At 34.9% G+C, this 144,179-nt stretch overlaps 1 pseudogene; it reads right to left on the reverse strand.

The window, feature by feature from the left end:
- Window positions 1–103,259: 103,259 nt before the first annotated feature.
- On the reverse strand, window positions 103,260–103,957 carry LOC137220987 (chromobox protein homolog 1 pseudogene; annotated as a pseudogene).
- Between the last annotated feature and the right edge of the window lie 40,222 nt (window positions 103,958–144,179).

Raw genomic sequence — 144,179 nt, forward strand, 5'->3', positions numbered from 1 at the left:
TAATTTGAGTTTCATAGCCCTAAATTTTTGTTCAGTGATATGTGTCAAAGCATCATTCCCAATGATTTTTTCAAATTAAATTTTTTAAAAAAATATGATGGTGGTGAGGCCCCAAGAAATCAAAACAACCTTAGTAATAGGTGGATTCTGTCTACATTTACATGAATTTTGGCAACTGAACACTTCTGCATGTATATATTCACAAATACAGTATTTTTTTGTTTCATGTTTTAAATTTGGAAATTAGGCAGGTACATTTGTTCTTTCAATATATGACATAGTGTATTTAGCAGCATTCCATCGTTCTTATGATTTTCATATAGTATACTCCACAGCATGGGCAGCACAGCATGGGCAATCAATCATCTACTCTCTGATTTCATTTTAGTAAATGTGTAATGCTTAACACAGACTCTGTAGTATTTAATAATGCATTCATTCATTCATCTACCCAGTATTCATATGACAAACACATTGAACATGCATAATATGCCAGGAGTTATACAAAGTTTCTTGATTTTAAGACACACACAAAAATTTAACCTCTGCCTTCAATGAGTTTATAGTCTAGAGACAGAGAACGAAAGACTTGGTGGAAAAGTTTTATGAAACTGTCTTTATTAATGATAAGATGGAGATTAATATAGCATACTATAGGAGAACAAAGGAGGTACAAGCGCTATTGGATGGGGGGATGGGAGGTAAAAAAAAACCCTGCAGTGTATTTTTTCTCAGGATAGAGAAAAAGACACTGCAGGGTATTCTCAACAACATCTCCACAATAGACCTAATTACTAGTTTACAGTATTTACTTTTTTTCACACCCTTCAGTGTTAGCTGGTAGCATAAAACCAGAACTCACTTTGATAAAAGCAATTAGATGAAAGACTCAAATGGTGCAATATAAATCCAAAGCTTTTTAATCGTCTAGCCTGATCCAAGGATAAAGCTGAGTTTATCGAATGGGATAGATGAGTTGAATATAGTGGTATATCACAAGAGTCAGAGCAAATTCCTTCTCATGTGGAATATCCTCCCAGTGGTAGGGGATGTATTGTCATCACTGATTAACATCATTTATGCTTTGTTTGTGTGGAACATGAAAGCTTCAGTTTATAAATGAAAATCTCCTCTCCTAAGTTCTCATGCTTCCAAACTCTAAGAAATAGAAACATTTCTAGTATTTCATCAGCTTTCATCAATATAAAAGGAGATACTCTCTTAGTAAGTAGGAAAAACCTATGGTCCCCATGCAGTCTCATTATCATGCAGTGCCAGGGAGAACTTCCCCTCATAAAATGCCTAAGCCTTGAAACAACCCAACTGTAAATACATAGAAAAGCCTAAGACCAAGGAACAGCGTCAAAAAATCAACTCTGGATTCATTCTCTCAAGTGAAACATAGCTATAAATCTTAGTATAATGAAAGTGTTGAAAATTAAGGAAATATTATTGTAGCTTTAACAATCCTATTTGTTTACTCACTTTATTCAATGTACCACTGCCAGGCACTGTGCCAAGTGCTATGATTTTGATATGAACAGAAAGACATTGAGCTTACATTGTATTAGATGGAACAGTCAATAATAAACAAAAAAACGAACAAAAAATAGACATGATCCTGACGATGACTATGGGGAAATAAATGCTGATTATCGTACAGACAGTTGAACATAGTATTTTGAATATTGGTGGAAATGTCAGCAAAGAAACTGATAACTTGAATAAAGGATTCCCGAGTTTCTAGCCTACAATTCAGTGTAGGCCAGGCCTAATTTTGTTCAGATCAAAAAACCTGCAGGTCTCCGGTAATTTGCATGACTGAAAAAAAGACTTTCATTATCTCTTTGAGCATGATAGGAAAAAAAAAAAACAGCTGAAATTGTTCTCTTCGAGGTTGCTTCAGGCCAAACAGGCAAAAATAAGGTAATAAATAAGACTTTATATGAGTTCATGACAAGAACTCATTGAAAGATGACTATTTCATTCCAGAACTTTTCTAGTAGGAAGTCTGCAAGGCAAAATTTTTGATTTTAGAAGATTATAGCTCTGATATTAAGAGTCTGGTCATATTTGTGATGTAGTTTAATGCAATTAAAGTGAGATATGAATTCATCTTTATTTTTTCTCTTCATCTCTTTGTAATGAGTCTTCAGTGAACATAATTGTTAATTTAAGCTTTATTTTACAAAGTGATACATCTATCAGTGTTTCAGTACCAATATACATTTTCTCATTTTCAAAGTTTCATTCAGATTCTGTAAAGAAAAAATAAATGTATGATTGTGTTTTGTGTGTGAATTCTACCAACATGAGTAGGGCCTGTGTCCTGATTTATTATGTATGAACCCATTTTGTTCTTGCACTACCCACATAGGAGCATTTTCTGTGCTTCATAATTGAGCAATAAGACATCGACAGCAAGTGCCTTCCTCTGTCTCCATAGAATATTTACATGAGTAAAGGCTGAAGTGCAAGTGATTTCAATCATCAAAGCAGTGCAATAATCTCAAACAACAACAACAAAATACTTGTAGTCTCTTAATGATATTAAAAAATTCAAATAATAAAAATGGAAACATCTGCAACTACTGGATCCTTTCAGTGGGTATTAATTTGGGGATGCTGTTCTCATCAGCAAATCAGAAAATTTCGTTTGTGTCAAGAGTCCTGAAGCTATTCCACAATGAGAAGTTAGTTATTTCTCTATCGACATGCTCAAAGAAAATGGCTTATTCCTGCATTTTGCTTGATAGTAAAACTATGCAACTATATCCCAGGAGGATCCAGTAACTTTGAACAAAGTAGAAAATCTCATTGATTATTTGTTTGTTTCCAAAATTGGAAGCTGGAGAATGAGACGCAGTCTCTGATAGAAAACACCCCATTTAAATCTTTCTTTTACACATCCTGAGGTGTAAAAGTCCTTGTCATTACCCTTTGAAGTGAAATCATACCTTGTTCTACATGTAGTGATTATTAGCAGGAATAGTATGGGGCAGAGATCTGAAGCTGAGTTTGTTTACTGTACCTGAAATAACTCAAATGCAGCAAATGATTTGAGACTACTTAAAGGACTTAAAGAAATATTCTGAGATTATTCCAAAGTAGATAAAAATATCAAGACAGAAAATGTTTACCAAGCATTTACCATCATATTTCCAGGAAAAAAAAATGTTAGAGGCAATCCTTTTCCAATTAACTGCATGATTATGTTTTGCAGAACCAGAAATGCTCACGATTAAGAGAGTTTAATCATCGTTACATAGTTGGCACTAATCAAAACTCTACTAAATCCATGAGAAGCTTGAAGCCCTGAATCAGTTGGTCCTTCCAGGAAAGGCCAGGGGTAATTTTCTTCTTTTTATGAATACAAAAAACACATACGATACAGATAGAGAATATCAAACTCACCACTCTTACTGAGGAAACTAAGATATAAGGCAGGTTTACCTTTAGAATTTGCAGAGCCTTGGGCAAAAACATAAGTGTAGAACCTTATGTATCTAAATCTTTAAGAGTTATGAATTAAGCCACAGGTTTTAAGTAAAACATGTTTTATCCTTCTTTCTGGACAATTTATAAATGTCAAAGTAACCTTTTAATACCTATGGTTTTATTATGAATTAAACTTGGTAAAATATTCTAAACAAGTGAATTTAATGATTATTATACATGTGGGGGTATTCTGGTGGTATCTGGATGAGTAATAAAAACATAATTAATATTTTTGTTTTATATTTCCATTAAACTTGGTTCTTTGCTTTAATTTCAGAAAAAATAATTCTTGCTGTAATTAACATTTTCATGTAACCTGTGCTTGGTTGAGAATAATGACAAATTAGAAAATCTTTGAGTGATTATAGTCTTAGATAGATTTTTAATATTTCAGTATGACAAACACCACTCTGAAAACTGCAACTTGAAGTATCTAAAATTAGCATAGTTATACCTAGATTTGGAAAAAGCCATTCATTTTACAATGAATGTTAAGGGCTCAGTTCTACAAGGTTGCTGAGCATTATAAAGTGTAAACATTGTAATGGGCTTCTACATGGTAAGTTCATTATTAAAGAAAACAAATATTAAGTATGGAAAAAATGAGCATAATTTAAAGTTTACAGAAACTACAATTTGCTCTTAATAATCATTTGTCATTTCTGTAAATTTTCTTATGCATCTTGATAAAATTAATCACTTGCCTTAACATCATTTAGTTGACATTCATATTTTGTGTTTGCAAGTGCCTGTAAGATCAAGTTTGATACATATTTTCCTTTTTTAAGATATTTCGTCTTTAAACTAATTCAGAATATGTCACACTAAATGTATGAATTGGTCCAAAAAATGTCATCATTATAGGCATAACTGAGGTCACAGCTCCTATAAGCAAATTTTAACTAAATGCAATATATATGGCACATACACACACACATAGAGTATGCTTCTGGATTTGGAATCAGAATACCAACAAAGCCAATGCCATTGTCATAAGTTTGTGGTTAATAATATTTTTAATTATTTAAAATAATTGAGTTTTAAAGTTATTTTTAATTAAATTTAATTTTATTAAATACAAATTAGTTTTTAGTTCAATATTCATCTAGTTACCTGTAAAGACTGGCATCATTCTTTATACATGTTACATCTAGACCTACATATATACAAATTTAAGAATAATATAAATTAATAATACCAAACATTCCTTAGCCATCATGTGCTACTATTGAGAATGTACATTCATTTGTTGTACCTTTAGAACCATAAAAGAAAGGCAAGAAAAATGGACACTCAGTTCTAATAGAAAATGACACTCCTTTCTGGAAGAGCCTACTGCAGTCGTACTCTGTGAAAGGAGGAATTTGAGATGTTAATTTGTCTTTTATCTAAGCACTTCTCCCATTGAAGTCCTCCCTACACTCTGAAGCAGTGCTCATCTCCCACTTTGGCAGTGACATAACCTGCACATCTTCACCTCATTTGAATATGGTTGGCTTGTATTAAAGACACAGGACAGGAGATGCAGTGAAATGTTCATGGGTTTCTTTGAGGCATTTAAATATCTCTGATACTAGTAGCCCAAGGCAGGGTCTAAAAGCAAAACTTCCTAGGGAAGGGATTTAATTTATCACAGCTGATTAGTATTATAGTTTTATAGTATTATAGTATTATAGTTTCCCTGGGCAGTGATACTTTCTTTTTTTAAATACTGCATGCACTTATAATTTCCAGTATAAAGCCTATATAAAGATATTTCAGTAAACCTCCCTAATTTTATCATTCAAAAAAATGATGAGATGAGAATAATAACAAATCTTGTAGTGACTTGGTCTAAACCAACTCTACAATAAACTGCATTTTATGACTCTGGAAAAATCAAAGTATTAAAATTGGCATTTTATATATTATTGGTGTTACAAATTATTAACTATATAAAACAAAGAAGAATTTATGGGATGAAAGGCCAAGGCCAATGAACTGAGAGTCAAGAAACCTTGATTTTAATCTCAGCTTTATAACTGGCTACTTAAATGATCTAATATTCTTAGGCAAAATGAAGAAGAAAACATGAAATCTAAGATTTTTTTTTAAACTCTACAAGCCTGTGAATATTTTATATTTTAGGGGTAGTAAGTTTAACAAGTAAGTATAAGGAAGAACCATTACTGACTTACATGTTGGCAGAGATTTTTCACTTCAAAAAAGAAAACTGCTGAACCTCTTCTTCCAGAGGTGTGGTTTCCAAAATGGGACCCCCAGATAGAGCATCATGTGCATATCTGAGAGCTCATTAGAAAAGTAAATTCTCAAGTTTGAGAACCACTGCTCCAGAATTACTGGAGAACCTTTTCTAAATTCATTCAGATTTAGAAAAAATTTAAAGAGAAAGTGATAAAATTTGATGTGAATGAATTATAGAAGATTTGGCAGATGTTGAAGTTGGAAGCTATGAGTTAAGTTTTTTTAAAGATACTAAGTACCTTTCTGTTAACAGCAATAGCTAATCCTTCAGGTAATTCAAAATGGGTTTACATTGCCCCACTTGTCACCAAAAAACAAAATGTGGCAGAGTGAATGCAAAAGGAAAGGAGGCCTGGAGAACTCAGATTTAGGTATACAAAGAGGACCAGTACTCTTCAACCATTCTAGGAATAACAAGAGAAGAAAGAAGCCAATACTGGCAACATTGTTAGGGAAAGAAAGCAACATTTTCAGAGAAATAAATGACTCAGTTTTCAACAACAAAACTTTGAGAAACTGTATAAATAAAGCCCAAGAGCTAAGTGATAAAGATTCTAAGGTAAGAGGCAGACTTCCAGGACACATGACTTCTAAGGGGGACAGACTTGTTGATCCCCAGACTCTGGAAGAAAACCATCTGGACTATCCCTCTTTAACCTCCTCATCTGTGTTCATCACTAGTTCAACTGAGAAAAACTAGTGACTGATACTGGACATCATGGTGTGTCATGGTACAGAATGTGTAGGAAACTCATTTTACTGTGTGTTTAGTCATTTGATGCTAATTGGGGAGCATTTTAATAAAGCCACAAATACATAAATACCTGTCTAGATATGGTTATTCATAAACATATGAATTGGATGGATCCTGATTATTTTAGTTCACAGTTTGCATGAATAGAATAATGTAACAAGGCTTATTTCTTTCTTTCATGCTGCATGCTACATTAGCATCACAGTAGAGGAAAAGGACAAGTAAAAAATGCATTTATGCACTGAGTACTAAGAATAGAAAAAGATATTAAAATAGAGATAACTTTTAAGAAACAAAAGAATTAAAAATTTTGGAAAACACCAGTATGCCATTTATGAAATATTGATTAGAGCCATTTATTAAAAAACTTAGTGTTATTAAAAACTAGGTAATCCTAAAGTCATTCAGAAGAAAATGAGAAAGAAATATAGCATGGAAACATTAGAGAGGAATATGTAAAATATATGCATAATTTAGTTTTTAACAAAAAATGTTAGTAGAGGTAAGCTGCAGAAAGACATTTCTATTTTTTGAAGTACATAAAGAATAAAAGTTGATATTATTCCACAGTTTTCTTTTATTATCCAAAGTCCTATCAAACCAGACTCCCTTATAATTAAGCATTTCTCCAGACCCAAATTACTACTTAAAAGTAGTTAATTGTTCATTGATATTGAACTCTGGGTCAAAAGTATTATGCACTGTTTGAAAGTCAATATGCAAAATGTTTCATAAATCAAGATCGTATATACCAATATTTTGGATTGAGAATAAAGCATATTATCAGTGATGATGCTTTCTATTTGATCAAAATATTCTTATACAGCTCCATATTCATCATTTTGTAAAAACTCAATATTCAAATTCAGAGAAATGGTAAAATAAATGAATTGTCACTTCTCAGGCTTTCTACTATCATAACTATAAAGGAAAAATTTCAAGTAATTTCTTTTAAAATATAGTTTATCACTGTAATTGTATTCATATTAAAACAGACATTAAAAAGATATCAAGGACTTCTGGTTTCCTGTCTGGCATGTAAGAAGCTTGGAAGTTGCTATTCTGTTTCAACAAGTAAAAAGTTGAACAAACTGAAAAATCAACAACTCTTCTTAGATCTCTAAGAGAAGTGAGGTCATAGCACACACCACTCCCCGCCACCGCTCCCCACCCCCAAACTGGAGAGACAGACAGGCAGACGAAGAGATCACAACTTACGAGAACAGAAACACAAGAGTAGAAACCTCTCTGGAAACCAGAGCTGGGTAGGAAACCCTAAACTGTGACTGACTAATGGTTGGAGGCTCAATGTGGACAATGCTGAGAATAAAAGCTCCAGGAGGATCCAGTCACAGGGAAGGCTCCACAATTTTGTGAGTTTTACCCCCATGAACTTGACCTAGTTCTCACAATGAGTATCAGAGAAAAATCCACTCTTGCTTCCAGCAGGGGAGGGAAAAATATTCATTTTGAAAAACATCAGAGCACTCTGTTCTTAACAAGCCTTGCCCTCAGGAGAAACTATTTAACCAGATCCTAACATCCTGGGGTTTTATCAGAGCCTAACTATATTGGAGAATGGGAAATGATCAACTCCAGCCCATTCTAGCTGTCTGGTCCAACCTAAAGGGAAGGGGGGGTAGGTACAGAGAAATGCTTATAAAGTTCACATTCCAGAGGCATAGGCTCACCAAAAGACTGAAACTTAATGCATAATGGTAATACAAGAAGAAGAAGAATGAGAAAGAAACAGAAGAAATGTTTGAAATAATAATGACTGAGAGTTTCCTCAAATTAATGTAAGACATCAAAATACAGACCCAGGAAACTCAGAGAACATCAAGCATAAATGCCAAAAAAAACACATCTAGGCATATTATTTTAAAATGAAAGAAAATCAAAGATGAAAAAATCCTGGAGAAAAAAACACCTTCCTGTAGAGGAATAAAGATAAAAATTACATCCACCTTCTCCTCAGAAACCACACAAGCAAGAAGAGAGTGGAGTGAAACACTATTAAGAGGAAAAATCTGCCAACCTAGAATTCTGTAACCTAATGAAACTATTCTTCAAAAGTGAAGGAAAAACAAAGACTTCTCCAGACAAACAAAAATTGAATAAATGTGTTGCTAGTAGACCTGTCTTGCAAGAAATGTTAAAAGAAGTTCTTTAGAGAAAAGCAAAATAATACAGGTCAGAAACTCAGAACTATGTAAAGTAAGGAAGAACACTGCAGAAGGAATAAATGGCAGAGAAAGAAAAAATTTATTTTCTTATTCTTAATAGGTTTAAAAGTTAAAAATCCGTTCAAAACAATAATAGCCATAATATATTCAACTGTAATATGCTTATGTATATATTCACTTATGTAGCCTTATGTATAAGTGATATGAATTGCAGCAATGGCACAAGAGACAGGAAGGAGAATTGGGGTTACTTTGTTTTTATAAGGCACTAGCTCTACCCATGAAGCAGTGTAGTGTCATTTGAAAGTGAACTTGAAGTAGTTGTAAATGTATATAGCAAACTCTAGGTCAACAACTAAAAAAATGTATAACTAGTATACTAAGAAAGGAGAGAAAATGGAATAATGAAATGTTCAATTAAAGTTACAAAAGATAAAGAACAAATGGAAAACAGTAACAAACACAGTAGATAGTAATCCAACTGTGTCAATAATTATTAAATAGTAATGATATAATGTACCAGTTAAAAGACAGACTGTCAGAGTGGATCAAAAAAAAAAAATCCCAACTATATGTCGTCTACAAGAAACTCACTTTAAATATAAAGACACATATTGATCTAAAGCAAAGGGATAGAGAAAGATATTCCATGCTAACACTAATCAAATGAATGCAGGAATAGCTATATTCATTTTAGACACAGCAAACTTCAGAGTAAGTAAAGTTATCTGGGATAGAGAAAGGCATTACATGATAAAAAAAAAAGGGATCAGCTCTCCAAAACAGAATAATTCTTAATATGTATGCATCTAACTATAGAACAAACTATGTGAGGCAAAAAACTGAACTGCAAGAAGAAATAGATGAGTCCACTATTATAGTTAGAGACTTCAACATCCCTCTATCAGAAATTGACACAGCTAGCAGGCACAAAGTCAGTAAGAGCATAGTTGAACTCAACACCATCAATCAACTGAGTATAATGGACATCTATAGAATATTTGATCCAATAACAGCAGAATACACATTCTTCTCAAGCTCACTTGGAACATTCAACAAGATAGACTACATTCTAGGCCATAAAATATTTTTTTTAATTTAAAGACTATAAATCATACAATGTCTGCTCTCATAACACAAGGAAGTTATAGTTGACCCCTGAACAACATGGGTTTGAACTGCACAGGCCCTCATAAAAGGATTTCTTTCACTATATACAAACTATAGCACTACACCATCTGTGGATGGTTGAATGCCGAAGGCCAACTATAAAGTTATACATGAATTTAACTTTGAAGAGAGTTGGGACCTCTAACCCCCACTCTGTTTAAGGGTTAATCATAAACTAGAAAATGGTAACAGAAGAGTAGTTGGAAAATCCCAACGTTTTTGGAGATTAAATAAGAACTTCTCCTTAGCACATGGAACAAAAAAGAAATAAATTTCAAAATACTTTGAACTAAATGAAAATACAAGTTATCAATTTGTGGGATCCAGTGAAAAGCGGTGCTTAAAGGGAAATTTATAATATTAAATGCTTATATTAGGGAAGAAGAAAGGTCTAAAAAAAATTCCTCTAGGGGCTTCCCTGGTGGCACAGTGGTTGAGAGTCTGCCTGCTGATGCAGGGTACACAGGTTCGTGTCCCGGTCCAGGAAGATCCCACATGCCACGGAGCGGTTGGGCCCGTGAGCCATGGCCATTGAGCCTGCGTGTCTGGAGACTGTGCTCCACAACAGGAGAAGCCACAACAGTGAGAGGCCCGTGTACTGCAAAAAAACAAAACAAAACAAAACAAAACAAAAATTCCTCTAAGCTTCCACCTTAGAAAACTAGAAGAAGAGCAGATAAAAGGAGATTAAAAAATTAGAGCAGAAACCATTGAAATTAAAAAGAAATCAATAGAGAAAATCAACAAAAAATAAAACTAATACTTTGAAAAGATCAGTAAAATTGATAGGCCTCTACCCATGCTAAATAAGAAAACAGAAGTCACACAAATTACTAATATCAAAAATAAGGGGACAAGACTATAGAGCCTATGGACATTTAGAGAATAGAAAAAGAATACTATAGAGCAACTCTATGTCCACGATTCGATTTGATACATGAATGTAATAGACAAATTCCTTGAAGTACAAAGTCTGTCAAAACTCAAACAAGAAGAAATAAACTCTGAATAAGCCTATAAATACTAAAGAAATTGAATCAATAATTAATAACTTCCCAAGTCAGAAAGTACCTGATGGGTTTGCTGGTAAATTTTATGAAACATTTAAGGAAAACATGCCACTAACACTCTACAATTGTTTTAAGAAGACAGAAGCAGAGATAATACTTCCTAACTCATGCTATGAGGCCAGCATTGCCCTAATACCCAAACTAGTAAAATAGAAGAAAACTATAGATCAATCTCTCATGAACATACATACAAAAAACATGAATAAAACTTTAGCAAATTGAATTCAGCAAGAAAAAAATTAAACACCACAACAAAGAGGGATTTATCCAAATATGCAAGCCTGGTTCAGCTTTTGAAAATCAATTAAAGAAATTCATCACACCAACAGGCTAAACAAGAAATCACCTGATTATATCAATAGTACTATAGAAAGTTTTTGACAAAATTCAACATCCATTCATGCTAAAAATTCTCAGTAAACTAGAAATAGAGAACTTTTCAACTTGATAAAGGCTATCTACAAAAACCTACAGCTAACAATATTTAATGATGAGAAACTAGAAGTTTTCCCATTAAGATCAGAAACAAAGGAAGGATGCCCCTATCCTAACTCCTTTTCAACATAGAACTGGAAGTCCTAGTTAACACAATAACACAAGAAAAGGGGTCAGAGGGAAGTTATAGAGCTTGAGAAGGAAGAAGTAAAACTGTCTTTATTCACAGATGACATGACTGACTATATTTAGATTATGTCTGAAAGAACAAATAAAACCTCCTGGAAGAAGTGACTGTAGCAAGATTGCAGGATACAAGGTCAATATGCAAAAAGTCATCTCCTTCTTATGTACCAGCAATGAAAAAGTGGGATTTGAAATTAAAAACACAATACCATTTACATTAGCACTCCCCAAAATGAAGTACATATAAATCTAACAAATATGTACAACTTCTACATAAGAAAAAGTAAAAAACTCTGATGAAGGAAGTCAATGAAGTACTGAAGAAATAGACATTCCATGTTCACAGATAGGAAGACTCGGTCTTGTAAATATGTCAGCTCTTCCCAACATTATCTACAGATTCAATTCAATCCCAATCAAAATTCCAACAAGTTACTTCATGGATATCAAAGTGATTCCGAAGTTTATATTAAAAGGCCAAAGACCCAGAAGAGCCACCACAATCCTGAAGGAAAAGAACAACGTTAGAGGACTGCACCTACCTGACTTCAAGACTTAGTATAACACTATAGTAATCAAGACTGTGTGAAATTAGTCAAAGAATAGACAAATATATCGATCAGTAGAACAGAATAGATACCCCAGAAGTCAACTGATATTTGACTAAGAAGAAAAGTCAATAAAAGGAGGCAAAGATAATCTTTTCAACAAATGGTTCTGGAACAACCGATCATCCACATGTAAAAAAATAAATCTAGATGCAGAACTTAAACCCCAAACAAAAAATAAACTACACATGGATCACAGATCTAAAGGTAAAATGCAAATCTGTAAAGCTCCAGAAGATAACATAGGAGAAAACCTAGTTAACCTTGGGTTTGGTGTTTAGATACAACACAACATCACAATCAATGAAAGAAAATACTGATACGCTAAACTTTGTTAAAATTAAAATTTTCTGCTTTAGAAAAGAAAGACTGTCAAGAGAATGGATAGATAAGCCACAAAGTGGGAGAAAACATTTGTAAAAGACATATGATAAAGGACTGTTATCCAAAATATACATAGGACCCTTAAAACTCAACAATAAGAAAAAGAACCCGATTAAATAATAGGCCAAAGACTTTAAAAGACACCTCACCAAAGATATACACAAGGCAACTAAGCATATGAAAATATGTTACACATGTAAAACCAAAAGTATGTTATACATGTTATCAGGAAAACGACATGTAAACAATGAGATACCTCTACTAACCTATTAGAATGGCCATAATCTGGAACACCAACAACACGAAATGCTGGTAAGGATGTGAAGCAACAGGAACACTAATTCACTTCTAGTGGGAATGGAAAAGAGTACATCCACTTTGGAAGACAGTTTGGCAGTTTCTTACAACACTAAACGTACTCATTCCATATGTTCCAGTAAATGAGCCCCTTGGTATTTACCCCAAGGAGTTGACAACTTACGTCCACACAAAAACCTGCACGTGGATATTTATAAATGTATGCAGTATTGCAAAACTTGGAAGCAACCAAGATGTCCGTTAGTAGGTGAACAGATACTAAACTGTGGTACATCCAGACAGTGGAATATAATTCAGCCCTAAAAAATAAACTATCAAGCCATGAAAAATATGGAGGAACCTTAAACGGATATTATTAAGTGAAAGAAGACAAAATGAAAAGGCTACACACTGTATGATTCAAACTATATGATATTCTGGAAAAGGAAAAAATATGAAAACAATAAAAAGAGCAGTCAGTGGTTGCTAGAGGTTGGGGGGAGAGACAAATGAGTAAGTGCAATACAGAGAATTTTTAGGGCACTGAAACTAGTCTGATAACATAATGGTGGATGCATGTCATTATTGGTCCAAACCCATAGAATATACAACACCAAGAGTGAACTCTAAGATTAACTATGGACACTGAGTGATTATGATGTGTTTAATGTAGGTTCATCAATTATAACAAATGTACCTCTCGGGTGGGGGATATTGGAAATGGGGGAGACTATGCATGTGTACAGGCAGTGGGTATGTGGGAAAGCTCTGTATCATCCGCTCAATTTTGCTGTGAACCTAAAACTGCTCTAAAACATAAAGTCTATTTTTTAAAAAGGATATCTAAGTAGTAGCTATAACAAAAAAAAAAGTATTAACTACTTTTCTTTGAGCAGTATGATACATTTCAAACCAATCTGAACTCTATAAAAAAGTAGAAAAATTTATTTTAACTTCAGAAATAAAAGAAATGTAATATGAATTCATATTACAGTGGTGAAAGTATGCCATTTACTAGGGAGCTTTTAATTTCTTAACTCTTACAACCATGGCTAAAAACATAATAGTAAGTGTGTCATTACTAAAATATGAACTATCATCATCAGTCATCAAAAATAAAGTGAGCTATATTATCCAGATAAAACCACATTACTGATCCTTGTTTTCCACTTTGGAATGATGGTGACATTTGTAACATGGATGTAGATTTGTGACTTGAAACATACAGTGATAACTTTTGTCCCACTACACCAGTGAAAAGTTTGTCTGCTTGGGTACCTTTAAAATTTTTCTTTCAAATTTTTTATAGTTACCATAGTGTCTATAATATATATTTTATGTGAAAAATTTTAGACACTTTCAACTTAAAGGTATACTCTTTAACAAAAGTACTTCAGTTATTTTGAAAATATCGTAATTAAATATCACTATTACATTAAATATTTATCTTTATCTCCAATATATATAGCCCATCTCTTATACAATGGGAATTCAACTTACATGTTACAGACTAAATATACAAACCATGTCATGTGAGTTTTATATAATTCTAGATTAAACATTGGAGAACAAGACAGACAATAGCTATGGAAGCATTAAGATAAATTGCTTTTGGGCACCACAATAGGTAAAGGAGAAACTACTGGCCTCCAAGTTCCAAAGTAGTCAGAGGTAATTGTCATGATTGACAAAGAACACATCTGTACAGTTATTTTTGAAGCTCTCGGGAATTATAATGGGTTTGAATAGAGGTCTGTATATGAATATATTTATAGGTTTAAAAAGCAGAATCCCTACCTCCTTCACTGGGCTAGTTGATATATTCTTTGTTGTGGCAGGACTCATGTTTTAAATTATAAAAAGTGTCCTTGAAGTTGGGATTCAGAAACCTGGATTACAAACAAGTGCTTGGGATCATCAAGTTAACCCATAGTCTGATTACTGATGCTGGTAACGTTTATTGTACAACCATGTCTAGACTTTGGTTTCTGGCATAAATTAACTTCTCATCTCCCTCACTGGTGACTGAACAAAGACAGCAATTTTATGTTCATTTGTCTCATTGTGAAGTTCTTATTTTTATAAAAATATGAAAATTTATTTTCAGAAAAAGAATTAGAAATAATATTGAAGCTATTAGAGAAACCCAATCAATCTTCAATTCAAGGTGGAGTAAGGAATTTCATATTCCCTTGGAAATCTTCTCAGTTTTATGATAATACTGAGTCTCTAATTCCTTTTGCTGTTAATTTCAGAAGTTTAAACCTGTAAATTAGAATTGCTTGACAAGCCCAACACTCCTAGACAGAGCTCAGCAATGTCTATTTAACTTGGTATAAGTATGGTTCTGGAATGGTTAGGAGACTTTTGTCCTTTCAAACACACCCAGGAACAAGCATTCTTAAGTGAAACATAATGGAATTACTCAAAATTTTTCATCAGGACTAACTAATGCCCAGTTTTACTGTTCTAAATGTTTAAAATGTAAATAATATAGCAAAAACATAGTCAGCTAAGTGGGGTGGAATACTTTAATAATCTATACATTTCTAACCAAAAAATATACTTCTTAGATAGTAGATACAGTAGTATGAACACACTTTAGGGACATGACAACAAGCTATGAAATGTGAAAATCCAGATAGATATGTTGCATTTTTCATTCTGAATGGAAAGCTTAGTTTAAAGACAAAGGAAAGTGAACAATGTAAGACCCAGAATAAGCAAGAGGTCTGGAACAACCATGGAGGATAATAAAGGAGCACACACAACTGAAAGGAAGAGGAGGGACTCTTAAATTACTTCTGGTAGCCAGACCACCAGAATTCACCAGATTCTTCCATCATGACCAATATAGTGATTGACTCAGGGCTTGTTTAAGCACCTATATTTGGGTATCTAAAACAAACAAGTAAAAATGGAATTATTTCCTTTAAATATTCTATTTGTAAACAGTGCCCTCCCAGGATGCCTTTTGATGACAAGGAGATTGTGTGTGTTTGTGTGTGTGTGTGTGTGTGTAAAATGTATAGAAATCTATGCTTCATGTTAAATTATACATTTTGACTGGAATACCCTGTTCTGTCTCAATAGAGCGCAAGTGATGAGTAAGAAAATAATTGGTTTCCTAACTATGACCTACCAGCAATAGATGACCTTCCAATCTTAGTTTAATACATTAAATGTAGATTTTAAGATTAGTTCAAATATTATTTTATCCAGCGTCCTCAGTTCCTAAGTCCAAATGAATATCTCAAACAAAAGCATTAGATGCAGAGACATATCTCTGTGGAGTAGAGGAGGAAGGCAAAATTTTTCGTACCTATTCTGCTTACATAGAGACTATGTAATTCCTATTCCAAAATCTTTGAAGAGTAGCTATACTTTGGATCTTTCAAGGTAAATGCAGTATGCTTACCAGGGAAGTCACTAAAGTAGAAATTGGAAAGGTGATCAGCATAGAGAAAGGCTGGCATTTTAACCAGTTGAGAATTCCAGTATATAAACTTATAGGCCACACTAATTGATTAAAGTGTTTAGAAAGACCAACTGGCTGGTAATGACTGCAGAAAATTGGTGGCTAGAAAGAGGATGCACATGTATATCAGATCATCGTTCACTTCTCTGGGCAAAAGCATGAGATTTAGGGTCCCTATCTATCTTTCCAGAACTATAAAAAATCTCCCATGGTAACATCAGTTTTAAATTTTTGTTCCTATGGCAAGCTATTCTGTATGTGAATATACATAGGTTTTCAAAGATTAAAAACATCCAATGAAAAGGGAGATCGTTGGAAAGATTACCAAGTTTACCTTGACCTATGGGGCACCCTCACAGAATTTTCATGTCCAGGCTTCCTCTGATTTAAGATACCTTTCACAGGTAAGGACCTTGCAAATGGGGTTTCTATTTCTCCACAGAACAGCCTCTAAATTTCCTGGGAACTCCAGCAAGTTAATCTCTGCTGTTGCTGCTTTGTAGTAGGCTTCTCAAGTACTAGATAGGTAATCTAGGATGATTCATTCTCCTCCAGCTCTCACACATTCTGTTTGTGATGAATGTTCAAGAAATGCACTGATGCTCTGCTCAGAAAGCATCACAGTCAAATTAGATTGTCTAGAGCTGGAAAGCAATTTTTGCCAGTAAGATATAGGCTGACATAAATGAGGTGAAAGACAAAATGAAGATACGCATGTTTTCTGTTTGAGGTGTATATTAACAATTTTGATGTAGTGTTTTCTTTGCACGGCTTTAAAAATGGACTTTTTAATGGTTTTAATCTAAGTTAAGGTTGGGAGGAGCTAAGGCAGATAAAAACAAAACATTTGAGTAATTGAGTAATATTCAGACAAGGCCAAGCAATGAATAAAGTGGTGAAATTCAATCAGATCTATGAAGAAGTAGAATAAATCTTTAAGGCTTTCCTTATTAATATTCATTTACACAGACTACACCAAGTACTTTGTATGTTTATGTGTCTGCATATCTATCAAATGCCTAAAGTCCACTAGTTCATCTCCATAAAACTAAAACTAGTTAATCTCTATAAGATATAAACCATTAAGTAATTCCTCCTTCAACTTTAAATTCTTTTCATTAATTTTCAGGCAGCTATTTGTATTAGTTCCCAATAGTATATGTGTTTGTGATCCTGGGAACGTAGTAAGATGTTTACATTGCCATTCCTGTTTAAGGTTTGTTTATTAAACATTTAGTATGTGAGTGTAATGTGAAGATTTAAGGACAAAAGTAACTGAAACAGAAATGGAGCCTAACATTTAAGGAGCTATAAACAAAAAGGGGGTCTGAAAAAAGTAACGGCAGAGCAACAGTGCAATGGAGAGCTTAAAAAAAGAATGTATAGAGAGAACCTCCCCAGAAAGCACCTTGTAATTTCTTAAAAAAGTGAGATTTATACCTGGGGAATTAAAATAATTAATATTATTATTATATTTAAATATTATTTGAACATTCTGATACTTCCTAATGATTTAAAAAAACCACTCAAATGAGATCTGTACAATTCTTCAAATGAATGCTCTATAAATGTTTACCTATCAATATACCTCAACTGACATGTCAAATTTTGGATTGTGTTTCGAATTTAGGTTAGAAAGAGGAAGGCTTTTTGAGGGAACTGAACATCCTTAATTTTGAGTTAAAACCACTAGGAAAGATTCCATTCCACCTTTTCTTATATCAAGGATTATTCCTTTAATGCTAATAACTCTTGTGATTTAAACAATCAAGTATGGGATTTGCTGCATATTGGGTCACCTTATCTCAAAACCTTATTCTTTTTGTTGATAAACTTTGTACTGCTGTCAAGATACCATTTAAGATTAATACCAAAATTAATTCAAAAGATTACATACTGCTATATTTACTTTCTTCACTAAAGGGAAATGTCTTCTTTCATGTGAAGGGGTAATTCCACAAAGCATTATATATTGCTTGCTAATGGAGACCTGGGAGGAAGCTGTTTTATCCTGGAATTTGAAAATAAATCTCAGTTTATGGCATTAAAAATAGGTTTTTTTTTTCTTGCTATCATTCCACAATAGTTCACTACTGTAAAATAATTAAGTGAAATATCTATTTGAATTAAAGCAGATTAATATTGCTTAGTTTGAATTGTAAACAAATTTCTTGATTTTAAGAAACAATATGGGTAAATAAGATAATGGACACTTCATTCAGATAAAAGGGGTAGGTCACTCCCCAACACTTCTCACCCCTTAATTTACCTAAATTTGTATTGAATTCAATGGTTGAAACCTCTGTGAAGATCTTCAGTATGTTTGCATATGTGTTCACATAAATGAGTAAAAGAAATAAGTATATCTCTTTTCAACTCAGTTTCATTAGTTAACATTGGCTTATTATATTGATGTCCCAGATATGTTTTTGATTATACTTTCACATTATCATCACACTTCAGACTCAAATAAGAAATGGTTTCCTGATTCAACAGTTTCCTAGTTTCCTAGAGATATATATATACACACATACACACACATACACACATATGTGTATGTATGTGTACCTATATGAAGCCTCATATATGAATTCATATATAATTACAATTATACTCAAAAGCATAATTGTTTCCTCAGAAAAGTGTCTAAATTGATAAAAAGAAGTTTTTTTCTGCAATAGTTCATTATAAACCCATATAAAATCATATGGGTTTTGCAGAAAGATTAGATATGGCTTTTCTCTCAAAGTGTAGAGTAATGCATCATACCAATGGAAAAAAGAGATAAGGTCTCCCTTAATCTAATTTCTCATTTCAGGAAACCTATATGGAATTAACAGTTTATGCATCAATTACCCACTCAGGTTACAGACTATTGCCATAATCCCAGAAAGTCCTCACATGCTCTTTTTCAGTCAATCACCACAGCCTCCACTCACTAGACAATCACTGTCTTGTTTTCTATTAGCATGGATTTCTTTCGCTTCTTCTAGAATTTCATGTAAATAGAACTGTACGCTGTACTGACTTCTCTTGTCAACATAATGCAGTTGACTATCCATCTTTGTTGTATGTATCAGTTGCTTACTTCTGTTTATTGTTAAGAAGTATTCAATTACATGACAAGTTACAAATTGGTTGATCCTTCTCCTGTTAGTGGACATTTTGATTGTTTTCTGTTTTTAGCTAATAAAGCTGCTGTGAACTTTCTTGTGTAAAAGTTTTTCATTTCTCTTGGATAAATAATGAGTGCAATTGCTGGGTCATAGTTATGTGTTGACACAAAGAAAATTATACAGAGTGGTATCTTGTGGTTTTAATTTCCATTTTCTTGATGAATAATTATGCTGAGACCCTTTTCACGTGCTTATCGGCCATTTGTATGTGTCTTTTTAAAACAACCTCTTTAGGAGCACTTCAAGATGGCAGAGGAGTAAGACGTGGAGATCACCTTCCTCCCCACAAATACATGAAAAATACACCTACATGTGGAACAACTCCTACAGAACACCTACCGAACGCTGGCAGAAGACCTCAGACTTCCCAAAAGGCAAGAAAATCCCCAAGTACCTGGGTAGGGCAAAAGAAAAAAGAATAAACAGAGACAAAAGAATAGGGACAGGACCTGCACCTCTGGAAGGGAGCTATGAAGGAGGAAAAGTTTCCATACACTAGGGAGCCACTTCACTGGCAGGGATAGGGGTGTGGGCAGGGGGGAAGCCTCGGAGCCATGGAGGAGAGCGCAGCAACAGGGGTGCAGAGGGCAAAGTGGAGAAATTCCCGTATAGAGGATTGGTGCCAACCAGCACTCACCAACCTGAGAGGCTTGTCTGCTCACCCGCTGGGTTGGGCAGGGGCTGGGAGCTGAGGCTCAGGCTTCAGAGCTCAGAGCCCAGGGAGAAGACTGGGGTTGGCTGTATGAAGACAGCTTGAAAGGGTCTAGTGCATCATAGCTAGCCAGGAGGGAGTCCGGGAAAAAGTCTGGACCTGCCGAAGAGGCAAGAGACCATTGTTTCAGGGTGTGCCAAAAGAAGGGATTCCTTCCCCATGTGCCACAAAAGGCAGAGTACCGCCTAAGCAAGCTCCACAGATGGGCGCAAGCTGCGGCTATCAGCTCAGACCCCAGAGACGGGCATGAAATGCTAACGCTGCTGCCACTGCCAACAAGCATCTGTGTGCAAGCACAGGTCACTACCAGCCACCCCCGCCACTGCCCCCAGGAGCTTGTGCAGCCTGCCACTGCCGGGATCCAGAGATCCAGGGAGAACTTCCCTGGGAGAACACATGGTGCACCTCAGGCTGTTACAATGTCATGCTGGCCTCTGCTGCTGCAGGCTCACCTGCATTCCAATTATGACTACTGTACGCCTCCCATTCCCCAGCCTGAGTGAGCAAGAGAGTACTAATCAGCCACTGCTTTAACCACCTCCTGTCAGGGCAGGGACAAACGCCTGAGGGTGACCTACATGCAGATGCGGGGCCAAAATCAAAGCTGAATCCCAGGAGCTGTGTGAACAAAGAAGAGAAAGGGAAATTTCTCTGTGCAGCATCAGGAGCAGAAGATTAAATCACCACAATCAACTTGATGAAGCCTGCATCTCTGAAATACCTAAATAGACAACAAATGTTCCCAAAATTGAGGCAGTGGACTTTGGGAGCAACTGTAGACTTGCGGTTTGCTTTCTGTGACTGATTTGTTTCTGATTTTTATGTTTATCTTAGTTTAGCTTCTAGTGTTTGTTATCACTGGTGGATTTATTTATTGGTTTGGTTGCTATCTTATTTATTTATTAATTATCATTTTTATTTAATTAATATTATTATTTTCCTCTTTTTTCTTCCTTTTCTTCTGAGCAGTGTGGCTGGCAGGGTCTTAGTGCTCTGGCTGGGTGTCAGGCCTGAGCCTCCAAGGTAGGAGCGCCAATCCAGGACACTGGACCACCAGAGACCTCCTGGCCCAACATAATATCAATCGGCAAGTGCTCTCCCAGAGACCTCCGTCTCAACACTAAGAGTCAGCTCTACCCAATGGCCAGCAAGCTCCAGGGCTGGATGCCCCATGGAAAACAACTAGCAAGACAGGAACACAACCCAACGCATTAGCAGAGAGGCTGCCTAAAGTCATACTAAGTTCACAGACACCACTGGATGCGGTTCTGCCCACCAGAAAGACAAGATCTAGCCTCATCCACCAGAACACAGGCACCAGTCTCCTCCACCAGGAAGCCTACACAACCCACTGAATCAACCTCATCCACCCCACTGAGGACAGACACCAAAAACAACAGGAACTACAAACCTGCAGCCTGCAAAAAGGAAACCCCAAACACAGTAAGTTAAACAAAATGAGAAGACGGAGAAATACGCAGCAGATGAAGGAGCAAGGTGAAAACCCACCAGACCAAAAAAATGAAGAGGAAATAGGCAGTCTACCTGAAAAAGATTTCAGAGTAATGACAGTAAAGATGATCCAAAATCTTGTAAACAGAATGGAGAAAATACAAGAAAGGTTTAACAAGGAACTAGAAGAACGAAAGAGCAGATAAACAATGATGAATAACACAATAAATGAAATTAAAAATTCTCTACAAGGAATCAATAGCAGAATAACTGAGGCAGAAGAATGGATAAGTGACCTGGAAGATACAAGAGTGGAAATAACTGCCACAGAGCAGAATAAAGAAAAAAGAATGAAAAGAATTGAGGACAGTCTCAGAGACGTCTGGGACAACATTAAATGCACTAACACTCGAATAATAGGTGTCCCAGAAGAAGAGGAGAATAAGAAAGGTATGGAGAAAATATTTGAAGAGATTATAGTTGAAAACTTCCCTAACATGGGAAAGGAAACCGTCAATCAGGTCCAGGAAGCACATAGAGTCCCATACAGGATAAATCCAAGAAGAAACATGCCAAGACACATGTTATTCAAACTATCAAAAATTAAATACAAAGAAAACATGTTAAAAGCAGCAAGGGAAAAGCAACAAATAACATACAAGAAAATCCCTGTAACTTTAACAGCTGATCTTTCAGCAGGAATTATGCAAGCCAGAAGGGAGTGGCAGGACATATGTAAAGTGATGAAAGGGAAAAATATACAACCAAGATTACTCTACCCAGCAAGTACATCATTCAGATTTGATGGAGAAATTAAAACATTTACAGACAAGCAAAAGCTAAGAGAATTCAGCACCACCAAAACCAGCTTTACAACAAATGCTAAAGGAACTTCTCTAGGCAGGAAACATAAGAGAAGGAAGAGACTTACAAAAACAAACCCAAAACAATTAAGAAAATGGTAATAAGAACACATATAATCGATGATTACCTTAAATGTAAATGGATTAAATGCTCCAACCAAAAAACATAGACTGGCTGAATGGATACAATAATAAGACCCAAAATATGCTGTCTACAAGAGACACACTCCAGACCTAGGGACACGTACTGACTGAAAGTGAGGCCATGGAAAAATATATTCCATGCAAATGGAAATCAAAAGAAAGCTGGAGTAGCAATTCTCATATCAGACAAAATACACTTTAAAACAAAGACTATTACAAGAGACAAAGAAGGACACTACATAATGATCAAGGGGTCAAACCAAAAAGAAGATATAACAATTGTAAGTATTTATGCACCCAACATACGAGTGCCTCAATACATAAGTCAAATGCTAACAGCCATAAAAGGAGAAATGAACAGTAACACAATAGCAGGGAACTTTAACACCCCAGTTTCACCAAAGGACAGATCTTCCAAAATGAAAATCAATAAGGAAACAAAAGCTTTAAATACACATTAGAACAGATGGACTTAATTGATATTTGTAGGACATTCCATCTAAAAAAAAAACAGAGTAAACTTTCTTCTCAAGTGTGCACGGAAAAATCTCCAGGATAGAACATAGCTTAGGTCACAATTCAAGCCTTGGGAAATGTAAGAAAACTGAAATCAAATCAAGTATCTTTTATGACCACAACACTATGAGACTAGATATCAATTAGAGGAAAAAACTTGTAAAAAATAGAATCACACGGGGGTTAAACAATACACTATTAAATAACCAAGAAATCACTGAAGAAATCAAAGAGGAAATCAAAAAATACCTAGAAAAAAATGACAATGAAAACACGATGACTCAAAACCTATGAGATGCTGCAAAACAGTTAAGAGGGAAGTTTATAGCAATACAATACTACCTCAAGAAACAAGAAAAATCTCAAATAAATCACCTAACCTTACACCTAAAGCAATTAGAGAAAGAAAAAGAACAACAAAAAAACAAAAACTAAAACTAAAAAAAACAAAAGTTAGCAGAAGGAAAGAAATTATAAAGATCAGATCAGAAATAAATGCAAAAGAAATGAAGGAAACAACAGCAAAGATCAATAAAACTAAAAGCTTGTTCTTTGAGAAGATAAAATTGATAAACCATTAGCCACACTCATCAAGAAAAAAAGAGAGAAGACACAAAAGAACAGAATTAGAAATGAAAAAGCAGAAGTAACAACTGCCATTGCAGGAAAACAAAGGATCATGAGAGACTACGATAAGCAACTACATGATGCCAATAAAATGGACACCCTGGAAGAAATGGACAAATTATTAGAAAAGAACAACCACTGGGACTGAGCAAGGAAGAAATAGAAAATATGAACAGACCAGTCACAAGCACAGAAATTGAAACTGTGATTAAAAATCTTCCAACGAATAAAAGCCCAGGACCAGATGGCTTCACAGGTGAATTCTATCAAAAAGTTAGAAAATAGCTAACACCTATTTTTCTCAAGCTCTTCCAAAAAATAGCAGAGGGAGGAATACTCTCAAACTCATTCTATGAGCTCACCATCAACCTTATACCAAAACCAGACAAAGATGTCACCAAAAAAGAAAAGTACAGGCCAATAACTCTAATGAACATAGATGCAATAATCCTCAACAAAATACTAGCAAACAGAATCCTACAGCACATTAAAAGGATCACACAAAATTATCAAGTGGGGATTATCCCAGGAATGCAAGAATTCTTCAATATATGCAAATCAAACAATGTGATACACCATATTAACAAATTAAAGGGTAAAAACCATATGATCATGTCAATAGATGCAGAAAAAGCTTTTAATAAAATTCAACACCCTTTTATGATAAAAACTCTCCTAAAGTAGGCATACTGTTGAGTAGGGAACCTACCTCAAAATAATAAAGGCCATATATGACAAACCCACAGCCAACATCTTTCTCAATGCTGAAAAACTGAAACCATTTCCACTGATATTAGGAACAACACAAGGTTTCCCACACTCATCAGTATTCAACATAGTTTTGGAAGTCTTAGCCACAGCAATCAGAGAAGAAAAAGCAATAAAAGAAATCCAAAATCGAAAAGAAGAAGTAGAAGTGTCACTGTTTGCAGATGATGTGATACTGTACTTAGAGATGCTAAAGATGCTACCAAAATACTACTAGAGCTAATCAATGAATTTGGTAAAGTAGCAGGATACAAAATTAATGCACAAAAATCTCTTGCATTCTTATACACTAACAATGAATATACTGAAAGAGAAATTAAGGAAACACTCCCATTTACCACTGCAACAAAAAGAATGAAAAACCTAGGAATAAACCTACCTAAAGAGGCAAAAATCTGTACTCATAAAACTATAAAACACTGATGAAAGAAATCAAAGATAACATAAACAGATGGAGAGATATACCATGTTCTTGGATTGGAAGAATCAAAATTGTGAAAATCACTATACTACACAAAGCAATCTACAGATTCAATGCAACCCCTATCAAACTACCAATGGCATATTTCATAGAACTCGAACAAAAAAATTCACAAGCTGTATGGAAACACAAAAGACCCCAAATAGCCAAAGCAATCTTGAGAAAGAAAAATGGAGCCGGAGAAATCAGGCTCCTGGACTTCAGACTATACTACAAAGCTACAATAATCAAGACAGTATGGTACTGGCACAAAAACAGAAATATAGATCAATGGAACAGGATAGAAAGCCCAGAGATAAACCCTCACACATAGAGTCACCTTATATTTGATAAAGGAGGCAAGAATATACAATGGAGAAAAGACAGCCTCTTCTATAAGTGGTGCTGGGAACACTAGACAGCTACATGTAAAAGAATGAATTTAGAACACTCTCTAACACCATACACAAAAATAAACTCAGAATGGATTAAAGACTTAAAATGTAAGGCCAGACACTATAAAACTCTGTGAGGAAAACATAGGCAGAACACTCTATGACATAAATCACAGCAAGATCCTTTTTGAACCAGCTCCTAGAGAAATGGAATTAAAAACAAAAATAAACAAATGGGACCTAATGAGACTTAAAAGCTTTTGCACAGCAAAGGAAACCATAAACAAGATGAAAAGACAACCCTCAGAATGGAAGAAAATATTTACAAAATAAGCAACTGACAAAGGATTAATCTCCAAAATATACAAGCAGCTCGTGCAGCTCAATATCAAAAAAAAAAACAACCCAATCCAAAAATGGGTGGAAGACCTAAGTAGACGTTTCTCCAAAGAAAATATACAGATTGCCAACAAAAACATGAAAAATGCTCAACATCACTAATCATTAGAGAAATGCAAATCAAAACTCCAATGTGATATCATCTCACACCAGTCAGAATGGCTATCTTCAAAAAATCTGCAAACAATAAATGCTGGAGAGGGTGTGGAGAAAAGTGAACCCTCTTGCACTGTTGGTGGGTATGTAAATTGACACAGCAACTATGTAGAACAGTATGGAGGGTCCTTAAAAAACTAAAAATGGAACTACCATATGACCCAGCAATCCCACTACTGGGCATATACCCTGTCATAACCATAATTCAAAGAGACATGTACCACAATATTCATTGTAACACTATTTACTATAGCCAGGACATGGAAGCAACCTAAGTGTCCATCAAGAGATGAATGGATAAAGAAGATGTGGCACACATATACAATGGAATATTACTCAGCCATAAAAAGAAACGAAATTGAGTTATTTGTAGTGAGGTGGATGGACCTAGAGTCTGTCATACAGAGTGCAGTAAGTCAGAAACAGAACAACAAATACTGTATGCTAAAACATATATATGGAATCTAAAACAAAAATGGTTCTGATGAATCTAGTGGCAGGACAAGAAGAAAGATGCAGACATAGATAATGGACTTGAGGACATGGGGAGGGAGAAATGTAAGCTGGGATGAAGTGAGAGAGTAGCACTGACATATATACACTACTAAATGTAACATAGATAGCTAGTGGGAAGCAGCTGCATAGTACAGGGAGATCAGCTCGGTGTTTTGTGATGACCCAGAGGGGTCGGACACAGAAGGTGGGAGGCAGGCACAAGAGAGAGGGGATATGGGTATATATGTACACATATAGCTGATTCACTTTGTTATACAGCAGAAACTCACACAACATTGTAAAGCAATTATACTCCAATAAAGATGTTCAAAGAAAATAAAGAATCTGTTTATGTCTTATGCCCTTTTTAGGGGGAAGTGAAATTTTCAATCTCTTTATTAATGATCTGTAAGCATTCTTATATATCCTGATATAACTGTTACAATGTCAGATATACATAAATATACATATAATCACTATGGTTATTTTCTTCCATTTGTTGTTTACATTTTCCTCCATGGTGTTTTTTATGAACAGAAATTTTTACATTAAGTATGATTAGTCCTTTTTTCTTTTATGCTTCCTCTCTTTAAGAAATCTTTTCTAATGCTAAGGTTGTGAAAGTATGCTGTTTCTTTTGGAAACTTTACAGTTGTATTCTTCATATTTCTGTCTATATTCCACCTCAAATTAAAATTTTATGGTGTGAGGTATGGGTTAACGTTCATTTTATTCCTTTATGGATTGTCCAGGTTTGAAAATGAAAAATACAAATTATCCTTAATCTTTGTATCAGCACCTTTTTTCGAAAAAAATCCACTTACTGAATGTGTCAATCTATTTCTGCACCATCTGTTTTGTTACCTTGGTCTTATTGTCTATTCTTACAGAAATTTCATACTCTCTTGGTTTTTGTAGCTTTATAATAGATCTTAAAATTAGATACTGTATTTCCTAACTAATAAATGTACACACCCAAGTTTACTGGTTCCAAATCCATTGGCACCATGTCTAGACCACACGTCTCTCAGATCATCATTTTTGGTGGTTATTCTTGAAAAGCTGACTATATAAAATGATTTTAAAATTTAAGAAGAAAGAGCTTCAAAGATACGGACTGATACATAGATAAGCACATTGGATCAATGCATGCCTCGATTACAGACAAAAGTTTGATAGCAATAATAGACCCCAGGGCTTCCCTGGTGGCGCAGTGGTTGAGAGTCCGCCTGCCGATGCAGGGGACACGGGTTCGTTGCCCGGTCCGGGAAGATCCCACATGCCGCGGAGCTGCTAGGCCCGTGAGCCATGGCCGCTGAGCCTGCGCGTCCGGAGCCTGTGCTCCGCAACGGGAGAGGCCACGACAGTGAGAGGCCCGCGTACGACAAAAAAAATAATAATAATAATAATAATAATAATAGACCCCAGCAGAAGGTACTTCATCAGTTAATCATAGTAAAAGTAATTATGATGTAAGATGAAGAAAAAGTTATTTTTAGTATTGTTTTGTTCCCTGGATTTCCTGTCCAAGGTAATTCTCTCATTTCGAATTCTAAAATGTTTCCCTTTCCTGGCTCTCAGTCCTCTACCCACACCTCTCATTCCTCCAAAACCTGGTGCCTTTATTTTTTTTCCCTTCTCACAAATTTATCTTTAACTTCCCACCCACCTCAGTATCTGTTTCCTGTTCTTTAAATGGAAATATGTTTAAATCATGCATGCCTAAAAGCAAAGATAAAAAACTAACCTCTCTTAATAAAAACCCCAATAGTGTCCCCTATTTACTATCTTATCTCTTCCCTCCCCACAGTTATGCTTCTTGAAGTATTAACTTATATTCATTCACACTGTCTACATAATCATATGTCCTCAACTTACTCTGAAACGTTGGCCAATATCCGTCTCTTCCTTTGGCTACATGGCTCCCACTTGGTTCTAGGTTTCCTTATTTCTCTTTCTATTCCTCCTCAGCTTCCCCCCACACCCCACAATTACTGGATTTTTCATTAAACCAAGTGCTTTGGAAATAAAAATATATGAGATTGGTCCTAAATAGGCAGTGAGTGATTTGAAAAACTGCCTGCCTAGATTTAAAGTAGTATGTGAAACACATCAATATATGAGAGGTCTTTTTTAAAAAGATAGTAAATAATAAGAAATTTGAGTTAAGAAAAGTATTATAAACTGATCAAAAAATATTTAACTCTGCTATGGTAGAGACTTAATATATCTTTCCAAAAAGTTAAATTTTAAAAGTTAGAATTTTTTAATTAACGAGTCTAAAACATCATTAATTTAACATGTTTATGGACTCGAGAAAAGAGTGTAAATATTCAACACCCCACATTTTTGCCGATTTAACATACTAAACTTATTCACTCACTTAGCAAATATTTCATGAGAGTGTAGCTGATCCATGAATTCTGCTATAACTGCAAATCAAACATTAATGAAATATGGTCTTGCTTTCAAGAAGTTCACACTCTAATGGAGGACCAAGTAATTTAAATGTTTAATATTGCATATTTGATGTTACATATTTAATATTACATTTACATAACTTACTTGTGACAATGTCTCAAGTGCTACAATAGATGTGGAGCACAGTGGAGGTCAACTAAATTTGTCAATTGCAAAAGGAAAGAAATTGACCTAGTTCTTGATGGATAACTAGTTTATCCTATCCAACTGAAAGGTCAAACAGCTATCAAAGCAGAGGACATAGACACAAGCATACATACGCATACACATAAAAGAGAAAGACAAAGAAGTAGAACTAGAAAAATACCTGTACTTCTGATCATCTAGAGTTTGGTTGATTATCAATGCAAGACATGTGTGTGCGGGATTCATATGAGTCAGGAGATGATGGTAGGGAATGTAGATTAATATCAAACTGTGAACAGGCTTACATACATTTTTAAGAATTTAAAGGTATACCATCTTATTTATTGAGGTATTTAAGCAAGGAAAGAACCAGAAAGCCATAAGATTTGAATTTTTGGTGGGAGGAGGGGATGAAAAGTCTGATAAGAATGTAGAAAAAAACTGAAGTTTTAGGAAACAAGAAACATGTGGATTCATCTAAAGTACATGTTTAAGAAATGGCTAAGCAGAGCCCTGCCTTTACGTTTATTACCTAGTGGTTTGGGGGTGGGGCCAGAGGACCTGGAGTTTTAACAGTTTCTTTATGGCCATGCTGTTTTGGAAAAATACTGAGTTAGGAGATATTTTTAATACCTAGGTAAGAAGATGAGCAAATTAAACTAAAACAGTGAAAGTGGACATGCTGAAGGGGGCTTCTGTCAAATGTTGGTTCTGAGATATAATTTAAAAACTGACATCTGATTTGATGGAATTGATTATATATAGATAAGAAAAATGGGGATAGGAGTTGGGAATTCTTCCAGAAAGTCTAAGTCACTGTGTATTCTTGGCAGGCTCTCTGATTTCATCTCTTAACAATTTCCCCACCTGCTCTGTTCTGGCTATGTTAGCCCACTGTTTCTCAAACACACTCCCATTTCAAGTTCTCTATATTACCTGTTGTTTGGAATTCTCTTTCCTGAGTTACCCCGTGCACAGTCCTCAGTATCATTCAGATCTCTGCTTAAATGTCACTTCATCTGATACCTCTGTCACCATGTCACATAAAATAGCATCTCCATGCCTCTCTCCCAGTGTTCTGCCTTACTTTTCTGCATATCACTTAGTATAGCTTGGTACAAGGTTGATGTTTTAATAAACATTTGTTTAATTGATAAATAATTCCAATAGAAAGATATAAAAGCAAAAAATATTATAATTTATTTTTAACATCTTTATTGGGGTATAATTGCTTAAAATAATATAATCTTTAAGATCAAAGGGAATGACTCACAAATGTTGGCATTTCAAGTTCCTTTACAGGTTACAAGGGAGGTAATTTTGGGAAAAGGGCATTTTCTACTTGCAACAGAAATAACATATATAGGCAGCCACATATTTGAAAGTTCCACTCAAAATAATTGTTGTATATTCTACTTGAAAAACAAATGACCTAAAAATATAAAAGTCCTCTAAAAAAAAACTACCTTGATTCATTAAAGCAAGATTCTAGGGATCATGCTTTGTGTTATTTTTTTGTATTGAAGTATATAGTTGATTTACAATGTTGTATTAGTTTCTGGTGTACAGCAAAATGATATATTTATGCATATACACATTTTTCATATTCTTTTCCATTATGGGTTATTAAAGGATATTGAAAGTAGTTCCCTGTGCTATACAGTAGGTCCTTGTTGTTTATCTATTTTACATATAGAAGTTTGTATCTGATAATCTCAAACTACTAATTTGGCCCTCCTCCATCCCCTTACCCCTTTGGTAACCATAAGTTTGCTTTTATGTTTGTGAGTCTGTTTGTTTTGTAAGTAAGTTCATTTGTGTCATATTTTAGATTCCTCGTATAAGTGATATCATATGGTATTTGTCTGTCTCTGACTTATTTCACTTAGTAAGATAATCTCTAGGTTGATGCACGTTGCTGCAGATGGCATTATTTCATTCTTTTTTATTGGTGAGAAGTATTCCATTATGTAAATATACCACATCTTCTTTACCCATTCATCTGCCAATGGACATTTCCATGACTTCGCTATTATAAATAGTGCTGCTCTTAAAACTGGTGTGTATGTTTCTTTTTTAACATATTTATTGGAGTAAAATTGCTTTATAATGTTGTGTTAGTTTCTGCTGTATGACAAAGTGAATCAGCTATATGCATAAGTATATCCCAATATCCCCTCACTCTTGCATCTCCCTCCCACCCTCCCTATCCCACCCCCTAATCCCACCCCTCTAGGTGGTCACAAAGCACTGAGCTGATCTCCCTGTGCTATACAGCTGCTTCCCACTAGCTATCTATTTTATATTTCTTATTGTATTTATGTCAATGTTACTCTCTCACTTCATCTCAGCTTACCCTTTCCCCTCCCTGTGTCCTCAAGTCCATTCTCTATGTGTGTCTTTATTCCTGTCCCACCATGAGGTTCTTCAAAACTTTTTTTTTTTAGATTCCATATATATGTGTTAGCATATGGTATTTCTTTTTCTCTTTCTGACTTACATCACTCTGTATGACAGACTCTAGGCCCATCCACCTCACTACAAATAACTCAATTTCATTTCTTTTTATGGCTGAATAATATTCCATTGTATATATGTGCTACATCTTCTATATCCATTCATCTGTCAATAGACATTTAGGTTGCTTCTATGTCCTGGCTAATGTAAGTACAGCTGCAATAAACACTGTGGCACATGACTCTTTGAATTATGGTTTTCTCAGGGTATATGCCCAGTAGTGGGATTGCTGAGTCGTATGGTAGTTCTATTTTTAGTTTTTTTAAGGAACCTCCATACTGTTCCCCATAGTGGCTGTGCTCTCCAGCATTTATTGCTTGTAGATTTTTTGATGATGGCCATTGTGACCAGTGCGAGGTGAAACCTCATTACAGTTTTGATTTGCATTTCTCTAATGATTAGTGATGTCGAGCATCTTTTCATGTGTTTCTGGCAATCTGTATATCTTCTTTGGAGAAATGTCTACTTAGGTCTTCTGCCCATTTTTGGACTGGGTTGCTTGTTTTTGTGATACTGAGCTGCATGAGCTACTTGTATATTTTGGAGATTAATCCTTCATCAGTTGCTTCCTTTACAAATATTTTTTCTGAGGGTTGTCTTTTCACCTTGTTTATGGTTTCCTTTGCTGTGCAAAAGCTTTTAAGTTTGATTAGGTCACATTTGTTTATTTTTGTTTTTATTTCCATTTCTCTAGGAGGTGGGTCAAAAAGGATCTTGCTGTGATTTATGTCATAGAGTGTTCTGCCTATGTTTTCCTCACAGAGTTTTATAGTGTTTGGCCTTACATTTAGGTCTTTAATCCATTTTGAGTTTATTTTTGTGTATGGTGTTAGAGAGTGTCCTAATTTCATTCTTTTACGTGTAACTGTCGAGTGTTCCCAGAACAACTTATTGAAAAAGAGGCTCTCTTTTCTCCATCGTGTATACTTGCTTCCTTTATCAAAGGACCATATGTGCGTGGGTTAATCTCTGGGCTTTCTATCCTGTTCTAGTAATCTATGTTTCTGTTTTGGTGCCAATACCATACTGTCTTAAGTACTGTAGCTTTGTAGTATGGTCTGAAGTCTGGGAGCCTGATTCCTCCAGCTCTATTTTTCTTTCTGTAGGTTGGTTTGGCTGTTCGGGGTCTTTTGTGTTTCCATACAAATTGTGCAATTTTTTGTTCTAGTTCTGTGAAAAATGGCATTGGTAGTTTGATAGGGATTGCACTGAACCTGTAGACTGCTTTGCATAGTATAGTCATTTTCACAATGTTGATTCTTCCAATCCAAGAACATGGTATATCTTTCCATCTGTTTGTATCACCTTTAATTTCTTTCATCAGTGTCTTACAGTTTTACACATACAGGTCTTTTGTCTCCTTAGTTAGGAATATAGGTATTTTATTCTTTTTGTTGCAATGGTAAATGGGAGTGTTCCTTAATTTCATTAATTTCTGTAATGATTTTTCATCATTAGTGTATAGGAATGCAAGAGATTTCTGTCCATTAATTTTGTATCCTGCTACTTTAGCAAATTCATTGATTAGATCTAGTATTTTCCTAGTAGCATCTTTAGGGTTCTCTATGTATAGTATCATGTCATCTGCAAACAGTGACAATTTTACTTCCTCTTTTCTGATTTGGATTCCTTTTATTTCTTTTTCTCTGATTGCTGGAGCAAAAATTCCAAAACCGTAGTGAATAAGAGTGGGAAACCTTGTCTTGTTCCTGATCTTAGAGGAAATGTTTTCAGTTTTTCAACATTGAGAATGATGTTGGCTGTGGGTTTGTCATATATGGCCTTTATTATGTTGAGGTAGGCTCCCTCTATGCCTACTTTTTGGAGCATTTTTGTCATAAATGGGTGCTGAATTTTGTCCAAAGTTTTTTCTGCATCTATTGAGTTTATCATATGGCTTTTATCCTTCAATTTGTTAATATGGTGTATTACATTGATTGATTTGTGTATAGTGAAGAATCCTTGCATTCCTGGGATAAACCTCTCTTGATCATAGTGTGTGATCCTTTAATGTGCTGTTGGATTCTGTTTGCTAGTATTTTGTTGAGGATTTTTGCATCTATGTTCATCAGAGATATTGGCCTGTAGTTTTCTTTTTTGGTGACATCTTTGTCTGGTTTTGGTATCAGGGTGATGGTGGCCTTGTAGAGTGAGTTTGGGAGTGTTCCTCCCTCTGCTCTATTTTGGAAGTGTTTGAGAAGGATAGATGTTAGCTTTCCTCTAAATATTCGATAGAATTCACCTGTGAAGGCATCTCGTCCTAGGCTTTTGTTATTGGAAGATTTTTAATCACAGTTTCAATTTTAGTGCTTGTGATTGGTCTGTTTATATTTTCTGTTTCTTCCTAGTTCAGTCTTGGAAGGTTGTGCTTTTCTAAGAATTTGTCCATTTCTAGTTTTTGTTTTCTTAATTTCAGTTTCGATTTTACTTCTAGTGATTGGTCTGTTTGAATTATCTATTTCTTCTTGATTCTGTTTTGGTTGGCCGTATGTTTCTAGAAACTTGTCCATTTCTTCTAGGTTGTCCCATTTTTTTGGCATATAATTATTCATAGTATTCTCTTATGGATTTTTATATTTCTGTGGTATCAGTTGTTATTTCTCCTTTTTCACCTCTTAGTGTGTTTATTTGTGTCCTCTTCTTGATGAGCCTGGCCAAAGGTCTGTTGATTTTGCTTACCCTTTCAAAGAACCACCTCTTGGTTTTATTGGTTTTTTTAAATTATTTTCTAAATCTCTATTTTATTTATTTCCTCTCTGATATTTATTTCCTTCTCTCCATTGACTTTAGGCTTTTTTTTTTTTTCTTGTTTATTTATTTTTTCTTCTTTTTCTAATTGTTTTAGGTGGTTGGTTAGGTTGTTTGAGATTTTCAAAACAGGAAGGCTGTACTGCTATGATCTTCCCTCTAAGAACTGCTTTTGCTGCATCCCATAGATTTTGTATAGTTGTGTTTTCATTGTCATTTGCCTAAAGGTATTTTTAAATTTCCTCTTTGATTTCATTGTTGAGCCATTCCTTTCTTAGTAGCATGTTGTTTAGTCTCCATGTAATTGTTTGTTTTTCTTGTTTTCCTTTCTGTGGTTGATTTCTAGTTTCATGCTGTTGTGGTCAGAAAAGATGCTTGAAATAATTTCTATTGCCTTAAATTTGTTGAGGCTTGTTTTGTGTCCTAATATGTGGCCGATCCAAGAGAATGTTCCATGTGCACCTGAAAAGAATGTTTGTTCTGGCTTCTCTGTATCATTTAGGCTCTTTGTTGCCTTACTGATTTTCTGTCTGGAAGATCTGTCAATTGATATGAGTGGGGTGTTAAAGTATCCTAGTATTATTGTGTTCCTGTCAATTTCTCCCTTTATGTCTGTTAGTATTTGTTTCATGTATTTATGTGCTCCTATATTGGGCACATATATGTTAACGAGTGTCATATCCTCTTCTTGTTTTGATCCTTTTATCATTATATAATGTTCTTCTTTACCTTTCTTTATGGCCTTTGTTTTAAAGTCTACTTTGTCTGCTGTGAGGATTGCTACTCCTGCTTTCTTGTCATTTCTGTTTGCATTAAATATCTTTTCCCATCCCCTCACTTTCAATGTGATTTGTGTTGAGGTGACCAGAGCATGCACTTGATGTTGAGCAGGGCCTCCTCTTTGCTCAGTGGTTGTCACAGCCCTGTGGGGGTAGAGTCTGCTCCCCAGTTGTTGAAGTAGATGACCTCAGATCTGTTTCCGAACTGTGATATGAGGTAGACAGGCCTGGAGTGTTCCTACTGGGAGAGGAGCTCTGAGCATTCCTCCACAGGAACTTTCCACTGGTAAATGTGCTCTACGGTGTTGCCTGTCACCTGTTGTGCAGGCTTACCAAGTACACTGTTTTGGCACTGCCCTCAGCCCCACCTGAATCATGGGAATTCAAGCAATAGGCCTGGGTGTCCCTCAGGCACTGTGCTTACAAAACCACTAAAATAGATCCATTGGTGCAAAACTGATGAGGTTAGACAATGGGACCACCATAGTTGTGCACCTGGACCCACAGCAAGAGTGACTGGATCAGCCCAGACCCTGGCCCTTCCTCCAGATGCACATGCCAGACCCACTCCAGTCACAGGAGCACCAGTAATATGCTCAGATGCCCCACAGGCTCTATGCCTGTTCTGAGCATGCTGAGAATGAGGCTGCTGTGGCAGGCCCTGCCCTGCCCTTCCCTTCATATGTGCATGTTAACAGTGGGGCCTCAATGGCCCACCCAGGCTCCTTCCTGTGCACAGCTCCCATTGTGGCTCAGACCACGCTCTAGCCCCTTCAGGCTGTCTCCGCCAGCCAACCCCAGTTCTCTCCTCAGGTCTGTCCTCTAAAGCCCAAATTTCAGCCCCCAGCCCCCAAGCGCACCAGTGCACATTTCAGGCTGTGAAGTGCAGGGAGGTGGCTAGGACCGTCTATGCTGGTCTCTCTCTGTTCTGCCAGCTGCTGCATTCCTCTGAGCCTCTGAAGCTCCCTTTTTGTCTCAGCTGATCTCCCCACCAGTGAAGGGGCTCCCCCAGGTGAGGGAACTTTTCTTCTTTCACAGCTCACTCCCAGGGGCACAAGTCTCATCCCAATTCCTTTTTAAAAATTCTTTCATCCTATCCAGTTACGTGGTGATCTAGCAATTTTGTTTGTCTGAAATATGCCAGCGTTCAACAGGTATTCTGTGAGAATTGCTCTACATGTAGATGTATTTTAGATGTATTTGTGGGAGGAGGTGAGTTCCATGTCCTATTCTGCCATCTTGATCTATCCTCCCTTAGTGTTATTTCTAATATAATCACTGTAACATAAAAGGGCCCTTCTACTGAATTGTCCATAAGAGTTAACATTTCAGCTTCAATCTGGGTCTCCCTTAACTAGGTTACATTTTTTCAAATTAAAATTCCTATGAATTTTCCATGAAATATGGATAGACTTGATATCACTTTTTTAAATAACCCCAAGACTTACTCAGTTTTCTAAGTATATCTGATTTGTGCAAAACTACTGACCTCAATAGTACAGATGCCAAACTGCATTGTGAATAAAAGATACAGTGTGGTGATTTATTCTATGGGGCAATGAGCCAGAATTTTGCAATTTCACATTAGATTGTAGGCTGCAATAATAAACCTCTTTTAAGAAATGAAATAAATAGGACTGATGGAAAATTTTTAGAAAGGAAATGACCCACAAAAACTGAGACAGTACCTGCAAAATCTGTGTGATACATTTTGATATATATATATATATATGTATATACATACACACACACACATATATATATATATATATATATATATAGTGCAGCTGCTTTCTAAAAAGCTAGCAATAAGAATGCTTTTGAGAGCCTATGTACTCTATATGGATATATTTTCAAATATAGGATGCATAAATTGAACCTGGTTTTATGTGGTATATTTGAACATACACAGAAAATCTACTCTCTGGAAACACTCTGAATATAAACAATATATTATAAATATATTGTTTTATATAAATACATAAATATATAATATATATAAATAACATTTTATAAATATAGCCCTCAAAGTGAAAGTCAGTTTTATAACATGAAAAGAAATTTCCATATAAGGCTATAGCTCTGAGAGTAAATTTAAGTAGTATCGTTAGAAACAGAAAAAATGTGTGAGGCAAATCCATAATCATTAAAAAAAGTTTCAGGAATTCATTCTAATCAGTACAAAATATTTGTTTCCTTTACACAACCAGAATCATATGAGAAGATCTTAAAAAACAATAAATTAACTTGTATACTTTCCACTGAGAGGGAATTTGCAACAAGACAATTTAATAGTAAATACATTAACAGAAACTTTTTATGAGCCTGAGATATCATGAATACAGTCATGGGAGAGAGAAAAATCAGAAATTAGAAAAAGGAGCTGGATAGAAAAGTGAATAGCCTGTGTATTAATCCTGAGTCACTCATTTATTCACTCACTCACTTACTAAATATTCAACGTATCATCTAAATATAATGGCCTTATACTTTCCACAGTCCTGCCACATACTAGTTCTACTTTCTTTGAAAGAAATTTAGATTATATATTTGCATATTTCTTCATGGAGACACTTCCACTTCTGACCATGATGAAGTAATTATAAATGGACTTGCCTTTCCAACATAAATAACTACAAAACTAGATAAAATCTATTTTTAGGTAACCATTTTCAGGCACTGGATAATAAGAAATACAGGACTGAAATTGCTGAGTGAAGGAGGACACATGAAATTAGTTTAAGCCATGTTTGAAGAATACCAAATAATGGAGGTTGGTTAGTGCACACAGCTAATGATGAGAAGTAAGTGGAGATTGATTGAATAACCTCATTTATTTTGTTTGAAGTAGCATAAGCCCATATTCAAGCATAAACATAAATACTTTTCAATACCAAATTTAAAGGGTGTTGTCATTACCATGGCTAATATTTTATGTTATTCGTGACACTCCTCCATTAGCACAGATAGATTACAAAGATAATGTCTTCCATTAGCACAGAGAGTCAATTGTCTATGGAATTGATTTTTTTTTTTGGCAGTTTCATACTTACTCTGTTCATTGGGACAGTGAATAACGTAGCAGGTCCCTCTTTAACTGTTTTGTAAGTAAGCAGGCTTTAAATTCTTAAAATGATCAAAATATGTGGTTACAGTTTAAATTGTTGTTTCCAGAATATCACACATTGGCTTATATTATATAGGTTGCAATACAAAAGACTAAGAACTTCTAAATTCTTTCTAAGAACTATACACATTGACATCCAGTAACAGATTCTGATTTTTGCATTACAAGAAGTAGTGGGCATGGGAAAGAATGCTCTGGAATAGTGGTCATCACTATACAAGTGTGTCCATAGCATGTACACACTCACACTCTAAGTGAATTAGATATAGTATGCTTAAGTGATAAAGAGGGGTTTTTACCTCTCTTTGGCAGTCACGTAGATTCAACAAGCATTCTAGTTGTCTTTGAAAAAAAGTCTATTTTATGTATACTGGGGAGAATATACATACATACATACACACATACTAACTGTAGATTACCTTGTAAATACATAGGAAAAATTTGATATGTATTTTAAAATGTATTCATAAGTACAGTTAACCTTTATTTTTCAACTTCCATAAAGAGAAAAACCTAGTATCATTTATTTTTTGGTACAATAAAAACTAAGCTCAACACTATCAGTTTAAAATATTTTTAAACTTATATTTTGTACCAGTCATTACCACAATTAATAAAATGTCAATCCCTGTACTCAATACATTCACAGACTTCAGAAGAAGAGAGGTGCACAAGTAGATGTCATCCAAAGTGGAGAGTAGTAAAAGGGGGCTCAGTAAACATCTGGAAGGGAATCTAGCTAAGGGAAATGTCCTTTTGTGTGTGAAACCTGAACGTTTTTATTCTAATGGCTTGAAGGCAATGTTCATTAATGCTTAACAGTTTGAAGAGTACTTGTTGGAAGTTGGAGCAAAACTAAAATGCATATTTCTAAAAAACTGACTGTAACATGGTACTTAACATAGAACATAATTTCTAAAAGAAAAATGTTAAATTAATTGAATAACATTTTCAATAAAACGTCCAGCCTGGGAAATATTATTCAATTTAGTTTAGGCATATATTATCAACATGAAATATTGTTTTAAAGAAAAACACTATTGCTAAGTGATATTCCAACATAAACCATCTCAATTAATGTTCCATGCTAATTAGCAATAGATTGATAGATGTTCTGTGCTTTCATTAAAATAACTTTCTCTTGAATGTGACTTTGACTTTACAAAATGATACATAAAATTCTTGTCTGTACTTTGCAATTTGCTAACAAGAAGCTACAGCCTTTAATCATATTTATGCAGGGCCATTTTGTCCAGAACATTTCATTAGTACCAAGAAAAGAGATAAATAAGTTTGATAAGCTAAGTCTAGCATATGGCCCACCTAACACTGTAATAAGGTCATTAGATTTCTAACGAATTTCTTTTAAAAAGAGGTGGGGGTAGGATATAAGATGTTGGATGAATGAAGAAATGGGAGGACTTCTATACCTTTCACTGTGGAGGAAGAGAAATGACTTTTAGAACTGTTATTCCTAAAATGCAGATTGTATCATGCATGGGGGTGCCAGGGCTGAAGTGGTGACCACAGCTGACTGAGGTGAGTCAAGGTGCAGCTGGCCCTAGGAACTGATGGTGGTGTGAGGGAGTCAGAGCAGCCTGACCTTTGACCTCAATGGGAAGCTAGAGGTTTTTACTACCTCAGTGAGCAAGATTATTTTCTTCCTGCTCAGTCTAAGCAGGAGCTCCTACTGAGAGAGGGAGATCCAACTTGATGAGAAAGAGAAGTTTATCTTGTTCATTGCTGTATTCAGTCTATCACAAAGTGCTTGGCCCCAGGAGACTTGTAATTACTGACGCCTTCAGTGAAAAAGAATCCCAACAAAATTTTACAGTAATGAGTTTCTGGATTTCCCCATTTATTTCCAATATTGACTGTGAACCTGATACTAGTATGTATTAGTAGAAATCTGAAGTAAATACACATGAACCTCTTTCAAATATATTCAGTGTTGTTCAAATCCTTAGTAAAGTATTGATTCTAGGTGATTAGACTCAGCACTTGACATTTCAATAAGATACTGAGTAGTCTTACAAAATAATTCTAGTCAGTTGTTATTTATTACCCTAAATAAATGAAAATATGAATTTTTTGGACTAGCTTCAACTTCCTAGCCCACCCTAAACTGGGAATAAAACTTTGAGCACCAACACTGAAGTTCTCCAGTCCTTTCCCTACAGACCCTTTAGAAACTCTAGTGCCATGCCAGTTCATCCCAAATGGTTCTTAGAATCACCTTTGAGTGATTCTAAGATAGGCTGAGTTGTCTCAGACTCTAACTTACAAATATCCATTTCTTCCTTCTTAATCTGGTTCTATCTTTAAATACTGCTGATATCCAAAGTGGCAAGTCTGTTCCCAAAGTTCTCTAAAATTTCTATTTTTTTCCTGATACTAGAAGGACATGATGGCTGGTGCTCCTGAGCTTGCCAGTACCCATGGCTCAAAACACTGAAGTAGGAACAAGTTGAAAATCCCATTATTAATACTATGTTTATCAGCAGCAGAATAATTGCTACCTCCTAGCTGTAATGCCTTTTGGTGTTCAGTATTCATGGAAATTTTAAAGAGAGATCTTTTGGTTCACAGAACCTGGATTACTGGGTTTAACTTGATTCTACTGGCATTTTACAAATGCTGCTGGGTAGCTAACCCAGTCCTACTTTTCTAGATCATCTGGAAGAGCTCATTAAATGATAAGCTTCACGCATTATGCTATGCATGATTTCTGAAATGCTGGAGAATTAAATCTCAGTGGCTCACTGCTCATCCACCCCACTTGATACTGTGGTCCTGGTTTGGAGTGACTGATATAAGTCAGCACCTTGACAGATAAAAGGCATTTGCTTAATTTAAATGACACGTGCCATGCTGCCTTTTGTTCTGAAGCACTATGAGGTTAATTGAACAGCTATGAAAAATTGGCCAGGCTAAAATTGCCTCTGCTCTAAATCAGAATTATTAATCCACTGGCCTTAATTTAGGCTTCTCCATTTTCTATGATAGACTGAATCATGCAGACTGTTCAAGGGAGAAATGCTAGTGATAATAATCTACTTTTTAAATTTTCATGTGACTAGGAATTTCAGCATAGTAAAATTGAACAGATTTCAAATTCTAACCATGGAAGTATGGCTTTTATATCTAACATTTTTGCCATTATATGGTAGAGAAAATGTGAGAGTAAGTCTTATCAGCAACTTTTAATTTGCAAGCTTGCTTATGACCTTCAAAATCATTTCACACTAAACATAATCTTAGATTTCATGAATACACAGCGCCTTTCCATTTTATGTAGATAACAATGTGTTGCAGACTTCATATCTTATAGCAGAGTAATTAAGGCCACATCCATTGTGCTTCTATATAGTAAGTAATTACAGAGGTGATTGGAACATTTCTGTAGAGGATTAGCTTAATTTATCAAGCAGTGTTGTGAAATAAATGAGCAGAGACACCCTTCAGCTAAACTGTCTTCCCTTCTCTACCAATAGAATATGAATGGGTTGAATGGGATAATTTAAAACAGTCCAGTGAAGTTCATGCCCTTTAGTTAAGGGTGGCTCCCAAAGCTACCAAAGATGCAAAGTGTGGAGCACCACGGAAGACCAGGAGCCTATGGGGAGAGAGTACTATTTCCTACTGCATCTCCTCCATACAAATCTACTTCTTTCCCTTCTAAACTGTGTATGTCCAGTTCCTATATACAATTAAAGCATATTTTATGTATGAATTAGGTACTAAATTTGGGTGTTTTTCATAGTCAGAATTACACTTTGAAATCCCTTAAATTTGTCAGACACAACGTTTGAATGCTCAAAAGCATTAATTTCTTTCATTGTGTTAATGTGGTATATGTTTATATTTATTATTTTACAGCTGCATTTCACGTATATGCCATATTTCAAAAATATGTTGTCTGTGTACGTAGTTTTTTTTATCATTATCCAGAGATAAGGATTTTCTGGAAGACTAGAACTCTGGCACTTAATTTGTTTATAACTATATAACACAGGTTCCTCTTTCCCATACTTCTGTTAAGTCCCTAGTACAGCACAGAGTTCAATTTTAGCCGTGGAATTTAGCTGTGAACATGACTAGGGGCAGACACACTAATCAAGTCACAGGCATTATAAACAAAAGTGCATAGTGAACTCTGTCTACAGATGCCATGTGATATTAGGAATTACTCATAGGTAATATTCCTACAAGGACAAGGAGGCTTCTTTGAAGCTAACTGTATGAATTCACACAGAATTTTTAAGTGAATGGGGGCAAAAGAGAACCCTAGGCAAAGGAGAAGATTAATTTTTAAAATCTGTTGTCTGTACAGATACTACCTCTATCAGTGTTAATGTCTACATTTGTTGGAAAACGAGACAAAAATAATAAAACAAAATACAAAAACAAAGCTTGACCTTATCCAGAGATTTACTCTAATTTTGTTAATGATTTGCCAGGCCTGGAGAGCCAGTAAGTTCAATAAATGATCTTCTGTTCAATTCTTGTTAAGTTTGTGTTTCCTGATTCATGATCAAGTTAAGTTTAAACAGTATTTCAGGCATCAGAAAATCACTGTTGTCTACTTGGTAACAATTGTGAAACTATGGAATATTTTACCTTCTGTTTTGAATACATTTACATTTCCTTATTCAACAAAATAAATTCAACCCTATAATCAAGTTCAATATCTTAAATCAACTTTAGAACTTTATAAGGTACCAACAGAGAATTTGCTCAGCCTCTGGACTTTAGAGTCTTTTACCATAACAGATTCAATGGCATATGTATACCTGTATTTACTAAAACGGGAGAGAAACAATTTTCATACAGGTATTTCAAAAAATTATGCATGCTGAAGAAAAAGAAATTCAATCATATAGAAGGGGTAGGATTATCTTTAACTGCAGAAATTTATGATCAGATAGGGGCTGTTTGTGAGTAGAGATAATTTGTCTTTTTAAAATGCAGGATTTTTATATACACAGACAATAAGCAGTTAGGTGACATAATACAAGATTCTACATACAGGAAAAGAAGTCAACTATATATAAACATAAAAGGAATGGAAAAATTAGGGAGGGAGGGGAAAGGGGAAATAAAGAAGTAAGGAATTCAAAACAACACTCCTGAGAGAAACAAAAGTACAGCTGAATAAGAGGTATTTCCAAAAAATAAGATGTTCTTGGATAGAATGATTCAAACTTCATAGAATGTCTATGGTTCCCAACATTATTATATTAAATTATAAATATTATTCAAGCACAAGAATTGCATTTCTTTCTGGAAACTAGATAAGTTGATTTTAAAATTCACTTGGAAGAATAAATATGCCTTGGGGACACTGTGGAAGATCAGTGGAAGAGGGTTGGAGGGTGTTGCATTACAGTCCTTAAAGTACATGAAAGAATATTATAAGGCTCTATAAATTAAAAAATTGATACATGGATAGACAAAAATATGGATACTCTAAAAATATTCAAAAATAGATCTAAATGTATAAGGGAGTTTATGATAAAGGTGGGGAATATTCATTTTAATAAATATGGCTGGGACAACTGTATATAAGATGGAAAAATATAAGATTGTATTAAATCCTGTCATCCAATAGTATAAATATCTAATGCATATGAAATCTAAAAACGAAATATAATAAAACTAGGCAAGTACCATATACTGGTCTATTCAGGAAGCAAAGAACACTTTTCTATACCCTAAAGTTCAGAATTCATGAAGAAAAAGCTTTTAGCTACATAATCAAAAAATAAATTCATTCATTTGAAAAAGTAGAATGAAAAATGACAAAAAGATGTGCTTGCAACTTGTATTAGAAACACTTAATAGCCTTAATATACAAAATGTTTCAAACTATTGAGAAGACCAATAACCCAATAAAAAAAGGACATATGTATAAATGCAGTTAACAGAATAAGAAATGCAAATACTCCCAAGAGTAAGAAAAGATGCTCAGTCTAGCTCATATTTATTATACAGATACAAGTTAAAAATGCACTGATATTCCATTTTTCACCTGTCAAATTCAGAATATTCAAAAAGTTTGATAACAGACTATGCTTGTAAGCCTGTTTCATAGGTAAAAAACTCTCTCAGTGTTGGTGGAAATGCAATGCGTTGAAATCTCCACTGTGTTTGCAATACCTAGCTAAATTATACATGAGCCCAACTTCTAGGAATCTAACATGCAATGGCAAAAATATGAAATCTCTTACACACCTGGCTATTCACTTATGTATCATTCATGGAACAAAAGACCAGGACCTATGTTACATCCACACAATAGAGTTCTATGCATCTTTTTTTCTTTTTTAATTTTTTTTAAGAGCTAGTTTTTTTATTATAGTTGATTCACTATATTGTATTAGTTTCAGGTGTAGAGCAAAGTGATTCAGTCATATATATATATGTATATATACATTTTTTTTCAGATCATTTTCCATTATAGGTTATTACAAGATGTCGAATAGAGTTCCCTGTGCTGTATAGTAAATCTTGTTGCTTGTCTATTTTATGTATAGTACATTGTATCTGTTAATCCCACATTCCTAATTTATCCACCACCGCCCCTTTGGTAACCAGAAGTTTGTTTTCTATGTCAGTGAGCCTGTTCGTTTTGTATATAGATTCACTCATACTTTTTTAGATTCAACATAAAAGTGATATATGATATTTGTCTTTGTCTGACTTACTTCACTAAGTATGATATTCTCTGGGCCCACCTGTGTTGCTGCAAATGGCAATATTTCATTCTCTTTTATGGCTGAGTAGTATTCCATTGTATATATGTATTACATCTTCTTAAACCAATGGTGTATTGAAAGACACTTGGGTTGATTCCATTTCTTGGCTACTACTGTAAATAGTGCTGCTATGAACATTGGGGCACATGTATCTTTTCGAATTGGTGTTTTTGTCTTTTCTGGATATATACCCAGGAATGAGATTGCTGGATTATACAGTAGTAATATAGACCAGTCTCTGATGTATAATGGTGGTTAAATGTGCTTCTAGTGAGACAAGATGGATTGCAGCCGAGTGAACTTAGTTGTGACTGTTGAGGGCTATGTGACAACATCCTGCAACAGCTAAGGCTGTTACATTCAGTCTTTCATCATCACATCCTTGCCACCCTGCACATGATAAAGTTAATGATATTGATACATGATAAATAACTGTGTAATCTTCGGTGGAAATTCCATTAACTTCTAAAACGTCTCACTGTCCTCTTAAACAGAAAGGAGCATTGTACTGGAGGACATTTTTGTTTATTTTAACATTGTTACTGGAATATAATTGCTTTGCAATGGTGTCTTAGTTTCTGCTTTATAACAAAGTGAATCAGCTATACATATACATATATCCCCATAACTCCCCCCTCTTGCGCAACCCTCCCACCCTCCCTATCACACCCCTCTAGGTGGACACAAAGCACCAAGCTGATGTGGCTGCTTCTCACTAGCTATCTATTTTATATCTGATAGTGCATATATGTCCATGCCACTTCATCCCAGCTTACCCTTCCCCCTCCCTGTGTCAAGTCCATTCTCTATGTCTGCATCTTTATTGCTGTTCTGCCCCTAGGTTCTTCAGAAAGTTTTTTTTTTTTTTTTTTTTTAGATTCTCTATATATGTGTTAGCATATGGTATTTGTTGTTCTCTTTCTGACTTACTTCACTCTGTATGACAGACTCTAGGTCCATCCACCTCACTACAAATAATTCAATTTCATTTTTTATGGCTGAGTAACATTCCACTGTATATATGTGCCAAATCTTCTTTATCCATTCATCTGTTGATGGACACAGGTTGCTTCCATGTCCTGGCTATTGTAAATAGAGCAGCAATGAACATTGGGGTGCATGTGTCTTTTTGAATTATGGTTTTCTCAGGGTATATGCCCAGTAGTGGGATTGCTGGGTCGTATGGTAGTTCTACTTTTAGTTTTTTAAGGAACCTCCATACTGTTCTCCATAGTGGCTGTATCAATTCACATTCCCACCAACGGTGCAAGAGGGTTCCCTTTTCTCCTCACCCTCTCCAGCATTTATTGTTTGTAGATTTTTTCATGATGGCCATTCTGACCAGTGTGAGGTGATACCTCATTGTAGTTTTGATTTGCTTTTCTCTAATGATTAGTGGTGTTGAGGACCTTTTCATGTGTTTGCTGGCAATCTGTATACCTTCTCTGGAGAAATGTCGATTTAGATCTTCTGCCCATTTTTGGACTGGGTTGCTTGTTTTTGTGATATTGAGCTGCATGAGGTGCTTGTAAATTTTGGAGCTTAAGCCCACACAGTAACAGAATGTGCTTCTGCTTATAAAAGCAAAGATAAGCCCATGAGAAAGCATGGGCTTGTAGCTCCATGAAGGAGTTAATTGGAAACATGCTAAAGAAAGATTACTCTGCAAAGAAAGCCATGGGGGAGGGAAGAGGAGGGTAGGCCACTGACCATGGACTGGCTACTCTGGGAAACAGAGAAACAGACCATGTTGCCCCAATATATACAGTTCCTATCAAGTCTAATGAAGGCAAAGGGCATAAATATGTAAAAACAAATACGGACAGTCCTATCTTAATGCCTGTATTCGTCCCACTTTTATTTTTGGATGTGCTTCACAATGAACAGCATTTTCCCATGTTTTCTAATTGATTATTAATGAATCACCAGTACACCTACATTATCATTGGATATCATTGGGTATCATTATATATCTGAGACATATGAATTTTATAGACATAGATATATGTGATAGGATAAACATTTTTCAACACAATTTCATATAAATATATTCCCTGAAAACAAATCATATGAATAAATGAAGCTTGATTTGTACCATTTAAATAAGTCTGCTTATTGATCTAAGTTTTAGCTGCTGATATTAATCCTGATAATATTAATGTATTTTAAAACCTTTTCTTCTTTTGAAAAAATACAATTCACCTATGAAGTACATACTGTTAAAAAGACAACAGGCCCAAAATAGATTATGCTTATGCCATGTTCCACATCACCGAACTAAGACAATTACAATTTCAGTCTCCAAAAATGGAATCTTAAACCAGGCAGTCAAGAATCACCTGATCAGCACTAGTCAGGTAATCTGCCTAAGGGACCCCTACCATCCCCTAAAGGAAAATAACTTTGCAATAATCCTTTTTTTTTCTCTTTTGTGTAGTATAACTTGTTTGTTCCTGCTCCTTTTTTATAGTTCCTCAGAGCTCCTTTCTATTTGCTAGATTGGATGCTGCCCCATTTGAATTGATTTTTGCTTAAATAAACTAAAAATGTTTAATATGCCTCAGTTTATCTTTAAGAAGTACTATATGATAGGGCTTCCCTGGTGGCGCAGTGGTTGAGAGTCTGCCTGCCGATGCAGAGGACACGGGTTCGTGCCCCGGTCCGGGAAGATCCCACATGCCGCAGAGCTGCTGGGCCCGTGAGCCATGGTCGCTGAGCCTGCGCATCCAGAGCCTGTGCTCTGCAACGGGAGAGGCCACAACAGTGAGAGGCCCGCGTACCGCAAAAAAAAAAAAAAAAAAAAAAATGGTACTATATGATAGATCAGCCATTTTACATTTTATTGATGATGCTTATAGAAACACTGTGGAATAGGTACGATTTTCTCTATCTTAAACTTGAGACATTAATATTTTCTATGGGAGATATGTTGCTGTAACTTGTCACACGATTTTATTATTTGTCCTAATTTTTATATAACATGATATATTCTGCCATTCCTAAACACTTTTTTCTACCGATGATACATTTCCAAATTAGTTGAATGTCTTAAGTTACATGCCATTTCCATACAGATTATGTATAGATGACATGGCATGAATGTGTCTTCTACAATTTAAACCAAAAAAACTAACACTCCGTTTGAAGTTCTTCTTTCATTTACATCTTATAATTTTTAAAAAAATGTTTTCCTTTCCATCTTGTTTATGCCTAACATGGCATTTAAAACTTCATGTTTCTCTGCATTCTCACAAGGCATTAGTGCTTACGCTATAATAAGTAACTACCCTAAAATAGTGATTCTCAGACTAAAGTCCCGACCATTTTAGAGTTCTGTAGCGTCCCTTTAAGGACTTCGAAATGAAGTAATATGAAGTAAATGAAGAAATAACCATGCTGCCTTCCAGTCCTAACTCCACCTGCTCTTGTATCAACCATTGCTGTTGTGCTTTCTCCAATATTTTATATATTTCTTTTCAAGTTTTCATTTTAATGAGCATTCTGAGGCTAAAACCACATCCAGGAAAATTTTAACACAGATCACTCCAAAACTATTGTATTAACATCCAGAAAATGTTAACAGTTATCCTACAGCTATTGTTTGAGCACCTATTCTTTGCTAAGCATTTTGCTAAGCATTTGGGAGAATAAACAGATAGCTCAGACGTAGGCCCTGACCTTGAGCAGACCAAAGTTTAGTACAAGAGGTAAGTGTTGTACGCAAATTTCAGCAGAGGGAATTTTAGACTTACAGAGAAAAAGGCAGGAGAGGAAGAAAAGAAAGTTGGACATAAAGAGGCAGAGGGAAGAAAACAATTTAGATAAATAAATGCTGATAATTTTTTCTGCCACGAAACTCAAGGGCCTTTTGCAGGGAAGAGAAGTGGACCTGAGTCTGCAGTCTTTTTGCTCTGTCTCAGTCCCCTTTTCTCTCCCAGGGTGAGCATTTTGCGATGGTGCAGGTGCTTCAAGTGTTTAGACACAGTATTGTTTTCCAAAGTATGAGCCTCTATTATATCAAATATACAACTAAGAATGAACAATACATTCTAACTTTAGGAAAAGCTTGCTCTGTTAGAGTTAAGTTTACTGAAAGACAGTATATTAATTACCAAACAGAATCTATCACCAAGCATCATTTTTACCTTATGCACGGTCTTTAAAACATAAACTCCACTGTCTATTGCAATGGAAGTGGTAGTAAAGTTTCACCAGATTGAGGTTGATCTCACTCTAGGGATGACTCAGAAGGTGAGGACTTACTCTGGAAGGGGTTGTAATAATGGAGGTCATGGCATGGATGTTAGAAAGGAGAAAAGGACATTTGCTTTGTGGCATGTCTGTGTGTGAAACGTACATGTAAGAAAACAAAGCGTCATAGATAGTAAACAGTAGTGTAGTTGTTCACTTTTGCTAATAGCAAGTGGGAAGGCAAGTATTAATAAAAATGTCTTCCCTGCTCTGCCTCGTTGGCCCCCTCACTTTTTCCTTTTTAATGCTGTCTCCCCTTCCTCTGATGGAAAACGAAGAGAGCAAAGTAGGTAACAATCCAAGAGGGGAAACTTTCTCGAGAAGAGATAATATGTGGCTTGGAAACCATGCTAAATACGGTTAAAAAACCCATCCTGAAACCGTGCCCCATAGGGTTAACAGAAACTCGTGACTAACAGAAATGCTTGAGCTTGTCTCATAGAACAGCAGGTAAGGGAACAGCTGTTAAAAATCCGTCAGCTCGTAAACTGGCTTCACTGACCAAACTTGCCTTAATTATTTTTTATCTCCTTGACCACACCTATAGGTAATGTTTCTTATGTATGGGCCACTATAGTAATGGGGAGGGTGGGCTTAAGATGTTTCCCAGAAACTTTGAGTTGGCTCCTGTTCAGTTCAAGTCAGCTAAGACTGGTTGGGACCACCAACCCTAAAACTCAGCCTGTGCAGGTGTCCTCTGAATGACCTTTTGATGTCAGAGGGCCAAAAACCCCACACTCAGATTATGCTAAGTGTCTCCATTTTTGAACATGCATCCCATGAAAAAGCATGTAACTCAGATATGCCTGCACAAAGCACCATTTAGCTCATCTTTTCCTTACCTCCAACCACCTTTCCACATGCGTAAGCCCAGCCTGCTTCTTTATCCCTTAAATATCTCAAACCCATTGACTTCTGGGAGGTGAATCTGAGATTTGTCTGCCCGTTTCCTCACTTGGCTGCCTTCTGAATAAACTGCTGCAGACTCTGGCATCTCAGCATTTGGCTTTGCTGCACCTGGTTTGGTAACAGTTTAACTCACTCCAAATCTTTGTTTTTCAATAGTAATCAGACGGTTTCTCTGCAGGTAGCTTGCCATGAGATTCAGGAACTAAAGAGCCCTGTCAGTGTACAAAAGGGTAAGGGTTCCAGTTCCATTGCACAGATTTGAGAATGTGTGATAATTGCCCAGTACAAGCTGAAATCAACTTTTCACGTCTACATTTTACAGTAGATAGTGCCTTCTCTAACCCTTTAAAAATGTATTAATGTGCATTGAAGCTGCCTAAATACCAGTCAGTATTTCAAATGTAAGACCAGGAAAGTAATTATGGCTTGTTGCATAGAATAAAAAATTCCACAGCAAATTTAATAGACACGTCAGTTTCCAAAATCACACCACCATTTTTGTGTGTGTGCACCCTGGCTGGCGATACTATTGAATGTGCACTCCAAATACAGATGTAAATGGTGAACTGAACAGATAGACTATTAGGTGAGGGAATCTTGACAGTTTAATGCTCCATGTTACAAAACACTTAAAGAACACATTTCTTCTATTGGAGAAAATATCGTCTTCATACGACTTACAATGTCATGATCAGAAAAGTCTTTTTTTTCTTCTAGGTCAGAAAAAATAAAATCCAATAAAACAAAAAATTAAGCATGGGTCAAGGGCAGCTCTTCCCTTTAGTTCTACAGTAAAGAGGCAAGCAACCATGTCAAGTGAGAAAGTATAAATCATTTATTGGCCTAATGTGAGCTTTTCTTGCTAACCAGATTAGTTTCCCTAAACTGATGTCTGGGATCAGATGTATGTTGGTAACAGTCAGTGAGGGATAATGTATTCAGAGTATGGGGCTAGTTAGCTCAGACGATGACTCAGTGAGAACATCTGTCTTCTGCAATTACATACAGTTGTGACTGAAAAGCTGTGCTAATCAGGAACCTAACTCAACTAGAAAAAGATCAGAACAAGTGGAAGAAGGTGTGCACATGAGAAGTCAATGTTTAAAATCAAGAAAGTAGGCAGCTGAAGAAGATCAGAACAGACAGGTTAGTTAAGGGAAAAGTCTGAGGCAATATGAAGGATGAAAAGCTTTTTCTCTGGATACACACATTTTTGGGCAAGGGGAAAAGCTTAGTGAATAGTTTTTTTCAAAGATCAGGACTCGTACAGTGTCATCATAAAGAAAATATATTTTCCCCACACCTGTTGTTGAAATCTGCTCAGTGGGGATAGATTTTTCCTGCTTCAGAATAAAACCTCTATCTAGACTCAAAGCTTATTTGCTCCCTCTTAGATCACAAGTAACCCTCAGGTAATTTTAGTAAAAAAAAAAAAAAAATTTTCAGTTCTGTAGTTATTACTTTCATTCCAGTGTAACAAAATTCTGGAATTATTCCAAGATAATTTCTCCTATCAAGTCTGGTATAGTCTGGAAATGGGAAAGTGAGGAAGAGAACAAACACAGCTTTTCCTGAGATCCAGCTTTATAAGGGGAAGGAAAGATCCCCAGTGCACTTGTACTAGTTTGAGTAGCTGCACTGTTCAATTGGGATATGTTTAAAACTGATGTTTTTTTCTGCTTTTTTTTTTTTCCTAGAACACTATCACTAGGGGCCTATTCTCATCATTCCAGAGGTAAGAGGAAACTGTCACCCCCACCTCCTCCATGACGGTAAGGGAGGTTGAAATTCTTTTCTGTCTCCAATACAACTCTTTCATAATCCCAAGTGTTTGGAGCCAAGAAGCACAAAAAGAATCTAGACACCCCCTTTGCATATCCTGAATTGATGGTCCTGCACCTCAATTTGGGATGTGAGAGTATTTGTCATGTTATTGTTATGAGGCAAGCAGCCCCCATGTAGTACACTGAAACTGAAATGCCAATTACCAATAAAACTCTCATCTTTTCTGATTTTGTTTAAAGATCCTTCTTAAAATGCATATACTTTGTTTGACTACACAGGGACATCACTTATATTTATTTCCCTTCATATATTTCTGTTTTTATTCTCTGCCCCAATACTGCAATGATGAATTCAAGTTCCCTCTGTGTTTTGCAAAACGCCTGTAGCAAATTGCTCATAAGAGAATCCTATGAAGATGCCTTCTACAGCTGGGGTCAGAGTAGTTTTTGAGACTTTCCTTAACTTAGAGGGAAACAGCCAAACAAAATCTTTCAAGCTGATTATTAGCTAGAAGATTCCTCCACTACTGTGTAAAGTTGTTTCTTATCTTCTTCTACCAGACACCACCTTTTTGAAAAAGTGAAGACTAACATTTTTCCTCTCGCTATTGCTTGGGTTTTGTTGCTCTTTTACTTATGATTGCTTAAGGTTTCCCTTCAGGTATGTGCAGAGCATGTAGCTTGTTTTACGTACAAATTCTCTAAGGTAAAGAGAAATGTTGACTAAAGACTTATCCAATTATCAATCTATGTTACTTATGAAAAGAAAAAAGAAAAATCCCTATCCCTCACTCATGCCTTACTTCACTGCAGTTTATTTTCTGTACATACAAATTCTGGAAACTGCTCCCACCAACATCAGCACCTTTACCTTTCTAAATCTTATCCTTCTTGGCTCCTCTATGCCAGTTGATACTTTTGGCCATTTGACTCTTCCTCAAAATCATTCTATTGATTCCACACCATAATTCATATATTGTTTCATTCATATTCTCTCTCCACACACACAAATTCTGACAATTCTCATTAGTCATGAATTAGGTCCTTTCCCTCTGCTCACCTTGCAGTATTGCTTTCTCTCTTCAATCCATGAAAAGTAACAAGTAAAACTCCTATTTATTATTAATCCACACCCATGGAATCAATTACCACATTTATAGCAATAACTCCTGTGATCCTATTGTTGAGTGGCACTTTAACACTCATTCAAACTCTATTTTAGGAAGCTTTATTGACTATGAGATGAAAAAGCTAAATGTTACATTTTTCAGATTCCTTTGCAGCTAGATATTTGAATATGACTTAAGATTTATTGAACAGATAAGTACACTTAGGATCTCAAAAAGACTGAAAACAAGTGTGTTGATTTTCTCTTGCTCCTGTAATAAATTACTATAAACTTAGTGGCTTAAACCTCTAAGAAATGAATAAATTCCTAGAAATATACAACCCACTATGACTGAATCATGAAAAGTAGAAAATATGAACATACCAATTATGAGTAACAGGACTAAATCAAAAATCTCCCAACAAACAAAAGTCCAGGACCAGACAGCTTCACTGGTGAATTCCATCACACATTCAAAGAATTAATACCAACCCTTCTCAAATTCTTCCTCCCTCCACCCCCAAAAATACAAGTGAGGGTTCTCAACTCGTTTCATGAGGACAGCATCACCCTGATACCAAAACCAGACAAGGGCACCACAAGAAACTCACAGGCCAACATCCCTAATAGAGATGCAGACATCCTTAACCAAATATTAGCAAATTGATTCCAACAAACTTAGTTAAAACAACACTGATTTTTACTTTCATTCCACAGCAGCATTATTCAAAACAGCCAAAAGGTAGAAGCAACCCAAGTTTCCATCAAAGGATGAATACATAAACAAAATATAGTATATACATACAATGGAATATTATCCAGCCTAAAAAAGGAAGGAAATTTGGACATATGCTACAACAGGCATAATCCTTAAAGACAGTATACCAAGTGAAATGAGCCAGTCACAAAAAGACAAATACTATACGATTCCACTTACAGGAGGTAACCAAAGCAGTCAAGTTCATAGAGACAAAAAGTAAAATTGTACTTACCAGGGGTGAGAGGGAGTGAGGGAATGGGGAATTGTTGTTTAACAGGTATAGAATTTCAGTTTGTAAGACAAAAAGATTTCTGGAGACTGGTCACACATTATACTGTGAATATACTTAACACTGATAAACTGTACAATTAAATACAATTAAAACAGTGAACTTCACAGTTTGTATGTTTTACCACAATTAAAAACTTTACAAAAATTTAAAAGCATATTTGAAATACACACAAAGCCCCACAATTTTTTTTTTCTTACCTTAGAGCACTGTAGGTTGGAAGTCCAACGTGGATCTCGGTGGAAAAAAATCAAGGTGTCAGCAGGGCTGTATTTCTGCCAGAGAATCTTTCCTCTAGAAACAGCTTCGTGAGACCTCCCCCTCCTCTGGTTTCTGGCTGCCTTCCTCCATCTTAAAGCCAGAAACAGGTGTATTGAGTCCTTCTCATGCTGAATCTCTCATTCACTGCAGCTGGAAAGGGTTCTCTCTACTTTAAACAACCCATGTGATTAGAGTGGTATCGGTTTACAATCTGGGGAGTTCCCTCATAAAATCTGAAACTGGTCCCTGTACATGGAGGATGAGAGACCGAAGAAAGAGGCAGGTCACTGCGTATTGAGAGGTGGCAGTTTTAATAAGCAAGGGAACTTACATAGGAGGTTCGTCTTAGATGGCTGCAAGAAGAAGAGATGTCCGAATTCGCCTGCTAGAATCTTGAAAGTTTATTTAGAGGTCTTAAGGGGGTACAGTCACATATTCAGTCTAGAAGTGAAGCTGTGGGTTATCATTAATTAAATCCATTTCACCTATAACCTGCCTTCACTAATAAAGGTCACTGTTAAGACCTGCACGTCCTCCAAGCGGCACGTAGCCTAAACAATAATTTGTTTGCCAGAGTTGTTTTCCAGGGACTTGAAGTCAGCTCTGTCTTGTTCTAGCTGAGCTGGTTGAGCATGGAGAGGACCACTCAGTGACACTTTGATGCCAGGGGGCTGAAAACTCCAACCTTAGGCAGCCTAGTTACACCTGGGCAGAATGAGGATTAGTGATTACCACACCTTTTTCCAATCACTTTTCCTCATGCCCCTCACATCTCAGACCACTCTGCTTCTTTATCCCAGAAACACCCGAAGCCTCTGCCTTCAGGGAGGGAGTTTCGAGAATTGTTCTCCCATCCCCCTGCTTGGCTGCCTTGTGAATAAACCCTCCATTTGCTGCAAACCTCAGGGTCTCAGCCTTTTAACTCAATGCACGTCAGGCAATGAAACTGGTTTGGTAACAGGTGGTCTCAACACCACCTTACCCTCTCAAGTCTATGTTCTTTAAACAGCTCCTAGGGTGGAAATGATGGGCAAAATGTACATTCCAAGAACAGGAGGGGGGTGAGGAACCGCTGATTGCCAGAGTCCAGCTCTCAGGTCAACCAACGGTCACCGCCTCTTGATGACCTCCTCCAACAATTGGGCCTATCTGAATAATCAGGACAATCTACCCATCTCAAGGTCCATACCCTAATTACAATCTGCAAAGCCCTTTTTACCATGTTAGGTAACAGGCCCAGCTTCCCAGGTTATCATTCTGCCTCTCACAGTAAGTTAGGAGGCAGACTGGGTAATAAGCATGTGTTTTGCTGCCTTGAGTGGTGGTCATACTAGAATGATTTTGTAGTCAGTATCTTACTGACCACTTGGTAGTCAGTAAAAGTGGTTTCTTGATTCCATAGATTCCTGCTTATGGCTGAGTCACTTTCCCCCAGAAGTTCAGGCCAGACTCTATTCCTTTAGACAATTTTCCAGTTAGGTATGCAATCTAAAATAACGTGTAATAAATCTCTTTCTACAAAAATCAGCAACATTGGATTATATTATCTGAAACTGAACCCTGGTTAGTTTAACACCCACATCTACATTACCAGCCAGGGAACTTCCTGAAAAACATTGTGTCCACTTACCTGTTGGTTATCTACTCTTGGGAAATCCTCAGGAATATCAAAAAACAGCATATGAAAAACTAAATTCAGGGCTTCCCTGGTGGCGCAGTGGTTGAGAGTCCACCTGCCGATGCAGGGGACACGGGTTCGTGCCCCGGTCTGGGTGGATCCCACGTGCCGTGGAGCGGCTGGGCCCGTGAGCCATGGCCGCTGAGCCTATGCGTCCGGAGCTTGTGCTCTGCAACGGGAGAGGCCACAACAGTGAGAGGCCCGTGTACCTCAAAAAAGAAAACAGAAAACTAAATTCATAATTTTACCCTCATATTTGGACCTATATCAGTTAAAGCTTTGATTTGAGTTCTCGGTGGAAACCTTGGGAATCATCCTAGAATGAACTACCTTTTTAAAATCTCTCATATTCATTTAGGATTCAAATAGTATTGAATCCTTTTCTCCATATCTCTAAATTCATACCTGCCTGTTTATTCTTACTGTTCATGCTTCATCAACTCTTAACTAGATTACTATGAACACCTGTTAACCAATCTCTCAATCCCTAACAATCACTAAGGGTTCCTTTTTTGCCCAACTTGATTAAGATATAATTGACATATAACACTGTGTCAGTTTAAGATGTACAACGTGATGATTTGATATCTGTATACATTGCAAAATTGTTACCACAATAAGATTAGTTACATCGCTCAATCTATCACCTCACATAGTTATGTTTGTGTGTGTGTGTGTTAGAACTTTTAAGATCTATTCTCTTAGCAACTTTCAAATATTGAAAAGTGTTGTTAACTATAGTTACCATGCTGTTCATTACATCCCCAGAACTTATTCATCTTGTAACTGGAAGTTTGTACCCTGTAACCACCTTTATCCATTTCCCTCACTCCTTTACCCACACTTGCAACCACCAGTCTACTCTCTGTTTCAATGAGTTTTGATTTTTTTAGATTCCACGTATAAGGAACATCATACACTATCTTTCCCTGTCTGACTTACTTCATTTAGCGTAATGCCCTCAAGGTCCATCCATGTTGTCACAAATGGCAGGATTTCGTTTTTTTAATATGGCTGAATATTCATATATATACACACACACAAAATTTCCTTTATATATTCATCTGTTGATGGCCACTTAGGTTGTTTCCATGATTTGGCTATTACAAATAATGCTGTGATGAACATGGGGTTGTAGATATCTGTTCAAGATACTGATTTATTTCAAATATATACCCAGAAGTGAGATTGCTGGAACATATAGTAATTCTATTTTTAAGTTTTTGAGGAAACTCCATACTGCACCAATTTACATTCCTGCCAATAGTTTACATCCTCTCCAGCATTCGTTATCTCTTGACTTTTTGACAGTGGCCACTCTACGAGGGGTGAGGTAACATCTCATTGTGGCTTTGATTTGCATTTCCCTGATGATCAGTGATGCTGAGCACCTTTTCATGTACTTCTTGGCCAATTGTATGTCTTCTTTGGAAAAAGTCTTTTCAGGTATTTTGCCCATTTTAAAATCAGATTGTTTTTGCTATTGAGTTGTATGAGTTCCTTACATAATTTGAATATTTACTTCATGAGATATATGGTGTGCAAATATTTTATGTCATCTCATAAGTTGCCTTTTAATTTTGTTGATGGTTTCCTTTGCTGTGCAGATGCTTTTTAGATTTGCGTAGTCCCATTTGTTGATGTTTGCTTTAGTTGTCTTTCCTTTTGGTGTCATATCCAAAAAATTACTGCCAAGGAGTAATTGTCAAGGAGCTTTTCCCTATGTTTTTTTCTGAGCTCTCACCAAAGCTTCTTTATGAAGTGTGTATTAGATTATATGATTCCTTTGTTAGAATCTTTCAAAAGCATTATTTCTGTGTGCCTATACTAACTTACCCACCTGTAGCTTACTATTTAAACTTTCCTGACTTCTACAGCTTCATTTTTCGTCATAGTTCCAAATGCAGCCCCTGCTCAAAACACCCTAAACTACCGTGGACCTCCTGAAACACCATGCTTCCTCCTTTTTTATGACATGCAGTCACTTTTAGACATGATATCCCGTGTATTTGAAACTCTATCAACTCACACATGTGCCAGCTACCTAACTCTTTAATTTTCAGGCCTCAAATTCTTAACCCTTGATGTACATCAGAATCTTTATTTATTATTATTATTATTTTTGGAGTGGGTGGCTTGTTTTGTTTTTAACTATCTTGAGTCAAGGTATAAACCCTGCAAAAATATTTCACTCAATTGCTTTATGTCCAGGAAATCATTACATTTTTAAGAAATGTTCCAAAAATGGTTCTGATACACAGTTATGACAGAGAATTAATGCCATAGTGGCTAAATAGATCAGATTTCAGAGTGAGACAGACTTCAGTGACTTTCAACAGGTCACTTCACTGTCAAAAGTTCAGTCCAATTTCTTCATCTGCAAAAGGAGAAAACTAACACCTATACCACAAGTTTGTCTAAGAATAGAGTTGCACTATCATTATAATTATCACAAATACTGAATACTTTTTAAGGATCCTAGAGGTCTAAATATATGACCTTCCTCTGATTTTTCAATATAACTCAGAATAGATCTCTTAACACTGCATAGTATAAATAATATCTTGACTTTTGAGATTATGAGTTACATTTTAAAAACAATTAAAAATAATTAGAACCATTTTAGGTTGATAGAAAAATTAAGAAGATAGTACAGAGCGTTCCTATGTGCCTTGCATCCAGTTTACCTTCCTATTAACATATTAGTATGGTACATTTGTTACCATTAATGATTCATAATTGATACACTATTATTAACTAAAGTTCACAGTTTATTCAGATTTCCTTAGTTATTTCCTAATGTCCTTTCTTTGTAGAGGATTCCATCCAAGACACCACATTACATTTTGTTTTCATGTCTCCTTAGGCTACTCTTGCCTATGACAGTTTCTAAGATTTTTTTCTATTTTTGGTGACCTTGACAGTTTTGAGGGGTGCTACTCAGGTACTTTGTAGAATATCCTTCAATTAGGATTTTTCTGGTGTCTTACGAGTAGACTGGGTTTCTGGGTTTTGGGGATAAAGACCACAGACACAAAGTGCCCTTCTCATTATATCAAATCAAGGATACATATTATCAACATAATTTATTACTATTACTTTTACCTTGATCACCTGGCTGAGGTAGTGTTTGTTTTATTTCTCCATTGTAAAGTTAGTCATTTTTTCCTTTTTCCATATGATGTTCTTGGAAAGAAAGCTACTACACACTTAAGGAATGGGGAGCTGTGCTCCATTTTCCTGAAAGCATCATATCTACATATATTATTTTGAATTCTTCTGCATAAAATATTTTTCTCTTCTCTAATTATTTGTTTATTCAATCGCTAACATATTGGTATCATGAATATTTATTTTATATTTTAGGCTATAATCCAATACTACTTTATTAATTTTGTTTCTGCCTAAATTCTTCCAGCTATGGCTACTGGGAGATTTTTCAGTTTACTCCTGTGTCCCTCTGACATACCCCTAACAACGTAATTTTAAAAAATCTCTTCTTCTCTTTCTGGAATTATAAAATACTCAAAGCTCATTTTTTATGTTTCTTGCCCCAGTCCTAGACTCAGCCATTTCTCCAAGATGCTCTGCTTCCTTTCATTGGAGAATGGTATTAGAAATCAAGTGCTGGTTGCTATGTGTGTTAACTGCTACTGGGGTGATATTTCAGCTGGCAGAGGGGATCACATTAGTACACACACATATTCCTATAAATATATTTCAATAAACACTTCAAAACATATTTCTCTATATATTTCCATATGTATTTCTCCATATCTACATTAAACTAAACATGAGTTCATACCAATGTCTTCAACCCTAATCTGTTACCTACCATATTGCCATATGACTCCTCCCTTGCTTATTTGTAACCTCGCACACTGAGAGAAAGAAACCTGACTCCCACAATTTTCATTCATTTCCTTCCAGTATACATACACAGGGGTATTACAACTCTGTCTGTAATAGGGAATAACTTTATCAACTATGGTATAGTGCTTAGGTACAGTTTCTATTGCCTTTAGTCTTACTCTATTTACTTCCAAAGTTATGTAACTTCCTCTCCCCCCACCCATTCAGTGAGCCTGTTTCATTCATTTGTAATGTATTTATTTTGTCACATTCTGTATTCCATCCTTGAATCATCTCAACTATTAATTTAAAATAATTTTTGCATGCAGTAAGGTTAATGTTCTGTGATGGAAAGTTCTATGCTTAAGGTCTTGTATCCAGTATTACAAGATCATACAAAACAGTTTCACCACCCTAAAAACTTATATATTCAACTATTCAACCTTCCTCCATTAAACCTTCCTCCATTAAAGAGCAAAAACTGAGGGGGACCTTCAAGATGGCAAAGGAGTAAGACGTGGAGATCACCTTCCTCCTGAAAAGTACATATGGAAAAACTCCTACAGAACACATATGAACGCTGGAAGAAGTCCTCAGACTTCCCAAAAGGCAAGAAACTCCTCAGTAGGGCAAAAGAAAATAAGAAAAACCAGACACAAAAGAATAGGGGTGGGACCTGCACCTCTGGGAGGGAGCTGTGAAGGAGGAGAAGTTTCCACACACTAGGAAGCCCCTTCACTGGTGGAGATGGGGATGGCGGGCAGGGGGGAAGCTTCAGAACCACGGAGGAGAGTGCAGCAATAGGGTTTCAGGGGGCAAAGCAGAGAGATTCCTGCACAGAGGATTGGTGCCGACCAGCACTCACCAGCCTGAGAGGCTTTTCTGCTCACCCATCGGGGCAGATGGGGGCTGGGAGCTGAGGCTCGGGCTTCGGAGATCAGTTCCCAAGGAGAGGAATGGGGTTGGCTGCATGAACACAGCCTGAAGATGGGTAGAGCAACACAGCTAGCTGGGAGAGAATAAGGGAAAAAGTATGGAACTGCCTAAGAGGCAAGAGAACATTGTTTTGGGGTGCACGAGGAGAGGGGAATCACAGCACCGCCTAAATGAGCTCCAGAGACAGGCGCGAGCCGGAGATTTCAGCGTGGACACCAGAGATGGGCATGAGATGTTAAGGCTCCTGCTGCAGCCACCAAGAAGCCTGTGTGCAAGCACAGGTCACTATCCACACCTCCCCTCCTGGGAGCCTGTGTAGCCCATCAGTGCCAGGGTCCTGTGATCCAGGGACAACTTCCCCGGGAGTACACATGGCATGCCTTAGGCTGTTGCAATGTCACACCAGTCTCTGCCACTGCAGGCTGGCCCCGCATTCCATACCCCTCCCTCCTCCTGGCCTGAGTGAGCCAGAGCCCCCAAATCAGCTGCTCCTTTAACCTCCTCCTGTCTGGGTGAAGAACAGACACCAGAAGGCAACCTACATGCAGAGGGGGGGCTGCAAAGTTGAGCCCCTGGGAGCTGTGCGAACAAAGAAGAGAAAGGGAAATTTCTCCCAGAAGCCTCAGGAGCAGAGGATTAAATCTTCACAATCAACTTGATGTACCTTCCATCTGTGGAATACCTGGATAGACAATGAATCATCCCCAAATTAAGGTGGTGGACTTTGGGAGCAACTCTAAACTTAGGGTTTGCTTTCTGAATCTAACTGTTTCTGGTTTTATGTTCATCTTAGTTTAGCATTTGGAGCTTATTATCATTGGTAGATTTGGTTATTGATTTGGTTGCTCCCTTCCTTTTATTTTCTTTTATATATATATATATATATATATATCCTTCTTCTCTTTCTGTGAGTGTATATGTGTACCCTTCTCTGTGTGATTTTTCTGTAAAGGTTTGCTTTTACCATTTGTCCTGGGATTCTGTCTGTCTGGGTTTTTTTCCTTTTTTAGTATAATTTTAGCACTTGTTATCATTGGTGGATTTTTTTATTGCTTTGGTTGCTCTCTTCTTTTTTAATTACATTTTAATTTTTTAATTTTTAATAATATTTTTTATTTTAATAACTTTTTATTTTACTTTATTTTATTTCATTTATTTTCTTTGTATTTTTTTTCTCCCTTTTCTTCTGAACTGTGTGGCTAACAGGGTCTTGGAGCTCCAGCTGTATGTCCGCCTAAGCCTCTGAGGAGGGAGAGCCAAGCTCAGGACATTGGTCCACCAGAGACCTCCCAGCCCCACATAATATCAATCGGTGAGAGCTCTCCGAGAGATCTCCATCGCAACACTAAGACCTGGCTCAACACAAGGACCAGCAAGCTCCAGTGCTGGACACCCCATGCAAAACAACAGGCAGGACAGTAACACAACCCAACCCATTAGCAGAGAGGCTGCCTAAAGTCATACTAAGGTCACAGACAGCCCAAAACAAACCACCGAAAGCAATCCTGCTGACAAGAAAGACAAGATCCAGCCTCATCCACCAGAACACAGGCACCAGTCCCCTCCACCAGGAAGCCTACACAACACTGAACCAACCTTACCCACTGGGAGCAGACACCAAAAACAATGGGAACTATGAACATGCAGCCTAGGAAAAGGAGACCCCAAACACAGTAAGTTAAGCAAAATGAGAAGACAGAGAAACACACAGCAGATGAAGGAGCAAAGTAAAAACCCACCAGAACAAAAAAATGAACAGGAAATAGGCAGTCTACTTGAAAAAGAATTTAGAGTAATGATAGGAAAGATGATCCAAAATCTTGTAAACAGAATGGAGAAAATAAAAGAAACGTTTAACAAGGAACTAGAAGAAGTAAAGAACAAACAAACAATGATGAACAACACAATAAATGAAATTAAAAATTCCCTAGAAGGAATCAATAGCAGAATAAGTGAGGCAGAAGAATGGAAAAGTGACCTGGAAGAAAAAATAGTGGAAATGACTACTGCAGGGCAGAATAAAGAAAAAAGAATGCAAAGAATTGAGGACAGTCTCAGAGACCTCTGGGACAACATTAAACGTACCAACATTCAAATTATAGGGGACCCAGAAGAAGAAGAGAGAAAGAAAGGGACTGAGAAAATATCTCAAGAGATTATAGTTGAAAACATCCCTAACATGGGAAAGGAAATAGTCAATCAAGTCCAGGAAGCACAGAGAGTTCTATATAGGATAAATCCAAGGAGAAACACACCAAGACACATATTAATCAAACTATCAAAAACTAAATACAAAGAAAAAATATTAAAAGCGCCAGGGGAAAAACAACAAATAACATACAAGGGAATCCAGATAAGGATAACTGATCACTCAGCAGAAACTATGCAATCCAGAAGGGAGTGGCAGGACATATTTAAAGTGATGAAAGGGAAAAACTTACAGGCAAGATTACTCTACCCAGCAAGGATCTCATTCAGATTTGACGGAGAAATTTAAAACTTTACAGACAATCAAAAGCTAAGAGAATTCAGCACCAAAAAAACAGCTTTATAACAAATGCTAAAGAAACTAGGCAAGAAACACAAGAGAAGGAAAAGACTTGTAATAAAAAACCCAAAACAGTTAAGAAAATAGTAATAGAAACATACATATCGATAACTACCTTAAATGTAAACGGATTAAATTCTCCAACCAAAAGACATAGACTGGCTGAATGGATATAAAAAGAAGACCCATATATATGTTGTCTACAAGAGACCCAGTTCAGATCTAGCGACTCATACAGACTGAAAGTGAGGGGATGGAAAAAGATACTCCATGCAAACGGAAATCAAAAGAAAGCTGGAGCTGCGATTCTCATATCAGACAAAATAGACTTTAAAATAAAGAGTATTATAAGAGACAAAGAAGGACACTACATAATGATCAAAGGATCAAATCAAGAAGAAGATAGAACAATTGTAAATATTTATGCACCCAACATAGAAGCACTTCAATATATAAGACAAATGCTAACAGCCATAAAAGGGGAAATCGACAAAACACATTCATAGTAGAGGACTTGAACATCCCACTTTCACCTATGGACAGATCATCCAAAAGGAAAATAAAGAAACACAAGCTTTAAATGATACATAAAACAAGATGGACTTAAATTGATATTTATAGGACATTCCATCCCAAAACAACAGAATACACTATCTTCTCAAGTGCTCATGGAACATTCTCCAGGATAGAGCATATCTTGGGTAACATATCAAGTCTTGGTGAATTTAAGAATATTGAAATTGAATCAAGTATCTTTTCTTACCACAATGCTATGAGACTAGATATCAATTCCAGGGGAAAAAAAATCTGTAAAACATAGAAACACATGGAGGCTAAACAATACACAACTAAATAACTAAGAGATCACGAAGAAATCAAAGAGGAAATCAAAAAATACCTAGAAACAAATGAGAATGAAAACACAACGATCCAATACCTATGGAATGAAGCAAAAACATTTCTAAGAGGGAAGATTATAACAATACAATCCTACTTCAAGAAATAAGAAAGGGCTTCCCTGGTAGCGCAGTGGTTGAGAGTCCGCATGCCAATGCAGGGGACACGGGTTTGTGTCTCGGTCCAGGAAGATCCCACATGCCGCGGAGCAGCTGGGCCTGTGAGCCATGGCTGCTGAGCCTGCACGTCCGGAGCCTGTGCTCCACAATGGGAGAGGCCACAACAGCGAGAGACCCGCATACCCCCCCCACAAAAAAAAGAAACAAGAAAAATATCAAATAAACAACCTGACCTTAAACCTAAAGCCATTAGAGAAAGAAGAACAAAAAAAACCCAAAGTGAGCAGAAAGAAATAAATCATGAAGATCAGATCAGAAATAAATGAAAAAGAAATGATGATAACAATAGCAAAGATCAATAAAACTAAAAGCTGGTTCTTTGAGAAGATAAAAAAAACTAATAAACCATTAGCCAGACTCATCAAGAAAAAAAGGGAGAAGACTCAAATCAATAGAATTAGAAACAAAAATGGAGAAGTAACAACTGCCACTGTAGAAATACAAAGAATCATGAGAGATTACTATAAGCAACTATATGATGCCAATAAAATGGACAACCTGGAAGAAATGGACAAATTCTTAGAAAAGCACAACCTTCCAAGACTGAACCAGGAAGAAATAGAAACTATAAACAGATGAATCACAAGCACTGAAATTGAAACTGTGATTAAAAATCTTCCAACAAACAAAAGCCCAGGATCAGATGACTTCATAGGAGAATTCTATCAAACATTTAGAGAAGAGCTAACACCTATCCTTCTCAAACTCTTCCAAAATATAGCAAGGGAGGAACATTCCCGAACACTATCTATGAGGCCAACATCACACTGATACCAAAACCAGACAAAGATGGCACAAAAAAAAAGAAAGCTAAGGCCAATATATCTTATGAACATAGATGTAAAAATCTTCAACACAATACTAGCAAACAGAATTCAACAACACATTAAAAGGATCATACAACATGATCAAGTAGCGTTTATCCCAGGAATGCAAGGATTCTTCAATATATGCATATTGATCAATGTGATACACCATATTAACAAATTGAAGGAGAAAAACATACAATCATCTCAATAGATGCAGAGAAAGCTTTCGACAAAATTCAACACCTATTTTTGATAAAAACCCTCCAGAAAATAGGCATAGAAGGAACTTACCTCAACATAATAAAGGCCATATATGACAAGCCCACAGCCAACATCATTCTCAATAGTGAAAAACTGAACCCATTTCCTCTAAGATGAGGAACAAGACAAGGTTTTCCACTCTCACCACTATTATTCAACATAGTTTTGGAAGTTTTAGCCACTGCAATCAGGGAGGAAAAATAAATAAAAGGAATCCAAATTGGAAAAGAAGTAAAACTGTCACTGTTTGCAGATGACATGATACTATACACAGAGAATCCTAAAGACACTTTCCGAAAACTACTAGAGCTAATCAATGAATTTGGTAAAGAGGCAGGATACAAAATCAATGCACAGAAATCTCTTGCATTCCTATACACTACTGATAAAAAATCCATAAGAGAAATTAAGGTAACACTCCCATTTACCACTGCAACAAAAAGAATAAAATACCTGAGGAAAAAAACCTACCTAAGGAGACAAAAGACTTGTATGCAGAAAACTGTAAGACACTGACAAAAGAAATCAGAGATGATACAAACAAATGGAGAGATATAACATGTTACTGGATTGGAAGAATTAACACTGTGAAAATGATTATACTACCCAAAGCAATCTACAGATTCAGTGCCTTCCCTATCAAACTACCTATGGTTTTTTTCACAGAACTAGAAGAAAAATTTTCAAAATTTATATGGAAACACAAAAGACTGTGAATAGCGAAAGCAATCTTGAGAAATAAAAGTGGATCTGGAGGAAACAGGCTCCTGTCTTCAGACTATACTACAAATTTACAATAATCAAGACAGTATGGTACTGGTACAAAAACAGAAATATAGATCAAGGGAACAGGATAGAAAGCCCAAAGATATACCCACACACATATGGTTACTTTATCTTTGAAAAACGAGGCAAGCATATACAATGGAGAAAAAACAGCATCTTCAATAAGTGGTGCTGGGAAATCTGGACAGCTACATGTAAAAGAATGAAATTAGAACACTCCCTAACACCATACACAAAAATAAACTCAAAGTGGATTAAAGACCTAAATGTAAGGCAAGACACTATATAATACTTAGAGGCAAATATAGGCAGACCACACTATGACATAAATCACAGCAAGATCATTTTGACCTACTTCCTAGAGTAAAGGAAATAAAAATAAACAAACAAGACCTAATGAAACTTAAAAGCTTTTGCACAGCAAAGGAAACGACAAAAAAATGGAAAGACAACCCTCAGAATGGGAGAAAATATTTGCAGAGGAAACGACTGACAAAGGATTAATCTCCAAAATGTACAAGCAGCTCATGCAGCTCAGCATCAAAACAACAAACAATCCAATCCAAAATGGGCAGAAGACCTAAATTGACATTTCTCCAAAGAAGATATACAGATTGCTAGCAAATACATGAAAGGATGCTCAACATCACTAATCATTACAGAAATTCAAGTCAAAACTACAATGAGGTATCACCTCACACTGGTCAGAATGGCCATCATCAAAAAATCTACAAACAATAAATGCTGGAGAGTGTGTGGAGAAAAGGGATGCTTTGCACTGTTGGTGCGAATGTAAATTGATATAGCCCCTATGGAAAACAGTATGGAAGTTCCTTAAAAAACTAAACATAGGGCTTCCCTGGTGGCACAGTGGTTGAGAGTCTGCCTGCTGATGCAGGGGACGCGGGTTCGTGCCCCGGTCCAGGAAGATCCCACATGCCACAGAGCAGCTAGGTCCATGAGCCATGGCCGCTGAGCCTGTGTGTCCGGAGCCTGTGCTCCACAATGGGAGAGGCCACAACAGTGAAAGGCCCACGTACCGAAAAAAAAAAAAAAAAAAATAGAACTACCATATGATCCAGCAATCCCAGTACTGGGCATATACCCTGAGAAAACCATAATTCAAAAACATTTGTCTACCACAATATTCATTGAAGCTGTATTTACAATGGCTAGGACATGGAAGCAACCTAAGTGTCCATTAACAGATGAATGGATAAAGAAGATGTGGCACATATATACAATGGAATATTACTCAGCCATAAAAAGAAACGAAACTGAATTATTTGTAGTGAGGTGGATGAAACTAGAATCTGTCATACAGAGTGAAGTATGTCAGAAAAAAAAAACAAATACCGTATGCTAACACATATATATGGAATCTAAAAAAAAAAAAAAAGGAATGGTTCTCAAGAACCTAGTGTCAGGACAGGAATAAAGATGCAGACATAGGGAATGGACTTGAGGACACAGGGAGGGGTAAGTGTAAGGTCAGATGAACTGAGAAGGGTCATAGACATATATACACTACTAAATGTAAAATAGATTGCTAGTGGGAAGCAGCCGCATAGCACAGGGAGATCAGCTCCGTGCTTTGTGACCACCTAGAGGGGTGGCTTAGGGAGGACGTAGGGAGACCCAAGAGAGAGGGGATATGGGGGTAAATGTATACATATAGCTGATTCACTTTGTTATACAGCAGAAACTAACACACCATTGTAAAGCAATTATACTCCAATAAATATGTTAAAAAAAGAGTAAAAATTGAATTTTTTATAGTCACTAATTCTTTGCATTTTTCAGAATGTAACTGGAATGACATATTATACAGCATTTGAAGACTGGCTTCTTTCACTTAGCAATGTGCACTTAAGATACTTCCATGATTTTCATGGCTCAATAACTTAATCATTTTTATGAAAGAATACAATTACATGGATGAATCATAGTTTTAAAAAATCTTGTTGAAGGACATCTTGATTGCTTCCAGTTTTTGATGACTGTGAAGAAACTTCTAAAAACATTCACACAGTTTTCTGTGTGGAAACCTTCTCAAATCACTTGGATAAATACCCAGGAGTGCAATTCTTGGACTGTATGGTAAAACTCTTCAGTTAGTAAAAAACTACTAATTTGTCTTCGAAAGGGGCTGTACCATTTTTATTTCCACCAGCAAGGAATGAGAATTCCTGTTATTCTGCATCTTCACTAGCTGTTGATATTTTCATATTTTTAACCATTTTAATAGGTATATAGTAATGTTTTATTTTTGTTTTAATTTGCAGTTCCCTTATTACAAATGATGTCAAGCACCATTTTTCATAAGTTTATTTGCAATCTACATATTTTCTTGTTAAGGTGTTTGTTCAGGTCTGTTGCCAGTTTTCAAATTGAGTTGTTTTCCTATTGCTGAGTTATAGGGGTTTTAATGAATACAAGTCCTGTAACATGTATTTTGTAAATATTTTTTTCAGTATTTAGCTAGTATAATGATTTTCCTAACAGTGTATTTCGTGGAACATATGTTTTTATATTAATAAAGTACAACTTATATTTTTCTTTCACGGGTCAGGCTTTTGGTGCTATATCTAAAAATTCTACACTAAACTCAAGGTCACCTAGTTTTCCCATGTTTTCTTCTAGGAGTTAAAATTTTATAGTTTTTTTCATTTTCCATTGAGATCTATGATTCAATTCTAGAGAGCTTGATTTAATTTTTATAAAAGAGTGAACGCGGTATCTAGGTTTTTTAATATAGATATTGAATTTTTTCTACAACCATTTGTTGAAAAATTACCCTTTCTAATAAATTGATTTTTCTCCATTGTGATAAATTAGTTAACTATGTATCATTTTTCTTTTCTTTTTTAACATCTTTATTGGAGTATAATTGCTTTACAATGGTGTATTAGTTTCTGCTTTATAACAAAGTGAATCAGTTATACATATACATAAATCCCCATATCTCTTCTCGCTTGCATCTCCCTCCCTCCCACCCTCCCTATGCCACCCCTCTAGGTGGTCACAAAGCACTGAGCTGGTCTCCCTGTGCTATGCGGCTGCTTCCCACCAGCTATCTATTTTACATGTGGTAGTGTATATATGTCCATCCCACTCTCTTTGTGCTAGCTTACCCTTCCCCCTCCCCGTATCCTCAAGTCCATTCTCTAGTATGTCTGCGTCTTTATTCCCATCTTGCCACTGTGTTCTTCATGAAATTTTTTTTTTTTTTAGATTCCATATATATGTGTTAGCATATGGTATTTGTTCTTCTCTTTCAGACTTACTTCACTATGTATGATTCCATATATATGTGTTAGCATATGGTATTTGTTCTTCTCTTTCAGACTTACTTCACTATGTATGACAGTCTCTAGGTCCAACCGCCTCACTAAAAATAACTCAATTTCATTTCTTTTTATGGCTGAGTAATATTCTATTGTATATATGTGCCACATTTCTTTATTCATTCATCTGTTGATGGACACTTAGGTTGCTTCCATGTCCTGGCTATTATAAATAGAGCTGCAATGAACGTTGTGGTACATGACTTTTTGAATTATGGGTTTCTCAGGGTATATGCCTAGTAGTGGGATTTCTGGGCCATATGGTAGCTTTATTTTTAGTTTTTTAAGGAAACTCCATACTATTCCCCATAGTGGCTGTAACAATTTACATTCCCAGCAACAGTGCAAGAGGGTACCTTTCTCTCCACACACTCTCCAGGATTTATTCTTTGTAGATTTTGTGATGATGGCCATACTGACAGGTGTGAGATGATATCTCATTATAGTTTTGATTTGGATTTCTCTAATGATTAATGATGTTTAGCATTCTTTCATGTGTTTATTGGCAATCTGTACATCTTCTTTGGAGAAATGTCTATTTAGGTCTTCTGCCCATTGTTGGATTGGGTTGTTTGTTTTTTTTGATATTGAGCTCCATGAGCTGCTTGTAAATACTGGAGATTAATCCTTTGTCAGTGCTTCATTTGCAAATATTTTCTCCCATTCTGAGAGTTGTCTTTTCATCTTGTTTATGGTTTCCATTGCTGTGCAAAAGATTTTAAGTTTCATTAGGACCCATTTGTTTATTTTTGTTTTTATTTCCATTTCTCTAGGAGGTGGGTCAAAAAGGATCTTGCTGTGATTTATGTCATAGAGTGTTCTGCCTATGTTTTCCTCTAAGAGTTTGATAGTTTCTGGCTTCATATTTAGGTCTTTAATCCATTTTGAGCTTATATTTGTGTATGGTGTTAGGGAGTGTTCTAATCTCATACTTTTACATGTAGCTGTCCAGTTTTCCCAACACCAATTATTGAAGAGGCTGTCCTTTTTCCACTGTACATTCCTGCCTCCTTTATCGAAGATAAGGTGACCATATGTGCGTGGGTTTATCTCTGGGCTTTCTCTCCTGTTCCATTGATCTATATTTCTGTTTTTGTGCCAGTACGATACTGTCTTGATTACTGTAGCTTTGTAGTATAGTCTGAAGCCAGGGAGCTTTATTCCTCCAGCTCTGTTTTTCATTCTCAAGATTGCTTTGGCTATTCGGGGTCTTTTGTGTTTCCATACAAATTGTGAATTTTTTTGTTCTAGTTCTGTGAAAAATGCCAGTGGTAGTTTGATAGGGATTGCATTGAATCTGTAGATTGCTTTGGGTAGTAGAGTCATTTTCACAATGTTGATTCTCCAATCCAAGAACATGGTATATTTCTCCATCTATTTGTATCATCTTTATTTTATCAGTGTCTTATAATTTTCTGCATAAAGGTCTTTTCCCTCCTTAGGTAGGTTTTTTCCTAGATATTTTATTCTTTTTGTTGCAATGATAAATGGGAGTCTTTTCTTAATTTCACTTTCAGATTTTTCATCATTAGTGTAAAGGAATGCAAGAGATTTTTGTACATTAATTTTGTATCCTGCTACTTTATCAAATTCATTGATTAGCTCTAGTAGTTTTCTGAAAGTGTCTTTAGGATTCTCTATGTATAGTATCATGTCATCTGCAAACAGTGACAGTTTAACTTCTTCTTTTCCGATTTGGATTACATTTATTTCTTTTTCTCCTCTGATTGCTGTGGCTAAAATTTCCAAAATTATGTTGAATAATAGTGGTGAGAGTGAGCAACCTTGTGTTGTTCCTGATCTTAGAGGAAATGGTTTCAGTTTTTCACCATTGAGGACAATGTTGGTTGTGGGTTTGTCATATATGGCCTTTATTATGTTGACGTAAGTTCCCTCTATGTCTACTCTCTGGAGGGCTTTTATCATAAATGGGTGTTGAATTTTGTCAAAAGCTTTCTCTGCATCTCTTGATTTGATGATATGGTTTTTCTCCTTCAATTTGTTAATACGGTGTTTCACATTGATAGAGTTGCGTATATTGAAGAATCCTTGCATTCCTGGGATAAACCCCACTTGATCATGGTGTATTATCCTTTTAATGTGCTGTTGGATTGTTTGCTAGTATTTTGTTGAGGATTATTGCATCTATGTTCATTAGAGTTATTGGCCTGTACTTTTCTTTCTTCGTGACATCTTTGGTTTTGGTATAATGGTGATGGGGGCCTAACAGAATGAGTTTGAGAGTATTCTTCCCTCTGCTATATTTTGGAAGAGCTTGAGAAAAATATGTGTTAGCTTTTTATAAATTTTTGATGGAATTCACCTGTGAAGCCATCTGGTCCTGGGCTTTTGTTTGTTGGAAGATTTTTAATCACAGTTTCAATTTCATTGCTTGTGATTGGTCTGTTCATATTTTCTATTTCTTCCTGCTTCAGGCTCTAAAGGTTTTGCATTTCTAAGAATTTGTCCATTTCTTCCACGTTGTCCATTTTGTTGACATATACTTGCCTGAAGTAATCTCTCATGATCCCTTGTATTTCTGCAGTGTCAGTTGTTACTTCTCCTTTTTCATTTCTAATTCTATTTATTTGACTCTTCTCCCTCTTTAGCTTGATGAGTCTGGCTAATGGTGTATCAAATTTGTTTATCTTCTCAAAGAACCAGCTTTTAGTTTTATTGATCTTTGCTATCGTTTTCTTCATTTCTTTTTCATTGATTTCTGATCTGAATGTTATGATTTCTTTTTTTGTTCTTTTTGTTTTTTTGTTCTTTCTCTAATTGCTTTAGTGTAAGGTTAGGTTGTTTATTTGAGATGTTTTTTGTTTGTTAAGGTATAATAGTATTGCTATAAACTTCCCCCTTAGAACTGCTTTTGCTGCATCCCATAGGTTTTGGGTAGTCGTGTTTTCATTGTCATTTGTTTCTAGGTATTTTTTTATTTCCTCTTTGATTTCTTCAGTTATCTCTTGGTTATTAAGTAGTGTATTGTTTAGCCTCCATGTGTTTGTACTTTTTACAGATTTTTTCATGTAATTGATATCTAGTCTCATAGCATTGTGGTCAGAAAAGATACTTAATGTGATTTCTATTTTCTTAAATTTACCAAGGCTGGATTTGTGATCCAAGATATGATCTATCCTGGAGAATGTTCCATGAGCACTTGAGAAGAAAGTGTATTCTGTTGTTTCTGGATGGAATGTCTTATAAATGTCAATTAAGTCCATCTTGTTTAATGTATCACTTAAAGCTTGTGTTTCCTTATTTATTTTCAGTTTGGATGATCTGTCCATTGGTTAAAGTCAGGCGTTAAATTTCCCTATTATGATTGTGTTACTGTCGATTTCCCCTTTTATGGCTGTTAGTATTTGCCTTATGTATTGACGAGCTCCTATGTTGAGTGCATAAATATTTACAATTGTTATATCTTCTTCTTGGATTGATCCCTTGATCCTTATGTAGTGTCCTTCTCTGTCTCTTGTAATAGTCTTTGTTTAAAAGTCTATTTTGTCTGATATGAGAATTGCTACTCCAGCTTTCTTTGATTTCCATTTGCATGGAATATCTTTTTCCTTCCATTCACTTTTAGTCTGTATGTGTCCCTAGGTCTGAAGTGGGTTTCTTGTAGGCAGCATATATACGGGTCTTGTTTTTGTATCCATTCAGCCAGTCTATGTTTTTGGTTGGAGCATTTAATCCATTTACATTTAAGGTAATTATCAATATGTATGTTCCTATTACCATTTTCTTAATTGTTTTGGGTTTGTTTTTCTAGGTCTTTTTCTTCTCTTGTGTTTCCTGCCTAGAGAAGTTCCTTTAGCATTTCTTGTAAAGGTGGTTTGGTGGTGTTGTATTCTCTTTGCTTTTGCTTGTCTGTTAAGGTTTTAACTTCTCCATCAAATATGAATGAGATCCTTGCTGGGTAGAGTAATCTTTGTTGTAGGGTTTTCACCTTCATCACTTTAAATATGTCCTGCCACTCCCTTCTGGCTTGCATAGTTTCTGCTGAGTGACCAGTGTTATCCTTATCTGGATTCACTTGTATGTTATTTGTTGTTTTTCCTTTGCTGCTTTTAATATTTTTTCTTTGTATTTAAATTTTGATAGTTTGATTAATATGTCCCTTGGTGTGTTTCTCCTTGGATTTACCTGTATGGGATTCTCTGTGCTTCCTGGACTTGATTAACTATTTCCTTTCCCATATTAGGGAAGTTTTCAACTATAAGTTCATCAAATATTTTCTCAGTCCCTTTCTTTTTCTCTTCTTCTTCTGGGACCCCTATAATTCGAATGTTGGTGCATTTAATGTTGTCCCAGAGGTCTCTGAGACTGTCCTCAATTATTTGCATTCTTTTTTCTTTATTCTGCTCTGAAGTAGTCATTTCCACTAGTTTTTCTTCCAGGTCACTTTTCTATTCTTCTGCCTCAGTTATTCTACTATTGATCCCTTCTGGAGAATTTTTAATTTCATTTATTGTGTTGTTCATCATTGTTTGTGTGCTCTTTACTTCTTCTAGTTCCTTGTTAAAAGTTTATTTTATTTTCTCCATTCTCTTTACAAGATTTTGGATCATCTTTACTATCATTATTCTGAATTCTTTTTCAGGTAGACTACCTATTTGCTCTTCATTTGTTTGGTCTGGTGGGATTTTTCGTTGCTCCTTCATCTGCTGTGTGTTTCTCTGTCTTCTCATTTTGCTTAACTTACTGTGTTTGGGGTCTCCTTTTCGTAGGCTACACGTTTGTACTTCCCATCGTTTTTGGTGTCTGCCCCCAGTGGCTATGGTTTGTTCCGTGTGTTGTATAGGCTTCGTGGTGGAGGGGACTGGTGCTTGTGTTCTGGTGGATGAGGCTAGACTTGTCTTTCTGGTGGACAGGACAACATCCAGTGTTGTATTTTGGGGTGTCTGTGGCCTTATTATGATTTTAGGCAGCCTTTTGCTAATGGGTGGGTTGTGTTCCTGTCTTGCTAGTTGTTTGGCATAGGGTGTCCAGCACTGTAGCTTGCTGATCGTTGAGTGGAGCTGGGTCTTGGAGTTGAGTTGGAGATCTCTGTGAGATTTTCGCCTTTTGATATTACATGGAGCTGGGAGTTCTCTTGTGGACCAATGTCCTAAACTTGGCTCTCCCACCTCAGAGGCACAGCCCTGATGCCTGGCTGGATCACCAAAAGCCTGTCATCAAAACGGCTCAGAGTAAAATGTAGAAAAAAAAGGAAAGAAAGAAGATAAAATAAAATAAAAGTTATTAAAATAAAAATGAAAAATAATTATTAAAAATTTTTTTTCAGTAATAAAGAAAAAAAGAAAGAAAGAAAGAAAGAAGAGAGCAACCACACCAAAAAACAAATCCACCAATGGTAACAAGTGCTAAAGACTATACTAAAAACAACAACAAAAAAAGTACAGAAAGAACCCTAGGAAAAATGGTAAAAGCAAAGCTATACAGACAAAATCACATACAGAAGCATACACATACACACTTGCAGAAAGAGAAAAAGGGGGGAAAAAAGATATATATATATATATATATATATATATATATATATATATATATATATATATATATATATATATATATATATATATATACCGTTGCTTCCAAAGTCCACCTCCTCAATTTGGGATGATTCGTTGTCTATTCAGGTATTCCACAGATGCAGGGTACAAGTTGATTGTGGAGATTTAATCCGCTGCTCCTGAGCCTGCTGGAAGAAATTTCCCTTTCTCTTCTTTGTTCGCACAGCTCCTGGGGTTCAGCTTTGGATTTGGCCCTGCCTCTGTGTGTAGGTCGCCTGAGGGAATCTGTTCTTCGCTCAGACAGGGCGGGGTTAAAGGAGCAGCTGATTCAGGGGCTTTGGCCCACTCAGGCCAAGGGGTTGGAGGGGGACGGAGTGCGCGGGGTGAGCCTGCAGAGGCAGAGGCCACTGTGACGTTGGACCAGCCTGATGTCCACCTTGTGTTCTCCTGGGGAAGCTGTCCCTGGATCACGGGACCCTGGCAGTGGCGGGCTGCACAGGCTCCCGGCAGGGGAGTTGTGGATAGTGGCCTGTGCTTGCACACAGGCTTCTTGGTGGCTGCAGCAGTAGCCTTAGCATCTCATGCCTGTCTCTGGGGTCTGCAGTGTTAGCCACCACTCGCACCCATCTCTGGAGCTCCTTTAAGCGGTGCTCTTAACCCCATCTCCTCGCGCACCAGGAAACAAAGAGGCAAGAAAAAGTCTCTTGCCTCTTCGGCAGCTCCAGACTTTTTCCCGAACTCCCTCCCGGCTAGCTGGGGTGCACTAGACCACTTCAGGCTGTGTTCATGCAGCCAACCCCAGTCCTCTCCCTGGCATCTGATCTCTGAAGCCTGAGCCTCAGTTCCCAGCCCCCACCCATTCCAGTGGGTGAGCAGACAAGCCTCTCGGGCTGGTGAGTGCTGGTCGGCACCGATCCTCTGTGCAGGAATCTCTCCGCTTTGCCCCCTGCACCTCTGTTGCTGCGCTCTCGTCTGTGGCTCCGAAGCTTCTCCCCTCCTCCACCTGCAGTCTCCACCTGCAAAGCGTCTTCCTAGTGTGTGAAAACCTTTCCTCCTTCACAGCTCCCTCCCACTGGTGCAGGTGCCGTCCCTATTCCTTTGTTTTTTTCTTTTTTCTTTTGCTCTACGCAGGAACGTGGGGAGTTTCTTGCCTTTGGGGAGGTCTGAGGTCTTCTGCCAGCGTTCAGTAGGTGTTCTGTAGGAGTTGTTCCACATGTAGATGTACTTCTGATGTATTTGTGGGGAGGAAGGTGATCTCCACATCTTACTCTTCTGCCATGTTGAAGCTCCTTCCCCTATAGCAACTCATTTAATTTTCACAAGAGTAATTCTAATTTCCATCTTATAGATGAAGAAATTGAGCCTCAAAAAGGTTAAGTAAGCTGTCTGAGTAGTAGTGAAACAGAAAGGAAGGGGGCAGGACACAACCTTTAAAAGAATTATGTATCATTTTTCTTTTTCCTTTTCTGGGCTCTCTTTTCTGTTTCATTGACCTATGTGTATATTATTTTGCCAACACCATACGGTCAGGATTACTGTAGCTTTATATTATGTCATGAAATCTGGTAGTATTGTCTACATCTATAAAATCCTATGCTGACATTTTGATTGGAATTGCAGTAATCTGTAGATCAGTTCAGAAAAAAACCAACAGTATCGAGTCTTCTCATCACTAAAACAGAATATCACTCCATTTATTTGGGTCTTCTTTAATTTCTTTCATCAAAGTTTTGTAGCTTACACATATAAATTTTGTACATATATTGTTAGACTTATACAGAAGTATTTCATTTTTGGTATATTATAATTGTGTTACTTTTAGTTTTTATATTCCAATTTATCTCTTCTAATAGATAGAAAATCAATTGACCTTTGTATATTGATCTATCCTGTGACTTTGCTATACTCCTATAATCACTTATTACTTCCAGGAGATTTTTTTTTGGTTGCTTATTCTTTAGAATTTTCTATATAGCCAATCATGTCACATTTGAAAGGTAAAATATCTGAAAACAATAGAAATAATAAACAATTGAAATGATGTAATGAGACTACAAATGATATGCATTATCAGACATAGATCTTACAATGACTATTTATCCTATTTAATTCAAGGAGATAAAAGGTATATTGATAATTTAATCAGACACCTGGAAATATTAAAAAATAATCAAATGAAAATTATAGAAGTAAAGAAAAAGTAGAACTAAGCAAATGCTGTAATGGAAGATTAGCCACAGCTGAAAAGGAAATTAGTAAGCTAGAAGATAATTCAGTAGAAAATATACTGAATGAAGACTGAAGGGAATAAAACTTTAAAAATATTAAATACATGTTAAGATAGACATAGAGAATACTGTGGGACAATCCACCCTACGTACAATTGGAAGACTTGAAAAGAGAAGAAAGAGAGGGAAAGATAATGTGGCAGGCCTACTGAAGAGATAATGGATGAGAACTGTGTCTGTGAGGGCTGCCATAACAAAATACCATAGACTGGGTAGGTTAAACAACAAAAAAGTTCTCACAGTTTTGGATGCTGGAAGTTGAAGATCAAAGTGCCATCAGGGTGAGTTTCTCCTGAGGTCTCTTTCCTTGACTTGCAGATGGCCATCTTGTCACCTGTCTTCACATGGCCTTTTATCTGTGCTGGTGCATTCTTGGGTTCTCTCCCTCTTCTTTAAGGACTTCAGACCTATTGGATTAGAGATATACCCTCATGACCTACTTTAGCCTTAATTACCTCCCAAAGGCCCTGTAGCCAAATATAGTCACATTGGGGGTTAGAGATTCCACATACGAATTTTGGTGGAACACAATACGATCTATAACAAGAAGTTTCCAAACTTGTTAAAAAAAAAAAAGCAATCCATCATAAACAACATATTCAATGAGGTATGCATAAGCACTCAACCAGATGGTATTTTTAATTTAAATATATGATAATAATTAAATACAGATGGAGTAAAGAATCCAATGAAAACACAAAGATTGTAGACTGTATGTAAAAATGAAATCAAACAATATACTACTTATAAGAAAAAAAACACAAGATTACAGAAAATATAGAAGGGTGGAAAACAGTATACTCATAAATACTAACCAAAAGAAAGCCAATAAAGCTATATTTTTATCAAAATAAAATTCAAAAAATTAACAAAAATAAATCACATATAAAAGTGAACACTTAATCTTGATAAAGAATTAAATCCAGAGAAATATAACACAATTTAAAATGTATATACATTTTTAGTAGATATATTCAGGAATAAGGTATAAACTTTGAAGAGCAACATTAATAAATTCCTTAACTTACATATATTATATTAATTTGAATATATTATTACATATTAATCTGCATATATTATGACATATATTAATTTACATATATAGATTTCTCTACCCAAGAGCAAAATGCACATGCTTTTAAAGCACATATGGGCTTTTTACAGAAATGATCATATGCTAGCATATTTCAGCAAAATTTAAAAGGCTAAATTTATACAGAGTATATTCTCTAAATGCATTGTCATTAACCCATAAACAAGTTTCCCATATGTTTAGAAATAAATAAGTATACTTTAAACAACATATGGGTCAAAAAAGAAGTTACGGTGGCAATTAGAAAATGTTTTGAGTTGAATGATAATGAAAAATACTACAAATCAAACCACTGAGGTAAACTAAAGCCATCCTGAACAATATATAGCTCTAACTGGATATTGAAGGAAAAAATAAAGGATAAAAATAAATGGGTTACCTTAAGAAAAATTGTGAAAGTAATATGCAAGGAATGTAAGAGAAATAAAATAATGAAAAGCAGAAATTAATGAAGTAGAAAATAAATGTACAACAGAAAGAAAAGAGTGATCAAGATAAAAGAGAGAAGGCACAAATAACCAGATTTAGGAATGAGAAGGGGAGTATTACTATGGATTCCACAGGATTTGGTTTTAGGTATAGGAACATATCAATAGTTTTAAGTCAATACATTAGAAAATATACATGATATGGGCAAAATCAAAGACACTGTATTTTATGGAAATTGGCACAAGAAGGAATAGCAAATCTTCATGGGCCTAGAACTATTTAAAAAATCACATCAGTTATCAATAAAGCCATCTCATCCTTATATCTATCAGCTCAGATGGGTTCACTAGCAAATGCAAGCAAAAATTTGTTTTTAACAAATTGCAAATTTTACCAAACTCTTCCTGAAAATAAGAGGAATTTTAAAAATGTGTCTAGTAAAATCCTGATGTCAGTATTGGAAGAGAACATTTCAAGAAAGAAAACAATTATATACCAATATCATTAACAAATACAAATCCACAGATCTTAAAATATTAATATACAAAATCCAGAAAAAATGTAAAGTTAAATTCATAATAAACAAGTTGGATTTATTTCAGTCGAGTAAGGTCAGCATGACATTAGAAAATCATTTAACATAATTCACCACATTGATTGAATATAGTAGAAGTTATAGCTGATATTTTAATAGATTCAGGAAAACATTTGATAAAATAAACATATTCATTATTTTAAAAAACTCTGTAAAATAAGGAATACAAGAGACTGTTAATCTCAATAAGGATATCTACTGTTATATTTAATGATACTGTTACATTTAATATTTAATGATAAACTGTTATAGTTAATGATAAAATCTTAAAAACTTTTTCTTTGGAATTGAAAAGAAAGACAATCTTGCTCTCTTTCAATACCTTTATTCAACACCGAACAGATATTTTTAATTAGTACAGAAGGCAAGAAAAATAAATGGTTGAAGGATTAGAAAGACAGAAATACAAGAATTTGTTATTTGCAGATGACATGATTGTATATATAAAAATCAAAAGAATCTGATAATTACTGAAATAAATGAGATTAACAAGTTTCTCCAGAAAAAAATTCAATATGCCCAAGTTATTTGTGTCACCATGCACCAATAAAAATTATTAGAAAATACAATTTTAAACAAAGTACAATTTATAATAACATCGAATAATATCAAATATCTAATCTAATTTGTAAGATTAAGTCTAACAAAATGTGTGCAAGACTTCTATGCAAAAAAATATAAAACATTAATGAAAGAAAGAAAACCTAAATAAGTAGGTAGATATAGAACTGTAAAGATATCAATTCTCCACCCTCATCTGTTCATTTAATGTGATATAAATAAAACTCCCAACAGGTTTTATTAAGGAGATTTAAAAATCAATTCTAAAATTTATAGGGAAATAAAAAGGGTCAATCATAGTCAAGACTGTTTTGAAGAACTAGGTAAGAAGATTTGTTCTATTGGACATTAAAACTTGCTAGAAAACAGAAGAAAGCTTAGCATACTGCAGTTAACCAGTGAGAGGAGAATCTGACCCACTGGTGTATGAGAATTGATTTGTAACAAAGTCAGCACTGCAGGACAGAGAGAGAGGATCCATCCTTTTAATTAATGGTGTTAGGAAAACTGGATATTCATATGGAAAAAAATGAGACTTCTAACACACAGCATACCCAAACTTCAATTTTAGTTACACTGCAGACATTTATGAAAGGTTAAATAATAAAGTCCCTAGAAGATAAAACAGGAAAATATCATCATTAACTACGGAAGATAAAGAATTCTTAAATAATGAGAGGAATAGTATTACTATAAAAGAAAAGGTAGCTTATTTTGATGACATGAAAACTAAGAATTCATTTCATCAAAAACACAATTAAGAGAGACAAAAGCAAGCCAGAGAGTGAAAGAAAATATATGTAAAACATGTAACTAATAAAGAATATTTTTTAAAAATCTTATAAATCACAAATGAAAAAAATGGGAATGAACTTTGAGTATTCACTTTAACAAAGATACCCAGTGTCTATAGCACTTTGAGGAAGAGGATGCTCAATGTATAGTAATTACATGAAAAGCTGCTCATATGTTTCATAATCTAAAAAAATATAAATTGAAACCAAAATAAGAATTTACAACACAGATGGCTATACTTAAAAAATATTGATAGCACAAAGGGTTAGTGACAATGTAGCACACTGGACATACATGTGCACTGCTGATGGAAGTGAAAAGTAGTATAGCTAATTTGGAAAACAGTTCAGCATCATCTAGTAAAGTTGAAGTTCCATATATTCTATGAGCAAATTATTGTACTCCTGGAATTTAACAAAAAAATAATTGTTATATATTTTCTAATTGGCATAACAGAAATGTTCATAATTTATCTTTTGTACTAGCCCCCAAAAGGAAACAATCTAATGTCCAACAAGAATAGAATGTATACACAAAATGTTATATTCTCACCATATTACTATAATTTAATGAAAATGAAAAGATTATCACTAAGCACAAGTTGGTCGAATGTCACAAATACACTTTTTAAGTGAAAGAAATGAACTTGAAGGATTTCACTTACATAGTTTTAAAAACCAGCAATATGATTTATATTCATTGTGGTTGTATGTTTAAGAGTAAAAACATAGCAAATAAGGAAGGAGTTGCTTATAAAATTCAAGATAGTAATCACCTTTGCATGGTAGGGAAGAGCCTTAATTTGAAAAGGATATGAGGAAAGGACTGCTAGAAATATACTATCTTGTGACCTCAGTAAAAATTATACGAGTGCTCACTCTGTAATAACTTATTGATCTTTACATTTATATTTTATGCACTTTTAAAAATGTGTATATATTTCACATTAAAGAAACTTTAGGAACTTAAATAAAAGGGGGGATTTCCAAGATGAATAAAGGTCAAAAGGAAGAAACTTCAGAAAAAAAAGGTAAAGTTGGAAAAAATAAACTTCAAGAAATGGAAATGATGATATAATTTTAAGTTTAGACATAGTTCTAATAATAATTTAAAAACTGGAAAATAGATCCTGAAGAACCTATCCAGCAGCAGAGTAAGATAGACATGGAAATTATACAAGAGAGATTGAGAGCCATAGAAGATACTGCAGAAAGTAGAGGAGAGACATAAGGAATGAAAAATATTAACTGAGAAGTTTCCAGAACTAATTAATGAAATACATTATTCTTTCAATTCAGGAATCTTGGTGAATCCCAAGTCATTAAATAAAAAAGAATCCACATGTAGACAAATCACCTTGAAGCCTCGGAAAGCAAAAGATAAAGAAAATATAAATTTTAATAGTATCCGAAATGTAAGGGAGCTTCTTACATCCGTATCTATATGTATATACAATTAGACTTTCAGTTATAATTTCTTAGTAGCTAAAAATGTCTCATTAAACAAGCCAAGCCCATATGGTAAACTTATTAAGAAATGTAATACAAGCTAAAATATGATTATCCTATTTTCTAAGCCTCCAGAAAAAACAATAACAAAAGATAGTTACAACAACTTTGCTGCATTTCTTCATTATAAGAAAACTTGTTTCCTCTTGAATTGATGTACAATATTTACTTCTGTTGCTGACTCCAGCACTTTATTCCATCTCATTAATTCAAGGAGTAAGAAACATCAAGCAACATCAGGAACATCATTAATCCAAAGACCATTTCTGGTTATGCTTAAATGAAGCTATTAAAGATATTTCAAGATCTGACTAAAATAGTTATTAAAAAGCCTAACCACTAGGAGTCAATTTATTTTCCTAGATAACTGTAACATCTTTGTCTTCAGTCAAGTATTGATACATGTTTCTGGGTTTCATTTGCTATATTATTTCAGGCCAAGGTGAAAAGAAAATTTAAGCCACAATCAAAACACCTTAAAAATGTTCAAGCTAAGTTTAAGAATCCTTTCATATATCATAAGGTAGTCCTAGTAGAAGGCATGCTTTACTTAGCATTATTAGACAGTCTGGTGTATCTTTTCTCTGTCTTTTATAGTGTACATTAAAGGAAAAATTCGAGTATTCTTCTACAATTGTTTTATAAGAATCATAATAATATACCACTACTTAAGAATTTCAACACTGCACTAATGCTACATATGTGAGCAAACAGCATGATCTTTATTAATTAATTTTTATTTAAGTGCATGATACATTCTGTTTTTATATAACTTTACCCCCTGCTTGTAATTTTACATTTAAATGTGATTATTTCATTAATATCTGTCTCCCATACAAAACTAACAGCCCATGAGGGAAGAAACCTTATCTATCTCTCCACTGTAGCCAAATAAATAGCATAATCCCCAGCACACAGTAACTATCTGACAAATGTGTAATGAACAAAAACAAATACATTGATAGGAAAATAATTTTTAAAATATATTTTCTTTTATTCTGAATCTTTTCTCCATCCAGATTAATGATTAGTTTAAGTTAAAAAGGTGGCATAGGAAGATATACACCTGTACCTACACACAAACACATACCTATATGCATACATGTATATTCTAAATTATCAGATGTGGAAAGAGTTGAAAATAACTAGGTCTAAACGAATGGCTCTTTCCAACCCCCGTTACCAGAGCACACTGACATTGGGGCTAAATGTATTCATTTTTTTACCTTTAGAATTTCCAAGAATCCTTTTTCTATTTCTTTCTAACTTTTTTTATATGACTCAAGCATTAAGGATTTCTGAGGGATCACCCAGAATTATACAAGTTATATCTATAAACTAGACAGGGTTTTTATTTTTTTTATTTTTGGTTTATACTAGGTAATCAATCCCATTAAAATGAAATGGATGATTGTATTCCTAAACTTAGATCCAGTACTTTGTTTTATCTTGTCTTTTAGGAATTCTTAGAGCAGTTGTAATTGCCATCTTGTATTTTCCCAAAGCTTCATTATAAAAATCAGTGAGGCTCATTTGCCACTTAGCATTGTAGAGACCCTGCATTTGTAATACGGTTCATGGATCCATCCTGCTCTGTATCAAAGTGATCAAAGGCACTTTGAATCTGGAGGCAGCATGCTACAGAAGGAAGAGAAACATCAACTGTAGTTGTTATAAGACCTTGAGTTCATTTCCAGCTTTGACCTTCAGAAGCTATTATAAGCATGTGTATTCTCCTGATGTTTCTGATCCTAGGATTTCTTATCTGTCAGTGGTGATAGTTCCATATTAAGAAACAACACATAATTTATTAATAATTACATGCTAAGTATATGCAAGTTATTGTTCGGAGAACTCATTTTCCGAAAAAATAGAATGACTAGTTATTAGCTGAGTGCAAGACTTTTAAAATGCAACAAAAGCATAGTGTCATCTGGGAAGACACCACTGAAAACAAGATGAGGAACATCACAAAAACAAAGTCTGTTTGATCAAAGTTTTCTAAGGGAAAATTACAAAATTGTCTTGTTCCAAAAATATCACCATAGTATAATCTTGCATTAGGTTCACTTAGTTTACAGTGGGACTGGACTGCCTACACTCTTTTTGAAGGCAAGAGACTTCTTGTTATTTCCAATCATATCACTACCTATTTTATAACATAAAAATATTTTAATAAAATTATAGAGCTTAAATAGTATAGAATATCTAATTCCAAACCTTTTTTTAAACTAATAAAGTAACTGAGATTGAGGGTATTGATGGCTTTCTCATAGTCTCATAAATAGTTTCAATCAGAGAGAATGAACAACATAACTCTTCATTCCCTCCAGCACACTAGCACTGATCTCACTGATTTGCGAAAGTCTAGTTCCCTTACATTCCCCAACTCCTGTTTAAAACAAACAAAAAAACCCCCAAATCCTATCACCAAAAGAATAACGTGCAAAATTCCAATGACTGGGTCTTTTCCAATTTCAGAATCTTCCTGCAATGAAGTACCTACATTTCTATCTAGTCCTTGTGATTTATGATTAATCATGATATTTGTATAACCCTTGTATTTGATCTGTACCACTGGGGAAAAGACAGAGAAAAGTGTGTGTTTGTGACTGCTGGAAGACTTTGCCTGCTGCCTGTGATATGAAATGACAGGAGTAGGTTTGAAGTCCCCGAAAAGCAATAGTCAGAAATCCAAAAGTGGGTAGAGACTTCGAAATTTGCCAGCGGATCCCACTACTTTAGTATTTATAATCCAATCTGCTGGAGTTTATGAGGCAGAAGAGTGAAAAATGTGAGACTCTGCTTAAGGCTAAAAATAAAAGAGTACTTCATTCTGACTTACAAGAATTATAGGCCAATAAAGCTAATGTGAGAAATATCATCTTTTTAAAATTGAATATATGTTCATCTATGAGTTTGATCTTGTTTTGAGAAATAGATTTGAAATTTCAGCTACTTATATTTGCTTTCATTTTTTACAGTATATTTATTTGATGCTGGGAAGGGTAAAATGATCATCAAATTAGTCATCAAATCTAATGGACTCCTGAGAGGCACTTTTTAGAAATATAAAATTTATTTTGCATATTTTCCAGTAAGGATTTTTAATAATGAGTTGTCACCCTTTCTCTTTATATAAAGAATGATCAAGCTCCAGTGCAAAAGGAAAATGGGGTGACTTGGAAATTTTGTGATCATTTCTACTTTCCCATTAAGAAAAAAATATATATTCTTATAATAAACCATATTAAAATCAAAGAAAATATTTAAAACTCATCTCTTCCTAATTATTTAACTACATTTTACTATTATATCTGATCTTGGAGTTACTTACATCTCTCATATCGGTATGATGAAAACACCGTATAATGGTGTGTTACTGCATACCTCTTCTCAAACTTAAATTCAGAGATGTCATGTTGGTGTCATGAAATTAGTCATGGTGGGAGTGTGTACAACATAGAAATTGTCAAGAGCTATAAATCAGTGGTTGATTTGTTAATTGATTATTGTCACTTGCTTTAAAAAAGTGATGAGGAAAATTAAGTAATGAAGATAAAACTTAAAATGATGTTTTGTTTATAGCTGTTACATTGTTAATAGCACAAAAAGTTGAGGATATTTTCTTCCCGTATTCAAAAACTATCAACTGATTTACAAAGAAATCACTTATGTCATTGACCAATGAGAGAACTTCCAACATGGACATGTTGTCATTGTTTCACTTTTGTTTTACTCTGAACCTAAACAAAAATACCAACCAGTATTCACATCAGAATTATGCTTGTTTGTCAATGATGTGAATGGAATTAAACAGTAATTAAACATTTACACAAAACCTGACTTTGAGATGCTACTGTTGGTAAAAGAATGATTAGCAGATTTTGGAAGAAATAACAATTCAATCTAAAGTTATAAGTGTAAGAGAATTTTTAATAAATAAAATTGCATATTTTATTATTATTTATAGATTGTTTCACATTTCTTATATTAGCACACTTTCTAATAAATTAGTATAAGTATATATACACACATTTTCCCCAGAGACCCAATTTTTAAACATTTATCAGCTTAAATAGTAAGTCTTAATATCAGATAATGTGATACCGTGCTGAGTTTTGGCTTTTATTTGGCAAAATGGGAGCTATTACAGTTTGGAATAGAAGAATGGTAAGATCTGACTAACAGTTTGAAAAAACCATTCTCTGCTATTGTTTGGAGAATAGACTGATGGTTATCACTTAGTACCATTTAGCCCTGATTTTTAGATAGGCACATAGGACTCCAGATAAAAAGCACATTTCTTAGACAATGCTTGTGGTAAGCTGTGCCTGTGTGATTAAATTCTGAATAACAGGTTGTGAGTGAAAGTAATGAATACATCATCCAGATTATAACCTTAAAAAAGAAGTATATTATGTTTCTGTTTTACAGATGAAAAACTGAGACAGGTGAGTTTAAGGAACTTGTCAAATGTCATAAAATTAGTAAACAATAAACATGCAGTTTAAACTCAGGTGGCTTCTCTTTAGAATCTCTGCTTAAAGCTACTCTATTGTAGTGCCTTACAGTGTGTGGAGATTATTTTTACACCAATATATGTGAGATGGTTGTTTAAAATTAGTTAAGGATTTAGATTTCTAGCATATATTTTAAGCAGTAAATACGATTTTACTGGAAGTCAAGATGGGTGGGGTTAATAGACAATGGATGACTTGTTCTATGGATTGGAGACGGATGCAAGGTGTGCAGAATTGTCTTGTAAAGTACTTTGTATGTGTGTTTGTGGGTGTGCATTTGTACACACACATATATTCACACATATATATGTGTAGGTACACGATGTGTATGTGTGTGTATCTTATGCATCAGTGATACACTCGAAATTTTCAAAAATATATATACACCTAAATGGCTATTTTTAGTTTAGCCTACACTTAAGTTATTTAAAAACTACCAGAATACATAGTTATTTTCCTCCAAAACACAAAAACTTAGAAGAAAACATGGATCCTGATTTCTTGAATGATGAATAAGTGTCTCTGAATTCCAAGTCCTTTGCATTTGCTTTCTGTAGCCTCAGCATAATCACTGCCAGCTGTTTCAAAATATGAAATATTTCAAGAAACTTTATCCAAAACCTGCCAATAACTTCATTTGCAGATAAGATGAAACCAGGAGAGCAGCAAAAACTGACAACATTTCTGAAAGAACAACTGTATTGTTATAAAATGCCAAAGTTTAAACCTTAAAAAGCATGTTAGGAGAAAGTTTTAAAATTACTATGGCTATCCTACTTTAATTTATTTTAATGCGTGCCTCTCTGTTGTCACAAATGATTTTAGTGGGTAGACATTACTTGACAAGCCTCTTTTAGCATCAGAACAGCAGTGAAGAATAGGTTACGTCAAAGAGAAAGTTATTGAAGGCACCCTCTTCTGTAAAACTTCAAATTGGATGGAGAAGTTTGAGAGAAGAAGAGTTCAATATTTCTTTAAAGCACTGAAACCGTTTTTATTGAATCACTGAAAAAGTAGAGCACAGACCCTGTGAAATACAGTGATGGTAAAATGTGTGAATTCCTAAGGAAGGTGGAAAGCAATTTTTGCAACACAGGACTGTTACAGTGCAGAGTTCAGAAAGCTGCCTCTGGAGTCAGATCCCACTAAAATCCTGGATTAGCCCCTTCTTAGTCATGAGAAATTGAGCAAATTGCTTAAAATATGTATGTAAGCATCATTTAGGTAATTTTAAGAATTAAAACAAATTGCAAGTGAAATATTTAGCAGGGTTTCCAACACATAGCAGAAGAACCCCCCATAATGAAGAGTAACATTGGAACTGGCAAAATTTGATGTGGTAGAATTAAAGTGTTCTTTTTTAAGTTTACTAAGAAAGAAGTTCTTCAAGAAATAGTAATAGTTGAGGATCTTAAAATACCTAGTAATATAAAGCACACTATGTTTCGGGATGCTGTTTGGGTTCAAATACAGAAGCCAATTGCCTTAGTAATAATCACTGTAGCTGAATCATAAAGTGTACTTTCTAGACATTTCTTACTAAATGGTCTGAATAAATGTAAATGGCTATGAGACTATAAGTTTAGTTCTACATGCAAGTGCAGATGAAATTAAAGTTTATATCATTTATTAAATTTTGAACTCTACTCTCACTTCTGTATGTCCTGCGGGTACTGAACTCAAAGTCAGAAATGTAGTCATACTAAGAGCAATGACCTTAATCCAGGGCAGTGTTTCCAATTTCTTTAGAGCACTAGGATTTTGGATGAAGTAACTCAGGGCTCACAGAAGTGAGGATAGGAAAACACTTAGGGATGTTATCCTTACAGGCAACTTCAGTTTGAATGAACATATTTCTTTCCATGATTTTATACATACTATTTGCCTGTGACTTTTCTCTTTAGAAAGTTATCACGAAAATATTGTGAATGCAAAAATCTTTTTTATTTCTTATTTTTCTCTAGCAATTATATATTTTTATATAAATATGCAGGTGTGTGTACACATGCGTACACACATATGAAAATTGGAAAGAATGCCAAAAAAGAATAAGTAAAAACTAACAAGATTCCATTCTAATGCAAGGAAAATAAAACTTAAAATCAACTTAAATAAATAATGGATTTATTTATCTCACACAAAAAGAGGAAAGATGTAGAAGACCCAATGTTAGCGTAGTGGATTAAATTCTTAGGATCCAGGTCCTTTCCTTTTCCTACTCTGCTACCTTTGGCATGTGACCCTTAATTTTTATGGTCTGAAGCTAGCCACTCACTCCCAGGGATCAGATCTCTAATCCAGGCAAGAAGAAGTAGGAAAGTTAAATGGGAGGGGGAGTTAAGGGGGAAGTGTTCCAGCTGATTCCACCCACCTTTAAAGTGAGTTCTTGGAGCCCCACCAAGCAATTTCTGCTGATGGTTCATCTTTTAGAACTGGATTCTTGGCTACGCCAGCTGCAAGAGTAGGGGAAAGTTAATGTTTTAACGTTTTACAATGTTATAGTAAAGAAAGACAAGGGAGACGTGGGCTGTGGATAATTTTGCATAACTAACCATCACACCTGCCACAGTAAATTGATAATTTAGATGCTTCAAAATTATGGAAGTGTTTAATTACTTAGTCCTTGAGAATTGGAACAAATAAGTTGTTTTATATTAGTTTTGCCAATATTACTACAATTCAGATATTGAATAACAAAATTAAATGAAAGGAAGGAAACAAAGACATTTCCTTGTATTTAGAGACATTCATTCTCAAGGACATTTGTAACAAACATTTAATATTTGTCAAATAAAATGACTAATATAATTTTTGAAAATTAAAGAAACATTTATTTTCCTTATTTCAGTAACTCTATAAGCTAAAGAAAGTTCTTAACACGTCACTGAATAACATTAAAGAATTCTCCAATTTCTTTGTTGTGATTAAAACCATAAATATTTAATCGTGTAGAAAACATTACATGATGATCCATTTCTTCCAATTATTTTCATAGCTGAAAGTTCCTACCTGTGGAGCTCTCCAACAACAAATAATTTCAAAATCCCTCTGTAAATCACTCAGAATAATTATCAACACTAAGGCTTTGAATTCTCTCTGAGACATCCTGGGTCACAAAGAGTAAAAGCCTTACTAGCATTTACTACTTTTGGCATTACATTCAAAGTCTACAAATTGAAGAAACAGGCAGTGATTTATGTTTTTCTCATCTGTTCTTTGCATTACTAAATAAATTGAATATATTATGTGACATGTGGTAGGGAAAAGTGTATTCAACATGTCTAATTGTTTAGAATGAAAAAAAAAACTTTGATAACCTCTGCTAGATTTGATGAAATAATAGCCTCTAAACTGCTGTGCAGGAGGCCAGGGGAGAGGTTTGTGCTGCTTCTGAGAAGGCACCACGTGCCAAGTGAGAAAAGAATGAAAATAAAAGATTTTGAGAGGTACTGAGTAACTTATGCCTTAAGGTGGGTGATGGGTCCTTTCAGAAACTTAATATCTGAAATACTTGGTGCGACAAGAACTCTTGTGAAAATTGGTTGAAGGGGTTTTGTACATAATAAAGTGAGAGGAAGAGAAAAACTAATGGCAGCAGAAGCCAAATGTGCAGGTTAAGGTTCAGCTCATATTTAGATAACATATATTTGAAGAAAATTGATTTTGCAAGTTGAAATTGTTTTTCTTTAGTAGTAAATAAATTGCATGATCCCGATCTGAAGATAACACAGCTTTTAAGAGCAGCAAAAAAGGTTTTTTTGTTGTTGTTTGAAGAGTTCTTTCATTAAATTAAATAAATTAAATAGACTGAGCTGCAGCTCACTGTAGACCCCAGACTTCACAGGCTTCAGTATCTAAAATCTAAAATTTAAAATTATGGTAGGAAATACATGCTGGAAAGTAAAGAAAGCACATTCTCTTAAATTAAAATTAGTGTGGTAGAATGAATAATGGCCCCTCTAAAATGTCCATGTCCTAATTCTTGGAACCTGTGAATATGTTACTTTATAGGATTGTACAGATGTGATTAAATTAAGGATTTTGTGATGATGAGATTATCCTGGATTATCCAGATGGGTCCAACACAATTATTGATACATGGGTTCTTATAAGAGGGAGGTTGGCAAGTCACAGTCAGACAAGAAGATGTGAAGATGGAAATAAAACTTGGAGAGGACAGAAGATGCTATAGTGCTGGCTTTGAAGGTAGAGGAAGGGGCCACAAGCCAAGGAATGTGAGTGGCCTTTACAAGCTGGAAAAGGCAAGGAAATGGATTTTCTCTTGAACCTCCAGAAGGAACGCAGTCCTGTGGACACTTTGATTTTCAGACTTCTGACCACCAGAAGAGTGAGATAATAAATTTGCGTTAAAGTTTTAAGTCACTAAGTTTATGGTAATTTGTTACAGTAGCATAATACACATAATATTTTGAATCTTTGTAGAATAGTAAGAATTCATTACTGTGTGTGGTGCATCTTAGATTTCAAAATTTATTTGCTTTCCTCCCAAGGCTAGGTGTACCTGAATTGTGCACCATTTAAATAAAGGGTTTTCTTACTACTTTAACATATTCCCTCCCCTCCAACACGTATACCTTATTGGCATATCATTTTAGTGTTTCCCTTCTGGAAAAACTGAATCTTTTCCTAATTCCTATTTTTTGTTTTCTTCAGAACTACCATAGGTACTTCATCATTACTGCTACTGAGCATGGGTCTGTAGGAAGGATTCTTTCTTTTTTTTTTTTAATGGACAAGCTAAATACAGGTTTATTGTATTCTAAAGGTCAGTGCACAATTATTGGGGTTACTAAATGACTTTAATTTTTTATGGGACTTTCAGAAACTTGTAGTATATGTTCAGTCTGCACGTGCTATAAAAATGATTTAACAATTGGCAGTATTTCAAAAGTCTTAAAGAAAACAGTGCCTGGATAAAAAACACTGGTGAACTGTAAAATGTCTCATCAAGCCTAGGTTTCACCCAAGCTGTGAGGAGAAATTTCTAGGTTATAGAACAACTCTGTGATAGAAATAAATAGAAAGCAAAGGAACAGTATATGTGGCTGTAACCTGCGGGGTGATTTTACTTCTGCCATTAGTCTGTCTTTAAATAAGTTGAAAATGTAACAGAGTAACTATACCACTATAATTTAATGTTCTATGCTGTATTGTTTATTGATAGAATACAGAAGTAACAAAATTATATTACTTCAAAACTTATTCTATAAAATTATTTCAATTTCTGCTAGCCTCTATCCATAATCTTATTTCTACCCAACAGCTTTTATTTATTGTTTACAGACTTCAGTACGAGTTCTATCCATAATTTTTCTCTTCAAGCCAAGAGATATCAACATTGAGTGGCAATTCAGACAATCCTAAAGACCCTTGGAACTACTCCACTACTGTTCTTAACATGTGTGCTTCCCTGTGACAGTGACTATAAAGAACCAAGTTTATAAAAGAGTCACATTTCAGCATCCAGAAAACATGCACAGATTGTTCAAGTGTCTAAGAAACTATTCGTAGTCCCTGTATGTCTATTTTTTCCCTTTGTGTTACATTTGATGTTTAATTTCTTTTGCTATTTCCTTATGAGGTGAAGTTTGATTTCATTTGTGCAACATTTAAATATTATGGCTTGGTATTTGATCAATAAATCATGTGTTTATTTCACTATTATATATTGATTATACATATATTTTATGTATATATAAACATATATGTGTGTGTTTATGTGTGTATACATATACATATATATGTTATATACATGTGTGTGTCATTAGCATTTTGTGCTCCAAGATAACTAAGTCCAAAGGCCATATGTTCATATAAGTAAACTCATAAATTTAAAATATATTACTTTTATTAATGAACCACAAGTCTATTAAAATATATATTGCAATAAGTTCTAAATAACATTCTCTAATGTTTCAATTATAGAACTTAAATTATATAATAAATACTAACAGTATTTTTTCTGCTACTCTGTCAGTAATTTAGAGATAATAAAAATCAAATATTCTAATTTGTGAGGACCAGAATCATGTTAGCAATCCACTACAAGCAAGTAAGGTCTCAGTAGCAAGAATAAACTCTGCCTTTTTTGACAGGAAGCAACCACAATATTTACATTTTCCATCTCTTGGAGAGGTAAATGGAATTAGGCACATGCATTATTACTCACTTTTATGGTATAAACCAAGGTAAAGGGGGTGATAGAGTTTATATGAGCAATTACACAAATACAAGTATGTATATCTGGTCGTGAAAAAGAAACTGCTAATGAAAATATTCAAGAAAGGAAGAAATGATACTTTTTTGAACTTCATTCTTTTTAATTTGAAAATCATTTTATTTGCATCGCTACATTTAATATTTAACAACAGCCCTGTGAAGTAGATGTCATTATCTGACTTCATGGAGAGGTTAAATGCATCTTCTCAGTTCGCTGGACCAGTAATTGGAGAAGTATAGACTTTATTACACTGGTCCTAAGTGCAGTGTTCTTATGCTGCATAAGTGCAGGCCTTATGCTTTCATGGAAACTGGATTCTACTTTTATTTGGATTTCCCTCCATATTAGCCACAACAGAACCCCAGGAATTGCCCCTTTTAGGTCTAAAATTAATTAGAGTAGGCCTATTGCAAAGTCAGGGGTCTAAATGTTTAGACACTATCCTTTCTCTTTTCAAAGTGTTTGTTGTCTCTTTCAAAGAATCTCTACTAGCGAATTCATTCCCTCTGTGTGTGTGTGTCTGTAACAAAATCAAATGAAACTGGACACAGCATTTCTTATTAGAATGGTTGGCTAAGGCTCAACTACAAGATCTCAACAGGTGTGCTTAGCCAAATTGTGTAGTAACTTCAATCATCATTAAAATGTCATCAGAAATTTCTCTATTCTATGCTGATTTGTTTGCTTGGATCCATGAAGATAAAGGCCTGAAATGCATCTGTTACAGGCAGATATGTAATTGCACTGAAAAATATTATATGAAATGTAATAGGAGAACATAGGAAACACAAAGAAGAAAAAAAGTTGCTTTCGGTAAATGAAAAGTAAGTCTGAGAGAGTTTTGATATGTGTTGCAGAAGCTAGATGGCCTCTCATCATACCAATTTATTTGCCACACATACTCAGGCTAGCCTGTGTTTTCCAGCTTTTCTTGCAGTTGTCTGCAGCCACATAACAAGGTTCTGATGAGAGGTATGTAGATAGAAGTGATAAGCACCACTTCTAGGTTTGGCCTGCAAAATCTCCCATGTCTGATCTTCCCTCTTTCCTCTTATATGACAGCTGATTATGGATGGCCAGGGTGATCTTGGAAGATAAATTTGAAGAAGACAGAGCCCTTTTAGCTTTGGGCCCTTAATGTCAAGTGAGGTAGGGTACCCTTCCCCTTTCTACCTAATAAAAACAGGATACATATGAACTAGAAATAAACTTTTAGTATGTAAAACCACCTAGATTTGACATTGTTTCTATTACAATAGTTTAGCATACCTTAATTGCACATGTATCAAATTGGAATTACTGGATTTTCTTCTTCTTTAAACAATCTATCTTTGGATTCCAAAATATCATAACCTTATTTTTCCCTCATATCTTCAGCCATGACTTCTTGGTTGAATGAAAAATCCTACTATACTTTCTGAATTTCAACTACTGGAGAGCCACAGTATTCAATCATTGAACAAAAACTCCCTAAGTGAGCTCATATATTGCAAAAGCTTTAAATATCATCTATATGAGTTTGACTCCTGAATATTTATCTCAAGTTTTAATCTTTCTGCTAAACTCCAGATTCACATATTAACCTTTTATTAACCTTATCCACTTCGATGTTTGGTAGGCTTCTCAAAATAATATATTCCAAAAAATTAAAGATAAGAAGAAAACATATCTGTCCCTCCCTCCATCACTCCTACTCATATACCTACACCTGATCCATTACTCTCTGCTTCAGTAAATAATACCACAATTCATCCACTAATTCAGGGGAAAACCTCAGGAGCTCTTCTTGATTTATGTTTTCCTCACATCATGTATCAACTCTTAGAAACTTGTGTTGCCTCATCCTTTAAAATTCATCCTGTAAATGAAACACACATACACACCATACATGCCAGATAAATATATGGGACAGTATCAACACTCTAGAAAGCTTCCTTGGGCTCTTTCTTATTCAATCCTCCCGAAAAAATAATCATTATTTTGACTTTTATTACCTTTTGCCTGTATTTATTTTTTATGCATTTTAAACTTTATTGAGGTTTAAATTAATTGCACTAAACTGCATATATTTAAATTATACAATTTGATTAGATTTGACAAATATATATATAGACTGTGGAATTATCACCTCAACTAAGATAACAAATATTTGAATAACCCAGTTTTGTCTGTTTTTTGACTCCAAATTAATAGACTCATGCAGTGTATACTTTTGGGGGGGCATCTGGTTTCTTTCATTCATTGTTATGTTTGTTAGATTCACACACACACCCCTTGCTGTGTCTAAGCTGTGTAGTATTCTACTGTGTGAATAAACCATGATGCATTTATACATTCTACCGTTGTGAAATATTTAGATTGCTTTCTATAAATGGCTATTATGAGTAAAGTTGTAATTTACTTTCCTATATATGTCTTTTGGGGGGTGGACATATGAACTCAGTTCTCCTGGGAATATACCTAAAAGTGAAATTTTTACATCATGGTTAGCTATATATTCAGTTGTATTGAAATTGACACATAGTTTCCCAATGTTATTTTAATAATTTACACACTCACCAGCAACCTACCAGTTACTCCACACCCTTGTCAGCATTTGATATTGTAATTATTTTAAATCCTATCCATTCTAAAGGTTGTACAGTATTATTTAATTTTAGTATTAGTTTGCTTTTTCATGATAGTTAATGATGTTTACAACTTTTCATATGCTTATTAGTCTCTTGAACATCCACTCTTATGAAGCATCTGTTATTAGTTTTTGGATCATTTTTAGTTGATGCTTTTGTTTATTTGTATAGATTTCTAGTATTTATTTATATAAAAAATGTAGAAAAATAAAAAGTTGGTATCAAAAGGAAAAGGTATTACTAATATACTACATGGTTATGCAATATTAATCATTAATAATAATAAAATATTAGTATTTTATTATTAATACATTAGTTTAACCCCACTTGTGATATAATGATATTGGAAAGTGGTAGAGTGACAAGTGATATGAAAAAAGGCTAAGTCATTATCTACCATAACAAATAAGTAATGCCTAAAATTGATGAATCCAAGTACACTTATGCTATTTAGTAATGTAAAGACTAAAATTAAGAACAACTGAAATAGTTACTTATGGGGAACAGGATGGGGTGGTACAAAGGGCTGAAATAGATAATCACATGTATTTGTTTTTACTTTGTAAAGATTATATTAAGGTTGTATGTTTTTATCTGCTTTAAAAATTCAATTATATAAAAAATAAGAACTAGTTATAAGAAAATAACTGATATGATTCTGGTTTAATGATTTAGAAATACAGCGTAAAAGTCCTCCAAGTAACATTTGATACCTGAGGGAAGACCCAAATGGTAGAGATGGGCTAGAACAAGAGAAATGATGAACAAAGATGAGAGGATTAGTGACTGGAATGTGCCTTCCTGAGTTCATGTTAAATAGTTAAATATGAAGGTAAATAGTTAATAGTTAAATAGTTAATATGAATGTAATCAGTACAGCCCAACTGAATCTTGTCACTTAGGTTTATTTCTGAAAAGTTCTTGATCTGATATTGTTATTTTTGTTGTTATTACTATTTTATTTTAAAAGTTCCAGTTGGATGGGTTTCCTTTAATAAGACATTAATCATTAAGAAGAGTTCATTTTAGGATTCATAAAATTGTTATTAATTATTTTGAACTTTAGCTCGAGTTTCTTAAAAAAAATTAAGCTGTTAAGCTGAGAAAAAATAACTTCATCTTTTTTCTTTTACTTATTTAATTTTACTATACAATTATATTTTGTTAAATCATGGAAACCTATTTCCTTGAGATAAATCAATATGTATAGTTATATATTCCACACTTACTCCTCAGACTAAATTTATGGCTAGACATTCCATATATTTATGTGAGAATCCATGTCCTTCTTAAAGCATAAATAATCTGCAAAAGAGTTTTTTTTTTTTTTTTCTTCTTCTGTAAACTTGCCTCATTATAAATGATTTTATTCTAGGTAATGTTTTTTTCCAAGTGTCTGGAGGTTACAATCTTACTTTTTGGAGATAATATATTGCTAGATCATTAATGTCACTTAACTGTTAAGAACAACAGAAATCTAATTACACCTGTCTATAGTGATACTTTACTTTGGCACCATAAATATCACTAATCACTTAGTGCTATCATAAATATCACTAAGCACTCCCTTGAATCCTAATATCTTGCAATTATTTTTTCCATTCCCAAATATATGTTCTCTAATGTGATCTAGATTATGTTCTAATTTAATTTGGTGATCTCAAAACCTGAAGAGAACACTAAAAATCTCATCAAGCTAATTCTATTAAGACTCAGCTTCTTTCCCTGATGCAACTTCCACCAAGGACCTACCACACAAATGATTAGGTCTCAGAAGGGAGCACAAGCCTACAGTTATTGCAAGGTTGTTGAACACACCAACCCTGGGGACATTCAAGTGAGAAAACTCAATTATAAACAGTTTCTTTGCCTATTTATCTTACACACGTACTGAACTTACTTAGAATTACAGAATCTTCATTCTTCCCTTAGGTGAAGAAACACAGGCATCGTGCTTAACTTCCTGTACTGCTTTCCATTCTATACTCTTCCTATACCAGATGGCTACTGACCAGATGACCAGGAGAAACATAAATCCCAACCTGTTATCATTGAGACTCATTTCAAGATAATGTCGCAGTAGTTAATGACTAGTAGTCAACACTAACTGTGCATTAGAACCACATGGGGGGCTTTTAAATTATATCACATCTTTTGCTGAAGCAAATACTTGAATAATTAAATGTTTGGGGATAGGGCTTCTATTCAGTATTGGTAGATTTTAGGCTGCAGTCAAGGGTGTGAACCATTGCAAAAACAGGTAAATTCCATTAGAATTAAGGGTCTCTCTTCAATACACTATCAAAACTAAATATATCCTACTTTTCATTCCTGTTTTCTTCCTCTCCACTCAATAAGCAAGACTCTAGGATCATTCATGTTTTCTCACACTCTGTTCTTCACAATGTACGTAACTCTGTTCCTCTGTCCTGAGTTACTATAGTTCCCTTCCTCCCAAATTCTCCTGCTATTAACTCTGGAATTATTAGTCAATGAGCAGTAAACTATCCTCCACCATTAACTCCTTCTTTGACTATATTTTGCTTTAAATGAAGTATGGCTGCCCATGTGGACACCATTTTGTCCATTGCCACACTTCATTTGCTGTGAAGTGAGTTTCTTGATTACTGCAAAGCTTTGTAGAATAACATGATGGTGGATGAGGCTTTCTGTAGGTCCATGGACAGTAGTTTTGACAGAAGTACTGTATGCAGGGAAGGCAAATCTGTGTGCAGAGTGTTTATTCCAGTAAGAACAAAGCACTGCCCCATCCTGCTGAAAGTGACCCAATGTAATCAACCAGCCACTAGGTAACTGGTTGATTACCCCAGGAATGGTGCCATTTTTGGAACTCAGTGCTGGTCTCTGCTGCTGGCAGACAGGTCACTTAGCAGTGACTGTTGCCAGGTTGGCTTGGTGAGTGAAACTCAATGTCACTGAGCCCACCCATGCATTTCCTCTATCTCTGTTACCATGGCCACTTTGCTCATAAGCCCATTGGACAATCACAGGAGAAGGTGGTGAAAGAGGCTGGAAAGATAAGAAGTAGCTACTCCTAACATGTTGGTAAGATAATTCCATGTCAGACATTTAGAAACAAATTTGACAAAAATTCAGTGGCTTTCCACCTCAGTGAAATTTCTAGATGTCCTGTGGTGTGAGGCATGTCAATATACTCTTTTGAAAGTGAAGGATAAGTGGCTGTATTTATCCTACAAATAAAAAGAGGGGTATGATACCTCATGAGCCCTTTTGAATTTGGAGACAACATATTTCTTATTTGGGTATGCTTCACTGGCCCATTTCTTGAGTGACCCAAAAAGCTGGTAGTTTTCGGTGGGACCTGGAATAAGAGAAGTTTCTGCAACAGGTCCAGGATGCTGTTTCCAGATATTCTACCACTTGACGCCATTTGATCCAGAAGATTCAGCAATGCTTGAAGTGTCAGTGGCAAATAAGATGTTGTTTGGTGCCTCTGGCTGGCCTCTATAAATGAATCATAGTTCAGACCCTTAGGATTTTGGAGGAAAGCCCTGCCATCCTCTGTCAATACCTATTCTTTTTTGAGAAACAGTTCTTGGATTGCTATTGGGCTTCAGTAGACGCTGGATGCTTAACTCTGGGCCACCAAGTTACCGTGCAATGTGAACTTTCCATCACAAACTGGATGTTGTCTGATGTGCTAAGTTATTAAATTGAGTGTGCCCATCAGCTGTCCATTATCAAATGGAAGTATATTTATAATATTGGACTCAAGCAGACCATGAAGGCACATGTAAGTTACATGAGATAGTGGTTCAAATGCCCATGGCCCCTATTTTGCTATATTATCTTGTCTGTCCAGCTAGTACCCATGGTCTCATAAGTTCTCTACAACAAGTTGACTGAAGAAAACAAAATTTAGATCCAGTTAATATGGAGACACCATCTGAAAGTGGACAGCTGCAGTCCTATAGCCCTCTTCTGGATCATCACTGAAGACAACAGTGATGGGAAATCCTTCCAGTGGGCTGAACTTTGAGTAGTGTACTTGGTTGTTCATTTTGCCTATAAGGGGACAGCCAGAACCATGAGTCTATATTGATCCATGAGCTATGGCCAATGATTTGGCTGGATAGTCAGGGACTTGGAAGGAACATCATTGGAAAACTGGTGACGAGGTGATCTGGAAAGAGATATGTGGATAGACCTGTCTGGATGGGCAAAGAAGGTGAAGGTATTTGTATCCTATATAAATGCTCATCAAAGGATTTCAATAATCAGGTGGATATATATGGAGGGGGGCTTTAGCTAGGCAAGTCTGAAATCTTTATAGCAGGCTGTCAGAAAGGTAAGACTGAAAAATGTCTGGCAGGAGCTGACACTGACACTGATATAGTTCACAGGTGGGATTTCTTCTTCCTTGGGGAAACCTCAGTTCTGCTCTTAAGGCCTTTCAACTGATTGGATCAGGCCCACCCAGATTATCAAGGATAATTTCTTAAAGTCAACTAATTGTAGATGTCAATTACATCTATAAAATGCCTTCACAGCAATACCTAGATTAGCTGTGATATCTAGATTAGTGTGATACCTAGGTTGATTAACTGGGGATTATAGCCTAACCAAGTTGACACATAAAACTGACCATTAGAACTACCTTAAAATAAGTAAGGAAATGTGATGATTATTACAAAATTCATTTTTGGAGTAATAGAGAAAAGTTAATCATTTGAAATTATCCTGCAACAATTACTTTTATATTGTACTGTAGCAATTTTGCAATAGTGATAAAAAGAAACTATACATTTAGAACATTCTACAAACTTTTATGTATAAAAATGTCCACTAATTTAGAAAATTATGTGGGGAAAAAAAGGTGGACAAAACTTATAGGGCACATACCAGCATAAAATTAAAGTAAATTGTATATCAAACTCTATGATTTTCATCGGGCCAAAAAATATGTTTTGTAGTACAATTTTGTACATAAGGATTTAGGAGGAATGATTTATTATGAATCCCTTACCAGCCTTTTTTTCTTCTCCCGTGCTTCTTTAATTTTTTTTCTTTTGAAGTAGTATAACATTAAAAAGAAAATTGATATTAAAAGTTGGCATATTATTCCATAACCCTAAAATAGCAATCACTTGATTTCTATTTATTACATTGCAGCTTTTTTTTTTCTGCATGCATCTAAATTTTATGTAGTTGAAATTTTATATCCCCCATCCTAATTATATCACAAGGCATATAATTGGAACAGCCTATCAGATGACTGGAGGAATGATAATGTTCTCAGTTTTGAATCATAGAAATAAATTACCAATAAAATGGTGACAGATTTATTCTTACAAGAAATAATGAAGGAAGGTGAATAAACAAAGAGATTTTTTAGGCAGAAATGAAGTAAGTTGAAGAAGTTCACACTGGGACACTTTAAACTGTCTCAATCATCTTGTTAGAACTGGTGTGAAGGGAATTCCTCACCTAAGGAACACCATTAATATAGACTGTTGAGGGCTGGAGAAGTTGGAAGAAATAAAACATGTATTTGACTCAATTTTTCTCAGGAGTTTACATTCTTTTGCTGAGGTAGCAAAATATATAACTATGGACAGATGAAAATAACATAACATACTTGTGACAGTTGTGTTATCTGGATGCCTGTATTCAAATTCTGATGCAAACACTTACTTAATAAATTATATTAGATAATACATGTTTTTCCAAAGGCCAGTTTTATTATTGGAACAATGGAATAATAAAAGTTTCTTATAATATCATTAATGCTTTATCTAAATCTTTTAAGGAAATCCACAGGGTAGGTCTAATTATTATCCTCATTACAGATTAGAAAGCCAGTAATCCCAGAGAGGATGAATAATGTGACCAAGTTTACAAAGTTTGTAAGTTGGGGTTTGAATACTGCCTATTTTGAGGGTCAAGCTCTTAACTACTATACTTTATTACCCTTGACTATTATACTAAACTATATTGTCCTTGACTATATGGTTGCTTGAGGGTCATATGCAGTAAATGAAATCATTTTATAAATAGTAAATTTCTGTAATATTAGTTATTTTCCACTGATACAGTCTTAATGGTTATTATTTGAAAGGCTTACATAATATTTTTATTAGATTGGCATTTCAAAATTTAAATAACCATAACATTACTATAGTCATTGTTTCATTTTTTAAAAATAAATCTACGTTTTATTAAGACAAAAACTGACAGTGTTGGTATGAAGTTTAACATTTAAACAAAAGTTTTCACAGAAATCTAACACATGCCTAAAAAGATTTTACAGTGGAGTTCTAGATGCAGGTCTAGACGATGTCAAGAAATGATGGATCTCATGATTCAAGACAGTGTTTTGGGTTTTAGTTAATTCTTAGGATTAAAAAAAATTTGTTTTGTTTTAAAGTGAACCACTGCCCCAGTATGAAAATTTAATCTTCTCCTGAGACTAGGGCTTCTGAAATCATTCAACTCTTGAAATGATTCAGTGAACTTGTACTGTCAGTGACTGAACCCTGCCACCAATGGTTTCAAAGTTCAAAACACAGAGGCTCCAAGAGTTTTCCACCTGAAGAGCACCAGCCCTTGTCTTTCCCTACTCTCTCATCTCCTATACCACCATCTGCCCTTCCTAAAATACTTCAGCCAGTGGCTTGGGTGGAGAAGCTGATATTTATAACTTCATAATTGGAAAAGAAAGGGTCTTCTTGTCAATTTCAATAATTAGCACCTCTAAGACAGGATGATCTGCCTGTGTATACACTCCAATAAGACTTCCTCCTCAAACAGTTTCCATCCCCCAAATGGCAGCTTTGGTAACTTCTTAACTGGCTTGGTCCTTTTTCAGGAACAGCATTAAGCTCAGTCAGGGAACACCTTGGCTTCTAAGTTTCAGGCATTCACAACTTTTAAACAGTCTCTCACAGTTCTCATTTAGGTTGCCAATGACATTCTTTGAAAGGATAAAATATTCTGGACACAGAACCGAATCATTAGTTGTTCTTTCCTTTGTTTCACCATTTCTGCCATCAGGCCCCAAATTTTAACAAAATTGATCCTAACCCATCTCCCTTCTTTCCCACTCCATCCCTCCCACCCCAAATAATACACCAATAATAGCCAACCACTACATACATGCTACGCTGTTAAAATGCAGAGTTAACACTATTGGGAAGAAGGCTGTGGGTTGTGGAGATGCTCTTTGAAGATCTACAGTATTTTTTGCCCTCCCACATCCCATTCTGCAAGTTTTGTCCTTCATAGAAGGCCCTTTGCTTTTCTCAGCAAAGTTCAGAATGGGTTGCCTTGAAACACTGACCCTCCTTCCCCTCCACTAGGATGGGTGTGCAAACTATACAGCAAGGAACAGCTTTAAAGCACTTGGGCTGCTGTAGGGCACAGAAGATGTCAATGGACATCTTTTCAAGCCACCTTTATGGTGTCAAGACAAGTAGAACTCCTTCTTTCCCCACTTGAAGCCCACATTCAGATGTGACAGAGATTGGTACTCAGGGGAGTTAATTCTTGTCATCTTTTTTGTCATCATCCTCTGAGGGGTAGGAATGCCACGTCAGCCTTTCCTCATAGAAGGTTATGACAACCTGTGGGCGCTTGACATTGGCTTCCTTGGCAGGGACCAGGTCAGCCTCATCAGAGTTTCTCCATTTCATCAGGAACATAAGTTCTCCACTGGAGTCTGTAGCTCCAATAATCCCCTCCGGTTCCAAACCCTGGGCAAAGCCTAGTGGCTTTTCTGACTCTTCTTTCTTCTTCTTTGGTTTGCTCTCCTTCCCCTTATCTTCCAAATCAGGATCAGCTTTGCGCTTGCCTCCCTCTGATTTATGTCTCGTGTGTTGTTTTCTGAATGCAGCAATTCGGCAATGAGGTCGGGGCAGTCCAGGTTTTCTTCTGGCTCCCATGTGTCGTCCTCATCTGAGAACCTCGTCCACTTTAGGAGGTACTCCACTTTGCCTTTTACCACCCAACAGTCGAGAACTTTTTCCACCACATATTCTTCTTCTAGCACCTCCTCCACTTCTTGTTTTGTTTTTCCCCATAGTGCCCGCCAGCTTTCTGGTATAAAGGGTGATGCTTTTCAGGGCAGCGTCCATGAGCCCGAGAAGAATTGGTGTCACACTACTGGCGTGTTTTGTCGGGCCGGCACGGGGGAGTGACAACCAGGAAAGCAACAAGCCGGTTGACCGCGGTTGAGCCCCTCACTGAAGTGGCGTACCGCAGGCCCCGGCTAACGGCCTTCCCCCATTGTTGCATTTTTTTTGCTAGGTTTTTTGATATTTATCATTAGAGATTGTTTAATTATTATACATGTGTATTTATAAAAGCTTTAGTTCCTTTTGTTCTTTAGGTAAATTATTTCAAATCAATTTCAATATCAAAAAATAGAAATATGATTTTCCTTCATACATACTGCCAGACTATTCTCAAAAATAGCTACAAATATTTACATTACCTCCTGTGTTTAAATGTGCTGGCTTCATCTCATAAACATTGTATACTACATAATTTTTAATATATTATTTTAAAGAAGAGCTATATTCTAAGACTGCTTTGTTTTAATTTCCTTGATCATTACTGCGTATTTAATTACATTATATGTTTATGGTATGTTTTGTCAGGTCATACTTATGCAAATACACCTATGTCATTATAGATGTTAACCTCATATTTGAGGTTAAAATATTTGATGACAGTTGTTTCTTTTAATTTTCTTCTTTTTCATTTTGCAAAAAATTAAAGTTTTTATTTGTAGCTGCCAATACTTTTTGTGTAGTTCATTTAATTGCATCAAGTTAGAATATTATCACCAGTATGACAATTATTCCATTATTTTTTACAGTTAATTTGTTAGTCCACTTGGACTTTCTTGCTACTTGTTATATTTTATAACCATGCAATTCATGATCCAATTTATCATGTATATTTATACCTTTCCAGATTGAGATATGTTATGGGAAACCATGCAAAATTTTTCTCCCCCTAAATGTGGACATTTGATACTCTTTCTCTTTATTGTACTATATTATACTATTTATTCTTGCTTGCTTTTTTTGCATTTACTTAATTTTACTGGCTTCAGATCAACACACTTTGTATGGTTTTAACATCCTCTCCCTGTTCTGCTTAAAACTGATCCTGGTTCTGCTTATTTGTACAAACTCAAAAATTTGGAGGCCTAATCAAATGGGAAAAGAGCCTAAAGAAATGGAATATGATGTTTACTTTCTCTTCCTTTATTGCTTTCATGGGAGGTATGTGAATTCATGAGTCCTTTGAGTGTTGGCAGCTGACAGAGGCCTGTGTTCTCTTGGCTCAGTAAGGTAAAGGATGGCTAACAAGGTGGAAAATGGCTGGATGAAGAGAGCGGGATAAACTCACATTTGAATGAGAAACCAGAATACCTATATACTGATTTAGACAGCTTTAAGGAAAATGATTTTCAACTATTTTAAAATGACCCCAGAGTTTGAGAAATTGGACATTGTTCAAATTAACAATGTTTACTCTTTGAATGACAATTATGAAAATGAAAAGGCAAGCCACAGAACTGGAGAAAATATCTGAAATGCTAAATCTGACAAAGGACTTGCTTCTAGAATATAGAAAGTCTTCTTGTAGCTCAACAGTAAGAAAACAATCAACCACATTTGAAAATGTGCAAAATATTTAAGATACTTCACAAAAGAATATATATATATATATTCTTATATATATATATAGTTGTCCAATAAGCACCTGATAAAATGTTAGATATCACTAGATATCAGAGAAATGCAGATTAAAAGCACAATGAGGTACCATTACACACCCATGATAATGGAGGAAAGTGAAGAGTCTGACAGTACAAAGTGTTGATGAGGATTTGGAGCAACTGGAAATCTCATACCCTGTTGATGACAATGTAAAATGGTATAATAATTTAAAAAGTTTACTTAGCAGCACCTTAAAATCTTAAACATATACCTAACTTTAGCCATTCACTTAAGTATTTACCAAAGATAATAAAAACTTCTGTTAATGCAAAGATAAGTTAATGAATGAGCATAGCTGCTGTAAACAAAATAGCTCAAAATTAGAAACAAATCAAATATCCATTAATGAAAAACTTACTTGCAATTTATTGTATCTCAGTAAAGTTGATTTAAAAATGTCCTAGAACACATTCTAGTTTGTTCTGAATTAAAGTGACGTGAGAGCCAAGCTTAACTCATATCCCAGCAAAAATGAAAAAGAAGGTGAACACTGTTTTCTTTTCCTCTGAGTTTCTCCTTTTAAAATACTTCATAATACAATGCCAAAGGTACATGTATAATAGTCTTCCTGCCTATATTTAGACCACATACATGACGAAATAAGTAAAAACTTGTCTAAATGCATTTGAGTCTTTGTTTGCCTGATTCAGTACTTGGACTCAGTTTAATCATATCCCAACATGTGGTTACGCAAGAAGCTCTAAAAACTCAATTCACATGTGAGATCATATCCATGCCCAAGCTACAAAGAGCTGAAATGACTGAAATGTCAATGTACCTACATCTGCATAACTTGTTTTCATGCACAGTGAGATTCCTATTAAATCCTTCTTCTAAAAGAAGTTAGATTTTGGCACAACAATTCCCTGCTGCTTTTTCATATGGCTCACTTTCCTTTACCATTATATTTGAAACTGCATCATTACGATTGCAGAACATGAACTTATGATATGTGATGATGCTTTGAGGCAGAAGCAACACAAATGAGAGTTGAAAGCCATAATACTTCCTTATCCTTATCTTCTGTTTGGGGGCTGAATATATTCTTTCTCTTTTCCCGTCCATTTGCATGTGGCTATAAAAGACCTCTGTGTTTTGGGCTTGGATCTTTATTTTTTTCTATTATAATTGGAAATACTATATTTTCATTTCTATTTCACTTCTAAGGCTTCTACTGCTGTAAAAATTCAGAGTTAAATTTCAGGTTGTATACAGAGCTTTTTCACAGACAATAGAATGAAATAATGTAAGTATTTTACATGACAAATAGCAATTTCCTTACAGCTTTCTTGAGAGGACTGTGAATTTCTCTAAAGGGAGAAATACTAGAGAAAATTTCAATAAAGGCCATATCCAAAAATAAAATTGATATCTATAATAAATCACCTTTAGTACTCTAGCACCAAACAATGTCTTGACTAAAGCTGGAAGGAATATTACCAGAGTGCTCCAGTGTATAATAATTTTGGTATTTTTCCTCTATATATAGTACTAAAATCCTACTAGTATTTGAAGTTGTACTCTATATATTTCCTTTTGTAAAAGATAATGTGGTCTGAGATTTTAAAAAGTCAAATAAGCAAGATTTTATTTTCTTTGCACTGACTAAAATAAAACAACAACAAAAAAAGAATAATAAACTTATTAGCTATTTGATTGGCATGAAAACAACTTCCATAACAGAATTATTTTAAGTCGTCATATATCAAATTAGTAGAAGCACAACTTTCTCAATGTATAGCTTTTAGAATAGCTAACATATATTAAGTGCTTACCATAGAAACATACTTTTAGTTAGCAATTACTACTACTTGGCATTTTTATAATCTAATAGGGAATAAATCTGTTTTTATAAACTAAAGGAATTAAACTTGAACATCTGTTAAGGACATGTAGACTGGATTGTTATCAATTATAATATAATCTAAATCAATACTGAATCAGATAACTCCACATTGCTATTACCAATATCATTTATAGATGTAGAAATTGAAGCTTAAAGAGAGTAATTAACTTGGACAAGCTCACAGAGTACTTAAGTGGCAGACTAGAATTGAAATCCTGGCCTATCTGACCCCAGGACTCAGGACCTTTGGTTGCTAATTTTATATCCAAAGCTTAATTTGTCTCTGGAAATTACACCTATGCTCACAAAGGTATTAATTTTGTTCTTCATCTTTAACAATGTGTGTTTCATCTTTCAGGTCATGGGCTACCTTTGTTATTTAAACAACATAACAATAACAATGATATACCCACATCATTGTTTATTAGAATCTGTGCTGAATGTTTCTTTTTTGTTTTTGTTTTTTTGTTTTTTGTTTTTTGTTTTTTGTTTTTGCGGTACGCGGGCCTTTCACTGTTGTGGCCTCTCCCGTTGCGGAGCACAGACACGCAGGCTCAGCGGCCATGGCTCATGGGCCCAGCCGCTCCGCAGCATGTGGGATCTTCCGAGACCGGGGCACGAACCCGTGTCCCCTGCATCGGCAGGTGGACTCTCAACCACTGCGCCACCAGGGAAGCCCTGTGCTGAATGTTTTAAAGAAATTATTTTATTCTGTACTAAAAGCTACCTTACTATTTTCATTTTTTTAAAAAAGATAACCAACATTTAGAGAGGTGAAAGTCCCAGAACAATGTTACACAAGAATGGTTTTAGAGCTGGGATACAAATCAAGTTCATGTTATGCAAAGTTCAAACAGGCTTTCAACAACTAAGGCTTCATTGCCTCAGAGAGTGACCCACTGAAATGGTTTTTCCCAACTTCTCCTTCTCAGTTGCTCAGATGAGACTTCCTTTTCAGTCTAATGATACATGTTCTTATTTCTGCAACAACAATATATCCAAATACATGTCTGAAATTTTGTTAATGAGAGGCTATATAACATAGCTGTAAAGAGTATGGGTCAGGTCAGGAGCAGAGAGACCTGGGGTGAGTCCCATCTCCCACACTAGCAAATTAATTCACTAGAGGTAGTACAATTGGCTTGTCTAGTTTCCACCATGATTCTCTATTTCCTTCCACCTCGTATTTACTTATTTCCCATATGTATTTCTCTTACTTTCTTCCAAGGACAACAACTTCTAGACCTTTAGACACTTGACCTTGGAGCTAATGAAATATTCGTTGATTATATTAATTCTAATTTACCTATAATAATGGGTATCATTTACAGAGTACTTGCAATTTGCCAGGCTCTGTGCTGAGCACATGTTCTTCAATATTTGGTATTATCCTACCAAACACTTTAACAGGCAGGTACAATTATCATTCTCATTTTTTAGATGAGGAAACTCAGGCCTCAATACATTAGTTTTTCCAAGGTCTCACAGCTTCTATGGGGTGGGGTCTATATTTAACTTGAGATCCTCTGAGTCTTCATTTTTAATGACTACAAACTACACAATGCTCAATGTTCTCATTTATATGTTATGTTCTACAAAAGCTTGGATTTACAGTCTGGGATAGTTCTATTTATTTTTAGATTCTATACTTAAGGTTTTATCATTCAAATATTCTGGCAGTTCAGCTAGTGAGAGAACAGAGCTCTGTTTGAACATTTAGGATGATACAGAGAAGGCCATTTTACTTAGGGGAAGCCTTGGAATTCTTCTAGGTATTTATCACCTTTTCCTGACCTACAGAAGAAAAGTGACTAATTCAGTTACCTACATTTTTTACCCTTGTCTGATTTGCTTGCTGAAATTTAGAGCTAGTCCATTCTGATAGCAAGACAGGCCATACATTGCAAAATCGATTTTCAAATAGTATTCTCCTGTTTGGCTAATATTGTAACTATTTGATTCAATGAAAAAATTAAGTACATAATGTTCTAGGAGGTTGAAAATATAATTAATATACATATGGCTAAACAAAAATTATTAAGTACACCCTAATGTATTTTCTTCATTTGTCACTTGACATTTACAAGGGTCAGATAAGTGCACTGATGTTGCCATTTCCATGTTTTCCTCCAATATTACACATAGATTTCAGAAACTGAATTCATAATATTTATCTGTAACAGACATTAAAAAAGAAATCCTTTAAGAAATCTCTTTTCAGGAGAGTTAGTAACTATTTTATCTTATTTAAATGCAAGTTACATGTCTGAAAGCACCACCAATATGAAGCAGATTTAACTTCACTGACATTACAGGTCACCTACAGACATTCAGTTTTATGTGTAAAAGCTAAAGATGAGATAATTCATTCAAAGGTGTATGTTTGGAAAAGGGCCCAGGTGAGATGCCTATAAATTAAACATTTGGCAAATTTCCTTAGATAAATGGAAAATGTCATTTTGGAAGTTTGGTTTGGTGGATTTTAACAGCTGCACTATAAACTGTAATTGCAATTTAAACAACTTTTGATGCCACTCTAGAAAGATCTTAACCTATTTAACCTGCCACCCCTCAGTGCTTGCAAGTAAGACACAGATATAATTTTATGAACTGCTGGAGAATTTTCCCCAATTATTATTTGACTCCACAGTCATTGTTACATGTAACTCACTCAAAAGTTAACTATGATCCATAGGTCTGTGAAAAAAAAACAACAACTTAATACTTGAATGTATGAGTCTAAATTCCAAAGGTACTTATAGAAGAAAAAGCAAATAAATATATTTGATCACTAAAAAGTTAATCTTTTCAGACTAATATTCTATGCCTATTTTTTAGAAACTCTGAAGGCAGCATGTATTTTCAGGATCAATTTTGTCTACATGAAAATAGTATGTTATTCAGTAGTATTATATGAGTTATAACTTTTGGAAAAATAAAGTTTGTAATAATTATATTTCTTTTTCATTAGGAAATTAAAAAGCATTCTTTTGGAAAGAATACAGTAAATCTCATTCAAAAGTGTGAAAGCCAAAATAAACATAAACAATGCATGCCAATTTTTAAACTATACCATAAATAATATTTCAAATGTGTCAAAAAATCATAGACATAGAAATTTTAAAACACATATTGGATTACTCAGTGGGATAGGAAAATATAAAAGTAGTAGGCCCTTATGCCGTTATTTGGCAGTTTGCATAATCTCAAAATTTTTAACTATCTTAATAACTTAAATTATACTATTACGGTCTCTTTTCTTCTGTTAACTTTACTTGAGGTTATATTTTTCCTTAAAAAAAAAACTTGGCCATATATAGATAGCAGAGTGTTTATCTTTTGAAAAATTATTTTTTTTCAAAAGAAAAATACTTTGGTCACATTTTCCAAAACATTGAGTTTTATGCTAGTTTGAGGTATGCTCCATCCGAATTACAATAGATAATTAGTGTGGAATACTGAGCTAAAACTGTTTGGAAAAAATACAAATATAATGAATACCAAAGAAATTCAGTAAATTTTTTCTGTCATAAAGAAATATATAACAAATAAATTCATTATTTAATAGATGTTTTTTGAGCCAAATATTAACACCCAATATAAAGTTGTCTTGTTCAATAATGAATTTACATTTCTAAGTGGATGATACATATAATAAAATAATGTTCAACAAAATCATTTTCCTTTCTTACTTAAAATTTCTAATGTTTAAAATTAAAGTGTCATGCATATTTTCTTCAATCTTCATTTATATTTATAATGTTTTCCTTAGATTAGTAAAGATTAATGAGTGAAATTTTAGAAAAGACACTGAAAATCTTTACTGTATTGTTATATACCTTCAATAGTTACTTAGTGAGAGCACATACAATTAATATGCTTTGTTACAAAAATGCCAAAATGGGACATGCTTCATAATAATAATGACTTTCATTTTACCATGATTGTCTACATTATCCTTTTCATTATTTATTTTAAAAATAAAAAGTCTAACATTTGCATTAAACTTTAGTGTTTTAAGTGTTTCCACAAAAGTTATTACTTTATTTACATTATTATAATACTTTCACTAGTAATTCTTATCTTGGTTTAACACATGGGGAAATTGAGTCTCAAAAATTTCATTCAAATATTAGTAAAAATGATCTGGAACTAAAATCTTGACCATCCAACTTCAATTCCTTGATCTCTTTTATTATTCCACTGAAGGGTGGCAGAATATGTCACCCCAAAATACATCACTCTGGCATGAAGATTATTTTAATTTAAAGGCACTTGAAAAGCAGCAGGTGCAAGAAAAGCACTCTGACCCCCTTTTTTCTTCTTGAGAGCAGGAAATAAAACTCCCATGTGAAATATGTCCTCCCTGTACCAGAAGGAAAGAAATATTCTTATTACCAGAGACAGGGAGTCCAGGCTGAGGGAATTCTGTACATACATTATTAAAATGACTTTTATCTTCCTTTCGTCTCTACATATATTTTACTTTTCCACAATTGCTTCTCTTTGTTCAGCTTCATATATAGCACTTAGGTTTTGCCAATCCTTTGGGAGACTCCCAGGCCTCATAAAACTTATAAGAAATAAAATTGAATGCTTTTCTTTTGTTAATCTGTCTTTTGTTACAGATCCCCAGCTGAAACCTAAGATGGGTAGAGGAAATATTTTTTCTTCCCCTACAGAACTCAAGACATCTTTTCAAAAGATGCTTACTCAATTGATTATTCTCCCTGATTAGATCTCTTTAGAAGACCAATAAAACCATAAACAGAGTTTAAATTGAATTAGTTCTGTGTATGGAAGAGGGATTTAGATAATTAAAGTTAATAAATTATGACAGGCAAAAATAAACACAAGCACATACAATTTCACTAGTGCCACTAAGGACCATATTAGCTATCTGACAAAAGTCACATATGCATATTACATATGTAAATAGGTAAAATGACAGCACAATATATATGAATCATGCCACTTAAATCTTAAGTCCCATGAATGCAATTATTCCTTAAAGGGAGAAATAATTTTAGTTTAGGAAAGCAGGAAACAATGACTTACAGAAAAATAGAGAAAGAAACCCAAATATTCTTCACAACTCAAAGCTCTCAGCTTGTGTAGGGACTTAAGTTTAAGCCTGGTGCTGACTCTCTGGTGCACTCTGAAGGGATGAGCCAAACCCTTAGAGATGTTACATTTTTGACATTTCATTAGCTACAGAGCTTTCCTTTTTTTTCAGTAGAGCCAAGTAAGCGTTACAGATCCCATGACTCTTTTCAAAGTGAGTCAGAGGTGGCACAGGTGCCTTAGTCAAATAATTCCCTTGCCAATAACATAACTTCTAATTAGATGTGGCATAACAATTTCTTATGGAATATAGAAAAGACTGAACCATGTTTTTTCTCCCAGAATTAGATGAAAATTAAAAGTTTTTGAAGTTTATTTCAAGACAAGGGATTACCTTTTTTCAGCCCCTTTGTGCCATTTATCTTTGCCTACTGCAGCTGCATTGGAGGCTTACCTGGTGGTGCCATGGAATGTTCCCATAACTCTTAAGGTTCTGCGACCTTTTCCATACTCAATGAGATCTTGTGCTGAGTTCACTTAGAACTCCAGAGAATATAAAATTAATCTTTTTTAGATACTTATCAGTGAGTGTGCCAAACAGGGCCCTTAGAGACTAAGAGCCTGCCTGGACCACTTCCAATTATTAGTGGTCCCTGGTAATTTGAAGGAAAATGAAGTGTGAAAACAAAGTTACAAAAATTTTAATATTTTATATTTAACTAACATGTAGTTAAACATAAACATACAAAATACAATGACTTAAATGTAACCACATTACATTTGAGGTTCTTCTTGAATATGAGACTTAGGCCAAATGGATTTTCTGGTCTCTCAATAAATTAGCCTTGATATGAAACTCCTAAAATACTCAAGGGTATGGAAAACCACAAAGTGTAGCTCCCATAAGTGAGTATTTTTTTTAAAAGAACACTCATTTAAATTCAGGTAGTACAGTGTGAAACTAACAGCAGAAACTCTGTAGTCAGAGTCAGAGTGTCGAACGTGATTATTGGCTCTGCTACTTACTAGCTGTGTGAACTTGTGTTTTGTTTCCTTTCTTGTATAATGGAAATAATATTACTTATTTCATAAGGTTAATGATTTAATATTCACAAAGTGCTTAGTAGAATTCCTTGGCATATATATTTGTTGTTGTTGTTAAATAAATAAAACAAAAAAGGTAGCATTGTATATTATGTTTGTCAGTGTCTATATTAAACACTCCCAAAGTTTCAGTGGCTCAAGTTAATGTGATTTATTTATCACAGTCCCATGTGAGTTTGGAGGCTCTACTGAAAAATCCTATTCTGTAGTTAAACAGGGACCCAGCCTACTTAATTTTGTGGGTCTCTCATCCTTACGTAAGTCCCAGGTATCTTCTGCATCAACTGGCCAACAGGTAAATGAAAAGAGTGTGTAGAGGTTGGCTTAGGATGTTTTATGAGAGGTGCATAATTTTACCCACATTCCACCAGCCAGTCCTGAATGACATGGCCCTGACCAAGAAGAACAAAGGCTGCAAACTGTAGTCTTTCTGTATACCCAGGACAAGGAAACAGGGTTGATTTTCATCTGATGAACCAGGAACATACATGATAACGGTCACATTAAGATGCTATCTACCTTAAAAGAGCTTGAAAAAACAGCACAATGGGACTTAACATTCATAAGGAATCTCAATTGAATTGGTGGCTTCCACATTCTTTTTTTTTTCCCAATAAAGATGTGGAAGTCAGTCATATAAAGATGGATAAGTGTGGCAATTATTTATCTTTTAAATCCACTGGAAATTATTGTTAAGTTGACCATGTAAAATGAACTATATCTAGTGTATTTTTGAAATCTGTTTTTCCTTTGGACAGACCTAGTTCCTTTCCTTTCCCCTCTGTTTGTTTTATGACCCTAAAAACCAATTTTCTCTAAAGGTCATTTTACCTCTAAATATTTCTTAAATCCATCTACTTCTTTCCACCTATTTGGCATAACTTGAGATCAAATTATCATTTTTCTTGCCTGGACCATTGCATTGACTTCTGAACTGATCACCTCACATCTACCTTTGTCTGCTTCCAATTTATTTACTGCAGCCATTTGATTTTTATCTCCTAAATCTTTTTATAATCGGTCCATTTCTTTAAGTCAGCTCCACAAAAGCTAATCTAACTGACTCACGTTTCCTTCTGTGCCGTTCTCTTACCTGCTCTCCACCATACAAATCATCCTTCATTTCCAGGACATGCTGAAATGCTTCCTGTCCTAGGGCTTTAGCAAATGCTGCTCCTTATGTCCAAATGTTCTTCTCCATACATTTTTAGGTAATTCCTACCATGTGTCAGATCTGAGAGATTGCTTCTTCAAAGATGCAGTGACCTGCACAACTACATATTATTTTGTTTACTTTCTCATGGCACCTTTAATTCTTGTTCATAGAACTTTCTTATAATTGTAATTAAATAATAAGTGGTGCACTTAGATATATAATATCTGTCTCCTTTACGAAAATGTTGCCTATAAGATTGTGTTGATCAGAACACCATCTCTAGCACCTGACAATATGCATCACAAAGAGGAGACACTTAATTTTTATTGAACAAATGTGGCTCATTTTAATTCTGCATCACCAAATAATTTCATTCATTATCAAATTATGTTTGATTTCTTACAATATACCAAGGACTGTACTGCATACTATAGATTCAAATTTAACTGAACGGCCCTATGGTCTTTGAGTTGCTGATAATGCAGTGGTGGGGCCAAAAAAGTAAATGAAAGATAATAAAATGTAACAAGAAGTATTTGGATACAAATTTCATGAGGAAACAAATGAACATATATAATTTTTCTTTTTTAATGAGGGGATTTTCAAGAAAAGGTAATATTTTGGTATTCTGTCCTTTTTCGCCTCAAATTTTGGTATCTACCAAATTGGAGAGGGCTAGTATATGCACAAAGCCCTGTGAACTTAACTTCTAAAGGCATTACTGATTGATGAAAGGAGTCTCCTTTCTCTGAGCAAAGAAGAGCTCTATCTTGATGAAGACTTCACTGATTGCAAGGAAAAGAAACAAACTCAAACTGAGTAACTGAGAAATTCATTGTAGAGGTACCATGGACAGAACAATTATTTAGGTAGGTAATAAATATAATGGTAAAAAAATTTGACCCCATGCTTTACTCATACATTGAACTAAGTGTCATGCAAATATCATTTCAAATCAACTAGGTTTCCATAAAGGTGACAACCAAAAATTCTCAAGAAAGACAATTCTGAGCTATAATGTATCCTATTTGTCTTCATGAACTGCTCTATCTTATTGTTTTTATATCTAATCTTTTAATTGTAAAACCTCTCATCCAATGATTTTCTTCATTATTTGATATTCCAAATTTACCAGGACTGACTCTTCATTGTGAATTCTGTCTTAAGAGTCTTACATTCCCAGTTTTATATACTAAACAAGATAGAAAAGTTTTAATTATTGCATTTTATGTTTGCATAAGGATTACTGTTGATGATTCTAGAGTCTACATTCATATTTTATTTATTCATTCTATTAATTTTATGTATTCATTTTATTTACTCTCTCATTTATTTATTCTTTACATAGTACCTGCTATGTACTAGGCACTGATTTACTGGAGATATAACAGAGAAAAATACTGTTTAATGTCCGTGACCCAGATAACTCTGCCATTGTCAGTGCTATTCAAAGTATCCCCTAATTGAAAATATGAAGAGAAAACTTAGAATTACCAATGATTTAAAGTGAAAAACAAGTGAAACAGCATGATATATGGGAACCAAACATTTGAAACAGAAGAACTTACCAACAAATAATATACTCACTGAAGGAAAGACCAAATCACTCAAGTGAATAAAATAAGTATCTTGGAAGTTACTTTGAGAGGATAATACATCCATTAAAAAACATAAGATTCCCTCCACTTTTGGTACTACAGGAAATCAGATAAGCTGAAAACACTCTAGCTACAACACCGTAAGACATTCTCCATAAAATATTAAAAACATGCTGATATTGTATAGCTGAGCTGTCAGGGCAGTAAGGAAAGTTCATAGGTTTTCTCCAAAAGGGAGAAAACAAAAAGTCAGAGTGGTTAAGCATGTGCTGAAGCTTTGATAGTGGTGGTGGCAGAAGTGACAATATGCGGAAAGGTTGGAAGAGGTTGCTAATGTCTTTAAACAAAGGGACTTTTTACCTTTAAATTTTTATTTTGACATAATTTCAGAATCATAGAAAGGTTGTGAGAATAGTACACATAATTCCCAAACACCCTTCTTTGAGATTCTCAAATTGTTGAAATTTACTTACCTATAATTTTCATTTCTTCAACAGTTCTTTCTCTTTTTCTGCACCCATTTTAGATGTGTGATTTGAGGATTATTTACTGAAATTAATTGAAAAAGTAATGAACAAATTGTAAACTAACAAAAATCAAGTAAAACACAACAAGAAAAGACGAAGAAAGAATTAGGAAATACCCTAAGTTCCAATATGTATATTATGTATACACAATTCTCAATTCATTTATCTCAAATTTCCTCCTGAAAAGACATATATTTTGAATGAAGACATTGTCACTTTGGAACCAAGTAGCCAAAGTTTTAAACACATGGATATCTGATAACACAGAGCATTACTCCATCTCAGAATTATGGGAAGCAATTTCATGAAATATTAGTTTTACATATGTCTGTGACTGTTAAACAGCATTAAATGTTTCACTTTGTGCATACCTACAGAGCCATTTCTAATATCTTTGGGGTACAATAAGAGTGAAATACAATCACTAATGTAATATTAAGAAAGAAATATGATCTCTACTTAATTATTAACCTAGGAAAAAATGATTGACTATACAAGGTAAGAAATCCCTGCTCAAATTTTACATTTGATTTAATTTGCATCAATGCTTCCACTAGTTTAAAAACATTTATCAGGTTATAAACATCTCTTGGGACCTACCCTATGGAACAACATGTCTTCTGAAATTGTTCTCTGTGATTAGTTGCTTCTTATACAGAATTCATGCTGACATAATTCCCTTAAAAAAATGTCTCTATAAACATAAAGATTAGTTTAGCAAGAATAGCTATTTGCTTATCTTCACTCATCTGCATATGAATATATTTTTCATTTTTGTCTATTGTTTATATACACCTGAAAATTTATTACAGTCTTTTTGATTCACTTGTTACCTACAAACTAAGTTACCTAGAGGATTCTAGCCACCATTTTATGCTACTTTATATTCATAATTTATTTGACTCTCTCTAGGTGATGAGTCCAAAAATAATTGAAAACATGTTTCTAATACTGCTCTACTTAAATCCAAAACAGTAAAGTAGAAGTTTGGAATTATAGTTCTAAGATCAATGTTTCTGTGTTTGGTGTTCTGGAGCTGGGTCTATGCTGGTAATGCTAACAGAAGAGTGCAATTAATTATTCAAGTGGTTTCCAAAACTGAGTATGTGTTATATTATGAAAGTAAATTTCAATAACACTTGCATTCATTAGAAAAACATTAAAAATATTCATTCAATTCATTTTACCTAGAAATACACTATCTGAATTTCAACCTCATACTCATATTGCAGTTAGGCCTGTAAATTCTTCAAATACATAGCTGCAATTTTCTGAGACTAAATTCTATCTGAAGAGCAGACACCAATTTTCCTTTTTTCTTGGCTATATAGTACACAATAACTGCAGATATCCTTCAGTGATACAGAATATCCTAGCTTGAATAAAACATTTTAAATGCTCTATCAGAAGACATTAATGTCAAAAGTATATATTTTAAGTATAAAAGCAATTTCCAGAAAGCCCCTTTTATCAGTTTCTTATGGCTGCTATAACAAATTACCACAAATGGTGGCTTAAAACAAGGGGAATTTGTTATGTCGCCATTCTGAAGTCTAAAGTCAGTATCACTGGGCCAAAATCAAGGTGTCAGTAGGGCTGTACTACTGGAAGCTTTAGGGAAGAATCCCTCCCTTACCTCAACTAGCTTCTGGTGGCTACCACATTCCTTGGCTTGTGGTCCCATCTCTCAAATTTCAGCCTCTGTTGTCACATTGCCTTATCTTCCATCTGTCAAATCTTTCTCTGCCTCCCTCTTATAAACAGACATGTGATTGTATTTAAGGTCTACTAGGCTAATCCAGGATAATCTCCCCATCTGAAGATACTTAATTTATCACATCTGCAAAGTGTCTATTTGTCAGTAAAAGTAAGGGTCACAGGTTTCAGGCATTAGGATATAGCTATCTTTGGGGGGCCATTTTTCAGCCTACCACATCCCTTTATAGCAACCTTCATATTTTCGAAGTCTAATTCCTCATACATATATGGTGATTAAAGTACTTATTTAACTCAAAGCTTCTTAGTGAATTTTGAGTCATAATGTAATTTCCCAGGATCTAGAGCTATGCTAAGTGATACTCTTCTAGGAGTTTTAAATAAAGTTTAAGCTACAGTGCCTAACTCTTCTTCAGGTATCTTTGTGTCTGAGAATGGTTTCTTCTAGCATCTCTGTCTGAGAACAGTACCATCTATTCTCCTAAACCAGACACCTAAGACATCCCCCTCCTTCACTGCCCTCTCCTGTGCCCCTAACCCAAATTCCAAACCACCATTTGTCCTGGATGACCTTGACTCTAAATATCTTTCAGATTTTCCCATTTTTCTCTCTTTCTGCTTTTGCTACTCTGTCTCATTTGATCACTAACACTTGCCTGAGGTTTGGCAATAGCTTCTTTATTGGTCTCAATGTACTATCTATTGTCCTCAATCCACTCTTAACCCTGCAGTTAGAATTACCTTTTCAAAGCACAAAGATGATTTTGAATGAAAAATAAATCCATCCTCTGATTTTGGGATGAAGGTCAAAATTTTTAACATGGTCAAAAAGACTACTTCTGAAATTTGGCTAGTACCACTCTCAGGTTTCTGCAATTCAGTCCATAGCTTTGGGCTGGGGGAACTCTTCCCTGACCACAAGGAAGGCAAAGCCCCAGGGCACCTATGAGCTCAGCTAAAACTTTTAAATTTGAACAGAATGAAGTCTTCACGCTCTGATTTAAAAACACTCTGGTTTGGGCTTCCCTGGTGGCGCAGTGGTTGAGAGTCCGCCTGCCGATGCAGGGGACATGGGTTCATGCCCCGGTCCGGGAAGATCCCACATGCCGCAGAGCGGCTGGGCCCGTGAGCCATGGCCGCTGAGCCTGTGCGTCCGGAGCCTGTGCTCCGCAAAGGGAGAGGCCACAACAGTGAGAGGCCCGCGTACCGCAAAACAAACAAACAAACAAACAAAAAACAGAGACAACAAACAGTCACAGAAGGTAGTGGAAATGCTAGAAAAGAGTAGTAAAGATGGACTCCTGAGTCAGAGAGAAGAGAAGATCACCTTGTGTTTCCAACTTTGCTCTTCCAGAACAGCAAGCTCTACTACTCTTTAGGCTCTTGGGTTTTATAAGATCTTGCTGAACTTAAAATACTAAAAGTTCCCTCTATTTTTACCATCTTTTTTCATTTACACTGAAACTTGAATGGGTGTTTATTAAAACCAAAATAGCAGTGGATTGGCCAAAAGATTAGAGTTAGAAAAGACAGAATATCTGTGGTAAAGTACATGGATTTATTGAGAACAAAATCTTTTTTATAAGGTAAATAGAACTCAATTTCCCATTATACATGTCTAAATAACACTAAAATAAGAAAACATTAAGATAAAGGAGTTAGAAACCATCTTACAAAGTAATTGTAGGAGTGATTGACAAATGCTTAAAATTTTTTTTTTGTACATGTGTACTTTCTCAGAGAACATTGGAAACATTCAGTAAATATTGTTTTTGTTAACACGATGATGCTGATAATTATGTGTTTCCTGAATTTAGATAATTTAATTGATCAGGGCAGGATACTAATGAGGTTATAGCTACAGATCTTATAGTTAGCTCAGTTCCATTTAAGTGCCCACAGCTTGACTTCTCACCTCAGTAAGTCACCACTGCTGTGTATCATTAACTGAAATAGCAACTAAAGTGTGAGATTACATCTGTAAAATGACTACTTCAGAAAAAAATTATTCAAATCGTATACTTTACTTATTATGGGCCACTAGTTTCATCTTTGTGTATGAAAACTAGGATACTTTATATCTTTGATGATGAGACAGAGAAAAACAGCCTTTCTGTTTTTTTTTTTTTGTTCTCTGTGCAGTCATATAAAAGACTCCTTTTTAAAATTATCCTGAAACATAAATTAATCCTTGTTTAAAATTCCAAAGACTAATTTCTATTCTGCAAGAATTACATCAACCATTTTAATTGTTTTGATTATCTGACAGAGCTTTTCCATATAATTGCAACAAGAAGAGACATCAGCTAACAAAGTTGCTCACGCAGTTAGAATAATTATCTTAATGTTATAAACTTATAGCAGATCCAGTGGAAATTATTAATGGCAGCAGCCAAATATTATATAAGTAAAATTAGATTTTTACGTCCACTGATTTTATTTGTGTTAATTTTGTATATTAAGGTGAAGGAAAGTAACAGAAAAGAGCAGAAATTATAATGAATTATAGAATCAGAATCTAGTAAACAAAGAGCCGCTGGTTACATGGAAGAAACTGGAACTTTATACTCTTCAGAAATAAATCTTAATGAAAGGTTAATCTCAGGACACTTTCTGAATTCCTCATAAGACAGCTGTAGTTGATTCATCGGGGCTTTACCTAATGCTGGTCTCAGAGATCTTCACCAATATTTTGTGTCAATTTGAATATATTATGCATAGGTCAAATTCTCAGGTGTTACCTGCAGTTGCTTATGTGAATTAATCCCTTTTCCTACTTAATGAGTTTAGAAAGATACCCACATTGTTATACTGTATAAGGTACTCTTAAGTATGTTACTTATATATTTAAATTAATTATCTGAATAAAGGCTGCAGAGGTCAGCAACATGCCCAAAGTGTGATACAGCTAGTAAGCTGTGTACCAGAATTTAGATTTAGACCTTAGGATAATGACTCCTGAACCCCATTGTAAACTACTTGCTGTTTTTTATGTATATATTTATATACCTATATTTTACAAATATTAAACATAGATATCATCTAGAAAGTGCTATAAGATGGAAAACTCTGACTGCCATAACTAAAATGTTCAGATAATTCAATCTTTAATAAACCAACTCTAGCATTATTGTTAAAATGGTTATTTAAATATAGTATATTAGCTTAACATTAGAATAAAGTTTATTTCAAAGTTTTGTGTAGCATAAATTATGACTTCATAAAACTATTTGATTTGTTTAAACTTTAATTATTTCCCTTAGATGTTTTCCTCTCTTCCTTTTTCTCTTTCATATACATATAAACAGGTGTAGATATTATATATTATACACATTATTTAGTTTCATCAAAACATAGGTATAAATGTAGACAGTATCTATTAAGATTTTTATCAAGCAAGTATGCTTGCTCTGAGGAAACTTTTTTTTTTAGCTTACTATGCCAATATAAGTTTTCTAAAGCAAAAATTGTGCACTTAGATGTCAAGCCATTGTGAAACACATTGAACTGTGAATTCCAACTGCTGCTGCATTCCAATCTTAGTGAGCCAGGCTTGAAAGCAGAGAACATCTTACAGATCTCCTTTGATATATGAACCAAAACATTTTTTTCCAAACAGTGGGTAATAAATTTAGCAGCATTTAGACAGAAAAAAAAGCTGTTTCTAAAGTAATTACTCTTTCCCAAAATCTGAGGTAAGAAACTGAAGAAATTCATCCGTCCAGTAGGTAGCATTTTGAGATCCCACTTTTCCATACTATTACATTTGTATGTACTTCTACATTATTAGCACAAATTTAAATGCCATGTATTCTTTCTGCAAGAATGGGCAATGCCAATACTTTTACTGAATGATACCTACAGGTCAAGGCTGTTTTAAGGGTGATTATATATATATATATATATATATATATATATATATATATATACACACACACACACACACACACATATATATACATATATATATATATAAAACATTATTAATTTAATCATTACACAGCCATACTGAAATGTGTCTTAGACCATTCAGTCTGCTATAATACGGGGACAAATCTCATTTATGAGGGCTCCACCCTCATAACTTACAAACCTCCCAAAGACTGCACCTACTAATACCATCATCACCTTATCACCTTTGGGGGTTAGGATTTCAACATGTGAATTGAAATTCACATGAGGGACACAAACAGTCAGACCATAGCATGTACTATTTTCATACATTTTCAGGTGAATAAATTGAGGGATAGCAAGATTAAACAAGAGGTCCAGCATTACACAGTTAGTATGTGCTCTTTAAAAACAGGTGGGCTTACAATAGAGTGTGGCTTCTAAAATTTATTTCTGAAAACTCCTCATGATATTGAGGCATAAAGATGTAGATTCAAGGAAGATTGTCACCTTTTAAGAAAAAAATTGCACTAAAATTTTATTTTAATTTAAATAAAACTTAAAATTTTATTTAAAATTATTATTAATATATGTTTGGTATACAAATTAATCCACTGATAGGAAAAATCAGAAGTCTCTCTTTCCATTCTGACTCTAATAGTACAATTCTACATCTCAAATCCAATTATTTGATAAAACAGAAAAAAAATCCTTACTTTGCCTTATATTTGACACAATTTTTTAAAGTTTTATTGTTTTGCATAGTTTTTTAGATAAACTGTGTTTTTTTGGTTATGCTCTAGTTTTAATTTTTTGATGGCCTTATTCTATCATTTTCTTACTTTACATCACACTGTCCAAAGTAAACTTGTTCATTTTTTATTTTTGTCAGCCATCATACAAAATTCTTGAACATCATTCTGATTTATCAGTGTAGTTTAGAAACTCACCTCAAAATGAATCACTGTGCACATAGGATATCAGCTATAGGATTGGCTAATCAGCCAGTACAGTGCTGTGCTCACCACTGACCCAATCATACTGGCAAGGGCATTGGTATCAATGCCACCTGGAACTGAGGAAGAGGTCAACCCACTCAAAATTTCCTGGCTTCTTCAAAATGGAAAACATTTCATGGGAAATAATGCTTACCCCACTGTTTAGATACAATTATTGACTTCTCACATTGAGAGGAGAGATGAAGTGAGTCTAATTTTCTTTTTCCTTCATAGGAGACTTATGCACAGAGTTGTACATGGTATTTTATTTATCCACAAAATTTTCCTTATATTCATTGGATATGACTAAATCTCCATTTTTAAAAATTGATATTCAAAGAGGTGGAGCTTTTAATGACAGAATTAGGTCTTTGGACATTTCAGGAAAGTTTTACAATAAATGTGAATACTTTTTCTTGTTTTAATCATTTTATCTCTTGTTAAAATGTGTGTGTATACGCACACACATATGCACACACACACATATATATATATATATATATAGGCATAATTTTCTATTGGCTGTTCATGTCATCCTTTTTCATTTAATTGGTATGACCTTTTAAAACTCTGTGGTAATTGTGTACTTTGGAAAATAATATCAACCCACTAGGTACTCTATTATAGTCTAGTGAAATGTTATGATAATCCAAAATTCCACAATTACCCATCTACTGTCATTGTAAAAAATGAGTGAGCACTCCTAATTAAATAAATATACAGTGTATATTTTCATGTAGAGTCTATATTTTCACATGCATTTAGATATGAAACACATACATAGGTACCCACATACAAACCAGTTCATTGAACTTTGACAATTATACATTATTCTTTAATTTTGAAGAGTTTGCTCCTTTAAATATCTTATTATTTTGATAAATGGATTTTTTTTGTACAAGTACTTTTAAATTTAAAAATAAAAGAATCCTTTCAAATAAATGTTTAAGGAATTTATAAACAAGAAACTCAACAATATTCCTACTAAACTGTCAAGTTAAACAGTGATTTATGAGAAAGATGTTCCTCAGATGAATAAGGGGAAAGAAGAATTCAACTAATATGATCCATAAAACTCAGTGTGGAGTCTATTAGGGCTTGAAGACTTTTTACTAGTTTAGAAAATGAAGCAGATGTTTCAGTAAACAGGAGACAATAAAGAGAATACCAAAAATATGCAGCAGCACAGCTGCATCTGTGTCAATTTTTCTGACCTGGTATTTTTTTTTTTTTGACCTGGTATTTTTGAGAAAATTAAGTCAATTTTGATTTTTCACTTGCTTTAATTATGTCCTCTGTAATTGTGACACTAAATTCAAATTTGTAAATCATAAACATGAGACTTAGATGGAGATCTGAAATAGAAGTAACACACTTTTTATAAATTAATTGATTAGCCAAACACATAAATTGGCAAAATGAGTATGAAGATGACAATTTTCTTGTTAATAAAGATAACATAATCAATCAAGCTACATGTTTCTGGAAAGCAATAAATAATTTTCTTCCTGAAAGAGGGTCTCTTGAATTTTTAAAATTATTGCACTTTAGTTTCCTAGATATAATCCATGACTTAAAAATTTCTCTTGAAATGAAAGCATTCTTAGTTGTCATAAATATGTTCCTGGTTAAGCATTACTTTTAAAATTTCTCCTGAAATATTATGCTGAATTCAAGACAAAGGAGTGCTAGTTGGTTGCTTTTATATAAATTCATTACCATAAATAATAGTCACCATAACTCTATGCTTATAGACCTCTATATTGTGTATGAGGCACATTCCTAAGATATTCAATTAGGCATATTCAAACACAATATTTTCTGATTTTAGTTCAAATAATTAGTAGAAAAGAGTTAAAAATATGACTTGTGATTAAAATTATTTAGAATTAGATAATGGTTTCAGTGTAATCTTTTCATTTGGATGCATGATGTAGTTACAGAAAATTTAAAATTATTAGAAACTAGTCTAAAGGAGCTTGTAAATCAATTGGTAGAAGGAAACCAAAGGATTTATTTACTATATAAATATGCTTTAAGATATTTCATTTATAATTAATTTGATTCAATTACTTGAAATCAAAACAAACATGTTAAGGAATAAATTCCCTAATATAAATCATATGGCTTAAAATAGAGGAGCTAGAGAGATAGAAATACATTGCTTATGAGATATGATCAGATCTACAATTCCTTATCCAAACCCCAGGGGCCAGATGTATTCCAGAATTGGGATTTTGTCTGAATTTATTAAAGGTAACATTTTGCATGTATCTTATATTATGCTAACACTCAGTGGGGCCTGGAGCAGCTCCCCCTACTCAGATATGTTAATACTTCAAAATATATGAACAATATAAATATTTGATTTAAAAAATAAAAATAATCAGTAAATAATCATACATCAGTTTAGGTTTAGTTTTGTCATTATATGAAAAATATCAGGGCTCTTTGGATCCTGGAATTGCAACACACACTAATTTCCCTATACATTAGGGTTTTCTTTGCCTTGGTGCTCTGAACAATGTAAATGTTCCTGGGCCCAGCCCTTTGACACTATTGCCATGAGCACTTAACAGTGTTTTACGATCAAGGTGATACTTGGACTATTCTAAACTCTTAACTATTATAAAAATATTAGAAACCTCATTAAGCAGTTCTGAGAATATGAAGGATACTATGAGGTGAAGGAAAATATTCCCTACTACAAAAGGACAGTCAAACTCAGGCAGAACTCGGTCAGAGGCATTTACATTTATTTACATTCTATCGTCTCAGAATTAGTAAATTTCTTATCTGGAGTTCTTTTCCTGTATTTTCAACTATTTTATTGAAGTTGTCGGCATTACCTCTTTTTTAAATCATCACATGTTTCTGTGAACATATCTATATAGCCTATTCTCAAGTGTTTCTCAATCTGTGGATTGAATAAAATGCTTTCCACTTTCTTTTTTTTTTTTTTTTCCCATTACATAGATAGTCTTATTCCATATATGAACTGTTCTGGTAAGAAAATTCCTTTCTTTTCCTTGTCTGGCTTGTTCTCAGAGGAGTGACACATCCAAAGCACATTCATTTAGGTGAATACAATACAACAGAAAAAAAAATGTGTTCTGTAGGTTAATTAATCTCAGTATTCTCAAATTTGGGTAGCAAAGGATAGACCAAAATACATGATAATCACTGACTCTAGCATATGATATACCTGAAGCAATATATTTTGATTATGGAATTCAGGAGGGGTAGATGAATAAGAGGAGTCACAGATACAGGCTACCTACATCCAGTTAGCCTAAAAATTGACCATGACATTTCCAAGAAGAGAAGAGGTTACAGAACTGCAGAGGATTGAGGGCTGAGCCAAACTCCTTGAAGAGATTATGGGTCTCAGAAGTTTCAGTATTTCACCTCTTGGCAGATTCACAGAGCTCTATGAACATTCAGGCCAGAAAACTACCCCTGTACTTGCTTTCAGGCCCGACTGTCCTCTAAGCACACATCACCAAATCTTCATCTTTCTGAATGGCCTTGGATCCTGCATGTGTCTGGATGATCATCTTTCAAAGTAAGTTAACACTGAAGCCTATTAGTTCTATATTTGGGACATCTTTATGGAGCAGTAATAATAATAGCTGGCACTCCTTTTCTTCAAGGCTCACTGCAATCTATGAGCATTCTAACTTTATAGGTGAGAAAACATAAGCTTAGAGAATTAAGTAACTTGCCTTAGATCACACAAACTTACAAATGAAGCAGGAACTTGAAGACAAATTCTCTGATGTCAAGTACTCAGCAATTTCTTTCCATAATTCCACAGATAATTCAAAAGATACATTTTGATGAGCAGAGTCTTTTATTACCTCAAAATAATTTTCTTTCCATAAACTGTGGATTTTCATTTGTTTAAATCTGGCAAATGTCTTAGATATGATTTTGCTCCACCTCTGATGAATAATCAATCAGTCAATAATTAAGGGCTTGACTGCAATTATGGACCTAAACCAAAAAGACTGAGGAAGAATCTCTGTGCCCAGTTCCTGAAAATTTACTGGAAGCTTCACTTCCTCACACTCACATGTATTCATGAACTGTCCCTAAACCTCAGCCTTAAAGAAATACCTTTCAACCTGATAAATTTTAGAATCCTGCTACAAACTGGTATGAAATGAATGTCAGTCTTGAGATCTCTATTTTACTTGGAAAAGATGGGTTTACTCTGTATTGCAAAAGGGAGAGAGCAAATGAAGAGACATAATTTAATTTTATCAGTAAGGGGAAAGGGAGTTGTATGAACCTCAAAAGAAGAGAAAAACATGTTTGAAAATTGCTTGAATCACTTAAACTTTTTATTGTTATCAACACTAAAGCATATCTTCCATTAGAAAAACAGTAGGTGTAACTGAATTGCTTTTAAATGACTTTCAATGATTCCTTTTTGAGAATCATTAGAATAATCATTAGAAGCATTAGAATAATTTTATTATAATTTCATGAAAATTTATTTTCATGTTTTGTCTTCCTGTCAAACTTGAGGTGACTGATGAAAAGACTGTGTGAAGTAGAGTAATTTTGCTATTGAAATTTAGAGATTCTCAGGAATTAACTAGGATTCTGTAGCTAGAACTTTGATCTCTACTTTTAAACTTTTAACATTTTTCTTAAAAGAAGACTTGAAGTCCATGATACTTCTATTAGACAATAAGATGGTAAAACTCTCAGAAGGTCAAAGATTTTAAATGGATAAAAATAAATGTTTTGGGAAAATTTTACAAGAATAGATTTCCCAAATTATGTTAAATCTTATAAAAAATGGAGTAAAACTTGAAATAGGAAAAATTTTTAAAGAATTATTGTTTTAAATTTTTTAAATATTCTTATAATATTAATGAACATTATTAAATAAACTTGGAATTTATCTGTACTTATTGTTTCATTTACATTTAGAGCTGCAGTCAATTGTGCTGGACTGTGTTCGGAGAATTTCTCAGAATCCCTTTTAATGAAAATTCAATTGCCTTAAAGGAAAAATAAAAGCCTAAATCATCTAGTATCTAGTAAATTTTTAACCTTGATGTAGAGTCTACTGCTTCCTAGAAGTCATATTTGGTAAGATTGCTACTATCTCAGGGTAAGGCAAATATCAGTTGAAGTACCTTCTTCCACATACATTTGAGATCTGCATGATTCCTATCATCTCCATGGTTTGGAGTCTGAGGTAAGAACTTGGCTTCACTTCCTTATTGTCACCACTGGCTTCGATTGCTTTATGGATCATCTTACCATTCCCAACAGTTTGTTCCTGTTTGATGTGATCTGTCACACTGTCCTGGATATGAAATATGGCCCACTTTATTTAATTTATATACCATCATCAACATAACAAGCAAGCAAACAAAAAATAAAACAAAACTAACTTATACAAATGATTACATTTTAGGTCTGGAAAAATCAATACGGGTGTTTCCACAAGAACACGAAAGCATAAATTTTAAATACTGAAAAGCTTAGTTTTTCAAAGTTCATTGGCCACCATTCCCAAGTTCTTGGATACCACCATGTTTGTTGGTTTTATCTACAGTACTCCCATTCCATTTATTCAATATATTCTTGGAAAAAAATTCTTTCCAAATGGAACTACAGTGCTAGGTAATTAAATAATATTTTTAATAATTATTATAATTATATTTCATAATAATTAAAAAATATAATAATTATTAAAATGAAGTAATATGGTTTTGAACATCTATAATTTTCCTCTAGTAATGTTTTACAGATCCTGCAAAAGCTGTCTCTGCTCCCCAAATATGATGTAGTCATGATAAAATACATTAATTATGTAGTTGAAACATTATGCAGATGAAAGATATTCTCAACGAGTTTTATGAAGATGGTCCATGCTGTATATCAAATAATGGTTAACAATGAATGTGATATCTTTCCCATGTGGTCCACAGAGAATATAACTAAAGAAGACGTAAATGCTTTCTATCTTCCAGAGGGGATGCATGTATGTTATTACATGTTATATTATGTTATGCTATGTTATGTTACATGTTGTGCTATAGTATGCTATGTATGCTGTGCTATGTTATAGGTTATGCTATACTATCCTATGCATTACATTGTGTTACACTATGTTATCTCTTTCTCTTAGATGTTTGTCTTCTAATTCTATGGAACCCTCTCTAGGTGCACTGCTCGGCTTAAGGTGTCCTGAATTTGGAATAATTTCTGAGGTAGAAAGAAGATTGAGAACTGGTTCACTCTAGGTCACTCATTTCTTCATCCTTCCTCTCTGATTCACATCTTTCCCCTCTGTCTTCCAGTTGGTGGTGAATTATATTCAGGTGTATAGATAGGGTATTGTTATTCATCCTTTCCCGTAGGATGTTAGCTATTCACACAAAATCTCAAGTCTAGTGCCGTTTTCTCTAGAGCTGGGTTAACTGTGCCAGGCAAAATTTCTATGCATCAGACAGAGTCTCTGGTAGGCATATGGTAATTGGGAGATAAACAGCTGTTATTGCCACAATATCTTCAGTGTAAGGGATTATTCCTGAAGGGAAATCAGGCTGGCTAGGCAGTGTGTAGGGCCTGGTTCTATACACAGATATTAAGAAATTAGATTATTACCCTGGCTCCTTTAGGCCCTCAGTCAAGGATTCCTGCTTCCTTCTGAAGTGGTTGTCATTAATCTTTCCTATCCTGTACTCAGCACCTCTAAATAAGCTTTAACTTCTGCTTGACCAGGGCCAAATTTTCAGAATAGTGAATGCAATTAGATCTAAAATGCCATCTATAATACATGCACCATTATTATATGTACCATTAAATGAAAAGGGGAAAATCTCTGCCAATTTAATACTGATACAATGTTTCCTATCACAGTTTTTATTTTATTCTTACTGAAATACCTCTTTTCTTATATATCATGCTTATGCAATCACAAAAAGAAAATTTAAGTGAAATAACTAATTAACTGATTTTAAAACTAAAACTTCTTTATATTCAGGGTCCAACTTTTTGAGCTGGGATCATCAGTGCATTTTTTTTTTCCATGTAGAATCATCATCTATGGCTACACAAGCATTGGTGATTCATTATTTCCTAAAAAAATGCTGCACTATTTTCTGTAGAATTATTGTCCAAGCAGCTAACGCTATTTTATAATTTTTGATACACCGGGGCAGGCAATAACAACTACCTAGCCTACCTGCTCCTGGATGACAACAATTATAAGTCATCTAAATTCAGATATGTTAAAATCTGAAAAAAAAGTATCCCTGAAATAATGCAACTGCATTTTATCTGGAAATTTCAGATTCTCAACCACCATAACTAAAGGATGGACATTTCTGCTTCTAAACATCCAGGGTTCATCCCCATAAGCACTCCTGACCCAGCAATGGCACATTTCTAATAGTCAATGGAAAAATTCCACATATCACTGAGTCCTCAGTAGCACAGGGGTACATTTTGTCTGGGAAATCTTGCTTTCCTGTAACCATAACAAGAAGATGAACATTTCTGATTCCTTCCAGTCCTGGTTTCTGCCCCAACAAGCACTACTCACCCATGGCTGGAAAAATTTCCAGAAAACAGTGGTGTAATTCATTGTGTGATGGAATATGTGGTACCACAGCCCGCTACAGTCCTATGCATTCTTGGATACCTTCCCTGCTACATACACACACACTCACAATTATTTCAACACTTTCCATGTTCCATGGAGAGGTCTGTCAGCAGATTATAGAAAGTTACATTTTGCTCATGAGCCAACTGCCTACACCAGTAGCAAACTAAGAGGTTTAATAACTGACAAGTATCCTATGACAGAAGAAGGGAGTCTGTCATGCATATTCAAATTGACTCTGATTCCCCAAGTCTGAGCTTCAGAAATAAAACATGGTCTCTCTTTTACTTGATTTCTTCACAGAACATTTGTGTGTGTGCAGCCAAATTCTTGAAGATTTGAGAAGATGGAAGAAAAACATCAAAATGTAATAAACAACTTAATTTGAATATTTTTCATTTTTATCCTGAGCAACATTTCCCTGGAATTAGGCTCTAGTCTGCTTCTAAACTGCTCGACCCTCTCTCTGCTCTCCATGAACTGTTTTCTTCTTCCTCCTCTTCTGTCTTTTATACTAGAATTCTTATTTCTTTCTTGCCCAGAGAAGTTTCATGATCTCCCCTCTGTTTCCTCAACTCACATATTTAGCCTTCAAAGGGTTCAAGGAGGTAGAAAATATTCAAATAGAAATCAAGGTCATGCATAGTTTTCAAAGCCTTCATGGAAGGATTGGCTTGATCTGAAATTTTAAGTACAGAGAAAAATCAAAAAAGTCAGGAAGAAATTCTATGCAGGAAGTCAGAAGAAGTAACAGAAGCATGGTGGAGAATTCTGCCTCACTCATTAGGGAAACTAGGTCTCTAATTAGCTTTAACCAGTCAGAGACTTTACCTTAAGCCCTTCTGCTTCACTCTGACATTCTTGCTTCTGCCACCACTCCTTAATGGTAAAGCAAATACACCCCAAAATCAATTTATGGGCCAGGTTGCATTAAGAAACATCTTTTTAGCTCTGATTTCCTAAGCTTCACCTCCAGAGGTTCATATTAATTGCTGCTGGGGTTGATGCTGTGAATACATAATAATTTTAGTTTCGAGCTGACTTAGTGATCATCCAGACTAGTAAATTACTACATTAAAAGTGGTTTGATTTAATTACATGATCTAACATCTAAAACTGTCATTCTGAGAAAGAAAACATGTTTTTCAGAGAGGAATAAGTAACAATGCTAGATTAAAATTCTGAAAGGAAGGGCCAAAGGGAGGCACCATAATGCGGGCAGTTGGAGATATCAAATTTACCATAAAGGGAAAGGATAGAGGAAAATAAAATTTGGGATGGAGAGGTTGTTCCAAAGGAAAGAAACTGGGAGAGTAGCAAAATAAAATTTGTCTTATTTGTTGTTTTGTTTAGGTCCTTCCTGGAAAATACAAACATCTGTATACACTGGAATATCATCTCATTGCCACTGTTTATTATCAAGGATAGAGGTGCAATGGAAGTGAAGCAGGGGGACAGGGGGCACTTGGTTAGAGCTTGTCTGTTGCTTGTTCTGTGTGATACCCACAAATCTTTTGAAGGAAATAGAGCATCTTCTCTGATTAACCATGCATGTTTCTGCAAAAAATTTCTAGTTCTCTGTCCAAGCTCCTCTGTTTGGGGGAATTATATCCTTATAAGTTTTAACCTCAGGCTCTCTCTTTAAGAAATGTTTTTGATTCACTAATATCCAATAGTGCTTGACACACAGTTGGTGTATAATAAATATCTTTTGCATGTATGAATGTTTGGATAAATGATTGAATGTAACGCAAGCTCATCCTGGGGGAGAAAGGAAGGAAAGGAGTTTTACTCTCCTATTAAGCTCTCTAGAGTTGTTGGAATGGTCAAAACCAGATTTCTGATATCATGTCTTAGTGTATCATTTGAACCATAAATTAAATAAAATATCTAACTTTACCCAGAAGTCTTTTGCACATGTCAAGATTTTTTTCCCCATTTTTATGGAACATTAACAACAACAGTAGTATTAGTTACAGCTAATATTTGTATATTACAATAATTCAGTAATTTGCAAGAGATAAGCAGCCGCATAGCACAGGGAGATCAGCTTGGTGCTTTGTGACTGCCTGGAGGGGTGGGATAGGGAGGGTGGGAGGGAGGGAGACGCAAGCGGGAAGAGATATGGGAACATATGTATATATATAACTGATTCATTTTGTTGTGAAGCTGAAACTAACATACCATTGTAAAGCAATTATACTCCAATAAAGATGTTTAAAAAAAAAAAAAAAACTCATCTCTTACTTTGGCCATGCAACCTTCAGGGAAAATTCCTTTGTAATAGAAGTATGCTTGTAGAAGGTTCTATTCTCTTCTCTGCACACCTCTCTTAGGGGAACTGAAGCCAACCTCGGTCAACTAGTATTCCCGCAGGGTACTGACCATTTCCAAGGATTTTAAAACAGAAACTTTCTCCATAATGGAACTTCCCAACTGAGTTTTCCTTCTGCTTAACCACAATTTGGCTACAAACTCTATTGAGAACTCAGTCTTATCTCTAAGAAACTGCCTTGTTTTCAGTCTTTAGAACAATATATATTATGTGCACAGATAAAAGAAGACAATAACAGAAGACAGAAGCAAAACTTAATTCCATTCATAAATCAATCAATGTGCATATCTAAAGCAAATTGTATTTCCTCCTTAAATTTGTTCTGCTTAATTTTGTGCTGTCTATATTTCTGGTTCTACACCAAAAATTAATTTCAAGATCTAGGTATAAGGACTTTTAGTTGGAGTAATGTCTTCCTCAATTCCAAAACCTTATATGGACCAAGGAAGTAATTTTCCTCTTAAAGTAGACTTTAGGGGAGACAGTCCTGCTAACTCCATGGCCCAAACAATATATGATATATAGGTTTATGCCATCATGACTGATCAATAACTTCCTATTTAAATGGTTAACCCATATGCCCTATCAGGTCATGTTTGTCAATGTAGTAATACTAAACAAGCAGATTTCAACAGCTCTGAGCAGCTCAGCTACCTGACTGTAGGAACTCTAGTATTTAATATTGCTCTTTCTTAACATTTCCAGTAATTGCCTAGAGGTTCTTACACCTGTTCCTGAACAGGCCTGGTTGTTCTGTGAGGACATCAAGACTCATGAACCTTTTTACATGTCATAAAATATTAATGTTCCTGTGATTATACTATAATTGATCTTGTCTATCACCTATTCTGGAATATTTGGAGTTATTTTACATTTTTGATATTATAAATTGAGCCCAATGACCATTAGAACAAATATCAATCATCTAAGATGAAGAACTTTGAAAAGCTCACTTTGTTAATTTGTCCCTTCTTACCTGCCAAGTGGCAGGATCTCAGTCATCATCCTTCCTAGGCCCCTATTGAACCAAGCAGTCCTGCTTTGTCCATTATTTCCCTGTTTTTTGCCTTGCCATCTGCTCTGTTTTGACGTGACTGCTAATAATCCACCTGTGTGACCTTAGTGGTGACACTGTCTGTTTTGAGACTCTAGGCCATCTGCATTCTTTTGCTGTTACCTTTTGAAATTCTTCATCAAGTTGACTGCCGATATCATGTCAATTTCTCCTTTGAATTCAATCACATTGTCTCATCTACATTTCCACTTTAAAATTTAAGAGATATTTTAGAATCTTGATTTCTTTCCCCCCAACAATCTTCTCCCCACAATATTTACCAAAGCAGTGAATGGTAACTATACCCTTCCAACTGCCTAGGTCCCAAACTTTGGAGTCATCCCTGACTCTATTTCTCACATACCTCACATCCAACTGATCAATATATACTGGTACATCAATTCTCTAAAAAACATATAAAATTTGTCCATTTCTCACTTTTTCATAGCTGCCACCCTGGTCCTAGCCACCATCACTCTTCATTTAGATTATTATAATATGTACCCAGTCGATATCCCTATTTCAATGCTTGCTCCCTCTACACTCTATTCTCAACATATCACTCAGAGTAATTCTGTAAAATTGTTAAAGAAGATCATTTTGACTCTTTTCAAAAACCTTCACTGTATATCTCACATCAAGAGCAGTAAAGGTTGAAGTCCCAAAAGAGGCTTAGTTGATCTCACATGGTTGAGCCCGTTTACTTCTTACCTCATCCCCACTACTCTCATCCACTCCGGAGCTGTATCTTTATCAACTTTATTGTTGTTCTTTGCACATTCCAAACAATGCCCCACTTGGGGCTTTTACATTTACTTTTTAATCTGACTCAAATATTTTTCTCCATTTTCTCCATATATCTCATACTTCATTCATATCTGCATTTGTGAAAAGAAACTGACCAAGTAAGACAAGATGGTGGAGTAGGAAGATCCTGGGCTTGCCTCTTGCCATGAAAAAGCAAAATTACAACTATATATAGAGCATCTATTAATACATCTCTGAAAATGACCTGAAGTCTACCAGAAAAGATTTTCTGCAACTAAGGATAAAAAGAAAAAGCCACGCTGAGATGGGTAGGAGGGTAGAGACACAATCTGGGTGGGACCCACACCCTCAGCACTGTGTACCACAGGCAGGAGGAATTTCACAACCTTAAAAGTCTTCTCTGAGGAGTGAGGGCTCTGGGTCCCACATTGAGCTCTCTAGCCCTGGGGAGACCTGCAGTGGGAAGATGAGCTCCCATAATGTTTGGCTTTGAAAACCAGTAGGGCTTATATCTGGGAAAACTAGAATGCTGTAGGAAACTGAGAATCTGCTCTTAAAGGGCACGTAAAAAGTCTCACACACTGTAAATCCCAGGGCAGAGGTAGCAATTTCAAAGGCATGTGGGTCGGAAGTGAAGGCGATTCACTGACTAATTTTAGGGCTTTTGAACAAGGGGCAGGTATCTATTGCAACTTTCTCTGGCTACAAATGAATTATCAGGTGCCCTTTTTTTTGTTTGTTTTGTTTCTGGCTCATTCTCTACCTAGCTGACTTGATGCTGGTAGGCACCATTTCCAACTCTTCTCATCTAACTTATGTACTACTCATCTCATCCCATGTTCACCTGTAAAAGCACCCAGCCTGTGCTCCTCCAAAGCAGACCCCCATCCTGTCAGGCCAGGCAGGCACCCTTGCCCTGCAGCAGAAACCCTCAAAAGCAGCACTCCACCCCACCACTCCTGGCAGGTGCCTTCGGCCAGCATTGACATCTCCTCAAATTGGCTTCCCCCTAGGGGCTGAACTGGCACATCAGTTGCAGCTAGGCCTTACAGTCAGATGCACTGGGGGTCAGTACCACATACTAGCATGCCCATAGCAACTGTGGTCTAGCCACAACAGGAGGGCACATGCAACTCACACAGGGGACCCTCCTCAAACACCTGCCTCCAGGGGCTAGAGGGGAACCGCCCTACTGGGCCTCGCAGGACACCTTGTACACAAAGCTACTCTTTCAAGACCCGGGAATGTAGTGGATCTACCTAATACATAGGAGCAAACACAGAAAGTTAGGAAAAATGAGGAGACAAAGGAAAATGCCCCAAACAACAGAACAAGACAAAACCTCAGAAAAAGAACAAAGCAAAATGGCAATAAGCAATCTTCCAGATAAAGAGTTCAAAGGAATGGTCATAAAGATGCTCACCAAACTCAGGACAGAAATGGAGGAACGCAATGAGAACTTCAGCAAAGAGAGAAAGTATAAAAAAGAACCAATCAGTGCTGGAGAATATGATAACTAAAGTGAAAAATATACTAGAGGGAACCAACAGCAGATGATGCAGAAGAATGGAACAGTGGTTTGGAAGAGAGGCTAGTGGAAATCACCCAATCATAACAGCAAAAAGAAAAAAAAAATGAAGGTAGTCTAAGGGACCTCTTGGACAACATCAAGCTTACTAAGAAACATCTGCATTATAAGAGACCCAGAAGGAGAAGAGATAGAAAGAAAGGGACAGAAAACCTATCTGAAGAAATAATGACTGAAAACTTCCCTATCCTGGTAAAGGAAACAGACATCCAGGTCTTGGAAGCACAGAGAATACCAAAAAGATAAATCCAAAGAAACCTACACCAAAACACATTATAATTAAAATGTCAAAAGTTAAAGAGAAAATCTTAAAAGCAGCAAGAGAAAAACAACTAGTTACATATAGAAGAGCCCTCATAAGATAATCAGCTGACTTTTCAGCAGAAACCTTACAAGCAAAAGAAAGTTTCATGATATATTCAAAATACTGAAAGGGAAAAACATAATCAGTCTGTCTGGCAAGGTTATCACTCAGAATTAGAAGAGAGATAGAGTTTTGCAGACAAGCAAGCTAAAGCATTTCATCATCATTAAACCAACCTCACAAGAAATATTAAAGGGGCTTTTTTAAACAGAAAAGACCATAATTAGGTATATGGAAATTATGAAAGAAAATATCTGACTATTAAGACAAACATACAATAAAGGTACTGGATTGATCACCTGTATAGCTACAGTATAAAGAGTAAAAGACAACACTAGTAAAATCTTATACATATCTACAATAATTAGTTAAGGGATACACAAAATTAAAGATGTAAAATATGATGTCAAAAAAAAAATGTTGGGGGCAATAATAAGGTAGTGCTTTTTGAATATGCCCAAACTTAAGCAACTTAAAATAGACTGCTATATACACAGGTTGTCTTATCAGAACTTCATGGTAACCACAAACCAAAAACTGAAAATAGATATATAAAAATAAAGAGAAAGGAATACAGATATAAATCTAAAGACAGTCATCAAATCAACAAGGTAGAGAACAAAAGAAAGGAACAGAGAACAATGAAAACAAACAAAACAATTCACAAAATGGCAATAAGTATATACCTATATATACAAGAGACTCAATCCAGGTCTACAGACACACACAGACTGAAAGTGAGGAGGTAGCAAAAGATATTCCATAAAAACAGAAACAAAAAGAAAGTTAGGGTAGTAATACTTATATCAGACAAAATAGACTTCAAATCAAACACTGTTAATAAGAAACAAAGAAGGGTATTACATAAATGATAAAGGGATCAATCCAACAAGAAGATATAACACTTGTAAATATATATGCATCCAACATAGCACCAAAATACATAAAGCAAATATTAACAGGTATAAAGGGAGGTTGACTGTAATACAGTAATAGTAGGATACTTTAACACCCCACTTTTATCAACTGATAGATCATCCAGATGAAAAATCAATGAGGAAACACTGGTCTTAAATGATGTTAGACCAAATAAAATTAATAGAACATTCCACCCCCAAACAGCAGAATACACATTCTTTTCAAGTGCACATAAAAATTCTCTGGAGTAGAGCACAAATTAGGCCACAAAACAAGTCTCAATAAATTTAAGAAGATTGTCATCATATAAAGCATCTTTTCTGACCATAATGGTATGAAGCTAGAAATAGCTACCAAAAAAAAAAAAAAAAAAAAAAACTGGAAAAAACCCACAAAGACGTGAAGTCTAAAGAACATAACACCAAACAACCAATGAGTCACTGAAGAAATTAAAGTGGAAATTTTAAAAAATACCTTGAGAAAATGAATATGGAAACACAACAATCCAAATCTATCAGACACAACAAAGGCAGTTAAAGAGGAAAATTTTTTACCGATACAGTCCAACCTCAGGAAACAAAAAAGAGCAACCAAACAAACAAACAAACAAAAAATCTAACCTTATACCCAAAGAAACTAGAAAAATAAGGACAAATCTAAAGTTAGAAGAAGGAAATAATAAAGAGCAGAGAGGAGATAAATGAAATAGAGACTAAAGAAATAATAGAAAAGATCAAGAAAACTAAGCCTGGTTCTTTGAAAGGATAAGCAAAATCAATAAACTTTTAGCCATCACCCTTTTTTTTTCATCAAGATTAAAAGAGAAAGGGCTCAAATAAAGAAAAGCAGAAATAAAAGAGAAGTTACAAACAATACCACAGAAATACAATGGATCATAAGAGGTCACTGAAAACAATTATACAACAACAAATTGAACGACCTAGAAGGAACTGATAAATTCCTAGAAACATACAATATTCTAACACTGAATCATTAAGAAATATAAAATCTGATGATGCTAATTATGTAATATAATTAAATCAGTAATAAAAAAAACCTTCCAAGTAATGAACGTCCAGGACCAGTTGACTTCACAGATGAATTCTATCAAACATTTAAAGAAACCTCAATACCAATTTTCCTCAAGCTATTACAAAAAATGAAGAGAAAGTAACACTTCCAAACTCATTTTACAAAGCCAGAATTACCTTGATATCAAAACCAGACAGACACTACAAAGAGAAAATTATAGGCCAATATCACTGATGAATATAGATGCAAAAATCCTCAACAAATATTAGCAAACTGAGTTTAACAATATATAAAAAGGATCATACATCATGACCAAATGGGATTTACCCCAGGGATGCAAGGATAGTTCAATATCTGCAAATCAATGTTATATACCACGTTAACAAAACAAAAGATAAAAATCATATGATTATGTCAATGGGTAAAGAAAAAAGTTTTTGACAAAATTCAACATCCGTTTATGACAATAACTCTCAACAAAACTGGTATAAAGGGAAACTACCTCAACATAATAAAGGCCATGTATGAAAAACCCACAGCTAACTTCTCATTGGTGAAAAGCTGAAAGCATTTCCTCTATGATCAGCAACAAGACAAGGATGGCAACTTGCCACTTTTAATCAACATAGTATTGGAAGTCCTAACCACAGCAATCAGACAAGAAAAAGAAATCAAATTGAAAAGGAAGAAGTAAAACTGTCACTGTTTTCAGATGACATGATACAATACATAGAAAAATCCTAAAGATGCCACCAGAAAACTACTACAGCTCATCAATGAATTTGGTAAAGTGGTAGGATACAAAATTAATACACAGAAATAAGTTGAATATCTATACCTTAATAATGATCTATCAGAAAGTGAAATTAAGGAAACAATCCCATTCACAATTGCATCATAAAGAGTAAATAAATTGAGCCAAGGAGCTGAAAGACTGGTACTGAAAACTATGACATTGATGAAGGAAATTGAAGATGACACAAATAAGTGGAAATGAATACTGTGCTCATGGACTGAAAGAATGAATACTGTTAAAATGTCCATACCACCTAAAGTAGTCTATAGATTCAACGCAATCCCTATCAAAATACTAACGGCATTTTTCAGAGTATACAACATATAATCCCCAAATTTTTACATAACCACAAAAGATCCCAAATAACCAAGCAATCTTGAGAAAAAATAATAAAGGTGGGAGGCATCATTCTCCCTGATTTCAAACTATACTAAAAAGCTACAGTAATCCAAACAGTATGGTATTGGTACAAAACCAGAAACAAGGGTCAATGGAACAGAATAGAGATCCCAGAAATGAATCCATACTTACATGGTCAATGAATCTATAACAAAAAAGGCAAGGCTACACAGTGGGGAAAAGACAGCCTCTTCAATAAATGGTGTTGGGAGAATTGGAAAGCTACATGCAACAGAATGAAACTAAAATGTTTTCTTACACCATATACAAAAATAAACTCAAAATGGATTAAACAGTTAAATGTAAGATCTGAAACTATATATCTCCTAGAAGAAAATGTAAGCAGATCTTTGACATCAATCCTAGCAGGATTTTTTGATATGCCTCCTCAGGCAAGGGAAACAAAAGCAAAAATAAACAAATGGGACTACATAAAACTAAACAGCTTTTTTGCATAGTGAAGAAAGACATCAAAATGCTAACCATCACCTGAGCCTTCAGCATGTCATAATCTTTTTGCAACAATAACATCAAAGATCTCTGATCACAGATCACTGTAACAGATATAATAATAATGAAAAAGTTTGAAATATTTCTAGAATTACCAAAATGTAACACAGAGACATCAAGTGAGCAAATGTTGTTGGAAAAAGAGTGCCAATAGACTCGTTAGATGCACAGTTGCCACAAACCCTCAATTTGTAAAAAAAAACCCCACAGTATCTGCAAAGCACAACAAAGTAAAACACAATAAAATGAAGTATGTCTGTGCTAAATTCAAAAATCATTTTTATTCTAGATTTCTGGTTTGAATATTATTTCTTATTTATTAATATGTGTTTTGATCTTCCATCCCTATTTTAACATTTGTCTATTTGTTTGTTCTGGCGTTGTTTTTCAAACATCAAATCTGTTACGCAGCATGGGCTTTTATAATAACCCTTTTTTTTTTAAAGGATGTGGACAATATATTCCTCCCCATAAAATAAAAGTATTGGATTAAATAATATTGACCTTGTCTTCTTTAGTGTATCATCCAGAAAGAAAGAGGAATAACTTATCTCAATGGACAGAGTAGAATATACTCTGGGGCACATTTTGCTAGTATCTGGAGTTTGATATCCTCTCCATAGGTTGCCTATTCCTAACTAGAGGCAATAGCACATATCATCTCTTTCGAATAAAGAGGTGAAGAATAGAGCACAGAGGCTCTCTCTGTTCTGGCTCCCCTGACTGCTAGAGATTAGCAGCTTAGATGAGTTTTTATTGTTGGCATGGTTGACTTCAATCATCACAACATTTAGCTTCAGTTAACTTTGACTTACTGAACCAAGAAAATAGATGAGAGGAAAAAAATAAAATAAATATTTAAAAGCAAACAACAACAGGCCAGCATAGTGAATGAAAATACATCCACACCAAAGCATGCAGCATCTTATTTTTCTGGGGACAAAGATTCTGCAAGCTTCTAAGAGGAGGGACTAGACAGCCCACATACAAAATGTTAGGGATAATAATGGCTTTAAAGTTCTCAATACAGCATTGCAAGTTAATGCAACAGAAAAATAATTTAAAAACATTTTGTAGAAAATGATGTCTAAGTAAAACTCTTCACTTAGCTTAACATTAATTATTATTGAAGCTAGAATGAAAATATTTTCAGACAGGCATGTGCTTCAACTGAAACAAGGCAGTAAACCTAGACAGAAAAAAACTCCATAAAACAGAAATCCATTTCAGGAGAGAAATAAATGAAGGAATATGAAAGAATACATGAGATACTGGTGAAGGGAAAATGATGACAAATGCATACCAGATTTAGAGGACATGTAGTTCAGTCTATAGAAAGTAAAAAAACCTCTTGGAGTTCTTCAAAAATTTTCACGTTATTCAAGGAAATTAAATGGGAACATTTTTGATGCACAGTAATATAGACAAGAGATTTAGACAACTGGAAGAGAGTTGGGAGTTGAATTAGTGCCATGTTCATAAAAAAGCAAACAGAAGTTTATAAATGATAATTAAATCCAGGGGGAAATGTATACAGGAAATGAAAATCGACCATAATACGTCTATTCAAGACAGAAAACTATTTATAGAATCCAAATAATATTAGCAGATACTGTTGGTAGATAAATCATGATAAAGGCCTTATTGGGAAAGGGTGCAAGGATAGAGAAGATTGGGAGTAATAGCTTTTTTGTAATATGCCTCACAGAACTTTCACACTCTTGTTTATGTAGCTAAGCTGCACATTCTTCCTGTTTGCCCCGGACTGTCTGTGTTATGTCTACAGTCTTGCTATAATTATTAATAGGACACCATTCTTTCTCAAACAATTCCTAGTCTGGCTGATAAATTATAGTGTCACCACAGCTTAAAGCAAAAGGATTTATTTCTTGCTCATGTTAAATGTAGGGTTCAATGGTGTTTGCACTACTGCTCCTTGCTCTTTTTTTTTAAGTAATTAATTTATGTATTTTTTATTCCAGGATCTAGGCTGAATGAACAGTTCCCAATAGGATATGCTCTAATTATAACAGAGGGTAAAGAGCAAGAAGGCAACATAAGAACATAATGGCTCTTAAAGTGTCTGCTGGAAAAGGATCCACTGTCACCTTGTTCACATTCATTGGCCAAGGTAAGTCACATGCCCAAGCTTCTTGTCACAAGTGAGGATGATAAAGAATGCATTGCTTGCCACATGGCAATAAATAGGATGTATAATCCTACTACGAGTAAAGGGGGTGCAAATAGTGGGGAATAATAAAATCTTTCACAGTATATAATGAAAGTAAAACCTGGAAAATATATAAAATCTGTACATAATGTAAGAATAATAGCTAACCAACTGCTGGAAGAACTTGGATGTGAAATAATAATAGATAATATTTGTATTTTGCTTTTTCTTTACCCTAGGCTCAATATACATAATCACATTTGATCATTTTTAAGATGGAGATTTTTTTATGTCCATGTAACAGGTAATGAAATTGACATTAGGTTAAATAACTTGATCAGGTTAAAACCTTGATACAAATAATAGGCGGTCTTATTACATATTTGGTTGTTTTGATATTTGTAGCAGTCTTGTTACTTCTTTCTATTATGTTCCTTGTATCTATGTGAAACAAAAAAAAGTGTGGATCCATGGGCTGCTTTAAAGTGAGTAAATCTGAAGTGGTTTGTAATGAGGTTGTATTTCCTTTTCCTTGGCCACAGGGTTGCATTTTATAAAAGCAATAATTCATCTAGATTTTGGTTCCTTGTGTTGTAAAAGTAAAATTTGGCCCTACTGCACAGTTGTGTTGATGGTAAGTAAATCATTATGGAATGAAAGATATGACAGGACTATGTAGTTGCTGTTTAATACATAGACTCAAAATATCATTTTAAGACTTAATGATAAAAGTGTTTAAGTGTTGACTAAAATCAATCTTCTATAAGGATAAAATGTGCTATTTACATAACAAGGAGATGGTGGCATAAAGAAGAGAAATACATTATCACCATTATAGATTATTGTCCTCAAACTTATTTTCTATCCTTATTCATTTTCTTGAGCATTAATTTTATTTATTTATTCATTCAATACTGTTTTAATAATAACTTGTGCCAGTGAGAAAAACTTCCTGTGTCTTAAGAGCTCAAAATCATGTGGTGGAGGTGGAAATATATGCAAGTAATTACTAAAGAGTGAGATAAGTGCTAATACACGTATTTGCAAAAGGCTAAAATGACACTTATGATGTGCCTGCAGATTTGTGACATTTCGG

Source organism: Pseudorca crassidens, chromosome 3, assembly GCF_039906515.1.
Source record: "Pseudorca crassidens isolate mPseCra1 chromosome 3, mPseCra1.hap1, whole genome shotgun sequence".
NCBI lineage: Eukaryota > Metazoa > Chordata > Mammalia > Artiodactyla > Delphinidae > Pseudorca > Pseudorca crassidens.